The following is a 144,179-nucleotide window of genomic DNA, read 5'->3' as shown; positions in this document are numbered from 1 at the left end:
TTACACGTTAGGAGATTACGTTCGGGGTAAAAAGGGTTGGTTGTTGACACATTTCCAATTTTCTGGCGATGAGAAAATAATAAATTGTCAATGCACATTCAGGATAGACACTGGACGTAAAAGTATTGAAAATTATAATTGGACGGCAACGGAAATATAGAAGCGCAGGTGCAAGCATAATTTCTTTCTCCAAATTTGCAGAAATCATGCGATGGGTAGAGATTCAGGGTGACATTCAGAGAACATTTGCAAATTCATAACATTGGATGTAACTGTCACAGAAATTTAGAAACAGGCTCCAAATATTGCACAGTATATAAAAGAGAGAGGGAGCGGGGGGCGGGGGGGGGGGCGTTGGTTGGAGGCTGTTTCACGAACGCGATCATAGATTTAAGTAACATGTATAGATTTCAGGGCAGAAGGCAAAGAAAAGCATTCGTTGAGCTGAAAAACCAGCAATGATAATATAGTTTTAAAAATATATGACGATGTATCAATAAATGCGAAGTCAAACAAATAGCTGTCCAGAAACGAAACATGGCGGCTGCAACGGAATCCATTTCAACGACCCATTCAGTTATTTATATTCAGTTCGAAGGTATCTACCAGAGGATGTAGGTGACTCGAAATACTTCTGCAATAATGCATTCGGTTAAATTAATACGGCAAGAAATTAAATTATAATTATTTTAACCTCAAATATTTCCAGGAGGTTACTCTTTTGAAAAATGCGGAAAATCGATTACATGTGTTCGAGTCTCCCCGGATATGGCGCGTGGCGTGGGGGAAATAGGGATGATGCATTATTGCAGTTTCGTACATCAAGTGTTCAAAATAGGTGGGGTTGCTTTCAATGTCAGAATTCCTTTTATAAAAATGATCGTTTTTGAGGCGTTGGGTATGCGTTATGTTTTTCAACTGTTGCAGTCTATGTCTTGGATGATCCCACCGACACAGACTGTTGTGATTGGTGTCTCAAGAGAGGTCCGAAGTTTTTACCCCGAACGTAATCTCCTAACTTGTTACCATTCGTTCCTTATCTGAGTACATTCTCGGTAGGACTCCTAAATTGCAACATTCCAAATACTATGATACCAACATTGTTATACCTCCTGGTGAGAAGGAATAAACTCCCCCTCCATCCGAATCCACATCCTTAATCAGGCCTCGCAGTTGGGCGCAAGAATATCAAATGAAAACGTTGCCTTCTACTGCGAAAATATTTTCCTCAGGCCAAGGATATTTGTGTTTTAAGTGTAACTGATTGAGCCAGGTTTTCTGGAGTGAACATGTCAGTGTGTGAGTTGATATGACACGAAAAATATAATACAACCTATCATACGTTCACAAAGTTTAGAAATTGGAATGGAGTCAACAAATAATGTATTTGTTGCTGAAACGGCACCTCAGATAAATTCTACTGCTTTGTTTTCAGATGCGGTCCTTGGGTCGTCTCTTTCTTCCATCAATCAAAGAGAGCGTTACTTACATTAGTACACGAAAGAGGGGAGCATGTTTGTGCTGTCTTAACGTGTGTGGACGTGTGTATTTCCTTTTTTAAAAACAAATTTAGATTATCCAATTATTTTTTTTCAATAAGGGGCCAATTTAGCGTGGTCAATTCACCTATCATGCATATTTTGGCGCAGTGGGGGGGGAGACCACTGCAAACACTGGGGCATTATGCAAACTCAACAAGGACAGTGACCCCGTGGCCGTATAGAACCTGGGTCATCGGCGCCGTGAGGCACCAATGCTAAACACTGCACCACCATGTCGCTCCGTGTGTGCGTGTGCATCTGTGTATGTTCGGTGGTGGTGGGTTTTTTTTTTTTTTTCCTTGGGGAGGGGGGGCGGTTGGTCGGGAATTGTTCGGCTGTGCAGCTAACGCTGCTGGAGACCAACGTAATTGTGTCTCACACTAAGCAGTCGCCCACACCGACTACATTTGCAGCTGTCATCTTGTCACCGTCTCCTGCGTATTACTGGAAAGTGAGGAACCGCAGCTCGTGTTGTAACGTAAATGGCAGGGTGGTTCGATCAGGCATGAGATGGTAGACAACTTGTATTACGTCCGCAGGAGAGTAAGGACAATATCCGCCGATTTTGACCTATCCCTGAATAGAAAGGGGTGCGACATTTCAAGCATTCCATAATTTAAGTAATCCACAGAACAATTTCGCAATGACTGAGAATACGTTCTCATAATTTCGAACCTGACCCATTTTTGCTTCTTGGTGGATAAAACAAATCTATTTTAAAGCGGAGAATATCCGTACGTCGATTAATCGTTTGATCCATAATCGTGAAACTTCTCATCTTAACAGAAATAAAACCAGATGTGTTCTGCTTTCATTCGAAATAATAACTATTGAAAAAACACAAATGCAGTTAGCCTGCTTCAAAGTTACGGAACTGTGGTCTGTGTAATCCGGGAGTATCCACGGGCCAATGAAATTGCAGACAGGCTTGGAGCATGCTGCAGAACTATTCCTGAAATCAGTGGAGGACATTTAAGGAGATACCATTTTATTCGACGAGCGTAACAGCAGAGTGCTCGGTCAGTGTGCTTCGGAATGAAACGCGCACACGGATACCTGAACATTGTAGGAGCAGAGCTGATCACCTTGGGACAAGGAGCAGGCTTTGAAGGGGGGGGCAGAAGGCACCGTCCAGGTGTGAGGGGAGCCAGACTGAATCTCGGTGGAGGGTTACAGCAGGTCTTCGGGCGGCTGCGGTAGCAGAGCGATCCGTATGGAGTATGGAATGCGTAGGCCACAAAGTGAGCTCCGCGGCGGGTGCTCAGAGCAGGACTCGGAATGTGAGAGAGAGCTACGACTGTGTCGAAGCGAAGAAATGAGTATTTGTGATAGAAGTGGTGAGAGGATGTGTGACGGTGTCAGAGAGTGGGAGAGGATGGAGAGTGTGCATGCGATAGAACGGTGAGTGTGTGGTTGATACTCTGTTGAAGAGGGGTTAGCGTGTGTGTCGGTTCCGAAATATTAACATATGCATACATATGTCTATAAAATTATTGTTTATTTGATTGATCTGTTCGCACCTCTTTCTCGGAAGATTAATTGGGCGTCGACAATATGAAAATGCTTGAGGTGCCTGAAAGACATTGGGAAGCCATTTGGGGTACTGTGGCTCCAAACATTTTGGGAACCCTTGACGAGGTCAAATCGCATATTTTTTCATTTTTTTCATAAGGCCCTGGAAACATCGTTGAAGTGTTTGTTCGGTTCTGTTAGTAAGCGATTGGTTCCATTCATTTACCGTTTGAAAATCATTTATGTATCAGGGTCTCAAAGTTATTGTTCTTAGAATCACCTTCGGTCGGGGCGCCAGCCAGCCCCTTAACCTTTCCGTGGTCTAACGATTATCAATTGAGTTTGCCTGTTTTACTTGTCTGCTCCCTCCATGATTGTTGGCACTAGGTTTCTTTTTGAGACAGTTACTATGCAAATTAGTTTGGTTATGGCACGGTGCTGGAATGCTCAGCATTTATACATTTTAGTTCTAATTGCTAGGAAGTCAATGGAATGTGCTCTGATTTCCACCTACTCTCTGAATTCGGAATCCATCACTTCGCTTTTCGTGATTATTTCAACAACTCAGAATTGATTTTGCATTAAAGCGTGATTCTTTCCATCGATATTGGCAGTGAGACGGCGGCTTCAGCTTTCTAGCTATTCGCCCCATGATTTCTGCGCACTCTGCCTTCTTTGTGGTAGTCTTCATTTCATCCTTCTTACCTTTCAGAGGTGATCTTACGCTGCTTGTACTCCAGATAGCTTTCCCACTGGCAGGGGCATCTCACACCCTCCTTTACAGCCTATTTGGAAAATGTCGGGTCCACATTTAATTATGGCTTAGTTGGATTTACCTTTGACATTCCAAACGTGTTTCTTGTCCTCTCGAATATCACTGCACTCAAGTAGATATGAAGCAACAGGTCCGCTCCCTGTAGGCTTTCAAACTTGGCGTGTTATTTTCCTCTTCGGCTCTGTATACTTTAGTATCTCTTTCAGCATTCGCTAAATTACGAAAGGTGGTTTCGGTAGGAAGAACTGTTATCAAGCCATCAACACTGTCGGGTTTATTTTTAAATTGTTTCGGAATTGTGACACCAATGCTGTTTTTGTTATGGAAATTTCTGATAGTTCTGGAATTGGAGGACTGTGAAAAGAAGCTTTCAGACAGACAGATCTCCTGCTCACCCAGCAGAGGTCCGTTCTGTTTGCTGGTTAAAATGTTATTTTCGATGTGTGAGATTCCTATGCTCCAGATTTGCGCGTAGTATTCATGCTAGCTTGAATCATAGGAATTTGATTAGTATTGGCTGTGTGCCTGGTGAATCTTATAATAAGCAAGGCATCATGTGCAGTTTTACTTGGTCTATGTGGCATTTTTGTTGTTCCCTTTTCAAGTCGTAAATACGCCATTCATAGAGCAGTGCACTGGATCATTAGCAGCAAATATGTTCTTGGACATTTTCATTCCCCCAATCTGTTCCACGGATCCTGGAAAATAACCACCACCAAGCGGATGTATGTCTATTTCCTTACTCCCACGACGCTCTTAATCCTCGTGAGTTTTCACCCTCGCGAACTGCTTCTCGACTTGGAGATTCCACTCGTCCCCATTTAAACCTGTCTTCAAATTGTCTGCTAAATATACCATTGGCGTACTTCTACCCTCAATCGGAACAAATATAGCTGGCCTTCCATTTGCCTTTTTATCATTCTGAAGTTGTACATTGCTTGTTCACACCACTGCAGTCTTTCTGTGCCCCCTTTCTACTCCCAGGAGCACTGCAGCTGGGCGAGGTACTTATCAGACTATCTGCTCCTAGTCTCAAAACTAGCCAGTTCCCTGTTCAAATTCGCAACAATAAATATACTTATTACATCACTGTCCAGTTCATCTTCTTTTTCCTGGTGGACATTCTTCTGGTCTCGGCTATACCAACGATGATTTAGCAAAACTAATGGCGGTCCTTATAAATTCAAGGGTAAGTTTCTTATCCACGAACTACGCAGCTTCTATTCACTTTCCTTGGCTACTGAACATGCAGAAGCTCCATGGCATCCCCACGCTTTCGTTCAATGCTCCCTGCCTCTTTGATGCACACAGATCTCTCACCGGTTCCACCAATTCCTTTATGGTCTCTGAAATATTCCGTATTACTTGTGCTGTAACAAATCGGGGCAGGATTGTTCCAGACCTTTCATAGATGTGTGCATCAAATAACGTTGCTGACGTCTCAGGAGCATGAATTGAGTGGATGCCTTCCATGCCCATAACTATCCTCTTACTTCATGTTTTATTTCTCGGAAAAACGTCGTCCTCCAATTCCCGATCTATGACAACACAAGAAAAGAACAGGAGAAGGCCACTCGGGGCTTCAACATGTCCCGCCATTCAATCGGATTATGGCTGACCCAAAAATCGTTAGATCATCTTTCCTGCCCTTTCCACGTAACCATTGATTCCCTTGCACTTACATATCTCGCCTTGTCGTCTCTTTGATTTTTAACTCTATTTCTAAATATTTCGGTTCTACATCTCTCCTCTCTGCTCTTGCTGTGTTCTCACAAAAATGAGTTATGTTCGTAGATTCGAGTTATGTTTGTAATGCAGGTTTCCGACGACGAAATGCGATGGGATACATTCCACACTCGAGAGGATCTTTACTCTGGTGTGCATTGATAACTCTTCTATCTCTTCCAACGATATGATTTTAAGTCTTCATGTGTAACTTCATCCGATCTCCAAGAAATGCTTACATATCAAAATTTGACATGTTTGCACTTCATTGGTACAGATTCAGGAAAACCTTTTTGCAGATTCAAAACGACAATGATATACCGCTACTCTTATTTGTCTCTCTTGTCTGTGTGAGCATTATGACCAGAAGTTCCCAGTTGATTAAAACATTTCCCTGTGGGAGGTGTCAAACGTGCTGCCCAGGATGACTGTCCTTCCAGTGACCTTTCCCCACTCTCAATATACTGACTTTTCAAAAGAAACCAATTTCAACTGGATGGTTGGAGTTCAAGAATGAGACAGCGTATTCGCTACCATAACGCATTAGTAACTAACTATAACACGACATACATTCACACCAAGTATCAAAACGATGTCCAAATTTCAAGTTAAAAAACGCGAATAAATCGGCCACTTGTCGGTGAGTGGAGTATGGTGAAGCTCCGTCGCAATATTTTCATTATTATTCAAATAGCGCGGAGCTTAGCCCGTTATCGAATGGTGTTCTAATTCAAGTGCGCTGAACTTTAAATGGGCTGCTTCCCTATTTGATTTTGCTTTGCTGAGCTGGATTGCTTCAAGTAATCAGGCAGTGAATTATACTTTTCTGGGGGAACAAAGGGCAGTATGGTAGCATATTGCTTAGCACAGTTGCTCCACAGTTCCAGGGTCCCAAGTACGAGTCGCGGCTTGGGTAACTGTCTGTGCGGAGTCTGCATGTTCGCCCTATGTCTGCGTGGTTTACCTCCAGGTACTCTGGTTTCCTCCCACAGTCAAAAGATGTACATGTTAGCTGCATTGGCCATGCTAAATTGCCCTTAGTGTCCAAAAAGATTGGCTGGGGCTACTGTGCTTCAAGGACATAAGCACCAAAATATGGTTGATGTTATTAACAACCGTGTCGTTTGATATGATCTTGTCTGGTATACGAGTGTCACATCAGAAAATTGCAGCAAATTGACTGTGTTGGATTTTATGGGAGACACGCGTGGAGGAAAACATCTTGCAAGTTCTCCCGCGCTGAGCAAACATCTAAAAACAATGCATTGGAATTGCAGAACGGACCAAAATTTTGAAAGACCTCAAACATGCAGGTGAGATAATGAACTGGTTCTTAACCTTCAAATATGTTTGAAATGCGGACATATACAATTCAGTAGCCATTGTGCTCAAAACAAGTTTCCTTCTCCAATCATTTGAACTGGAAGCTCTTCGTTTATACTTAGGATGTAGTAGATCCATTTGATATCAGCTGCATCATGAAGAAGCCAAGACTCGAATGTCGGACAACTTAACAACAATAATAAATTACGCACTTTTTCATCCGAAGTTATCAATTAATTATGAGGACAGCATTTTAGCTAAATGGTTGATAACGTTTCTGCATTAAGCGTAAATATTTATACTTGTTAAATTAATATAATCTCTGCTATGATCCACTAAAATGTCTTCTATTTGGTATACAGATGTTCAATATAATTAATATAACGCTCACACTTCAGCGGAATGGGATGCCATCATAAAGTTAGTGTATCAGATAATGAAAAGAAACGCTTCTATTACAACATTGAGCGAGATATCCACAGAGAAAGATCTTGCTTTTGCCGAAGAAATTATACTGAAGTGCAACACATTCTCTGTTGAAGGGCCCAACTTAACCTTTCAAGAAAGGAGACGCGGTGTACTCAATATCATGACTATCCATCAGTAAAATAAACTGCCGTTGAAATATTAACACGTGGATTCTTCTGCCAGTTAATTATTGTTGAACTTGTGATGTCAAGCCATAAAACAACCTCGGATGCATTTTACAAAATATATATAAAGAAGATACATATGACACATTTCTTCTCTTTCCAATTGATTTCACTGCGAATAAATTAAAAGAATTGTGTATAATTGTTTATTTCAGACCAATCTATTAAATCTGTCATGTTTCTTTTTAATGACAATTATAGAAGACGAGTTGAACGTCTGTCAGGCAGGTAAGCCCGGTGTCCGTCCAAAAGATTCATACTTTCAAAAACTGTTGCTATTTGTGTGACAAGTTTCAAATGACAAATTTGTTGTCCTGATCTCAGAGTTGAAAAACTGGAAAACCAACGACCGTGAGTATCTAAATATAGGTTATGTGATTATTGTAAAATAAAGCCGTTTCGCCGATAACGATAATTTTCTGCCAAAGTCCCACACACTTACTAATACTGTCAAAATATCCGATGAAGAGCACGAATAAGAATGTGTGGAAAGGATTGGGGAAGTTGAAAATGAAAATCTACAGAAAAATTGGAATTTCTAATTTACTCAACGATCATTCGTAAGTCATAATACAGTCCATCCTCTTTGACGTGCCACTGTCGTATACCCTGCCACTGCGCCTCAATGAAATAAGCCAAAGTAGAAATTATCCCTTCACTTTTCCAGATGTTCGAAATCTGAAGAAACTTCTGAGTGATACAGGTGAGGAATAATATTGCCTCCTAATCAACGAACGCGCGATTAAATGAGACGTGCAATTTATGTTTAAAGTCACTGAATGCCACTCTTGAATCCATGGAAATGCCGTAACTTTAGCTTTAAGAGTCCGTTTCTTCCTCAGCAAAACAGCACACATACAATTCAATAATTATGCAGAGTTTAACTTGACATTAAAAAAAAGTTACTTCGTAAACATCAGAAGGCGAATGTCAAAAAGTAAATCGGCATGAGCAAAAATTGCGGGTCATCATCCATTTTAATTTTATGTTAAATCAGGTCAATTAGATTTTAAATGGTGTTAAATTGAAATGGAGATATTATAATTACGAAGATTTTACCTGCACAAGTAACAATATGCAGACATCAATTAGAATTAAGTTAACATCACAAAGTTTGGAAAATTCCTAAAACACAGGAGAAGGCTCAGACCCGTTCAGTCTCATGGCGGATTCGTTTGAATGAATACGAATTAACTACAGATGGAGGTTTGTGCTGAGTTTCACTTCCCACCAGTTGAAATCAGATTTAATTAAGTGCAAGTTGCACTTCAGGAATAAACGCAGCTAACGCGGCATGGTGGCGCCTTGATTAGCACTGCTGCCTCACGGCGCTATGGACCTGGGTTCGATCTCTGCCCCAGTCACTGTCCGTGTGGAGAAGGCATATTACCCCATTTCTGCGTATTTTTCACCATCACAACCAAAATATGTGCAGGGTGTTTGGATTGGCCACACTAAATTACCCCTTAACTGGAAAAAGAGAATAAGGTACCTTAAATTTAGCTGAAAAAACTGGATCAATGCAGCTAATCTTTGCTGTCAGAATTTTCAGTACTGAAGAAGGGAAACACTCTCCTTCATCATGTTCCTGAACTGGTACAACAGTTTTGGATTTTTCTGCTTTGCTAAATGGTTGAAGAACAGCGCAATAATCTCTTTTTAACAAGGGGAGATTGGTTCTACACTTTGACCTGAGCAATGTGCAACTTTCAAGCAACAAGACTGAAATCGATCAGGTACTGACCTTTAAGCATTTCGGATTGTTGGACGGTGCTGTATAATGTCCTTGCCACCTGTCCTAAATTACATCAGCAATAACGGTTCACATTCGGCCGATTGATTTTGAAGTTATGTGGAATACACTAGGCTGGGAAAGGTGATTTGGATATTTCATGAAACTCTGGATTGGACGTAACTGATCATGAGGATGCTTCTTAAAATCCAAAATGTTTTTGAAATTGAGTTTGCAGTCACGTCTTTACATGATAAACATCATATTTATTCTGAAATGCGTCGTAGTTGTGACATCATTCGCAGTTGTGCGCCAAATGAACAAATAAAGTTGAAAACAAAAAGATGGAGTGCCCATTTTTTATTAATCGATTGTGTGAAGCCATATTACATACATCACTATCAAAGAAGCAATCGGACCATTAATGATAGTGATGCGAACATTGTTATTGCACCTGTGTTGTCGGTTGAGAGCTAAATATTCATGCAAACCGCAGAAAACCTCCGAGATTCTCCGCAAAGTTATGACTTTTTTTTGCTTTCTGATGGAAACCACCTGGGATAAGCACAAATCCTCTCGTTAAGGTAATGGCCAACATAATCCTGGCAACTTACCACCAAATTTATGTTGAACCAAATGGTGAGCTGGGGAATTCTTCCAGGAAATTCCCATTCAACGGTTTACCCGTCAATTGCCCATAAGTGCTATCTTCCTCTGGTCGATTGTTCAGGATAGGAAAGATCCATCAGAAAGTTTTACATCGCAAACTTGAAATTATCTTGCCTGTTTTACGTTGATAATTACTCTGAGAGAATTTGCGCGAAGAAAACACAATTAGCTCTAACAGCGGAGCAAGAATTGATACACTCGGAGCCAGCGTCACACGGAAAATATCCTATACACGGCATGCGTCAGGGGATCACTCACACCAAATACACAAGACCACATCCCGGCCGTTATGACCTTTTCAGATAGCCTGAACCCACTAACATATCTGATAACCTTCTCTCGATGCGACACGTCACAGTTCTCCTCCATGTCAGACCCCAACTCGCGGACTGATTCACTTCCTTCCGGACTGATGTCCTCACCTGGCGGTGCGCCGCGCTCTTCCGGTCGGATTTTGCCGTAGGTATAACTGAGTCACTTCACGGCCAGCCTGCGGCCTGCTGTGACGCCGATTCAAGAAGCGAACTGACACAACACCATTCCTGAGCAAATTCACTTCTACGTGTCCGACATGCGTCCCCTGTGGGATACGCCACCCCATTCAGTACGAGCTGCTGAGCGCCCCGATCTATTCTTTGCCAAACGCCTTCTTCGTTTGACCATACCCCGCACACGCAATTTGTCCAAATCCCCTTCAACCTGCCCTTCCCGGTCCTTCCCCCCTCCACTTCGCCGTCTTGTGATTTCCATCCTGTCTGGTATCCCGGTTGTCTTTCTCTCTTTCTTCGATCTGAGCTACTTCCCTCAATAAGTACCTGCTCTCAACAATTTTCCCGTTATACGCCCTCCTTACAGAAGAGAGTACCATTAAAAGGGGCTGTGTCCTTCCTCTCTGCGCCGTAGTTACTCGACGACGATTAAGTCAGGTGGCGCTTCAGGGCTCCTTTCTCACCCAGCCTGCGTGATGAAGGTCAGACAAGGAAGGGACTTTTCAATGTAAACGTTCTAAATCCTGTCGAGAGTGACAGTCCGTCAGAAATTGCAGTCTGAGTAAGCTGGAGAACGATGCTGTAAAGATTAGCACTCTGCCTCTTCATTACACGAGGCATCTCAGCAAATTTATTGCACCAAGTCTGTCTAGTTAGGCATAGACACACAGACATCCGATTTAAAGATGAAAGGCGAGAAAACAGTACCACGATAATTGACGGAAAGTGGAAAAAGGAACGGAGGAACTTTTGGTAAATGTTATACTGACATCCTTGCAGGGCATTAACAACGGAGGTTGACTTGTCTGCTTCAATTGATATCCTCTGCATTAACTGTTCGCAATGGAGGAAATGCATTTTCCACCTTCAACACGTATATTAAAAGCGGTAGAAGACTTTCAACTGCGATTAAAATTGGCCTGTGTCTCGATGTGCCATGGGTTTTTGTCGCAAGTCCATGAAGTAATGGCACCAGGAGGTGTGTATCTCAATTTTCCAAGGAGAGATTAGTAGTAAATGAACTGTCAATCAGTAAGATCAACAGCAGTTGCGATGGAGCAGGATCTCCTTATTTTCTCATCGAGTATAAACATCGGGTTCGTTTGTAACACGTCTGGATCTGAGTCAAAAGCTAACAGTGACAATTTGCATTCCAGAAGGGAATGATTGAATGAAAGATGCGGAAATCAGGGGTTAACAAAACCTAATGTGTTTCCTCACTGCCAATGTGAGATTCTGTTTATTTCGCAAAAGAATAATTAAATCCGTAGTTACCCGCCGTTTTCTGTAACGGCAATCGTGTGTTAATCATTTGCGATTTCGCCTAGTCAGACACATACAATTAAACAATAAAAATAAGAAAAAAGTGGGCTTTGTTGTCACGACATAGCTGATGTGGAAAGCTTTTGTATGCTTATTAGATTTTGTCAATCTACAGAGAGTCCCGAACACAGTCCAGTCCATCACGCGAAACGTCCATGCATTGACACCCCTGCTGCATTGGGAAAGCGGGCAACATAATCAAAAATCCCTCCCAGCCGGGCGATTCCCTCTTCCATGTCTCCCATGGGGCAGAGGTTACAAAATTATAAAAACATGCACAAACAGATTCACAAAGAGTGTTACTAGACTCCCGAGTGACCTTCTTATGGATTGAACAGATCCCTCTCCGCATCTTTTTTACTGTTGTCATAGAATTTACAATGCAGAAGGAGGCCATTCGGCCCATCGAGTCTGCACCGGCTCTTGGAAAGAACACCCTACCCAAGGTCCACACCTCCACCCTAACCCCGTAACCCAATAACCCCACCCAACACTAAGGGCAATTTTAGACATGGCCGATCCACCTAACCTGCACATGTTTGGACTGTGGGAGGAACCCAGAGCACCCGGAGGAAACCCACGCACACACAGCGAGAATGTGCAGACTCCGCACAGACAGTGACCCAAGCCGGGAATCGAACCTGGGACCCTGGAGCTGTGAAGCAATTGTGCTATCCACAATGCTACCGTGCTGCCCAAAAATATGACACACCTTTAATTTCTTTCCCATCTTCCCCATTGCGCTCTCTGAGCTCGCTTAGCCCATAAAATTCCCCTCCTATTCCCTTGAAAACTCTGTTTCCCCCTCCGCAGAAACTGCACTCTGCCCTAGTTTATTGAAATCAGAATGTCCAATTCACCTAACAGGCACGTCTTTCAGGACTTGTGGAAGGAAACTGGAGCATTCGGTGGAAACCCACGCAGACACAGGGAGGACGTGCACACTCCACACAGACAGTGACCCAAGCTGGGAATTGATCCCACGTCCCTGGTGCTGTGAAGCAATAGTGCTAACTACGGTGCTACCATGCTGCCCTTGTCGTATTATCGTCCGGAAGATTAACCCGATCTCTGCGGCTATGTAATTACCTTATGTATTTCTCGTATGCCCTGTGTTTTTCATGTATGAAACAATATGCCTGGATTGATAGCAGGACAATTGTTTTCGTTATACCTCGGTATAATGTGACAATACATCTAAATCGACATGATTTTTGACATGCGACAATATCGCGACAATAGAGTTTGTGATTTTGTGATTTAATTGCGATATATACATAACTGACATAGATTGGCTCAATTGCATAGAAATGTAATTACCACACATGGTTTATATTTTGTTTTCATGTGCCTTTCACGTCGCATGCCAATCATATTGTAATTGAACCATTCGCAATCACAAATGTGAAGATTCCAGATCATTCTTCGTCACCAATGCTGTTCGATTAAAAAAGTGGAATTGCACAAACTCTACGGCATTTGTCTGCAGATTCCCCATTACAAATGTCCTTTGATGCAAAGCCAATTTATCTCATTATCGACAACATTAAAGTATAGAAAAATGTGAATCTCAAATGCAAACAGACAATTCACTTTGTTTTCATCTGCACCAGATTACGTAGGATATTTCAAGTTAATAGTGTTCTTGCTCACTTTAAAATATCATATGCGCTTCGTTTCGTTTATCTTTTACAGAAAATACGTTGGTTAAATGTCAATTAGGTAACTCTGCTTTTTGAGTCAATTTCCTTCTCAATTTATATTTATCTGCATCAGCAATTATGTACATCATTTCGTATGTCTTATTCTTGCACGATGCATTATGAAATTTTCTCTCGAATAAGTAAAATAAGTTCATACAGTGTTGGGTGTGAAAACTTGTATTTGCTGCTGTGGTCTGGAATACCTTGATCGCTATTTTTTAAAATGCAATCTATTCTTCTTTTTTCCCCATTTTGGTTTGAACTGTTATTGGCACGGATCATTTCCAGATATTGTACAGATATGCTTGAAATTCGGTCTTGATCGCTTCACATTCATTACATTTAATTTAGCTTATTCCAGTCGCTAGCAGAAGATGAGTAAAACAAGACTAATTTTCTCGCTTAATCGTATCTTTTTGCTGCACAATTGGCTCATCTGCAAACTTACCAACGCAGAGTAATTCACGGAAACTGTATTCATCTTGCGCATGTAGCCGAAGTAAAAATATAGTTGAAAATTATGACCTCTAGTTTGAAACTATAGATGAAAGGAAGATAATGTTTGACCACTGTTGTGAACTTACGCGAATGTCCAATTCTGGTCTCAATTATAGTGATAATCAAACTTTTCAACGTGTGAGTTAGATTCTCCAATTGGTAATATAAGTAAAACCTGCTGGCACTGCACAGTTTAAAAGCTGCAGCTGATGACAACATTCAGGCAATGGTGTTGACGCCTATTGCTCCAGGACTCGCCGCACGACTACTCAAGCGGTTCTCTTGCAAGGAAGTCATGGGAAGGTAGGTGACAGTCTAGAAATTGCCAATGTTTGTCCTGACGATATTTAAACAATGCCGACAGCGGCATTTAACGCCTAATTATTCCACTGTCGGTGGTCATCGACTTCAGAGAAAGTTTAATTGACGGTGCCATCAAACATCATTCAGCTCAACAATAACATACGCATTGATGTGCACTTTGGGTATACCTCGGGCGAATCTGTTGCTGATCTCATTGGAGCTTTGGCAGAAACTTGGAGGGAAAAGCTGAAGGCATGTGGCGTGGTGACAGCTACTAAAGTGAAGCCCAAAACAGCTTGTGAATGAGTGACAAATCGAGAAGCAGGAGCAAAACCTAAGTCAGTCTATTCTACGTGTCAATTCGGCATTGCTTGGACGAATGTATCCCGTAAAGGAAAATAGTTAAGATGCGTGCAGATGCTGGTAGTCAATCTGAGATGGCAAAACGGCGCTGTTCTGAAAACCTCTGATTACTGTCCTGGGTCCAAACAACCACAAATGTGTCAGCAATAATTTTCCTTCAATCGAAAAAAGAGAATTTTGAGCATTGCAAAACGTTCCGCCCAATTTACGAAAACTAGTGCATTTATACAATTCAACAGCATATGCAGCAAGACCAGAACCATATTTAGACTTAGCATGCTAAGTGGCAATTAATACTCATGCCATTTGCACATGTCTTGCAATGTCCAACTCGAACAAGAGAGGACCTGAGAGATACATAGAAAAATAGGAGCAGGATGAGGGCATTCCGCCCGTCAAGTGCGCTCCTCCACTCAGTCTGATCATGGTTGATCATCCTACTCGATATCCTAATCCCGCTTTCCACGAGATCCTTCGATCCCTTTCATACAAAATACAATATCCAGCTGCTCTTGAAACCATACAATATTGTGGGCTCAACTCGTTCTATGTTCTAACTACTTCCTGTGGTAACGAATTCCACAGGTTGAACACACTCAAGGTGAAGACATGTCTTCTAATTTCGGTCCTTAATTATCTCACTTTAATCCTCAGGCCTGGACACACTATGATCGGAAATATCCTTACTCCATCAAACCCCTCTGATCCTGTAACAACCGTATAGGCTTAAAAAAGATTTTTCCCCATTCTTCAAACTCCAGTGAGTAAAATCCCAAACTATTCAATTTCTCCTTGTTTGTCAGTGCTGGCGTTCCAGGCGTGAGTCTGTTAAACTTTCGTTGCACTTCATCTGTAGCTCGAACATCCTTCCTCAGTTCAGGAGACCAAAACTGCACACAGTATTCCAGGTGTGACCTTAACAAGGTCCTGTAAAATAGCAACAAATCATTACTGCTCCTGGGTCGAATCCTATCGCAATAAAGGCGAATATACCATTTCCCTTGTTTACCGCTTGCTACACCTGCAAGCTTACCGTCAGTGATTGGTGCACGACGACACCCAAGTCTCGTTGGACGTTCCCCTCTCCTAATCTATGGCTATTCATGTAATAGACTGTCTTCTTGTTTATGCTACCAAAGTGAATAACCTCACAAATATCCAAATTAGACTACATCTGCCATTAATTTCCCCACTCACTCAACTTGTCCAAATAACACTGAAAGATATCTGCATCCTCCTCACAACTGACCCTCCCATCCAACGCGGTGTCATCTGAAAGGCTGGTGATATGACATTTTGTTCCCTCATCCAAATCCCTAATATAAATTGTGAATAGATGGGGCTCTAGCACTGATCCCCACGGTGGCCCACTAGTCAGCGCCTGGCAATTTGGAGAACACACGTTCATTCGTATTCCTTGTTTATATCTGCCAACCAGTTTTCTATCCATCTGAATACACTACCCACAATTATGGTGAGCCCGGTAGTACAGTGGTTAGCACAGTTGCTTCACAGCTCCATGATCCCAGGTACGATTCCAGGCTGGGATCTCTGTCTGTGTCGAGTCTGAACGAACTCGCGTGTCTGCGTGTGTATCCTCCGGGCGCTCCGGTTTCCTCCCACAGACCAAAGCTGTGCAGGTTAGGTCGGTTGACCATGCTACATTTTCTGAGTGTGCAAATAGGTTGTGTGGGATAATTTGGTTACGGGGATCGGGTGGAAGTCTGTGCTCAGGTACAGTGCTCTACCCAAGGGCCGGTGCAGACTCGATGGGCCGAATGACCTCCTTCTCGACTGGAAATTCTATGATCCCAGGTGCTTTAATTTTTCTCGCGAACCTTTTATGCGAGGCTTTGTCAGACACCGAATGAAAGTCCAAATAGACCACGCCCACTGGCTCTCCTTCATCAATTCTACTAGTTACATCCTCGAAGAAGTACAGTAGTTTTGTCATGCATGATTTTCCCATCATAAATCCATGCTGACTCTGTCCGAACCTGCCACTGTTTTCGAAGTGCGCTGCTGTGAAACCTTTGGTGATGAATTCTATAATTTCCTCCACTACTAACCTCTTACTGGCCTATAACTTCCTGCATTCTCTCTACATCTCGGTTTAAATAGTGGTGTACATTAGCCACATTTCAATCTGCAGGAACTGTGCAACAGTCTGTTGAATCCTGGAAGCTGACCATCAATGCATCCACTATCCTAGTGCTAATTCGTTAAGTATCTATGATGTAGGTAATAAGGTCCTCGGAATGTATCAGCCTTCAATCCTATCAATTTTCCCAACAGCCTTTCTCTTATGATATTGACAATCTTCAGTTCTTTCTTTTCCATAAACTCTGCATTCCCCAACATTTCGTGTATCTAATTTGTATCCTCATTTGTGAAGACGGAATGAACGTATATATTTAGTTGCTCAGCCATCTCATTGTCCATTGTAATATATTCCCTTGGTGTTGGCTTCGAAGCACCAACATTTGTCTTAATCAGCCATTTTCTCTTCAGGTATATATAGAAACATTTACTGTCAGTTTTTATGTTTCCTGCAAGCTTATGTTTGTACTCTATTTTCCCCTTCTTAATCAATCCGGTGGTCCTTCTTTTCTGAATAGTAAATAACTCCCAATCCTCAGAACTGTTATTTTTATTGGCCAATTTGTATGCTGATTCCTTGGATTGAATACGATCCCTATTTCCTTTGCAAGCTATGAATTGGGCACGTTTTTCAATTTACCTTTGTATCAGATAGGAATAACAATTGTTGCAGTTCCCCCATGCGCTCTGTGAAGGTTTTTCATTGCCAACCACTGTAATCCTTTCAAATAGTATTCGCCAATCGATCATTGCCAACTCACGTCTCATGTCATCGCAGATTTCTTTCTTACAATTTAGGACTGTAGCCTCAGAATAAACTGCTTTGCTCTGCATCTTATTGAAACATCCAAGCATATTATGATCGGTCTTCCCCAAGGGGTCTCGCAGAACTAGATTGCCAATCATTCCGTTGTCATTACACAGTACCCAATCTCGGATGGCCTGTTCTCTCGATGGCTGCTCAGCATATTGATCCAGAAAACCATGGCGCATACAATCCATGAATTCCTCCTCTATGGTATTGTAGCTAATTTGATTTTTCCAATCTATATGCCGATTCAAATCACCCACAATTACAGTTGTTCCGTTATCACGTACATTTCTAATTTCCTGTTCAAGCTACTCCCAACAATATCACTACTGTTTTTTCTTTGGGGAGGGGTTGGGGGGGGGGGTGCTATATATTGCACCCACTTACGTGTTTTACCCCATTCTGCTTCTCAGCTCAAACAATGCAATTCAATACAATACAATTCCGCATTGTATGGGCTGATATGCTCACTCACTATTGTGTTAATTTACTCCTCCACCTGCAATGCAGCCGCTCACCTTTTCCTTTTTGCCTGTCTTTCCAGAATACTGACTACCCCTGGATATTCAGTTCCCATCCCTGGTCCCCTTGCAGCCATGTCTCCGTAATCTCGACTATATCATACCTGTTCCTGTCCAGTTGTGTAATTAATTCATCCACATTATTGCGAATGTTCCACGCAAAAAGGCACAAACTCATTAAGCTTGTCTTTTTTAACATTATTTGTCCCACTCCCAATATTGATCACTGTTGCCCTATTTGAGTTTGGCACGTGATTTATCTACCTACCGCTTTTCTTAGTCCCCTTTCTATCTTTTGTTTTTTGACCTTATTTCCTCCTCCTCTGATTCCTGACATAGTTTCCCAACCCCTGCCATATTAGTTTCTACCTTCCCCAACTACTCTTGCAACAACCTGACATCCATTGACATTAAAATTGGAGTCCACGACTGTAAGGCTCGCTGGTGTTTCTATTAGTAACACATTTTATTGGACAAGCCATATGAAAGCTATCGTTACAACAGCATGCTAGCAAATTCTACGGAGAGCGTCTCACATTCATGTTTCCCGAAGCCTCAACACCAGCTAAGAGACACAAGTCAGGCGTGTCGTTCAATATCTGTACCTTCTTTGCGGACTGCAGGTACAACCACACTCAAAAATGTCGCTAAATTATTGATGAAAATGTATTCCACTTGGTTGGAATTACATCCAGCACACGACAGATGCAATGCTTCCATCGACGACAATGAACGCAGTGGACACAATAAAGCGGCGCTGCTGAAAATAGCCACTGGTTATTGACAGTACATTGTCCACTGAGAATATGAACCATCCAGACGGCCAAGGGCATCAGCTGCGCAGGCATACAATAACCTGTATATCCCTTTATTATGTGCAATGCATTCTGACTTGGAACGCTGTGGCCGTTCCTCCACTGTCGGTCGGCCACCATTTGGAAGCCCCCTGTCGAACTGCAGTCGTTCGAGAAAGCACAACACCGACACGTGAAGGCAACAGCTTCATTTACGCAATAAACGCGTTCTGGACGAAATATAATGCAGTCCTTATTCATACGTTATCTCAACTGGCACAGCGCACTCAAATGCATTTTATTCTCTTGCACTCACTTCAATGAAGATACACGGATCTTTCCGTATTTTGTTCACATTAGAAGCCATTTTACGTCGTAAAACGTTTCACCGAAGAACAGTGAATGGACGTATATCGCTTTTTAATTTAAACCAAAGTTAGACCTTATAAATGTGCAGCACTCACTAATAATCCCCGGCGGTACACAGAGGAGCTGATGAAAATTTCATTTTGCTGGCATCCACCGAAAGTGGTCTGGCGATGGAAACTCGATCAGGCGGGGGAAACTCGATCAGGTTAGTGAGACACGACCTCTCGTTCATGAGCCCATGCAGCTTCTCGCTAATACGTCCAATTGCTTCAAAATGGAAAGAAAGTCAGTCCCGAAGAACCATTCCCTATAATTTCCGTACTATTGATGTACTTTCGTTCATAATCCTTACTACCCTTCTCAAACAAAGGGACAACATTAATTGGGACCTCATCTATAGCTCGGAAGGATACAAAGATTCCGTTTAAGCTCCCAGCAATTTCCTCCATTGCTTCCCTCAGTATTCTGGTGTAGATCACATCAGGCATTGGGGTTTATCTATCGTAAATGTTTGCAAGACGCCCACCACTTCCTCCTTCTTCATATCAATGTGGCCGGTCTATCTCCACATCCTTCCCCAGACTCATCTTCCAGCAAGTTCTTCTCTTGGGTTAATACTGATCAAAGTACTGTTATGGTCGAGGCGTATTCAGAACCCCAGAATGTATCATGGAGTTCAACAAACCTCTCCTTTTAATGTATTTGTTGCTTTTCCCAGCACACGGCTTGTTCCCTAGGAGTGGGATTACAGTTATGCACACGTGGGTTTTTAAACACAAAACAATGTTTATTTCATGAACTCAACTTAACATCTTAAATAAACATTGGATCTCTGAACACCCCGTACTTCAAAGATAACTCAGAAAATATTGCAACAGTGAATAATTCCTCAAAATGTTCCTTCAAACTTCCAAGAGACTTAACACCTTTAAACAGAATCACATCAGGTTTATAATTATGAGTTTAAATCACCCAAATGATCCAGAGATAGTCTTTTATGGCAGAGATCCAGCTCACTGCAAACACAAACATTCCCCAAGCTCTTTTTCTCCAAACTGCAGCTCTCTGGAAACACGCAGACACACACAAGCTGCTTTTTAAAACTGCAGCTCTCTGGAAACACCCAGACACACACAAGGTATTTTTCAATCTGCAAAACAAAACTGTACAATGGCTGATCTAAAGCCCAGCTCCACCCACTCTCTGACATCACTGTTTTCTTAAACGTGCATTGCTTAAATATACATGTCTTAAAGGTACTCTCACAAGACAGTACTCATTTAGATACTCGCCCATCTCCTCTGTTCCAAGCATAGACTCCCTCCCCCTTTCCTTGAGTGGACCAGCCCTCTTCCTGGCTACCCTTTTGCTCTTTATATCTGTATCAAAATCTTTGGGATTTACGTTAATCTGGTTTGCGAACGAGTTTTTGTGGCCCCTTTTAGCCCTCTTGACTCCTTGTTTAAGTTCCTTCCTGCTTCTATTATATTCCACACGGATTTCATCCGTTCCTAGTCTTCTACCCTTTACAAATGCTTTTTTTTTTCTTTTGAACGGCTTAATGGCTCACATTATCCGTCGTTTGCCAAGGTTCCTGAAACTTGCCATATTTATCCTTCTTTCTGAGAGGAACATGTCCTTCCTGAATTCCTATAAACTGGCACTTGAAAACCTCACACATGCCAGATATTGATTCACCCTCAGACATCCGACCCGATCTATTTTTCCAGCTCCTGCCTAATACTGTTATAATGCGCCTCCCCGCAACGCATCACGTTCAACTGAAGACTGCTCTTATCTATATCCAACACTAAATTAAAACTAACTGAATTATGCTCACCAGTCTCGAAATGGTCCCCGACTGAAACTTCGACCACCATATCAGATATTGTACGAATCTTCCCTACTTTGACTCTCTATATATTGTTTCAAGAAGCCCTCCTGGGTGCTCCTTGCAAACTCCGCCCCATACATGTCCCTCGCACTCAGTGGGCGCCAGTCAACATAAGGTAAGTTTAAATTACCCACTACAATAACTCGATTACGTTTAAACATTTGCAAACCCTGCCTACTTCCCTGCTGCTCTATCTCCTGACTGGTGGGAAGGCTGTAGTAAATCATCAACATTGTGACTACATCCTTCCTATTCCTGAACTCTACAAATATTGCCACCCTGCATGAGCCCTCTGGGGTGTTCCTGCAGTATAACTGTACTGTTCTCGTTAACCAGTTGTGCAACTTTCCCAGACATTTACACCCCCCTCTATCCCGTCTGGAAATTCGAAATTCTGGAACACGTGTACTATAGGCGACGGTCTCATAGAAAAAAACAGGCATTCCATACTCACAGCACCAGGATGTCTTCTGGAGAGGCACATTAGGTTTCGTCAAACTGGGCACTCAGCTCCAGCTTTGCTTTGAGGCCTTTCTGTTCCTGCAGATACATTTGAGTTCGTAATAGCCCGTTCTTCATGCTTGTGGACTTACTTTACATTCTGCAGTTTGAGGAAAACCATGACTTGATCGAGCAATAAAAGAGCACTGAAACTGAAGTTTCAGAGAAAATGTATCAGAAAAGAGAGACAGAATCATAAAGTTTCTTCCAGGCACAGAACTAAAAGTGAAACTGAAAACAACCCAGCGTCAATGTGATAATCGAAACCTTCCAGAGAAGCATCAACCATTGCCCACCCACCGTCGGCAAATCCAAGCATTTTCAGCAATCTCATTGGCAGCCAACCAATTCCATCGCTCTCCCTGATGTCAGTCAAATTACAGTGGAAGCTGTTGGGTGGGTTTACAGACAGCGTCATGCAACGTCTTTGTCGCACGCTCACAGATCACTCTTCAGTGAAAACCAAGATATGTTTGTGTGCGAATTAATATATAACATAGAACATACAGTGCAGAAGGAGGCCATTCGGTCCATAGAGTCTGCACTGACCCACTTAAGCCCTCACTTTCACCCTATCCCCGTAACCTAAAAACCCAATAACCCATCCGAACGTTTCTGGTCACTAAGGGCAATTTATCAAGGTCAATCTACCTAACCTGGGCGTCTTTGGACTGTGGGAAGAAACTGGTGCGCCTGGAACAAACCCACGCAGACATGGAGAGGACGTGCAAACTCCGCACAGACAATAACCTAGCGGGAATTCCAACCTGGGGCCCTAGCACTGCGAAGCCACAGTACTATCCACTTGTGCTACCGTGCTGCCCAATTAAGGGGAAATTTCGCTTTAAAGTCACAGCGTACTAATCGTGCATGGATAGCAGTTATAACATTAAATATAAAATATGTGAAAGAAAGGAGAAGATCAGGTGGAGACAGGGTTCAAACAGGAGGATCCTTACACCCTGTACAAAACATCTACCTTTGCCTTTTAATCAGGAAAAGGCTTAGTCCATCGTTTGCCTTGCACATAAGAGACTTCAAAGCTATAAACACCATCAGAGAAAACGGATACTAATTCGATTGTTTAAATTTACCATTCCATTTTATTTTAAAAGTGAACCGAGGTTCGTAATTCTACTTCACAACGAATCAGTCTCACTCATCGACCACTGCATGCTGCTCGGAATTCGAAGGGCTTTAATAAAGTCTCATTTCATATATTTCTAAACGACAATGGACTCAAACAGAGGCTATACAAGAAAAGCTGTCCGTTCCTGGGATTAACACATTGTAACATTTTGACACAATTCCACCAACCAGTAGGCCGCTAATATGTAAAGCACTGCAGATGTGGTTTCATAATTGTCCTGTAAACTCTGGTTTAGCACAGGACTAAATCGCTGGCTTTTAAAGCAGACCAAGGCAGGCCAGAAGCACCGTTCAATTCACGTACCAGCCTCCACGAACAGGCGCCGGAATGTGGCGACTAGGTGCTTTTCACAGTAACTTCATTTGAAGCCTACTTGTGACAATAAGCGATTTTCATTTCATTTCTACTGATACTCTTACTGTCAATAATGGTATTTTGTGCCCTTTTCCTATCATACGCGAATTGTATCCTCCTTACCAAACTTTCATCATTTTTCATTGTTCTTGTTTGCTGGTATGACCACTGTATTTAAGTTGGTTACTGTCTGAAACTGTTTTTATTAACCATATGTGTCAGTTTCATCCAATCAAAAGTTTATTTTCGTTGGATTAATTCCCTTTTGCATGTTCTCAAATAACCATTTGAATGAAGCTATCGACCAGTCCCTTAACCTCTTTTGCCTTCAGTTTCACGCAGTCTGCTTTCATTGAGTCAAAAGACACTTACATTTGGGTTTCAATTTTAATCTTCAACTCACTGTATTGTTCCTCAAACTGCATGTAAAATACGATCAAAATGTAATTTCTGTTGAAGGGGGTAGCTTTGCTATGAGGGAAACTATGAATCATATCTTGCTGCGCAGCAACAGGTCTGATATAGCCAGCTGTTCTTTTGGCTAATGTCCTTCGCCGGAATTCCCCGCTAGCGGCCTACTCAATGAGGCTGGCGGGCACCGACGCACGGGAATTTCCCGACTACGTAGGGCAGCCCACAATGCGAAACACAATTGGCTGGCTGGCGAGACGGAGTATCCTGCTGATGGCGGGGGTGTCACGCAGCAAGGAACTGCTGCCAGTCCTACCCTTTTTCTCTGAAACTCTGCGGAGAACTATATATGGGGCGTGATTCTTTATTTCTGTCACTCACTGTTGACACAGGGGCAGAATTCGTCGAGTTCCATGCCAGCAAAACTGGCGCCACTCCTGGTCCGATTCTGAAACTGTTAAGGGGTTCCGCCGACGCCAGATGGAACACAATCGATTCCAATATGAAATCGTCTGGGATTTACGAGGTCCGAGATGAGAGGCAGGAATTTGTCAAGTTGCAGCCGCATATGCACACTCCACTCACAACACACACTATGCTAAGTAACAAGTTGGGAGCTAGACCTGCGACCCCATGCTTAAGGGATGCCAGGTGGAGACCCTGCTGACAATGGTGGATGATCTTTACCCCAGCCCTTTAAGGACTTTGCCAGCTACGCCCATTCGTCAATCCAGGACGCAGGTTACAAAGCCGATCAGCACTGTGGATAATAGCATCTGGACTGGAAAGCAGTGCCGAAATAAACTGCACAATCTCCTTAGGGTAGAAAATGTGAGGACGCAACACTGTGCTACGGCCCCAACTCCTGTCCCACATCCTTGTAACACTACACCCCCTACAAAGCGGCAGCGGAAACGCCAACCCTTCACCACGTGCCGGCATAAAGACAAGCGGGCATGGCCGGGTGCCCTGGCCACTGAGGACACCAGCTACTCACCGCCTGGGCAGCATGCGTTGGACAGTCTTAGTCTGTGACCTTCTATGTGCCAACTCCTCCCAAGAGAAGGCCGCCATCAATTGCCGCATGCGGGAGAAGATTGGGCTGGACTATCGGAACTGTGTCCCCTAACCATGGCAGAGCAGAGCGCCCTGGATGTGGTCATCCGTCGGGAGCAAAGGGAGGTCGCCAGAGTGGAGTTCGACCGCGGACGACGAAGTGAGACACTGCTGCATCGCGGTTCCCTTGGAGACGAGAGTCAAACCATCTCCAACACCACAGACACACGACCAAAAGCCCCAAACCACCTCATCCCCACACCACGCACAACCTATCAACCATGGCAGAGCAGAGCGCCCTGGATGTGAGCGTCCATCGGGAGCAAAGGGAGGTCGCCAGAGTGGAGACCGACCGCTAGCGACAAAGTGAGACACTGCTGTATTGCGGTTCCCTGTGAGACGTGGGTCAAACCACCTCCAACACCACACACACACGACCAAAAGCCCAAAAGCACCTGATCCCCACACCTCGCACAACCTATCAACCACCGTCACCCTTTTGTACCCTCACCCACACTCTACCCCAACACCAACACCACCGAAACCGCCATGATATTACCACACACTACTCTCACCGGCACCCCACCACAAACCACCCTCACCCTAAAACCACAGTCAGACTACGCCCAGCGTCATATTTATACTAGTCGCACACTACGCTCATCTCCGCTCACCCACATGTGGGGCTCTGTACCACAGTGGTTAGCACCTTTGCTCACAGCTACAGTGTCCCAGGTTCAATTCCCGGTCTAGGTCACAGTCTGTGAGGTGTCTGCAGGGTCTCCCCAAGTCTGCATGGGTTTCCTCTGGGTGCTCCGGTGTACACCCACAGTCCAAATATATGCAGGTTAGGTGGCTTAGCCATGTTAAATTGCCCGTCCTGTACAAAAATAAAAAGTGTTGATGGGGTTACTGTGTTACGGGGATAGGGTAGACGTGTGGGCTAAGGTGGGGTGCTCATTCCAAGGGCCGGTACAGACTCAATGGACCGAATGGCTTCCTTCTGCACTGCAAATTCTATGATTCTATGATATGCACCCCAATACTACCCACATCACTCTCACCCCATCCTCATCCTCATGCTGAACCACACCACTCGCTCACCATCCGCTATCCCGCAAATCCTCCCCCCCCCCCCGGCCTGCGGTCTAATCATGCATCTCGCCTGGTGGCTAACGGGACATTCTGGTGATGGGAGGGTCCATCCAGCTCCACCGCCCAAGATAGTACCACTGTCGGAGCCTCCCTTCCCCCGTCCCAGCAGCACCCCCCCCCCACCCCCACCCCACCGTGAGCCGAGCAGTGGAGCTGCGAGATGCTCGGGCGCACTCCATACAAGCAGGCGCAGGAGGACACTCTTATGCTCGGGTCACTGAATGACATTGGCGTCCGTTACAGCAGTCTATCGTACTCTCCATTATTCCTGAGACACTCAGCACGGTTGGGCACTTCAGGAGAATAATCCTGGAATACCATCTGGTGTGCAACACAAATCTGGTCTTGGACAGCAGTTGGATGTAGCAACACTCAAGGGGGCTGAATGTCGGAGGGCGGGCAGACCCTAGGGAATAGTTACCATCCAAATCGTTTTCGGGCTTCTTGAACGGACAGAGTTATCAATTGTGGACATGCTTTCGTGAAAACACAGTCTAAATGACCGGATTTCGGCCTGCATCCAGTATCTTCAAGGGCAGTTGCAGGAGGCCTGCCACATGAAGCAGCAGTGTATCGTCCGACCATTCGTGCCAGCAAGGCCAACACGGCATGGGCGGTATCCAAGTTGTGGCATTGGGGGGCGACGGCGTTGGCTATGGATCGGCATGACCAAGGCTCGGACCATTCTACGCGGAATCTGGCGGAGCCCAGAACAGGTTTGCCTTCTCACAGGCAACCGTGTTGCAGAACACTTCGAAATCGCAGTGGCGCCCCTGAGCATGACACAGTCACAGCAGGCCATGTCACGGAAACTCGCGGCATTACCCGGGCGCTAAGCGGCATGGCGCAGAAAGAGCGCTAGGTGGCCCTCTCCCAGAGTGAGATGTCGTAATCATATACACAAGGTCAGAACGTTGTGGCACAATCAATGGGTGATGTTGCGCAGTTTCACATAGCGATTATCGAGTCCCCTTGCTTAATGGTCGCGAGCATGCAGACCAGACCAGAACGGGCCTCCAAGATTGACAACGGAGGTGCCGTTCGAACCACCTGGGATTGCTCCTCTCACACCCTCGTCCTATGCAGTACCACGGGATACCTCGGGAAACCCTGTGGATGAGGAGGTTATGGGGCCCATACCAGTGGCTCCCGCGGTGTACGTGCATGCCACATCAGCATCTCGGACACCCCTCTCCTGCACCTGGTGCACCTGATGGGCAGCGGACAGGCGAGCTCGGCAGCGCGCCACCTGCTACGCCCAAGCAGCAGCCTGGCCCATCCAGACACGGTCGCCCCGGAAGACACCCGCCAACGGGTACCTAGGTTGCAGGGCGCCAGTTAGAGCAGGTCGCCTCCATTCCTGCTTTACCGCTTGGGGAACAACAAAGACGAAGCGTTAGGAACTCTAACTCCAGAAGGTTAGACACTGGTTAGGTTGGTAGGGGCGCAGGACCCAGTTTTGTTATTGGTGCTGAGGCACAAATATGGATGTATATGGTCACGTTAAAAACCTGTCTCGGTACTCTGTGAGACAAGTATTGTGGGTGGGCTGGGCATGTCTGGTCAGGGGGGAGGTGGGTGATATTGCGAACGATTTACGTGGCCAGGGCTCACACCCTCGCCCACCCCGACCTTCCCCACTCCTGTCACACCAGGGATTCGATGAGACTCTGTGATGGAATGACGGGCTCGCATTCTGGGAACTCCCAGGTTATCGGTGGGATGTTCAACCGTGGGCAGGAGTCAGACGTTGATCAACGATGCCGAGCACCAAAGCTCATCACAGAGCTCCCTGTCATCCCCTTCCATTCCAGTGCAGACTTTGTTTGCACTGAGTGCTGAATTTGGGTGCCTCTGAGTGCTATAGCGAGAGGTTGGTGACTGAGGGATATTAAGGGTTTAATTTTTATTTTTATCTAATGTCTGGTCTTTCTTTTATTTAGTTCATTAGCTTAAAAGTTGCTGTTTGTTTGAGAAGAAGGTGAATTTTAAATCAGCTTTAAACAAAGATTCCACTTGTAGCTACTTGCAGCTGGAGCTTATTAATTCTTTAATTGGATTAGGCCAATTTTCAGAGGCGAGAGTCAAAGTATAAATCTGAGCTAGCTACAGTGCAGAATTTGTTTGCTCTGAGTGCTAAATTTGGGTGCATTTGAGTGCTATGGTGAGAGTTTGGTGACTGAGGGAGTTAGGTGAGGAGGGAGTCAGAGATCCTTTCATTTCATTTCCTACATTTCCTCAGAGCGAGAAGCGAGCCGGGAGTTTACAGAGACTGCAGCTGGCTGGGAGCAGAGTCGGAGGGCGGTGTTGCAGATGCTCCACAGTGCAGCTATATTCTGTAAAGTAAGAGGGGATGGAGACTAGGACACTTGCATGCTCCTCCTGTAGGATGTCGGTGGTGAGGGATACCACCAATGTCCCCGCTGACTATACCTGTCGTAAGTGCACCCAACTCCAGCTCCTCAGAGACCGTGTTAGGTAACTGGAGCTGGAGCTGGATGAACTTCGGATCATCCGGGAGGCTTAGGGGGTAATTGAGAAGCGTTACAGGAAGGTAGCCACACCCAAAGTACAGGACACGAGTAGCTGGATTACAGTCAGGGGAAAGAAAACAAACGGGCACCAAGTGCAGGGATTCCTCGTGGTCGTTCCTCTTCAAAACAAATATACCGTTTTGGATGCTGTTGGGGGGATGACCTATCGGGAGAAGGCTCTAGCGGCCATGTCTCTGGCACTGAGTCTGGCTCTGGGGCTCAAAAGTAAAGTGGAAGAATAGAAACGCAATAGTGATAGGAGACTCGATGGTTTGGGGAACAGATAGGAAATTATGTGGTCGCGAGCAAGACTCCCGGAGGTATGTTGCCACCCGGGTGCCAGGGCTGGGGATCTCTGGGATCATGTCTTCACGATCCTTAAGGGGGGCAGTGAGCAGCCAGAATTCGTGGTGCACATTGGTGCCAACGAGTTAGGTAGGAAAAGGGGTGTGGATGTAATAAGCGAGTTTAGGGAGTTAGGTTGGAAGATAAAAGCCAGGACAGAGAGAGTTGTCATCTCCGAATTGTTGCCGGAGCCACGTGATAGCGAGGCTAGGAATGGGGAGAGAGTGCAGTTCAAAACGTGCCTGCAGGAATGGTACAGGAGGGAGGGCTACAGGTATTTGAATAATTAGGGCGCATTCTGCGGAATATGAGACATGTACAAGCAGGACGGGTTGCGTCCGAACGAGAGGGGCACCAATACCCTGGGAGGGAGGATTTCTGGTACTCTTCGGGAGGGTCTAAACTAATTTGGCGGTGAATGGGAATCGGACTTGTAGTCCAGCAACTAAGGTAGCCGATGTACAGGACGTCAAAGCCTGTTGTGAGGCAGTAGGGAAGGTAACATTGGCAAAGGAGAGTACTTGCAGGCACGGAGATGGGTTGAAGTGTGTATACTTCAAGGCAAGAAGCATCAGGAATAAGGTGGATGATCCTAAGGCATGGATCGGTACTTGGGACTACGATGTGGTGGCCATCACGGAAACTTGGATAGAAGAGGGCAGAAATGGTTGTTGGAGGTTCCTGGTTATTTATGTTTCAATAAGATTGGAGAGGGTGGCAACAGAGGTGGGGTGGGGGAGGGTGCATTGTTTATTAGAGATTGCATAACAGCTGCAGAAAGGCAGTTCGAGGAGGATCTGCCTACTGAGGTAGTATGTGTTGAAGTCAGAAATAGGAAAGGAGCAGTCCGCTGGAGCTGGTCCAGCGGAGATTCACACGGATGATCCCAGGAATGGTAGGCCTAACATACGATGAACGTCTGAGGATCCTGGGATTACATTCTTTGGAGTTTAGGAGGTTGACGGGAGATCTAATAGAAACTTCCAAGATATTGAATGGCTTAGGTCGGGTGGATGTAGGAAAGTTGTTTCCATTAGCAGGGGAGACTAGGACCCGGGGGCACAGCCTTAGAATCAAAGGGAGTCACTTTCGAACAGAGATGAGGAGGAACTTTTTCAGCCAGAGAGTGGTGGGTCTGTGAAATTCATTGCCACGGAGGGCGGTGGAAGCCGGGACGGTGAGTGTCTTTAAGACAGAAGTTGATAAATTCTTGATTTCTCGAGGAATTAAGGGCTATGGAGAGAGAGCGGGTAAATGGAGTTGAAATCAGCCATGATTGAATGGTGGAGTGGACTCGATGGGCCGAATGGCCTTACTTCCGCTCCTATGTCTTATGGTCTTATGTCACCTTGTCGGGACTTTTCTACAGGCCCCCAACAGCAGCAGAGATGTGGAGGAACAGATTGGGAAACAGATTTAGGAAAGGTGCAGAAGTCACAGGGTAGTAGTCATGGGTGTTTGTGCAGTGTGTCCAGGAAGCTTTTTTAACCCAGTTTGTCGATCGTCCGAAAAGAGTGGACGCCATATTGGATTTGGTACTTTGTAATGAACCAGGGCAAGTGATAGATTTGTTAGTGGGGGAGCATTTTGGAGAGAGTGACCACAATTCTGTGACTTTCACTTTACTAATGGAGAGGGATAGGTGCGTGCAACAGGGTACATTTTACAATTGGGGGAAGGGTAAATAGAGTGAAGTGCATAAGTTGGGTATATCGGCTGCCAGGGAGGGACACAATTGAAATGTGGAACTTGTTCATGGAACAGATACTACGTGTCCTTGATTATGTATGTCTCTGTCAGGCAGGTAAGAGATGGTCGATTGAGGGAACTATGGTTGAGAAGTGAGGTTGAATGTCTTGTTAAGAGGAAGAAGGATACTTATGTAAGGCTGAGGAAACAAGTTTCAGACAGGGCGCTGAGGGATACAATATAGCCAGGAGGGAAATGAAGAAAGCGAATAGGAGAGCAAAAGAGGGCATGGAAAATATTTGGTGGGGAAATCAAGGACATCTGCAAGGCCTTTGACACATATGTGAGAAATATGAGAATGACTAGAGCAAGGGTGGGTCCGATCAAGGACAGTAGCGGGAGATTGTGTATTGACTCCGAAGAGAAAGGAGAGGTCTTGCACGAGCACCTTTCTTCAGTATTTACGAATGAGAGGGGCCATATTGTTGGAGAGGCCAGTGTGAAACAGACTGGTAAGCTCGAGGAGATACTTATTAAGAAGGAAGATGCGTTGGGCATTTTGAAAAATTGAGGATGGGCAAGTCCCCAGGGCCTGACGGGATATATCCAAGGATTCTGCTGGAAGTAAGTGATGAAATTGCAGAGCCGTTGGCAATGATCTTTTCTTCCTCATTGTCAACAGGGGTGGTACCAGGGGATTGGAGAGTGGCGAATGTCGTGCCCCTGTTGAAAACAGGGAATAGGGATAACCCTGGGAATTACAGGCCAGTTGGTCTTACTTCTGTGGTAGGCAAAGCACTGGAAAGGGTACTGAGGGATAGGATTTCTGAACATCTGGAAGGACACTGCTTGATTAGGGATAGTCAGCACGTGTTTGTGAGGGGTAGGTCTTGCCTCATCAGAATTATTTGAGGAAGTGACCAAACACGTGGATGAAGATAAAACAGTGGATGTAGTGTACATGGAATTTAGTCAGGCATTTGATAAGGTTCCCCATGGTAGGCTTATGCAGAAAGTAAGGAGGCATGGGATAGTGGGAAATTTGGCCATTTGGATAACGAACTGGCTAACCGATAGAAGCCAGAGAGTGGTGGTGGATGGCAAATATTCCGCCTGGAGCCCAGTTACCAGTGGCGTACCGCAGTGATCAGGTCTGTGTCCTCTGCTGCTTGTGATTTTCATCAATGACTTGGATGAGGGAGTTAAGGGTGGGTCAGTAAATTTGCAGACGATACGAAGATTGGTGGAGTTGTGGACAGTGAGGAGGCCTGTTGTCGGGGGTGCACAGAACAAAGAACAATCACAATTACAGCACAGGAACAGGCGCTTTGTCCCTCCCAGCCTGTGCCGATGCAGATCCTTTATCTAAACCTGTCGCCTATTTTCCAAGGATCTACTTCCCTCTGTTCCCCGCCCATTCATATATCTGTTAGCTGCATCTTGAATGATGCTATCGTGCCCGCCCCTACCACCTGCGCTGGCAACGCGTTCCAGGCACCCTTCACCCTCTGCGTAAAATACCTTCCACACATATTCCCCTTATGAAATGAAATGAAATAAAAATCGCTTATTGTCACGAGTAGGCTTCAATGAAGTTACTGTGAAAAGCCCCTAGTTGACTCATTCCGGTGCCTGTTCGGGGAGGCTGGTACGGGAATTTAACCTTGCTGCTGGCCTGACTTGGTCTGCTTTAAAAGCCAATGATTCAGCCCAGTCAGCTAAACCAGCCACTAAACTTAAACTTCCCCCCGTCACCTTGAAATCGTGACCCCTTGTAATTGACACATACACTCTTGGAAAAAGCTTGTTGCTATCCACCCTGTGCATACCTCTCATAATTCTGTGGACCTCAATCAGTTCCCCTCTCCCCCCCCCCCCCCCCCACCTCAACCTCCGTCTTTCCAACGAAAACAGTTCTAATCTACTCAACCTTTCTTCATAGCTACCACCCTCCATACTAGGTAACATCCTCCACACCAGGCAACGTCATAGTGAAACCTCTCTGTACCCTCTCTAAAGCATCCACATCCTTCTGGTACTGTGGCGGCCAGAACTGCACGCAGTAATCCAAATGTGGCCTAACCAAAGTCCCATACAACTAAACATGACCTGCCGACTCTTGTACTCTAGAATTTACGGAATTGTGATCGCTATTCCCAAAGTAATCACCGACTGCAACTGAAATCACCTGGCTGGGATCATTATCCAATACCAGGTCCAGTATGGCCCCTTCCCCAGATGGACTATTTACATACTGCTCTAAATAAAAACTCTCCTGGATGCTCCTTACCAATTCTGCTCCATCTACGCCTCCAACATGAGTCCCATTCAATGTTGGGGAAGTTAAAATCTCCCATCACGACCACCCTATTTTTGTATAATCTATCTACATATTTGTACCTCTACTTCACGCTCGCTTTTGGGAGGCCTGTATTAAAGTCTCAACAATGTTACTGCACCCTTCCTATTTCTTAGCTCTACACATATTGCCTTAGTGCTCGAATACTCCATCGTGCCCTCCTTAATCACAGCTGTGATATCATCTGTGACCAGTAATGCAACTCCTCCACCCCTTTTACCTCCCTCTCTATCCCTCCTGGAGAATCGGCAGCGTCACTGAAATCCCTCATCTGGACTCTGGCTCTGCAAGTGCATCTCCACAATCGATGGCACTGTCCGTTTGAGAAGCGCGAATCACATTTGGGTGGCAGCTAGATTCTGGCATCGGCCGACCGTCCCACCTTCCACCCCATCGGATGTTCCTACCTCAACCTGCTGTACAGGATCGTCCTTGTGGTGTGCACAACTTTGTGCCACAAGATCCTATTCACTCATGTGAACAACACAGGTCTGTGTCTCTTGCATGGTGGAGACAGCTGCGACGGGATACCCCTGTCCTTCTCAGTTTCGAGCTGCGGGGTGTCCTGCATCTCGGGAGAAGGGCTGATGTTCGAGCTGCGACCTCGGCTCTGTTCGGAACACGTGGCGAGAGCTCAATATGTGGCAGTGGCTGAGGGAGGAGGACACCAGATGGTCCGGCCCCATATCCAGTAGTCCTGCGAGACACAAGACATGATGCATTATTAGAATACGGGTAAAGCGGAAGGGGAATCGGAGTAGTGAACTTTTGGGTGATGGCAATGGATGGCGAGGGTCGGTCGGGGTAGGATCTGGTTGGGGTTGAGGGTGGAGTGGCGTGAGAGTGCGTGTGAGGGAGACGGTGGTGTGGAGCTGGGGGTAGACTAGAGTTAGGGTGCCGATAAGCTTGGTGTTTGGTCAGGTGACTGTGGGGATAAGCGTGATGTACATGTAGTTTTGTGGGGTGTCACGAACGATTCACACCAAAGCACAAATAAATAGGGTCTATAATCACGACCCTTGTCTGAATTCCAGCCCAGCGATCTCCATTTCCTCCGGGACTCAGACCACGTCCATGGTTGTCTGCTCTGCCATGATGAGAGGCCCCACGTCTAGGGGTCACCCTCCAATTCTCTCCTGCTTCCGCTGGTTCTGGGCGGCCTTCTCCTGGGGTGTGGGCGGAATGGGACAAACGGAAAACGACAGCGTTACACTGTTTGACGCATGAAACCTAGGGAGTAGATAGCCGGTGGCGTCAGAGGACAGGGCAACCGGACATAGCGGCCGGTATGGGAGCGGCCATGTGGTGCAGGGTGGGGTTGACCCCCCCTCTGGGTATGGGGGGGGGGGGTTGTTTTGGTTTTCTGGGACGTATGTCGGTGCGAGCGGCATTGTGTTGCCTATTACCCTGGCCGCCCTGAGCAGTTTGTGCAATTTTGTGCGCACTGCTTGCGAGTGTCCGGACTGTTTTCGGCACGGCGCTGACCGGCACTGCCACCTGCATCCAGACATGTTGAATGGTGCTGGCTGGTAACCTACTTTCTGGGCCGGGGTACAGGTTCCTCGGCCTCTCAACCACCGCATCGAGGAAGGTCTCTAGCTTGTTGTCGGTTCACCTTGAGGACACTCTCCTGGCTGCCGTCTTGTTGGCTGGGATGGTGTATGTGGGGACAAGTATGTATATGCGGCTGCAGCGTGTCAGCCCCCTGAGTGTAAATCGTGGAACCACCGAATCTCTCACCATTTCTCACTGTAATCAATTGTGTTCCACATAGGGCCGGGCCTTGCCCCTTAATGGCAGTTGAATTGATCCAGGTGCGGCGTTGGCTTTGCTGTTAGGGAACTTACAAATTATGGGCCGGCGTCAAACCTTAGTCTCAGAAACGAGACACCAGCCTCTTATGTCTGTGTGGTTTTCATGCAGTCCATTTTTCTATTTATGCACCTCGCATTACGGTTTTAGAGGCTGGCATTGTTTGTCGAATTTACCTGTCCGAGCTCAGATTTACAATTAATGGGCCTCTGCATCGCATCAGCAAGTCACGGCTTGCTTTTACTATGTCTCACTCGACCGAAACCACACCCATAATATTTGAATGCAATCATTGATTAACTGCATACGCATGCAGGCTTTTGTTCTGCCTGAATCACACATACCAGTTTTGTTCAAATCTTGTCTATCATGCACTCCTTTATCGATAACTGCTACCAAATCAGTTTTCTTTCTGCTCGCATCATTAACTTCACCAATTTTGTTTTATATGGTATGATATAGTTATGGTACAATATTTATATGGTACGATATGTATATGGTACGATATAGCTATGGTACGATATAAGAACATTAGAACATAAGAACTAGGAGCAGGAGTAGGCCACCTGGCCGCTCGAGCCTGCTCCGCCATTCAATGAGATCATGGCTGATCTTTTGTGGACTCAGTTCCACTTTCCGGCCCGAACACCATAACCCTTAATCCCTTTATTCTTCAAAAAACTATCTATCTTTATCTTAAAAACATTTAATGGAGGAGCTTCTACTGCTTCACTGGGCAAGGAATTCCATAGATCCACAACCCTTTGGGTGAAGAAGTTCCTCCTACACTCAGTCCTAAATCTACTTCCCCTTATTTTGAGGCTATGCCACCTAGTTCTGCTTTCACTCGCCAGTGGAAACAACCTGCCCGCATCTATCCTATCTATTCCCTTCATAATCTTGTATGTTTCTATAAGATCTCCCCCTCATCCTTCTAAATTCCAACGAGTACAGTCCCAGCCTACTCAACCTCTCCTCGTAATCCAACCCCTTCAGCTCTGGGATTCACCTAGTGAATCTCCTTTGCACACTCTCCAGTGCCAGTACGTCCTTTCTCAAGTAAGGAGACCAAAACTGAACACAATACTCCAGGTGTGGCCTCACTAACACCTTATACAATTGCATCTGAACCTCCCTAGTCTTAAACTCCATCCCTCTAGCAATGAAGGACAAAATTCCATTTGCCTTCTTAATCACCTGTTGCACCTGAAAACCAACTTTTTGCGACGCATGCACTAGCACACCCACGTCTCTCTGCACAGCAGCATGTTTAAATATGTTATCATTTAAATAATAATCCCTTTTGCTGTTCGTCCTACCAAAATGGATAACCTCACAGTTGCCACCATTGTATTCCATCTGCCAGACCCTAGCCCATTCACTTAGCCTATCCAAATCCCTCTGCAAACTTCCAGTATCCTCTGCACTTTTTGCTTTACCACTTATCTTAGTGTCGTCTGCAAACTTGGACACATTGCCCTTGGTCCCCAACTCCAAATCATCTATGTAAATTGTGAACAGTTGTGGGCCCAACACTGATCCCTGAGGGACCCCACTAGCTACTGATTGCCAAAAAGAGAAACACCCATTAATCCCCACTCTTTGCTTTCTATTAATTAACCAATCCTCTATCCATGCTACTACTTTCCCCTTAATGTCATGCATCTTTATCTCATGCAACACCATTTTGAGTGGCACCTTGTCAAAGCCTTTCTGGAAATCCAGATATACCACATCCATTGGTTCCCTGTTATCTACCGCACTATTAATGGCCTCAAAGAAATCCATTAAATTAGTTAGGAACGACCTGCCCTTTATGAACCCATGCTGCGTCTGCCCAATGGGACAATTTCCATCCAGATGCCTCGCTATGTCTTCCTTGATGATAGATTCCAGCATCTTCCCTACTACCGAAGTTAAGCTCACTGGCCTATAATACCACTGTTCCTCAACTGTTTCACTATAAAGTCTTTGCTCCCAGTCTACCTTAGCTAGTTCTTCTCTCATCCCATTGTAATCTCCTTTGTTTAAGCACCAAACACTAGGGCTTGATTTTACCTTCTCTCCCTCCATCTGTATTTTAAATTCCACCATATTGTGATCGCTCCTTCCGAGTGGATCCCTAACTATGGGATCCTGAATCAATCCTGTCTCATTACGCATGAACAGATCTAGGACGGCTTGTTCCCTCGTAGGTTCCATTAAATACTGCTCTAGGAAACTATCGTGGATACATTCTATAAACTCCTCCTCAAGGCTGCCTTGACCAACCTGGTTAAACTAATCAACATGTAGTTTAAAATCCCCCATGATAACTGCTGTACCATTCCTACATGCATCTGTTATTTCTTTGTTTATTGCCTGCCCCACCATAATGTTACTATTTGGTGGTCTAGAGATTACTCCTATCAGTGACTTTTTCGCCTTACTATTCCTGATTTCCACCCAAATGGATTCAAGCTTATCCTCCATAGCACCGATGTCATCCCTTACTGTTGCCCGGATGTCATCCTTAAATAACAGAGCTACACCACCTCCCTTACCATCCACTCTGTCCTTTCGAAAAGTTTGATACCCTCGGATATTTAACTCCCAGTCGTGACAATCCTTTAACCATGTTTCAGTAATGGACACTAAATCATAGTCATTCACGATGATTTGCGCCATCAAATCATTTACCTTATTCGGAATACTACGAGCATTCAGGTAAAGAACACTTATGTTGACTTTTTTTTAACCTCTGTTTTGAATCTTAGCACCTCGATCGGTAACCTCTCCTAAGTTATATTTCCTCTGAGCCTTTCTCCTAATTTTCCTTGTTGTCGAAGCCATATCTTCATGTAACAACCTGCCGCGTCGCTCACCATTAATGTTTTCACTTCCCGTTTTATTTCTTTTAGTATTCCTGGTCCTATTCACTGAGCTCCCCACAGTCACTGTACGTTGTACTGTCGCCCTTTTTGATTTTTGACTAGACTTCTCTGCCTTACACTTTCCCCCTTACTGCTTTTTATTTCTGTCCCTGTTTTACTACCTTCCAACTTCCTGCATCGGTTCCCACCCCCCTGCAACATTAGTTTAAACTCTCCCCAACAGCTCTAGCAACCCCCCCCCCCCCCCCCTAGGACATCGGTTCCAGTCCTGCCCCGGTGCAGACCGTCCGGTTTGTACTGGTCCCAATTCACCCAGAACCGGTTCCAATGTCCGAGGAATTTGAATCCCTCCCTATTGCACCATCTCTAGAGCCACGTATTCACCCTCTCTATCCTGACATTCCTACTCTGACTAGCTCGTGGCACTTGTAGCAATCCTGAGATTACTACCTTTGAGGTCCTACTATTTAATTTAACTCCTAGCTCCCTAAATTCAGCTTGTAGGACCTCGTCCCGTTTTTTACCTATATCGTTGGTGCCTATGTGCACCACGACAGCTGGCTGTTCACCCTCCCCCCCCCCCCCCCACACCCCCAGAATGTCCTGCAGCCGCTCCGAGACATCCTTGACCCTTGCACCAGGGAGGCTACATACCATCCTGGAGTCTTGATTGCGTCCGCAGAACCGCCTGCCTATTCCCCTTACAATTGAGTCCCCTATTACTATATCCCTGCCATTCTTCTTCCTGCCCAGCTGCGCAGCAGAGCCAGCCACGGTGCCATGAACCTGCCTGCTGCTGCCTTCCCCTGGTGAGCCATCTCCCTAAACAATATCCAAAGCGGTATATCTGTTTTTCAGGGAGATGACCGCAGAGGACACCTGCACTGCCTTCCTACTCTTGCTCTGTATTTTGGTCACCCATTTTCTATCTCCCTCAGTACCTTTCACCTGTGGTGTGACGAACTCGCGAAACGTGCTATCCACGACGTCCTCAGCATCGCGGATGCTCCAAAGTGAGTCCAGCCGCAGCTCCAGAGCCGTCAGGCGGTCTACCAGGAGCTGCAACTGGACACACTTCTTGCACGTGAAGGAGCCAGGACAGTGGACGTGTCCCTGAGCTCCCACATCGCGCACGAGGAGCATGACACGGGTCTGAGATCTCCTGCCATGTCTTAAACCTTCGGTTAACTTCAACAACTACAGTTTCAACAAAAAAAAAAGAAAAAATAAATAAATATACCAATGAAAAGAAACAGAAAAACAGAAACACTACTTACCAGTCACTTACCAGGGATAAAATGCACTTCCTCCCCACCCAGCTTCGAATTCCCACCTAGATTCAAATTCCCCAACTCACTCTTTGCTGCCTCACTCTTGCTGTCTTCTCTCTGGCTCACTGGGAGAACTCACTGGGAGTGAGTTTACAAGTTGCCCTTTTTAAACTGTCCTGAATTGACTCCCCTCCCCCCCCCCCACCTGCTTTTAGATCAAGGTCGATTTAAGTGACTGACACTTAACTGCCAACCAGTTATGTGAGTGGGTAGGGCAGCCCTTCTTAACCCACACTGCACAATACTAGCTTAATTTAAATTCATTTAAACTCCTGAAATTTAAAAGGAGCTGCCTTACTGATTTAATTAAATTCAATTAAATTCAATTCACACCTAGATTCAAATTCCGAAACTCACTCTTTGCTGCCTCACTCTGGCTGTCTTCTCTCTGGCTCACTGGGAGAACTCACTGGGAGTGAGTTTACAAGTTGCCCTTTTTAAACTGTTCTGAATTGACTCCTCTCCCCCACCTGCTTTTAGATCAACGTCGATTTAAGTGACTGACGCTTAACTGCCACTTAACTATGGTCGTGAACCTCAACGGCGTTCACGACGGCGCGGGCACTTCGGCGTTGGAGTGGAGACTTTGTGCTGGATTTTCCACCGCCCCCCCCCCCCCCCCCGTGCCAGAATTCAGGTTTAGCACTTTAACTGACACTCAACTATGGTCAGATATAGGCTCCTTCCATTTGAACCTTTCAATATTTTTGCATTCTTTACATTGGCATTTCATTTCCTCTTCAATAATTACACTGCCTCCCTTCCAGCCACGTTGTTTCACATTTTCTATTTAGAATCTTGATTTTGTTTTGCCTTGGCTCCACTTCTTCTCTTTCTATATTTCCTCCGATTTCATCTTTGGTCTCTTTTGTTTAATACTATTAATAATAATAATCTTTATTGTCATAAGTAGGCATACATTAACAAAATATTTGCTTGCCTCGTTATGAGTTTTGATGTAACACAGGTCCTCAAAGAAACTGAAGGTGTTTACCCTCCTATCCGATGGAAAGCACTTTCTACAATATTGCTGCCACTGTCCCACGCGCCAGAACCGACGTCTCTCTCTCCAATATTTAAGCGACCAATTTATTTATCTGGCACAATAGGCCAATGCCTCGTTGCATCTTCTTCCGGCATCACTTCAGTCATGACTACATTTGAGATTCTGATATTATTGATTCATTATCCATCATTATGCCGGGGGAGGGGGGGGGGGGCAGGCAATTTATCGGCGGGACTTCGGCCCATCCGGGCCGGAGAATCGAGCGGGGGCGGGGCCGCCCCGCCAATCGGGGCAGCACGGTAGCATTGTGGATAGCACAAATGCTTCACAGCTCCAGGGTCCCAGGTTCGATTCCGGCTTGGGTCACTGTCTGTGCGGAGTCTGCACATCCTCCCCGTGTGTGCGTGGGTTTCCTCCGGGTGCTACGGTTTCCTCCCACAGTCCAAAGATGTGCGGGTTAGGTGGATTGGCTATGCTAAATTGCCCATAGTGGCCAAAATTGCCCTTAGTGTTGGGTGGGGTTACTGGGTTATGGGGATAGGGTGGAGGTGTGGACCTTGGGTAGGATGCTCTTTCCAAGAGTCGGTGCAGACTCGATGGGCCCAATGGCCTCCTTCTGCACTGTAAATTCTATGATTCTATGATTATGGGCGACCCCCCCCCCCCCCCCCCCCCCACCGCCGGGTTGGAGAATCGCCGTGGGCTGCCGTGAATCCCGCCCCCGCCGGTTGCCAAAGTCTCTGGTACCGGATATTCGGCGGGGGCGGGAATCGGGCCACGCCGGTTGGCGGCCCCGCCCCCGCTCGATTCTCCGGCCCGGATGTGCCGAAGTCCCGCCGATAAATTGCCTGTCCCCCCCCCCCCCCCCCCCGCATAAATTAAAGTACCTATTTACCGGCGGTACAAGGCGGCGTGGGCGGGCTCCGGGGTCCTGGGGGGGCGCGGGGCATTTTGGCCCCGGGGGTGCCCCCGCAGTGGCCTGGCCCGCAATCGGGGCCCACTGATCCGCGGGCGGGCCTGTGCCGTGGGGGCACTCTTTCCCTTCCGCCTCCGCCACGGTCTCCACCATGGAGGAGGCGGAAGAGACTCCCTCCACTGCGCATGCGCGGGAAACTGTCAGCGGCCACTGACGCTCCCGCGCATGCACCACCCCAAAATGTCATTTCCACGCCAGATGGTGGGGCAACAAAGGCCGTTTCCGCCAGCAGGCGGGGCGTAAATCCCTCCGGGATCGGCCTAGCCCCTCAATGTTGGGGCTCGGCCCCCAAAGATGCGGAGCATTCCGCTACTTTGGGGCGGCGCGATGCCCGTCTGATTGGCGCCGTTTTGGGAGAATTGCGCCCACAATGTCTCTGTGGCGAACTTTGCCCAACCTCAATATTAGTCTTTAAATTCTTGATGCTTTAAAAAATCCTAGGCTGGATTCTCCACTGGCGAGAATCTATGCTCCGCTGGCAGCGCACCCGTGCACGGGGATTTACAGACGACGTTGGGCTGCCCCCCATTGGAAACCCCGGTGTGGATTCTCCGATCCCCGAAGCCGAAATTGCGTTCGTCGAGGTTTACGACGATGCGAAACGGCCCCGATCCCGACCGATTCAGGCCCCGACAATGGGCTAGGATCGGGGACGCGTCATCTACATGTGCCAGGCCTTGTCGTCGCGTAAAGGCGGAACCGCATAAATGACACGGCCGGCGCCGCAGAACTGGCGTCACCCACGCATGCGTGGTTGCCGTCCTCACTGAGACCGCCCCGGAAAAAGACGGCGGACGGATCTAGCAGGGCCGCGGAAGGAAGGAGGTCCTCCACGCGTTGTTCAGGACGGCGCCGTGGGGAACCCGCCCTTTTGGCATGGCCGCTCGGCCCATCCGGGGCTTGGAATAACGGGGGTGCCGAAAAATCGCCATTTTGGGTGTCTCCGGCGATTCTCCGTCCTGCGGCCCGCGGAACTCGAATGGACCGTTCCCGCCACTTGGGAGAATCGCGGGAGGGCGTCGGACCAGCGTCCCCGGAGATTTTGGCGGCCCAGGCGATTCTCCCAACCGGCGCCGGAGTGGAGAATCTCGCCCATTGTCTCCCAAACCAGCCACCCATTCGCCCGCTGAAAACTGTTGAGGCGTAGAATTCCGCCCATTGAAATCAAACTATCCCCTTCTGAATTACTATCCAAATGATAGGGCATATCTTGGCCTCTGGGACAGGAAGTTGACACACTTTTCTGGATTCTTGCGCGATGCTGCAGTGAGCGTTTTCAAAATTCATCAATATACTGTAACACACTAAGAGGAACTTTGATTTTTCTAACCAAGGGTTAACTGCCTTTATTTGCAGAAAACACTCGCATCAGCTTACTTCCGGAATAACACCTTCAAGACAATAAGCGATTATAATTATTATTATTAATCGCCTTTGCTGTGGGCTGTTAACAACTGACTACGGCGGGGAAATTTGGGAATTCCCCTGTATGATTCACTGATATGTCAAACAACAGAAACCTATAGGCTGGAATTTGCCGGCGGTTCATTTTTCTGGCCAGCAACGGATTCCCAATGTGGGGTGTTTACATTGACAAACCGGGGGTGGGAGTGAAGGTGATCGCGGAAAATTTTAAATCTGGTCGCTGCGAATGGCGCACGGTGGAGAAGCATGCTGCTGCCGGACCAGCTTACCCCGCCGGGAGACATAAAGCCATTGTACTCCATCAGGAAATACGCGTGTAGAGACCCTCTGCGAAAGGGAACAGACAATATCAAACGCCGGAGCCGTTAGGTCTAAAACAGTTGGTGTTTACTCTTCCCACCGCCGATCAACACGGGACTGGGGGACTAGAGAATCCAGCGCGTTGCATTTTTCTCTGAGTAAGAGTGGGATTGTTTCAATCAGTGACATGATATTCCTGAGGTCCACGATATCTGTCGCATCTTGTTAATTAGATAATTGCGCACAGTTCACGACTGCATTATTCTTTTAAGTAATTTGAAGGTGGTGAGCGTCTCTGCTAAGGTCAGCATGTATTACCCATCCATGGTTGTCCTTCGCAATTTGGTGGCGATTTACCTTCTTAAGCTACTCCTGTCCCTGAGTTGCAGGTACAGCCATTGTACAGGGAGAAAATAGGGAAACCCAGTGTTTTCCGCAGCCACAGTGGGACAGATGCAATTTTGGAACGATTATTTCTACATTCTGCTCGCAAGAGACGCAGTGAATTTGGAAGCTGAATAAGCTATTCATAAGACCGCAAAATGAATGGGGATTTGAAATAAAATAGCACCAAACACATCTTCCGTGAAACATACAGAGGGAAATATCGAGCAGAATGTATTATAAAGGACATCTGACTAAGGAAGACATGAAACATAAAGGAAATTGCTGATCACGAATGTTCTGAACATATTAGACATACTGTCGCGAGTAATACCGAGTTTAAGAAGTTGGCAGATCTGCGTTTTTTTTTAGGTTTGAGTGCCAGAGACATTGGTTGTCTGCTTAACTGACTATTTAAATGTGAGTTAAAGGTAATTTATTCACATAAATATTCTAAACGTTGATTTTCAATCGTCAGTTATGTGCAGAGATAAAGAGCAAGGTTACACAATTCAATAAATTAGAATAGTGCACCTGCCCGCACCGTGGTACTTGTTTAGGTCAGGGTGAACGAGGGTGAGGAGCGTCTGGATATTTCGAATGAGTTATTCTAATTATTTTCGCTTGAGTTCATCGTACTTAATGCATTATTAAAAATCGCCAAAACTCTTGCCAGCACTTCGTAGAAGAAAACTATCATCCAGCAAATAAACAATCAGCAAAGATGAACGTTTTCACGATATATGTTCCACGTTAGTATATTCTGCCCTCCATAATCTGTTACTTATTGTAAATTATCTGTTTTATTCCGAAACTTGCTTTCGATTACGCGGCATTGATCAGACTCTGCTTTCATTTATTTCACAGAAAATGAAAATCTGAAGCAAGAACTAATAAAGAGAGGTGAAGAAAGAACGTAATGATGATGACGAATATCAGTACCTTTCACGTGTTATATTTCCAACTTCTCCAATGTGGCATCCCATAATTATGAAGGGAAATTGATTTGAATGAATAATTGGTTCTCCTTCTGAAAAATAAATGTTAGCTAATTAATCACAACGAACGGCCTAAACCAAATAAATGCATTTGTTGGGACGATCAAAAACGGGTGTGTGACTCTGTCCTGGAAGTTCCTAGGTAATGGTTTGCCTAGAAATTGTCCAGAGGGATCAGGTCGTCTGCACAACTGTGCTGAGGCGGGACAGAGGCAACTATATAAATCCTCAGAGATTGCAGACAATTTTACAACCATGATTACTCAGAAACAGGAACAGCGACATCTTAACATTCACATCTAAGTTCAGCAAAACGACTTCAAAGGCGCAGACTTTACCTAGCAACGGACACATTCTGAATCCCGTACCTCCGCTGGCGAGCACTCCACTCGCACTCCAACCCGCACCACCCACAAATAAACAACACACCCCATTCTCACTATATTCTTTACAGGTCCGTCACAATGCTACACCCACACGAGATACTCCTCAGTCACCGGTATGACGCTCCCGAAATGGTAGTCTCCCCCCCCCCCCCCCCAAAGGGACGTGCAGCAATGGCTTGAGTGGAACCTCACATAAACCCATTGTCTCCTGACATAGGCCAACGGATCTATCCAGAAACCAGGGGAATAGGGGACAGCGAATAGCACAGATTAATCACCCTTTGCGAGAAGCAGTTTCTCTTCATCGCAGTCCAGGACCGTGCGCCTGCCAGCCTGCCTGCCATCTCCCGATTTGGACTGCCTCATAAAGGAGGACATTCGGTCCACGGTTACTGCATCAATCGTTTTAGTATTTTATGTATCTCGATCAAATTTCCTCTCATCCAGAGAATGCAGTCCGTATTAAAGGCTAGGGCTTAAAGAACACCAAAGTATACATTGGAGTTCACCTGACCCACAACATTAAATACAATTCGGTTACGGGGAGCATCAAGGCCCACTTTACAGATGTATTGCAACAGATATCTAAAACATGTTTACACAAAACAGTGTTTATTCTGTGAATCCCGTTAACATGTATTACACACACAGTAAACATCGTCTCAACTACCAACACTGATACCTCCGAAAGATACAGCACTCTATAAGTTACCCTTAGAAACTTTCCAACAACATCCATAAGTCAAAGAGCCCTTTTAACAAAGACAGTAGGTTTGCATTCCTTGCAGAAACTTGTATTACTTCGAAATCATCAAGTGATGTGGAGACATTCTTTAGCATACAGGGTGAGATGGTTTGAATGCAGCTCTCCGACTAAAAACAAAACTAAAAATCAGGGCCAAAAACTGTTTCCAAACCGAAGTTAAATAGCACAGTCAGAGCCCAGCACCGCCACACAATGATATCACTGCAACCACTTGAGAAGACAAACATTTCTGAAAGTGACAATCCCATGGTCCCCACCCCCCCCCCCACCCCAAAAAAAAAACACAGCAATTTTAAGATGCTTTAATTTTTTACCTTTTCACTTTCTTTTAATTTAATTGACAGTAAACATACATTTTTGTTCAACTAAACAAAAGGTGCAAACATTTATAATAACATAGTCCATTTTAGTTCTTCTTCCTGTAACTGGAATCCCTCTTGATTCACTGTCTCTTTGGAAATGAAAGTCTCTGCACGATCCATCCATTTCTGTCCGCTTCGGCATTTCTGTTTAAGGTTAGATACTTTAGTTCAATCCGATCACTGAGCCCCTTGTAATTATCCAACACAGGAGCGTTGGTTAACAGAGCGTCGAGGCCGTCAAATGCCTGTTAACACTCCGCTGTCCATTGAATGTTGCTCCGTTGCTTCAGCAAGCCCGTTAGTTGAACGACCACACTGCTAAAATTCGGCACAAATTTCTGGTAAAATCCACTCATGTCAAGAAATCGCAGTATTTTCCTTCGTGTCGAGGGTATTGGAAACTCGCCAATAACTTCTAGTTTCACATCCCGTGGGACCATTTGACTCTGCCCGATTCTATGGCCAAGGACAGAAACTTGAGCTTGTCCATGTTCACTTTTGGCGAGGTTTACCACCAAACCCGCCTTCTAACATCGATCGAATAACTCCATCAGATACTTCAAATCTTTCCGTGTCTGACTAAAAATTACCAGATTGTCGATGTGTACCACACAATTGGGTAATCCTGAAATGACTTTGTTAATTAACCGTTGACATGTGGCTGGAGCGTTTGTCATGACAAATGGCACAACCTTGAATTGGCATGTGCCATCTGGAGTCACAAAATCGCCTACGCCCATTCGGAAAAAGGTATCTGTCAGGAACCTTTTAGTAAATCCAGCTTGGAAATAAAAGCCGATTGCCCCACCTTCTCAGTGCAATCCTCCAAACGTGGAATAGGGTACGAGTCCTTTCTCGTACGGGGTAGGGTAAGAGTCCGCTCTTGTAAGTGCATTAACCTTTCTATAGTCCACACACAACCGTTGGGTCAGGTCCGGTTTCTGTACCATCACTATGGGTGAGCTCCATTGCCTGCAACCCACTTCAATTGTGCCATTTTAAAGCATACTATCAAGTTCCTTGTGAACCTGTGCCAATTTTAAATATTCAAGTCTATATGGATTTTGTTTAATTGGAACAGCATTTCCCACATCTACATCATGTATAGCCATTTTAGCAGTTCCCAACGTATCTTCACAAACGTGACCATGTGATATAAGTAAGTATTTCCGGTGTCAGTTCGTTTTTCCTCTGGAAGCAAACACATAAATATATCTAAATTTTTAAGAAAATCCTCGTTTTCCAATTTAATTTGAGCGATGTCAAATTCAAAATCACCTGGATTCGGTTCTTCACTTTGAGTTAGAATCATTAAAACCTCCTCCGTTTGCTCTCCTTCCCTTTCAAAGAACATTTAAAGCATATCGACACGACCAACTCGGCGAGTTTTCCTTCTATCTGGCGTTCTTAGCACATAATTCACGTCACTTAATTTCCAATCAATCTAATAAGGGCCAGAAAATCTTGTTTTTAAAGGTTCAGCGACCACTGGTAACAAAACTGAAATGTTATCTCCATCTTTATGTAGTCCAGGCCAATAAAAAAAATGTGTTTTTGCTTGAGCTTACCTTACACCATTATGACCTCCCACTGGTACCTCATGTGCGACTCGCAACATCTCCTTCATATGCAAGGTGATGAGAGGCATGGATAGAGTGGATTGCCAGAGACATTTCCCCAGGGTGGAAATGGCTGTCACGAGGGAACATAATTTTAAGGTGATTGGAGGAAAGGGAGAAGTCATGGGTAGGTTCTTTACGCAGAGAGTGGTGGGTGCGTGGAATTCATTGCCAGCGGAGATGGTGGAGTCTGAGTCATTACGGACATTTAAGCCACTCTTAGACAGGCACTTGTACAGCAGTAAGTTGAAGGGTGTAGGTTAAGTTGAGCTTAGATTAGGATAAATAGTCGGCACAACATCGTGGGCTGAAGGGCCTGTACTGTGCTGTACTGTTCTACGTGCTATGTTCTATGTTCATATACACTACCGTCAAAACACTCGATGAACGTCTGCCCACTTTTCGTCCGCCTGCATATATAAAGGTTACCATTGTATCATCCCAGGGCATTCGTCCTTCAACAATTCAGTTGTCTGTTTTTCCACTGGCTAATCAACTACAGGAGGCATCACTACCACCTGCGATCCAGCTATATCATTACCCAAGATAAATTGTATTCCTAGACAAGATAGTTTCTATATTACGCCTCCTACCACTTCGCCACTCTTCAGCAGACGTTTCAAACCTACCTTATATAATGGAACACTACTCTTCTCAACCTGAAATCCACATATTAGCACCTTTTCTGGAAATATTCCTCGCGAACTACATAACTCCTCACCTCTTACCATCAAAGATTGACTAGCTCTTGTCTCTGTTAAAAGTGTGACTTATTTACTGACTCCGCTTGGTACACCTGAGCAAACTTTAACCACACAAGTAAACACTTTAAAGAGATCCGGCACCTCTTGATCAGGCTGGACGATCTTTTGCAGCTCCTTCGCTTCACTTGGGCTTTCCATTACCACTTTAACAAACCCCATTGACGTATCATGTTTTATCACATCAGCCTTCCCAGTGCTTTTCTTCAACCACCAACACTGTGACTTTGCATGGACAAGTTTATTACAGTGATAGTAGTTGAAACATTTCAGTTCTCTTCCACCATCCTGGATTTCTTTGTTTTACATAATGTACACTCTCCTTATTTTCTCGCATCAGATCTCCTTTACCTGTACCACATGATTATTTCCCTTTTCCCCAGTTTCTATCCCTCAGAGGCTGAAACTGATGTTGGAAACCAAACTTTGATTCATGAACTTCTTCATAATAATCTGCCATTTGTGCTGCTAACTTCGCAGTTTTAACCCTCCGCTCTTCCACATGAATTCTCACTACATTACGAATTGAATTTTAAATCTTCTCCAAAAGTATAATTTCTCCGAGATCTTGATTCATTGCCCTTATCCACCTACAAAAAATACTCTGTTTCATCCTTTCAAACTCCATATATGTTTGATCAGGTTCTTTACTTAAATTTCTAAACCTTGGTCAGTAGGCTTCAGGCACTAGTTAATATGCACCTAAGATGGATTTTCTCATCTACTCATACGGCCCAGATACATCCTCTGTTCCTGATGCAAACACTTCACCATCCCTGCCTGCCACCTTTATTTGAATCAGTAATACCGACATGTCTGGTGGCCATTTCATTTGTTTAGCTAACTTCTCACTTCCCAGATGAAACGAAAAATGCTTCTACATCCGTCTCATCAAACCTTGGCAATGCTTGGACATATTTAAATGCATCCCTAACAAGGCTTCCACTCTGACGTCTTTCCCTTTATCCTGATCACGAGCCTCCAACTGTAAGTTTCCTTTACATCCGCCAATTATAACTGACTGTCAGGTTTCATGGCCATTTTTGAAGTTCAAACTCTCTCTTTTTCCCTTTCCTCGCTCTCTTTTCCCCCTCTATCTCTTTCTCTCTCATTTTATTTTCCCCTCATTTGGTATTCAACAGCTTTAATTCTTTTTCATGTTTAACCTGTAGCTGAATTTTTGCCATCACCATTAATCAGACTCGATCTCTGGCAATGTTAAATGCTCATCTGCCGCCGTAAGAACCTCTTCTTTTCGTATGCTGTCAGGTAACATTAACTGCAATGTATTTGCAATATTAAGATACTTTTTTTAGTCTTTGTTCGGAAGGTAATGCGTGTGACCGTCTACACCCCACTAAACTTCCGAGCCTCTGAAAGAGCCATTGTCCACAACATCGGCCCACAACCCAAACATGTGCAGGGTAGGTGGATTGGCCATGCTAAATTGTCCCTTAATTGGAAAAAATGAATTAGCCACTCGAAGTTTATTTTAAAAAAGATCGAAGGTTTAAAGACACCCCACAGCTTCAAATCCCGTGTCACGTGTATGCAAATTGGCATGTCTTCAAGCAACAATTTGTAGTCTATGTTTCAGCCCTTAGCCTGCAGACACAACCTGATTAGATGCACATTGCATTGCTACTCCCGATATGACGTCCTCAAGCAAATAAATCATACAGCACTTTCGCTTTGACAGTGAAGAGCATAGCAAGAATTATGATGTCGTGATACAGTACTGCAATCGCATTGCTCTCCAAAGAAATAAGAAAAATTTGAACCTTACATATTCAGTACATGCACCTAAAAAGCATGCACATTTTTTGATAGCTTTGGAACAGATTTGTAGCAATTCCAGTAGCCAAAAGTTATCGATGATCCGCGAGCAAATACTGTTTGGGATGTCGAATGATAAACTCCGTGACAGATTGTTACGGGAAGAAGATCTGACATTATAAAATGATCTAAGGATCTGCCATGCAATTGATGGTTTTAAATTTGAATCCTAGTTCTTTATAATCTCTAAACAGGTCCTCTTTCCCTGACTTGCCTATGTTGTTGGTACCGACATGGACCACAACAACTGGATCCTCCCACCCCCCCTCTCCAGTATCCTTTCAAGCCGGCCAGAGATGTCCCGCACTCTACCACCGGGCAGGCAACATACCATGCGGGACTCTTTATCCTGCTCACAAAGGATACTATCTATCCCCCTGTTAATAGAATCCCTTACAACTACAACTTGCCTATTTACTCCAATCCCTTGAATGTCTTGCTGAACCATGGTGCCTTGGTCAGCTGACACATCCTTCCTGCAGCCCTGTTCACCATCCCCGCAGGGAGCAAGTGCCTCGTACCTGTTGGATTGGGTCGAGGGCTGAGGCTCCTGAGTTCCTTACTGCTGGTTCCCTTTACCTGCCTGACTTGCAGTCACGTCCTGCTGTCGCTGGCCACTGGCAGGATTTCATAGAATTTTTCATAGAATTTACAGTGCAGAAGGAGGCCATTCAGTCCATCGAGTCTGCACCGGCTCTTGGAAAGAGCACCCTACCCAAGATCAACACCTCCACCCTATTCCCATAACCCAGTAACCCCACCCAACACTAAGGGTAATTTTGGAGACTAAGGGCAATTTACTATGGTCAATCCACCTAACCTGCACATCTTTGGACTGTGGGAGGAAACCGGAGCAACCGGAGGAAACCCACGCACACACGGGGAGGATGTGCAGACTCCGCACAGACAGTGACCCAAGCCGGATCGAACCTGGGACCCTGGAGCTGTGAAGCAATTGTGCTATCCACAATGGTACCGTACCGCCCTGCCAATGCAATTTAAACTACTTACTCTGACAGGTGTGACTGCCTCCTGAAACACAGTGTCCAGGTCAGTCTCCCCCTCCCAGATGTGCCTCAGTGTTTGAAGCTCAGACTCCAGCTCATCAACTCTGAGCCGGAGCTCTTCGAGCAGCCAACACTTACTGCAGATGTGGTCGCTGCAGCTCGCAATGGGATCTGTCAGCTCCCACATCAAGCAGCTCAAGCACATCACCGGACCAGCCATCTCTAATTAATTAATTAGTTTCATTGAAATTTACGAGTTTACCTGTGTTTTTTTTTAATTTGGAGCAGTTTGCTATCAACCAATCAGATCACAGCTTCCCTCTGACGTCACTTTTGAGGGGAAAAAAGTGGAAGACAGGAAGTTACCGTTCGGTTTTTATATAAAGCTTGAAACATTGTGGCGCCAATATTAAAAAAGACACCAGTGCCATCAGCAATGTGACACAGTTCAAGAAAATAAATGCGGCCGAAGGGCGCAAGGCCATTTTAAGCGGCCACCCGGCTCTGCCATGTTTTGCAAACGATGCATCAATCGTCAGTAGCTCCGGCAATGTCCAACATGTGGAAACGTATTCTCCAAGTTGGCCATGACAATCATTTTACGAAGCAATGCTTTTTGAGTCTAACCGTGTACCGAACAAGCTGTGTCAATGCAATTGAGAAATACATAGTCTTTATTGTCACAGGTAGGCTTACATTAGCACTGCAATCAAGTTACTGTTAAAAGCCCCGAGATGCCTGTTCTGGTGCATAGATTGAGAATTCAGAATTCTCAGCTGGTACGGGAATTAAACCCGCGCGGCTGGCCTTGCTTTGCGTTACAAACCACCTGTCTAGCCCACTAAGCTAAACTAGTCCTCTGTGGGGTGCCCTTTGAAGAATTACTTTTTGTTGATCTGATTTCAGCCAAAGACATGATGAGATCGAATACAAAAAGTGAAGAAGTCTTACTGTGCAGTTGTGAAAATAATAATGATGAAGCTGATGCCATCGAAAACAGATGGACAATTACAATGATGGTGAACAACACATTGATAAAATGCACGCCCGAGATGGGTGTGTGGGCAAGCCTTCTCAATTCATCCGATTTGCACGGGCTGCAGGTTAAACCGATAGTCACCAATCAACCAAGACTGCTGATCGACTTCAGTGGGAATGAGGTTTATACGCTGGGTATATTCAAACACGAAGCAAGGAAGCACAACATAAGACACATCGTACCAATTTCAATTGTGGACAAAAAACGCGGGACCATGATTGGAGTAGATGCGCGTGAGGCTCTGAACATGGTTGATCGAAAGCATGTTCCAGACAGCACAGCATCAGAAGACCACTGCGGTTCACAACGAGATTCAATAGCGCAGTCTAAAAACAGCAGTCTAAAAAAAAACAATGTATTACATTGGATAAAAAATGTTAAATTATAATGACCTGACGCTTGGAAAATATTCTCATGTATACAGGTGTCGATTTGAGAGTCGTTTTCTCAGGTAATGGATGAAACAGTATTGAAATGAAATGAAATGAAAATCGCTTATTGTCACAAGTAGGTTTCAAATGAAGTTACTGTGAAAAGCCCCTAGTTGCCACATTCCGGCGCCTGTTCGGGGAGGCTGACACGGGATATTGCGTATTATTTTAACGAAATATCTCTGCAATCATCTAGAGATCAATCATAGTATGACAGAAACGTTAGGTGCGAGAACTGCATGAATGGTCAACGTTCAACTTCGTTGCTTCATTTGAGCAAATAATGTCTTTTACATTTCAGATAATTTCACTAGCTTCATGAATACTGGAGTTGAATGTATCTCTGCCACGTATTTACTTTTGACAACTTGCAACACATTTACAACAAATATGTGAAATGTATCTAGAAAATCTTTTATTGCTGCCTTGAACAACTCATAATTTTGTGTCGTCAGTCAAAAGCTACGGGCGGCTCTGACGTGTCCACCGTTTATCGCCCACATTTAAATGCCCTTGAGAATGGATTGGCGAGCTGCTTTCTTGAAGTGCTCTGGTCGATATTATGTATGCAGGCTAGATTTCTGGTCGAGTCAGCACTGTTCAATTTCCTTTCATCCTCCTTACACTCAGGTTAACAGTAACAGTTTTTGCAGTCTCTTAATCGAACGCAAGAAAAAAATCATTGACCAGTATCTATGTTTCCCAGTAAGGTCTGCTACGAAAAGCTTGTTGCCTGTAAATATTGAACTTGCACCTTGGCATCAGAAGATATTTTTCTAAATACGTAGACAAGGCCAATGAAGCATAATTTTAAAAATAGTTGAGTTAGAAATGTCAACAGAAAGAATGAAGAAACAGCACACCGACGATAATCAGAGGTTTTGTGCCATTATTCCAAATCGTATCCGATTATTGTTAAATTATTTGCCTCAGTTGGCTGGACGGCTGTTGCTTGACACAAAGCACCACAGACAACCTGGTGAATGCTATCATGAATAGTCCTATATTCTCAATGTCTGTTACGTCACGACTAACTAAGCCTCTGTAACTGTGCGGAAAATTGAAGATGTAAAATATTTATATCTCCAGGTGGTCAATAAATCTACAAATAGATCAGCCCATGTAAATGCTGCTAATGGATACTTATACTATCCACTACCCACTTGCGAACACTTCATTTTGTTCGAGAGATGACTTAAAATGCACCTTCTCAATGTGAAGTGATATCTAGTGTTCTACGTAGGCATTAACTTTACAGCAAAATGAAATCCAATTTCTAAACCTGTTCTCCACACATATTTACTTGTTGCTGAGTAGCTTCATAATAATTAATTTCCCGGATTTAAAATAATACGTAATGTATTGACCACAACTGGACAGTAATCATCCTGTGGTCGATAAAAATGTTTTTGTGAATAGTTTGTGTTCCATAGCCTCGTTCCGCTTGCTTATATGATTCATAAAATCATGGAATCACTATAGTGCAGTAGGAGGCCAATTGGCCAATAAAATATGCATCGCCACTTCGACAGAGCACATTATTCCGATTTGACCGCGCAATCCCCACAACCTAATCGGTTCAGACCTGGACTATGAAGGACAATTTGCCATGGCCAATCCACCTAACCTGCTTATCTTTGGGATGTGGGACGAAACCGAAGCACAAGGAATAAAACCACCCACGCAGAAAGCTGGAGAACGACAGCATTGAACATGGGTCCCTGTGGCTGTAGACAGCAGTGCCACCAATAAGTACAGGGATTTGTAGTATTTATTATTCCACTAAGAAACAACTTTCAAATCTATGCAGGTTTCTTGGCGGCCAATCGCGAGACGTTTGTGAAGAACATAACATAAATTAATTTTCTGTTAAGATCATATACACTGCATTAATAAAACGAAGCATCCACGAGTCACGGGGGGGGGCAATATTAAGCCGGTAAACTGTATTCCATCATATATTGCAAGAATATAGTCCAGCGCATCTTCTAGTCCGCTCTCTGTGGATTAACTGGCACTGTGGCATTCCCATCGGATTAGAAATCCAGAAATGTATGATAACGCTCTGGACAGTAGGGTTGGCATTGGGAATTGGGAATTCAACAAAAATAAGGAGATAAAACTCTTTTTGAAAATCAAACTTGCAGCGGTTTCAATTTTGCCCTTTCCAGAATAAAGTCTGTCATCCTGATATTCTCTGACCACGGATCCACAGATACCTTCTGGACTCTTAAATTTCGCTTTCAAATGGCTTGGCAAACCCTGCAGTTCAAGATCAATTATGATGGACAAGATATGCACATGAAAACCCTCAAATTATTTTAAAAATTATGTTACAGCAGAGCATTTCTGAAATATCCCCAAAGCATCCCTTAAAGTCAAAAGCGATCCGGTGTACTTGCAATCTACTTGTCGACACGTGATAGTCGGAGAAGTGGACAGGATAAAATATGTCCTAATATCCTTCATGACAGAAATTGAGGAAGACAGTTGCACACTAATCTCGTAAAAATTAGCACTCAACTGCTCGACGACAAATGCTGCTTGATCAGTAAAATAAATATCTTGATCGGCTTATATTCCAATAAAATGTCGGAAAGGATATGCTCGAATCCATGTATTTAGAATTCGATCAGTCTTGAACTAATTTGAGTTTCTCCGAGGATCGGACGACCGGCCGGATGTTGGCAGCGAAGACATTTTATTGGGCCCATACGTCCTTTAAGGATAGATAACGGTTCAACATAAAGAAATCCCAGGTATAAGAATTTTCAAAAGGACTCAGTGTCGTTTCGATAAATCGCAAGTTCTCTTCCCCATAAATGCATTGCTTATAGACGTCGACTGGTGAGCGTCTCAGCATCCAACAAAGAGTAACGCCATGCTGTGGCTGGATGAGTGCAACGTTTTCAGAGGCCAGGTGTTGCTGATCATGCGTCTGGCTTTTGCCAGTGCTGAAAATAATGTCGTTGGAACGACAATCTGATTTTGGGAAGTCGACGCAGTTTGCTTGCCTCCATGACCGCCGCTTTGAAAGCGGCCCGGACTCGTAATCAAATCATGGCTGTGCACCAAATTCTAAGACAGCCTGGGCCCGACCTGAACATCGGACAGGGACCTCCTGCCCTTAATCTAGCTCGGAACGAGGTCGCGCGCGGATCACGGCCAACCCCATTCAATTGCAGTTGCGGGTATGCGATACAGGGATGCGACGACCGGAATTTGATGGAATATATAGCAAGAGGCAAGTTGCAAGTTGTGTGCAGTTCGTGTGTTTGAGGTTGATAGAGGGTACTTGTGTGATTGTGCGAGTGGTAAACAATGTGCTTTTGTATGTGTGCGTGTGCCAGGTAATGTTTGTACGTTTATTCTTCTTAATTTTGTGTCCCCAATTATTATTTGTGGGGATAAAGCCGCCGCAGGCATGATGAGAATGAACAAACCCCATGGGACAGTGACCCAGGGCCAGGATTCAAAATCGAGTGGTCAGCTCCGTAGTCAGCATTGCTGACCACTGTGCCACGTGCCGCTCTCGGGAAAAGGATAATGTGATTGTGTGTCAAAGCGACAGAACTTTTGTGAGAGAGAAAGAGAGGCGCTGTGTCTTGGAGAAAGAGTAAACTAGTCTGGCCACCAAGTTTACCCAGTGGGGGGGGGGGAGGAATGACTAGGGGCAACGACACTGCTTCCTTCCCACACCCGCCTCAAGCACGCCCCCTGAACAACTCCGCCCCCCCTCCCTCGTCTGCAACCCCCTCCATGATACATACCTTCGGGGTGTGGGCCTGGTTTGGTTGGGTTAGCGGTTTCTGTCCATGGGATAGAGGGTGGCGACGAACCATTCTGGGATGAGCTTTCGTGCTCAGTATTGTTTGGCAATCTCTGATTTGTCTCTACCGTAGCAGTTTCCACCGGTCTCCTGGGTGCCCATGCACGCTTGCTTGCCATTCCATGACGCAATGCCATCGGATCGCTGGTCTGGCGCAGGTGGGGAGGGTTGGGGGTGGAGGTTGAGGAGCCCAGCCCAGCCAGAATATCCGCCCATTTCGCCCCGCCCTGCGAGACATGAACACCCTTTCTGGCTACAGGAGACTAAACCTCATACCCATCTGTTACAGCACGGAAGCATGTTGTATCAGTGTGGACAGGTGTTTAATCTGAACAGATATATACTTATTCGTCCCCTAGCCCTATAAATAGGTTGTGCACTGCACACGTGCTGACGTAAGTTGTGTCTATCTTTCTCGACTCATGAGCCCGAACGCTACGTCTAGGCAGATTCCCTGACCGTACATCAGAAGGAGTGCAGGTATTTTGTGAATACCACCCGCTGGTGATTATCTTCTGGGGAAAACGGACCTCGTTGGACCGGCTGCTGCTCTGGTATCTCAGTGGCGTGGTGCCGCCCTGGTCTGTCTGCAGGCCACCAATTGCACCACGTACACAGGCCCAATCACCATTCCCTCCTTGGGGCGGGGGGGGGGGGAGGGGCGATGACCCTGGGGTCTACAGTGCGAGTGCACTGTCGCCTGACGCGCACCCACCAATCATGTTTCCAGGGCAATGAATCCGCTCTGGCCGCGACCAGGATCTTCATAATCAAGGTGATGGAGCAAAGGGACCTCCTTCTGTGACTGTACTACATCAGGTGGTGGCCTCCTTCCGGCACAGTGACGCATGAGCTACTAACTGCACAATCTCCCTCTGGGACTGGGCCATCTCCCTCTGTATCTGCGCCACGTCGACCGGCGCTTGTGCAATGCCGCCACTGTTCTCAGACATGGCCGGCTGTGATTGGGCCAAGCACACGTGTGCGAGGCTGCGCTGCCCTGAGCCTCGGCAAGCGCATGCACAGAGTGATCCAGGCCTTGTACATGCTGATCCATATCCAAAACACATGCCACTAATGCGTCCACCGCAGACGCCACCCTTGAGGTGTTGGCCGGGTGACACACGTGGTCGGCACCATCTCCGACTCCTGTACGCATTTGAACTCCGACAACTTCTCCTCCATGTGCTGTGTGATCTCTGATAGCCCCTAATTTAGTCCCTGGATTTGCGACTGAATCTCGACAATCAGTGTGGCAGTCCGTTCCAGAACCATGAAACCCCTATGAATTGCATGGAGTCGTTGTTTTCGGCCCGCAATCCAAATGCCCCCCCCCCCCCCCGCCCCCTCCCCGCTCGTGAATTCGTACCTCCATTTGATGCAATAGAGCAGCTGTATGATGCGCAACTGTGGATGTTCGCGAATACTTACCAAGGTAATAATGTCTGGCTTGTTGGATGGTATTGGAGACAGTACAACGGGAAATTAGTGACATCCCACTCGAATTCCAGGTTATATTGAGTCGCAGGCATAATCTGGCATCGACATTGTCAGTGTCCTCGTCGCATGTCGGCACACGGGGGGGGGGGGGGGGGGGGGGGGAGGGGGGGGGAGGGGGTGGGTTGGGGGTGAATGTTACTTCCATGCAAAACGGTGCTGGATACCCCGGTCCGTTATTGGCGCAATTGAAGATCACACGTGTAGCCGCACTTAAATGATCCAACCCCGCCACACTCATTGCCATGGGGAGAGAAGGATCCGGAGGAAGGCCGCCAGGCTCTGCAATTCGCCGTGCATGGGCGCAGGTGGTAGAGGCGGTCAGTACAAGGGGAAACGTCGTCTGTACTGGTATGCCGTGCTACAAGGAAATCAACATCCACCTCAGGGCGGAAATGGTGAGTTGGCTATTCGGTGCCCCTGCCACTAACCACGATACCCAGAGATTCGTAACAGCCCCCCCTCCCCCCGGGGGATGGCCGAACAACACACCCTGCCCCACATCTTAGCACCCATGCCAGCCGCCGCGGTCTGATGCCATGGTCACTGAGGCCACTATCGATACAACCACTGGGCTCCATGCGTCGTGCATCTAAGGATTCCGTGCGTGTGCACCCCCTCCCCCAGGATAAGGCCGTATACAATGGACGGGAGCTGGAGAAGGTGGAGGGAGACTGTCATGAGAATTTCACTTTAAGAAATGGTTGTCTGCTGACGCTACTGCAGTGATGTCAGGGTGTGCGTGGAGCTGAGCTCTGGTTCTGAACGTTAGTTTCACTTTGAGAAAAGCTTGGGTTCGTCAGTGTTTTAGTTTTAGTTTCGTTTTCAGAGAGAAGAGCTGCAGTGAAAGCCAGCAGATGTGCATGGACCTCTCTCCAAGCTAAAGCGTGTTCAGTTGGATGTTTTGAAAGGGGTAACTGCTCTCATTAGAGAATTTAAACCTGATCTCTGTGTGAAAATGGTATTTTGCCTTCTGTATGCTGGTTGGGGATTTATTAAGGACCTAAAGAGAGAGCTAAGAAGAGCCAGGAGGGGACATGAGAGGTATTTGGCAGGTAGGATCAAGGATAACCCTAAAGCTTTCTATTGATATGTTAGGAATAAAAGAATGGCTAGAGTAAGAGTACGGCCAGTCAAGGACAGTGGTGGGAAGTTGTGCTTGGAGTCCGAGGAGATGGGAGAGGTGCTAAATTAAAATTTTTCGTCAGTATTCACACAGGAAAAAGACAATGTTGTCGAGGAGAATACTGACATTCAGGCTACTAGACTAGAAGGGCTTGAGGTTCATAACGAGGAGGTGTTAGCAATTCTGGAAAGGGTGAAAGTAGATAAGTCACCTGGGCCCGATGGGATTTATCCTAGGATTCTCTGGGAAGCTAGGAAGGAGATTGCTGAGTCTTTGGCCTTGATCTTTAAGTCACCTTTGTCTACAGGAATAGTGCCCGAAGACTGGAGGATAGCATATGTTGTCCCCTTGTTCAAGAAGGGGAGTGGAGATAACCCCGGTTACTATAGACCAGTGAGCCTTACTTCTGTTGTGGGAAACATCTTGGAAAGGTTTACAAGAGATAGGATGTATACTCATCTGGAAAGGAGTAATTTGATTAGAGATAGTCAACACGGTGTTGTGAAGGGTAGGTCGTGCCTCATGAACCTTATAGAGTTCGTTGAGAAGGTGACCAAACAGGTGGATGAGGGTAAAGCAGTTGCTGTAGTGTATATGGATTTCAGTAATCGTTTGATAACGTTCCCCATGGTAGGCTACTGCAGAAAATACGTTCGCATGGGATTCAGGGTGATTTAGCAGTTTGGATTAGAAATTGTCTAGCTGGAAGAAGACTAAAGGTGGTGGTTGATGGGAAATGTTCAGACTGGAGTCCAGTTGTTATTGGCGTACCACAAGGATCTGTTTTAGGGCCACTGCTGTTTGTCATTTTTATAAATGACCTAGAGGAAGGCGTAGAAGGATGTGTGAGTAAATTTGCAGATGACACTAAAGTCGGTGAAGTTGTGGACAGAGCGTAACGATGTTACAACTTACAAGGGAACATAGATAAGCTGCAGCTCTGGGCTGAAAGGTGGCAAATGGAGTTTAATGCAGAAAAGTGTGAGGTGATTCATTTTGGAAGGAATAACAGGAAGACTGAGTACTGGGCTAATGGTAAGATTCTTGCCAGTGTGGATGAGCAGAGAGATCTCGGTGTCCATGTGCATAGATCCCTGAAAGTTGCCACCCAGGTTGAGAGGGTTGTTAAGAAGGCATAAGGTGTGTTAGCTTTTATTGGTAGAGGGACTGAGTTTAGGAGCCATGATGTCATGTTGCAGCTATCCAACACTCTGGTCCGGCCGCATTTGGAGTATTGCGTGCACTTCTGGTCGCCACATTATAGGAAGGATGTGGCAGCATTGGAAAGGGTGCAGAGGAGATTTACCAGAATGTTGCCTCGTATGGAGGGAAGATCTTATGAGGAAATGCCGAGGGACTTGAGGCTGTTTTCGTTAGAGAGAAGAAGGTTAAGAGGTGACATAATTCAGGCATACAAGATGATCAGAGTATTGGATAGGGTGGACATTGAGAGCCTTTTTCCAAAGATGGTGGTGTCTAACACGAGAGGACATATCTTTAAATTGAGGGGAGATAGATATAAGACAGATGTCAGAGGTAGGTTCTTTACTCACAGAGTAGTAAGGGCGTGGAATGCCCTGCCTGCAACAGTAGTGGACTCGCCAACACTAAGGACATTCAAATGGTCATTGGATAGACATATGGACAATAAGCGAATAGTGTAGATGGGCTTTAGAGTGGTTTCACAGGCCGGTGCAACATCGAGTGCCGAAGGGCCTGTACTGTGCTTTAATGATCTATGTTCTATTGTTTCGCTTACAAAAATACCTTTCTATTTCTGCTTTACCACACCAGTAAAGCCCTGTGCTTACCATACCACAATCTATTAAAAGTTGTAGGTCAGGTGAACTCCATGATACACTGTGGGGTTCACTAAACCCTCGCCCAGAACAAATCGGGGGGGATACAAGTCTATCTAGATTGTTTTTTGAAGAATAAAGGGATTAAGGGTTATGGTGTTCGTGCCGGAAAGTGGAGCTGAGTCCACAAAAGATCAGCCATGATCTCAATGAATGGTGGAGCAGGCTCGAGGGGCCAGATGGCCTACTCCTGCTCCTAGTTCTTATGTTCTTAATTGAATAGCTGAGATAACTTAAAGGCAGTAAGGGGTGAACATATTGTGGTTGCTTTTCAGGTGTGGTATTCCAGTTTAAGAGGGGAGTTTGTTGTGGACAATGGCTCTTTCAGAGGCTCTGACGTTTCTGAGGGTGGATATGGTCACAGGCAGTACCTTACGGTCAAAGACTGAAAGCAGACTGTTAGATTTGGCAAAACATTGCAGAAAGGAAAACCTGACAAAATGGGAAAAGATGAGGAAATTGTGACGCTGCCTCAGCATTTAAGATTGCCTGAGATACAGTTTGACTCATTGGAAATGGCAAACATTCATTACAAATTAAACAGATGGCACATGAGAAAGAATTAAGGCAGCTTGAATACGAAAGATATAGAGAGGAAAAAGAAAGAGAGCGAGATGAAAAAGAAAAGAAGAGAAAAGAAAGAAGAAAAGAAAGAATTGCCCGAGCAGAACCAAAGGAAACAGAAAGGGAGATACAGATCAGGGAACATGTAAACGAGAGAGAGTTTGCACTTCAGGAAATTGCCATGAAACATGACAGTCAGTTAAAATTGGCAGACAAAAAGGGAAACGTACAGTTGGACGATACCGATGAGGATAGTGAGAAAGAACGTCAAAGTCGAAGGCTTGGTGGGGATCTATTTAAATATGTCCAAGATTGCCAAGGTTTTATGAGAAGGAGGTAGACGCCTTTTTCAGTACATTTGAGAAGGTGGGTCAACAAAAAAAATGGCCACACGGCATGTGGGTATAACTGGTTGAAACAAAGTTGGTAGCTAGGGCCACTTAAGTGTTTGCATCACTACCGGAGGGGGTATCTGGGACGTATGAGGAGGTGAAAAAAAACCATCTTCGGTGCATATGAACTAGTGCCTGAAGCATACAGACAATGGTTTGGAACTTTAAGTAACGGATTTGGTCAAACATACATGGAGATTGAAAGGCTCAAACAGATTAATTTTGACAGGTGGATAAGGGCTTTGAAAATTGACCAAACCAATGAAAACCTCGGAAAAATTATGCTTTCGGCGTGGTTGAAAAATTCAATTCCTGACGTATTTAGACACATTTGGAAGAGCAGAGGGTTAAAACTGCGAGGTTAGCCGCAGAACTGGCAGATCGTTATGAATCAGTTCATAAATCAATGCTTTATTTCCGACATCAGTTTCCGCTAGTGAGGGATAGAAACTGGGAACATGCGAAATACTCAAGTGGCAAAGGTAAAGGTGATCTGATGGTAGATAATAATGGGAGTGTACCTCAGACTAAAAAAGAAATCCAGGAGGGTGGAAAAGAAATGAAACGTTTCAAACATTATCACTGTAATAAATTAGACCATGCTAACTCACAGTGTTGGTGGTTGAAGAAAAGCAACGAGAAGGCTGATGATGTAAAACAGGATAAGACAGTGGGGTTTGTTAAAGTGGTAAAGGAAATCCAAGTGAAGAGAAGGAGGTGCCAAAGATTGGTGAGCCTGACCAAGGGGTGATTGATAAGAAGGTGCCAGGTCCCATGAAAGAATTTACTTGCGTGGGTAAAGTTTACTCATGTGCATCACGAGGAGCAGGTAAAGAAGACACAATTTAAAGACATACGGGAGCGAGTTAAGCTTTCATGGTAAGAGATGAAGAGTTATGTAGTTTGGCAAGAAAATTGCCAAAAGAATGTGGTAATATGTGGAATTCAGTGTCAGAGGAGTAGTTTTTCATTATATAAGGTACGGTTGGAAAGTCCAATGAAGAGTGGTGAAAGGGTAGTAGGGGTAACAGAGAAACCATCATTTCCAGCAATACAGTTTATCTTGGGTAATTATAATTGGATCGCAGGTGGGAGTGATGCCTACTGTGGTTGATAAGCCGGTGGAAAATCAGACAACGGAAGTGATAAAGGACGAATATCCTGGGAATTTTCCGGATTCTGCAGTAACAAGGTCGCAAAGTCACAGGTTAAGACAAAAGGAGAAATCAAAGAGTGAAGATGAAGTTGAAGTGCAATTATCAGAAACGATTTTTGATCAGATGGTTGAGACAGAACAAGAAAAGATGGCGAATGAGGCTGATATTTTTACTTCAGGAAAATTGGGGGAGTTACGACAAAAATATATAGAAATAAAACGGATGTTTCAGGAAGCATATACGGTAGAGGAATCTGAGTGTATACCAGAGTGTTATTACCGTAAAAGTGATGACTTGATGATAAAATGGAGACCTTTGCATATGCAGGCAGATGAAAAGTGGGCAGACGTACATCAAGTAGTATTGCCGGTAGGGAAGAGAAAGAAGATGTTGCGAGTTGCACATGAGGTACCAGTGGGATGTCATTTGTGAATATGGAAAACTGAAGCTAAAATTCAAAAACGTTTTTATTGGTCTGGACAACATAATGATGTAGTTACATTTTGTCAAGCATGTCTCACATGTCAAATGATAGGGGAAACTCAAGCAGTGTTAAAACCAGGGCATTTAATACCCATTCCAGTATATGAAGCACCTTTTGCAAGGTCCTAATGGATTGCGTAGTACTTCTTCCTAAAACGAATAGTGGGATTCAATATCTTTTTGACAATCATTGATGTGCCTATGAGGTTTTCAGAGGCCATTCCATGCGCAATATTACAGCTAAAAAGATTTTGGAGGAGTTACTTAAATTCTTTACTAGATGTGGACTACCCACAGAAATACAACCGGATCAAGGATAAAAATTTTACCTCAAGGTTATTCAAAGAAGTTATGGATAGCTTAGGAATAAAATAATTTAAGCAACTGCGTACCACAAGAATCGCAGGGAGCTTTAGAAAGATGGCATGAGACATTGAAGACAATGCTGAGGGCTCATTATTACGATTATCCAGAGGATTGAGATTAAGGAATTTTATTCGCACTGTTTGCAATTTGGCGATGCATCTAATGGGTCAACCAAATTAAGTCCTTTTTAACTGATTTTTGGTCATGAGGTGAGAGGATCACTTAAATACATTAAGAAAAATTGGTGAGTGAGAAATCGGAAATTTATTATTGGATTACATGTCAAATTTTAGGGACCGATTAAATAGAGCAGGCGAATTGGCTATACAACATTTAAAAGTTGCACAAAATATGATGAAACGGTTTGCAGACAAGAAATCCAAAGTTCGTAGTTTTGCCAGTGACGTTTTGGTGTTGTTACGGTATGGGCAGCACGGTAGCATTGTGGAAAGCACAATTGCTTCACAGCTCCAGGGTCCCAGGTTCGATTCCGGCTTGGGTCACTGTCTGTGCGGAGTCTGCACATCCTCCCTGTGTGGCGTGGGTTTCCTCCGGGTGCTCCGGTTTCCTCCCACAGTCCAAAGATGTGCAGGTTAGGTGGATTGGCCATGCTAAATTGCCCTTAGTGTCCAAAATTGCCCTTAGTGTTCGGTGGGGTTACTGGGTTATGTGGATAAGGTGGTGGTGTGGGCTTGGGTAGGGTGCTCTTTCCAAGAGCCGGTGCAGACTCGATGGGCCGAATGGCCTCCTTCTGCACTGTAAATTCTATGATAATCTACCAGTGGTAGGTGGTCCGTCAAAAGCAAGGTTTTGTGGACCTTAACAGATTGAAAAGAAATTAAGCGAGGTGAATTATGTGGTAAAAACAGCAGATAGAAGGAAGACTCATCGAGTGTGTCATGTGAATGTGCTTAAACGGTGCTTTGGAAGGGAACGAGAGAGAAAAGGAGGAGGTTTTAATGATTCTAACTCAAAGTGACGAACCAAATCCAGATGATTGTGAATTTGACGTACTTCAAATTAAATTCCAAATAGAGGATGTTCTTAAAATGTGGGATAAATTGTAGCGTTACCTTCCAGAGGAAAAACCGACTGACCCGAAAGAGTTATTGATATCACGTGGGCATGTTTGTAGAGATAAATTGTGAAGTACTAAAATGGCTATACATGGTGTAGATGTGGGAAATGCTTTTCCAATCACCAACATCCGTGTAGACTTAACCCTTTAAAAGTTGCACAGGTGAACAGAGAGATTGAGATTATGCTTAAATATTGCCTAATTTAAGTGGGTTGCAGCCAATGGACCTCATCCATAGTGATGGTACCTAAACCAGACGGTATCCAACGGTTGTGTGTGGACTACAGAAAGGTTAATGCAGTTACAAGAACGGACTTCTTATCCAATCCCACGTTTGGAGGATTGCATTGAGAAAGTGGGACCATCAGCTTTTATTTCCAAACTGGATTTACTTAACGGTTACTGGCAAGTACCTTTCCGAAAGGGAGAAGGACATTTTATCTTTTGTGACTCCAGACGGTATATACCAATTCAATGTTATGCCATTGGGCATGAAAAACGCCCGAGCCACATTTCAACGTTTAACTGACAAAGTAGTTTCAGGATTACCGAATTGTACGGTGTACATCGATGATCTGTTAATTTTCAGCCAGACATGGAAATAACATTTAAAACATCTGAAGCAGTTATTCGATCGTCTTCAAGAGGCAGGTATCGTGATAAACCTAGCCAAAAATGAATTTTTTGGTATGAGTGGTTTTTCCGGAAATTTGTCCCGAATTTTAGCAATGTGGTTGCTCCACTGATGGAACTGCCGAAGAAACGTCGAAAATTTCAGTGGACAGCGGAGTTTCAATGGGCATTCGGCTGCCTGAAAACTTTGATAACCAAAGCTCCTGTGTTGGAGTATTACAAGGGACTGTGATCAGATTGAACTAAAGTATCTGACGTTAAAGAAAAATGCTGAGGCGTAGAGAAATGGTTGGATCGTGCAGAAACCTTCTTGTTGAAAGAAACTGTCAATCAAGAGAGATTCCAGTTGGTGGAAGAAGAACAAAACAAATGGACTGCATTATTATGCCTCTTTGCGTGTGTTGTTTTTTGAAACGAAAATGTATATTTACTGTGCGCATTTTTCAAAGGATAGGGAAAAGGTGAGACACGAAACCATTTTGAACTTGATGGTTTATTTATTTTTCTTGGGTGGAGGTGTCATGGGAATGACACTTTATGAAATATTTGTCTGCTCATGTTACTGCAGTGATGTCGGGGTGTGGGTGGAGATAAGTTCTGGCTCTGCTTTTTAGTTTCGCTTTGAGAAAAGCTTGGGTGTGTCTGTTTTTTTTTTTAAGTTTCGTTTTCAGAGAGAAGAGTTGCAGTGAAAGCCAGCAGGTGCGCATGGATCTCTCTACAAGCTAAAGAGTGTTCATTCGGATGATTGCAAAGGGATAACTGTTCTCATTAGAGAATTTAAAGCTGATCCACGTGTTAAAAGGGTATTTTGTCTTCTGGATGTTGTTTGGGAAGTTAATATGGATTACTTAGTGTTGTATTATTTGGGGCTCTAATAGAATTGATGGTTGCTAAGATCTTCACTGTGTGTTTTAAAAAGTTTAACTTGAGTTCATTGCATAAACATTGTTTTCCTTAAAAAAATACTTTTCGATTTCTGCTGCACCACACCTGTAGAGTGGGCGGTGTGCTCCCCATACCACAAATATTAAAAGTTGTGGGTAACAGGAACTCCATGATACACTGGGAGGGTCTCTAAACCCTGGCCCATCACAGGGCCACCAGTACCATGGCCCCTAACCATATCCGAATAGACAACACTGGACGTGGTCGGAGTCCCGGAGGAAAGGAAGTCACCGAAGTGGAGTTCGGCAGTGGGTAAGGAGGTGAGACCCTGCTGAACTGCGAATCCCCATGACACGTGTGTGGACACCCCCCCTCCCCCACCCAACCCCCCCCCCCCCCACCCCCCCCCCCCCCCCCCCCGCACCCCCCCCCCCCACACACACACACACACACACACACTCGCCTCACCCTCCTCACCGCACACTACCTTCACCCGTCGAATTCCCTCACCAACTGCATCCCACACCCTCTGACCACCAACCCCTTCACTCTCTCACGGATCACCAACCTCACCCAGTTAATCCTCACCCCTTCTTCACCCCCTGAACTCTAGCATCCCAGGCCTACGCGGCCCACTGTCTGATCATACACGGCGATTGTGTCTTACAGGAACTGCCGGAGATGGTGCCGATCCATATGGAGCGCCCCCCTCCCCCCGCGACGCCAGGCTGTGCCAGATCCGTTGCCACCCAGAAAGCCGAGTAGATAGTGAGAGCAGCCCGATCACCAGTAATCCGGCCGAGACTCAGGACACCTCGGTAGGAAATGGCGTAGAGTGACTGCTGGCTGCCGGCCCTGGCGCCGGCCGTGCTGGCTGGGGTGGACGCCGCCCTGCGAGTGTCGGGGATGGGAGGGGGAGGGGCAGGCCGAACAGGAGGGGTGCCCCACACAGGATTTTAGCGGTGCCCAGACACCGATTGCCATTACGCCGGTCACCATGCTGCGCACTCACTCAACACTCAGTCGGCACTGGCTTAACACAGTGAGACCGGCCGCATATGTGCACCACCCCGGCAAACCTCCCCTCACCACAGCGTGCCCCATCAGCCCGAAACATACCGTCCAACCGCCACATATCGGCAGACCACACAGGGCTGCTGCGACAGCAGCGCCCAGTTAGGCCAGTGTAGCCAACGTTGGGCCTGCCGCCAGCAGTCACTCCACGCCATTTCCTACAGCCTCTCTCTCCCTCAGCAGCCACGACGCAAGGGTCACGTTTGAAACCACAATTGCAGCACGCCGTCGGGAACGCTGCCCATCGCAGGCGATGATTCTGGGAGGCCCCCGAGAGTAAGCCGTCGGGAGAGGGCGTCAGGTCCTCTAAAGATATGCCGGCTGTGCTTTAATACCGCATGGGGAGCGACGCGTTTACGCCAATTTTGAGCTGCCCGAACATCCGGATTTGGGGACAAACCGCCGCATACCGCGATTTTGCGGCCGGAAGCTATTCTCCGCATCGGCAAAGGGAGAGTCCCGATCATGCATGGCCTCACGAACGGAGAATCCAGCCGCCTATGTATCGCAAGATGGTGTTGGGGTGCAAATCTCCCTAAGTACATTCAGTGTACCATTGCAGAGGGAGATCATGCTGATCACTGCTTCTAGCTGATAGAACAATATCACAGCATGCTTGCACATGCCCCTGCGAGGTCCCTTTCTGGAGCCGTGACGCTTATGTCGAGCAGATGATAATACGAATGAATGTCATTCAAAACAATTTACTGCAATATGAACGTCATGCACAGCAACGATTGGACCATCTAATTATGACATGCAGTCGGGAAAATGACTGTCGTTACCGTTGCATCACCGGGATTAACAGATTGACATCAATCCTTCAAATCATCCGAGATAATTTGAGGAATGTCTTTAGTTTAACGAGCGATGTGAATTGATGTGGAAAGTTCTGTCGACCAGGATACTAGAATCCACTAATAATGTTTAAAAATGCATTTTATTAACGTTGAACGCGTGAGATTTGAACGGGTATGAGCAGTGTGGTAGGTTGCAAATCATTAGTTATTAATTTCAACGTAATGACGCAGCAACATGGCTGAATGGTCTAATTATGGCCCCGGTTTGTATTTAATTCTGTGATAGACCCTCCTTCTTGAATTTTTTTATTGTGTGAACCAATTTACCGGATAAATGATAATTTTCACTGAGTATGGAAGAAGTAAATAACACATCGACCAATTTCGTCTTCCACTCTTCAGGCTACTCGTAAGAACAATAAACATCGATGTAACAACAATTTACAGTTCATGTTCAGACAATGTTTAGGGGAAAAGGCGGCAATTTCTTGCCTTGAAAAATTGCTCAGTCAAATTCGAATTACCCGTGAGAGGTAAGTGATCTAAAGTAAAAGCATTTAGGCAAATACTAAGGTACCAATTTCACGATGATACAGTGATTAGCAACCCAAGTTATTTTCGGTCCTCTGTGCTTCTGTGAGTCAGATAAAGAAGGCGTTCTGCCTGTCACAGAAATGTTCAAATGTGACGTATGAATCTACGTGCCGGTGTGATAATAGGTATGGGGGTTTGCGTCCCAAACAACCAACTGTTCGCACAAAACAGACAATAAACTGACCGTAACCAGGTAGTGCCCAAAGTGAGAACCGATTCCACGACTGTAAAAAATGTATCACGACAAAAGCTGAGCGTCGGACTGTTACCCTGACAAGCTATTTATGGTTATCATTATAGATCATACTGTGACGCATATATAAATGCATAAATTTAATTTTCTGCCCACTGTTTCGTGCAGGCAAGAACGAAACAGTAAAGACATAGGGCCAGCTTGACCTGAACAAAGTCCGACTCTGCCATTATTTGATGCAGTGCCAGGGAATTGGCTGAACTATCGATGTCAATGTGTCGGAGTTAAATGTGAACAACGCCTTACAACGAACTGTAATTCATCAGCGAGGTTCACCGTTATTCGCGGCAATGACTCTGCTAATTAGACTGCAGTTGCGGCAGAACCGGCAGTCTCTTGGAACGAGCATTTGGTCCTCTATGCTCCACTGACGCGATTCTCCGTTTCACACACGCCTGACTGCGTGGGGCTGCCCACATTGGGAAACCACGGGCGACAATCTCCGACTCCCCCGCCGGGCCGGAGAATCGTCGGGGTCTGGCGTGAATCCCGCCCCCCGCCGGTTGCCGAAGCCTCCGGCACCGGAGAGTCGGCAGGGGCGGGAAACGCGCCGCGCCGGTTGGCGGGACACACCCCGCTCGATTCTCCGGCCCGGATGGGCCGAAGTCCCGCCGATAAATTGCCTGTCCCGCCGGCATAAATTAAATCACCTACTTTACCGGCGGGACAAGGCGGCCTCAGGCGGGCTCCAGGGTCCGGGGGGGCGCCCGGGGCGATCTGACCCCGGGGGGTGCCCCCACGGTGGCCTGGCTCGCGATCGGTGCCCACCGATCCGCGGGCGTGCCTGTGCCGTGGGGGCACTCTTTCCCTTCCGGCTCCGCCACAGTCTCCACCACGGCGGAGGCGGAAGAGAATCCCTCCACTGCGCAGGCGTTGGAAACTGTCAGCGGCCGCTGACGCTCCCGCGCATGCGCCGCCCGGAAATGTCATTTCCGCGCAAGCTGGCGGGGCAACAAAGGCCGTTTCCGCCAGCTGGCGGGGCGGAAATTCCTCCGGCGTCGTCCTAGCGCCTGAATGTTGGGGCTCGGCCCCCAAAGATGTGGAGCATTCCGCAACTTTGGGGCGGCGCGATGCCCGTCTGATTCATGTTCCCGCACAAAATGGTGACCGGCGTTGTGTCACCAATTCTGCGGCCCCAGAAAGCTGCGTCCTCCATTGCCAACGGCCTACTCGGACAACCTCAGCCCCCAACTAACCGAAGTTGCGACCGCATGGAACTATTGTCCTCCAGCCAGTTGGAATACTGGGGCGAAATTCTCTGGAAACGGCGCGATGTCCGCCGACGGCGCCCAAACCGGCGCAAATCAGACGGGCATCGCGCCGCCCCAAAGGTGCGGAATGCTCCGAATCTTTGGGGGACGAGCCACAACCTTAAGTGTCTAGGTCGGAGCCGGACGAATTTTCGCCTTGCCAGCTGGCGGAAAAGGCATATGGTGCCCTTCCAGCTGGCGCGGGAATGACATCTCGGGGCGGCGCATGCGCGGGAGCGTAAGCGGCCGCTGACGGCATTCCCGCGCATGCGCAGTTGAGGGAGTCTCTTCCGAATCCGCCATGCTGGAGACCGTGATGGAGGCGGAAGGGAAAGAGTGCCCCCACGCCACAGGCTAGACCGCGGATCGGTGGGCCCTGATCGCGGGACCGGCCACCGTGGGGGCACCCCCGGGGCCAGATCACTCCACCACCACCCCAAGGACCCAGGAGCCCGCCCACGCTGCCTTGACCCGCAGGTAAGGTAGGTGGTTTAATCTACGCCAGTCGGGACAGGCATTTTAGCGGCGGGACTTCGGCCCATCCAGGCTAGAGAATCGCGTCGGGGGGGGGGGCGCCAATCGGCGCGGCGCGATTCCCCCCCCCCCCTCCGAAACTCCGGTGCCGGAGACTTCGGCAACCGGCGGGGACGGGATTCCCGCCAGCCCCCGGCGATTCTCCGACCCGATGGGGTGTCGGAGAATCTCGCCCCTGGTGTCCGCAGCTGCCCTGGTCTCAGGAGGGCCGATCGGAGGCCAGGGGCTTCCTTATAAGCGGCCGGTGAATGTTTGTGCGGGGACTGAGGGTCGGACTCGCTGCCGATCAGAGTCTCTTTTGTGAGTCTAGCTCGGCGGTCCGCAATGGAGCACTGTGCGGCCGCTGGATTCCGTCGCCATATGCATGCGCGGCATCTGACCATGAAGTGTAAGGACAGTATATGCAGCTAAAGCTATGACATCTACTCCGGGGGTGAAATTTATCGCCGGGGTGCTGGCGTGAATCCCGCCTCCGCCGTTTGCCGAATTCTCCGGAACCGGATATTCGACGGGTGCGAGAATCTCGCCGCGCCGGTTGGCGCCCCCCCCGCCCCCCGCGATTCTCTGGCATGGTTGGGCCGACGTCACGCTGCTAGAAAATGCCTGTCCCGCCGGCGTGGATTAAACCACCTCTCTTACCGGCGGGAAAAGCCGGCGCAGGCCGGCTCCGGGGTCCTGGTGGCCGGTGGCCTGGCCCGCAATCGGGGCCCACCGATCCGCGGGCGGGCCTGTGCCGTGGGGGTACTCTTTTCCTTCCGCCTTTGCCACGGTCTCCACCATGGCCGAGGTGGAAGAGACTCCCTCCACAGCGCATGCGCGGCCATAAGTGGCCGCTAACGCTCCCGCGCATGTTCCGCCCGGCAATGTCATTTCCACGCCAGCTGGCGGGCCACCAAATGACTTTTCCGCCAACTGGGAATTCGTGGGCCTTTCATCCAGGACTTTCAGGCACAAAACTGTATGGTTTTCACGTTGGCGGGGTGGGGTGGGAGGGGGGGACATAGTCCCAATAATGGAGAATCCAGCCCAACATTGGCCAGCTGGCAAGACGGAGAATCTCGCTGAAGGGGCGACATTCTCCGAACCCCCGCTGTGTCGGAGAATCGCCGGAGGCTGGCGTAAATCTGGTCCACCGATCTGAGTGCGGGCCTGTACTGTGGGGACACTCTTTACCTTCCGCCTCCGCCACGTTCTCCACCATGGCGGAGGCGGAAGAGACTCATTCCACTGCGCATGCATGGGAAACGGTCAGCGGCCGCTGAAGCTCCCGCACATGCGCCTCCCCGAGATGTTATTTCCGCGCCAGCTGGCGGGGCAACAAAGGCCGTTTCCTCCATCTGGCGGGCCGGAAATTCCTCCGGCGTCGGCATAGCCCCTCAATGTTGGGGCTCGGCCCCCAAAGATGCGGAGCATTCCGAACCTTTGGGGCAGTGCGATGCCCGTCTGCTTGGCGCCGTTTTGGGAGCCAGTCTGCGGACATCGCGCCGTTTCGGGAGAATTTCGCCCATGATCTTATTGTGAATGCCTCGCTGAGTGGAAGCGGACACGTTCCTTTGGGTCTCATTCCTGAGATATATTGATGCCCTGTACTCTCAAACGACAACTGAAATATTCATTTTCAACTGATTTTTAACAGGTTGAATTTCCTCTGCAATAATATACACCGATAATTCGGTTAATGAAAGCAATGGAGGAGCACAATGATTTTAAACAGTTTGAATTTCCTATGCAATAATAGACATCGATAATTCGGTTAATGAAAGCAATGGAGGAGTACAATGAAATTATGCCAGAGTTCTACTGCAAAAGTATTTACCTCTTTGACTGTTGTGTCCACTTTATTTAGGTCCTGACAAATTCTTGGAAGAATTGGGTAAATAAACAAAACAACTTTTGAAGTAATTTATGTTCTGTTATTTTTCCAGATGAGCTTAAAAGTAAGGAATTTGGCGAGGAATTTGGGCCCGCCTTGATTACCGTTTTTCTCCGCTTACGTTTTTTTAACCAATAACACCAGAGGGATTACCCCGTCCCCGAGACAGTGTTCCTCGAACGCGCTGCTCGTAGCCGGCATGACTGTGTACTCTCGTCGCACGTCAACGGGGTTTTACATTGTAACCTCAACACCCCACCGGGTCACCCGTGGACGGAGTTGCGTTGCCGGCGGGAAAAGTGAATCACAACCACCAGACAATCCATGCCCGCCATTGCAAATACGCGCTACTCATTTAAGTTGACCCAAATATAACACTCTTTTGACACAGGTGCTGCAATTCTGTATTTGAAATGTCTCGTCGACTCATTGCCGGTGGGGTTGTATATTCTCGTCGCACGACAAAATGATTTTACATTATAACCACAAGACCCCAACACGACACCGATGGAGTCAGTTGCGCTGCCGGTGGGTGAAGTGGATCACAACCAATAGACACACGCGGCCGATCATCGAATATACGCGCTACTCATTTTAATTGACCCAAATATAACACAGGTTTGACACAGCTGCTGCAATTCTGGAAATGCAATTGCTTAGCGTAAAAAAAGTGAAACATGCGCGACATTCCTCCCAAACGTCATCACTTTGCAAAATAAGCCCCGTGCACTTGAAAAGTTATTTACTTGCAAGCGTGTTACTGTATTTGGGCAGCATTCCCTAATGTTGGCCTGGCATCAGTCATAAAAGCGTCGGGAGCACAGACTCCCGCCTCAAGCAAACCGCACACCAACATTATCCGCCATCACTGGAAGCGTTAGCTGGCCGATTTGACAACGGTAAATCCTGGTCGTACTGCCCTTTGCGAAATTCATGGCCGTGCTTGCGAACTTCTGACACCGTTCTCTCTCTCTAAATTCCCTGTTAAGTGTTGGCAGTTGCATAATTCTGAAACTAATCTCAGACGAACGGCTCAACAATGGGACATTTTTGTACTCACTTATATAGGTCTTTGGAATTCTCGCAATGCCGATGGCATTTCAATATGCGGAACTAGACTCCAGAAATATTTTGCTATTAATGACATTGATGGACACAATGGAAAATGGCGTGTCGGTTCGGTTAGCAGCCATGATCACTTTGAATGGGCTGGAAGCACTCGGGGCGGAATTACACACTCCTGCTCTGATTTCTGATCGTTATATGGCTCTGTGTAAATGTTTCAGCCTCAATTACACTTGCAATTTTGACTGATAGTACACTTTGAACAATACTGTCTGAGGTCGAGATACACATGTTAGTAGAGGAATTGGCACGGGAATCACGCGAAAATATGCAACGAACTTTCTTCAGGGCATCATTTTCGCAGGGTCAGTTGGGGGCCAACATTCGTTTCATATGTTCTGCAACACAAATTCCTGACTGCGTGAACCAATCTGCCTTTCCGAAGCAAAAATCACAACATCGAATGTGCTAAGTGGACCTTGATGCAGACGCCGTGCATTTCGCATCCTTCAGGATGCTGCCAGGAGAGAGTATGAAGACGTCAAAGTTTGATATTAACAGACCGATTATGAAGGCAACGATGTCAGCATGTTGTTCACTTTCCCTATTCCAAATCAAAAGCTGAAAAATGAGGCAGAAGGGTCAAGCAACTGTTGTTTTTTCCATTTCTTGGTGGCAAAAGAATATGTTTCCCAATTGCTGATGCTCTTGGTGCACCTTATATGCATTCCAAAACTTGGCAGAAATAAAATTGATTTGACTGTCTCAGTCTGCAGTTGTCATAATGCCACAGATAACCTAAACACCCAGTCAGCACCGGTAGTCAAGATTCTCTCCTCCAAAGAGAAATATACCACGAACATCACGGTGCAGAAATCAAGCCCGTCTGCAACCGGCTCAATAACAATACCATTCAGCCATGCTGGTACCGCAGATCACATATCAGAACCCTCCTCATGCAATTTGGTTGGTCCTACTGCCAATACATTTGTGTGAACGACCCATATGAACTGTATTTTCCTTTCCGGTAGCAAGATTACATGTGCAGCATTTCAATGCTCTGGGACTGGAGAGTGCTCCCGCTATTTTCAGTAAGCTGACGAAGAGGAGTAAAACCAGGAGACGGGATAGGAAGAATCTGACGATAGGTGCAGTGGGTAGCTTCCTTTTTGTGGTGCAAAAAATGATTATTTCCTGAAGCTCTAACGCAATCCCAATTTTTTAATTGACAAATTAATTCCTGCACAACTTATCTTTCCTCCCTTCGGAACGAACATAATTGTTTTGTCACCACGACATGAACCGGAAAGCCGAGGCAGTCATTCCAATTTGCATTGATTAAATGAACCATGAGCCAGAGCAAATAAAAGGATGAATTATGTTTATTAATCGTAATCCATTTTTCCGTTATCTTCTGATTTTTTTTTTCATTTTAGCACTTGGGAAAGAATAAACGTATTACTTGTGTTGTGAAGTCTACATGCTGTTGCTGTTTCATGAACAGATAATTATCGTGGAGAGAGACTTACCATTTCTATCTGATACGACGAAGTTTACATCTGCACCATCAAATTTCATTATATCTGGAATGGATGGCTGGAAGGAGTGGTTGTCCTCGGAAAAAACAGGGGCTGTTTAGCACAGGGCTAAATGGCTGGCTTTGAAAGCAGACCAAGGCAGGCCAGCAGCACGGTTCAATTCTCGCATCAGCCTCCCCGAAAAGGCGCCGGAATGTGGCGACTAGGGGCTTTTCACAGTAACTTCATTGAAGCCTACTTGTGACAATAAGCGATTTTCATTTCATTTTCATTTTCATTTCATTTTTCAAAAACGATTCTGATATCCTGATAATGGACAACACTTTCGCCCACAGTACACCCACTCGTAAACTGGATCACATTTCTCACATGATGGAGAACAGAGTGCAGATGTATTGCCTTGCCACAAAATGACTTTCGGTCGCTGGTATCGACATTCATTAGAGCAACAAGCTGAGTTTCAATGGTAGTGAGATGATATTATATCATTTCATTCTGAACTTCCTTCCCTCGAGTTACGTATTTAGATTATTTTGATACTGGTTGATTAGAATCAGGCAAATTAATTGATGCACTGTCAATTAATTCTTCTTCTTCTTATAATCATTCAAATTTCCTTCCTCCTGGTGCTCTGATAAGTTGACTTATAATCGCAACTACTACAATTCGCAATCTGCAATCTTATTCACTGTCACTGCAGCCTTTGAAGTCGACTAATTGTGATGAGTTGGCATCTGTATTGCCAAACCCTCCATGGTTCATATTGGCAATAATTGCTCATCTCTTTTCAGCAAAAGCCGTCCTGGATAGGGATAAGGGTAATGTTCCATATTACTATCTATTGCATGCAAATGAATAAACACCATATGGATAAATACATTTGAGCGCCGTGTATATTGCTGACAAGGCACATTTCACGAAATGTACGGTCCAGGAGTGCAATTGTCAGTCAGGTTGATGCTGAGGAATCTGGATAGGGAATTGAGATATTATGTTGAATTAATATTATTGCATAACATTTTGAAGGAGGGTGGGCGTCAGTATGGATACAACATTTATATGTCCCAACAAGTACCTCTAATTTAATGATGTATTTAGCCATAAAAACGTGGAGTGCATTTAATATGACTGCAGTTCATTGATGGATGAGACAGAACACTTTTCTGGCATACTCATGGAGACACACGAACATGCACCATATCGGAAGTTCTTTTTAATGAATGCAGTAATAAGAAAACAAGAAAACGTTTTTAAAAGATGAGAAGGCATGGAGACATATGTAAACACTGCAAGAAAAGGAAAACAGTTATTTTTTTTTATAATCTAACATGTTTTACGCAAACATTCTATGATTGCTAAACTTTAAGAATCCATTGAGACAATGGTAAACTTGGATCTTTCCGAATTCCGAACAAAGCTTTCGAGGGAAGCCATTTGAAATGGAAGTTAATCAGAAGAAGAACATGAGACATTTGCACGCGAAGTACCAGTTAAACAATTTCGACGGTTTTGGGAAGAATTACTGAAATTAGCAGTTCATAGATGATTGAATTTACAGTGCAGAAGGCAGCCATTCGGCCCATCGTGTCTGCACCAGGCCTTGGAAGCCCACACTTCCAACCAACCCCGTAACCCAGGAACCCCACCGACACTTTCTGCACTCTAAGGGCAATTTAGCATAGCCAATCCACTTAACCTGCACATCTTTGGACTGTGGAAGGAAATCGGAGCATCCAGAGGAAACCCACGGAAACATTGTGCGAACATGCAAACTCTGCACAACCAGTGATGCAAGCCAGGAATCGACCCTGGGATCCTGGGGTTGTGAAACAATTCCGCTAACCACTGTGCTACTTTGCTTCCCAAATTGCAGTGATGATAAGTGAATCCAGTTCGGACCACCAAAGCTTGCACTTGGTCAACTAAGAACATTAAAGGGACACGGCAGTCATGGTCATCCGGGTGGGGGCGAGGGATCCTTTGAAATAGTGCCTGCCACGTCTGGGCAACAGTTCCCTGAAAAGATTCTCGAGATCAAGCCAATGATACATTTGAAAGGCACATGTTCAAAAAGGCATTATTAGAGTTGTGATTTTAAAGCATGAAAGAGTGAAGTTTGATATAACAGTTTCAAGCAGATATGGAAAAGGTGGCCGCAAAATGTATGCCGCCTTGCCGCACATTCACTGATCATCTGTTTGGCGAGCAGATGAATTGCATTTAGCGTAGTACTTGTTAGTGCAAATTCGATTTGGGAATCAGGGCATCACAAATGATATAGATCGGTGGTCGCTCTTGTTTCTAATAGCCCGGGAACACATATTAATAGGATGTGCTGTGGGAGGAATCCAAATGTTGTGCAGGTTGGCGGAAGTGCTTGGCTCCAGCATTGCTCAAGCAATGCAAATTCAAGCCATTCTAATGCGAATGTAAGTTAAAATAACGTGTGTTATATTGAGATGCAGATTGTAGTGTCACTCATTTTAAACAGCGGACAATGGAAATAATTGCTTGCTCGTGAAAATAAAATTGGATAAGTTAACAATATTCGATATTTCCCTTTGTAACTTCCGATTTCAGAAATACGCAATTTGACGGAGGCACTGAGAACTGCTGGTGAGAGAAAATATCGAGTCAGATTATTTCGTCCTCAGACTGAAATTAACATCAAAATACTTAAAGGTGCATCGGAACTAACTTTCGATTGTGATTATTGTTTATGGAAGAGAATATGTGTGGACGAATTTGCCAGCAGTTGTTTACATTGATGATTTTCCTGTCCATTTATACAAAGAGAAATGTCAGTCACTGGACTTAAATTTAATTTATGTGCTATACCGCATTTCATGTTGTCGTTCAAAACAAAAATTCCCGTCTATATTTAACTAATTTGAAGAAGGAAATCTACCTAGTTGACAGAATGAAATGAAAAAAGTAAACTGACTGGAAGGGCTTAAGGTTCATAAGGAGGAGGTGTTAGCAATTCTGGAAATGGTGAATACAGATAAGTCACCTGGGCAGGGTGGGATTTGTCCGAGGATTCTCTGGGAAACTAGGGAGGAGATTGCTGAGCCTTTGGCCTTGATCTTTAAGTCATCTTTGTCGACAGGAATAGTACCAAAAGACTGGAGGATAGCAAATGTTGTCCCGTTGTTCAAGAAGGGGAGTGGAGATAACGCTGGTAACTATAGACCAGTGAGCCTTACTTCTGTTGTGGGAAAAATCTTGGAAAGGTTTATAAGAGATACGATGTATAATCATCTGGAAAGGAATAATTTGATTTGAGATAGTCAACACGGTTTTGTGAAGGGTAGGTCGTGCCTCACAAACCTTATAGAGTTCTTTGAGAAGGTGACCAAACAGGTGGATGAGGGTAAAGCAGTTGATGTGTATTATATGGATTTCAGTAAAGCGTTTGATAAGGGTCCCCATGGTAGGCTACTGCAGAAAATACGGAGGCATGGGATTCAGGGTGATTTAGCAGTTTTGATTAGAACTTGGATGGCTGGAAGAAGACAAAGGGTGGTGGTTGATGGGAAATGTTCAGACTGGAGTCCAGTTACTAGTGGTGTACCACAAGGATCTGTTTTGGGACCACTGCTGTCTGTCATTTTTATAAATGACCTGGAGGAGGGCGTCGAAGGATGTGTGAGTAAATTTGCAGATGACACTAAAGTCGATGCAGTTGTGGACAGTGCGGAAGGATGTTACAAGTTATAGAGGGACATAGATAAGCTGCAGCGCTGGGCTGAGAGGTCGCAAATGGAGTTTAATTCAGAAAAGTGTGAGGTGATTCATTTTGGAACGAATAACAGGAAGACTGAGTACTGGGCTAATGGTAAGATTATTGGCAGTGTGGATGAGCAGAGAGATTTCGGAGCCCATGTACATAGATCCCGGAAAGTTGCCACCCAGGTTGAGAGGGTTGTTAAGAAGGCGTACGGTGTGTTAGCTTTTATTGGTAGAGGGATTGAGTTTCGGAGCCATGAGGTCATGTTGCAGCTATACAACACTCTGGCGCGGCCGCATTTGGAGAACTGCGTGAATTCTGGTCGCCACATTATAAGAAGGATGTGGCAGCATTGGAAAGGGTGCAGAGGCGATTCACCAGAACGTTGCCTGGTGTGGAGGGAAGATCTTATGAGGAAAGGCTGAGGGACTTGAGGCTGTTTTCGTGAGAGAGAAGAAGGTTAAGAGGTGACTTAATTGAGGCATGCCAGATGATCAGAGGATTGGATGGGGTGGACAGTGAGAGCCTTTTTCCTCGGGTGGTGATGTCTAGCACGAGAGGACATACCTTTAAATTGAGGGAAGATAGATATAAGTCTGATGTCAGAGGTAGGTTCTTTACTCAGAGAGTAGTAAGGGCGTGGAATTCCCTCCCTGCAACAGTAGTGGACTCCCCAACACTAAGGACATTCAAATGGTCATTGGATCGACATATGGACAATAAGGGAATAGTGTAGATGGGCTTTCGAGTGGCTTCACAGGTCGATGCAACATAGAGGGCCGAATGGCCTGTACTGCGCTGTAATGTTCTATGTTCTATTGTTTTGCTTAACAAAAATACTTTTCGATTTCTGCTTTACCACACCATTTGAGTGGGCCTTGTGCTTACCATACCACAATCTATTAAAAGTTGTAGGTCTGGTGAACTCCATGATACACTGTGGGGTTCACTAAACCTTCGCCCAGAACAAATCGGGGACTCGAGGGGGATACACGTCTATCTATCGGATTGGCTGAGAGAGCTTAAAAGCAGTAAGGGGTGAACATATTGTGGTTGCTTTTCAGGTGCGGTATTCCAGTTTAAGAGGGGAGTGTATTGTGGACAATGGCTCTTTCAGAGTCTCTGACACTTCTGAGGGAGGAGACGGCCACAGGCAGTACCTTACGGTCAGAGACTGAAAGCAGACTGTTAGATTTGGCAAAAACATTTCAGAAAAGAAAACCTGACAAAATGGGAAAAGATGTGGTAATTGTGGCGCTGCCTAAGCATTTAAAATTGCCTGAGATACAGTTTGACTCATTGGAATGGCAAAAATTCATTACAAATTAAACAAATGGACCATGAGAAAGAATTAAAGCAGCTTCAATACGAAAGATATAGAGAGGAATAAGAAAGAGAGTGAGATGAAAAAGAAAATGACAGAAAAGAAGGAAGAAAAGAAAGAATTGCCCCAGCAGAACCAAAGGAAAGAGAAAGGGAGGTACAGATCAGGGAACATGATAACGAGAGAGAGTTTGCACTTCAGGAAATGGGAATGAAATATGACAGTCAGTTAAAATTGGCAGACGAGAAGGGAAACGTACAGTTGGATGATAGTGATGAGGATAGTGAGAAAGAGCGTCAAAGTCGAAGACTTGGTGGGGATCTATTTAAATATGTCCAGTTTGCCAAGGTTTGACGAGAAGGAGGTAGACGCCTTTTTCAGTACATTTGAGAAGGTGGGTAAACAAATAAAATGGCCACACGGCATGTGGGTATAACTGGTTGAAACAAAGTTGGTAGCTAGGGCTAATTAAGTGTTTGCATCACTACCGGAGGGGGAATCTGGGCCGTATGAGGAGGTGGAAAAATTCCATCTTCGGTGCATATGATGTAGTGCCTGAAGCATACAGACAAAGGTTTAGAACTTTAAGTAACGAATTTGGTCAAACATACATGGAGATTGAAAGGCTCAAACAGATTAATTTTGACAGGTGGATAAGGGCTTTGAAAATTGACCAAACCAATGAAAATCTCGGGAAAAGTATGCTTTCGGCGGGGTTGAAAAATTCAATTCCTGATGTATTTAGACACATTTGGAAGAGCAGAGGGTTAAAACTATGAGGTTAGCCGCAGAACTGGCAGATCGTTATGAATTAGTTCACAAATCAAAGTTTGATTTCCGACATCAGTTTCCGCCAGTGAGGGATAGAAACTGGGAACATGCGAAATACTGAAGTGGCAAAGATAAAGGTGATCTGATGGGAGATAATAATGGGAGTGTACCTCAGACTAAAAAAGAAATCCAGGAGGGTGGAAAAGAAATGAAAAGTTTCAAACATTATCACTGTAATAAATTAGACCATGTTAAGTCACAGTGTTGGTGGTTGAACAAAAGCAATGGAAAGTCTGATGAGGTAGAACACGATAAGACAGTGGGGTTTGTTCAAGTTGTAACGGAAATCCACGTGAAGCGAAGGAGGTGCAAAAGATTGGTCAGCCTGACCAAGAGGCGATTGATAAGAAGGTGCCAGATCTCATGAAAGAATTTACTTGCGTGGGTAAAGTTTACTCATGTGCATCACGAGGAGCAGGTAAAGAAGACACAGTTTTAAGACATAGGGGAGCGCGTCAAGCTTTCATAGTAAGAGATGAAGAGTTATGTAGTTTGGCAAGAAAATTGCCAAAAAAGGTGGTAATATGTGGAATTCAGGGTGAGAGGAGTAGTTTTTCATTATATAAGGTACGGTTGGAAAGTCCAATGAAGAGTGGTGAAGTGGTAGTAGGAGTAATAGAGAAACCATCTTGTCCAGAAATACAGTTTATCTTGGGTAATTATACAGTTGGATCGCAGGTGGGAGTGATGCCAACTGTGGTTGATAAGCCGGTGGAAAATCAGACACCGGAAGTGACAAAGGACGAATATCCTGGGATTTTTCCGGATTCTGCAGTCACAAGGTCAAAAGTCACAGGTTAAGACAAGAGGAGAAATCAACGAGTGAAGCTGAAGTTGAAGTGCAATTATCAGAAACGATTTTTGATCAGATGGTTGAAACAGAACAAGAACGGATGGCGAATGAGGCTGATATTTTTACTTCAGGAAAATTGGGGGAGTTACGACAAAAAGATATAGAAATAAAACGGATGTTTCAGGAAGCATATACGGTAGAGGAATCTGAGTGTATACCAGAGTGTTATTACCGTAAAAGTGATGACTTGATGATAAAATGGAGACCTTTGCATATGCAGGCAGATGAAAAGTGGGCAGACGTACATCAAGTAGTATTGCCGGTAGGGAAGAGAAAGAAGATGTTGCGAGTTGCACATGAGGTACCAGTGGGAGGTTATTTGGGAATATGGAAATCTGAAGCTAAAATTCAAAAACGTTCTATTGGTCTGGACAACATAATGATGTAGTTATATTTTGTCAAGCATTTCTCACATGTCAAGTGACAGGGAAACGTTAAGCAATGATAAAACCAGGGCATTTAATACCCATTCCAGGATATGAAGAACCTTTTACACGTGTCCTAATGGATTGCGTAGGACTTCTTCCTAAAACGAAAAGTGGGAATCAATATCTTTTTGACAATCATTGATGTGCCTATGAGGTTTTCAGAGGCTATTCCAGTGCGCAATATTACAGCTAAAAAGATTGTGGAGGAGTTACTTAAATTCTTTACAAGATATGGACTACCCACAGAAATACAATCGGATCAAGGCTAAACATTTTACCTCAAAGTTATTCAAAGAAGTTATGGATAGTTTAGGAATAAAACAATTTAAGCAATTGCGTACCACCAAAATCGCAATGAGCATTGGAAAGATAGCATCAGACATTGAAGACAATGCTGAGGGCGTATTATTACGACTATCCAGAGGATTGGGATTAAGGAATTTTATTCGCACTGTTTGCAATTTAGCAATGCATCTAATGGGTCAACCAAATTTAGTCCTTTTTAACTAATTTTTGTCATGGGGGTGAGAGGACCACTTAAATTCATGAAGCAAACTTGGTGAGTGAGATATCGGAAATTTATTATTGGATTACATGTCAAATTTTAGGGAACGATTACATAGAGCAGGTGAATTGGCTATACAACATTTAAAAGTTGCACAAAATATGATGAAACGTGTTGCAGACAAAAAATTCAAATTTCGTAGTTTTGCCAGTGAAGTTTTGGTGTTGTTACCAGTGGGTATGTGGTCCGTTAAAAACAAGGTTCTTGGACCTTATTAGATTGAAACGAAATTAAGTGAGGTGAATTATGTGGTTAAAAACAGCAGATGGAAGGAAGACTCATCGAGTGTGTCATGTGAATGTGCTTAAACGGTGCTTTGGAAGGGAAGGAGAGAAAAAAGGAGGTTTTAATGATTCTGACTCAAAGTGACGAACCAAATCCAGATGATTGTGAATTTGACGGGCTTCAAATTCAATTGCTAAATGAGGATGTTCTTAAAATTTGGGATAAATTGTTGCGTTACCTTCCAGAGGAAAAACGGACTGACTCGAAAGAGTTATTGATATCACGTGTGCAAGTTTGTAGAGATAAATTGGGAAGTACTACAATGGCTATACATGGTGTAGATGTGGGAAATGCTTTTCCAATCACCAACATCCATGCAGACTTAACCCTTTAAAATTTGCACAGGTGAACAGAGAGATTGAGATTGTGCTTAAATATTGCCTAATTTAAGTGGGTTGCAGCCAATGGACCTCACCCATAGTGATGGTACCTAAACCAGACGGTATCCAACGGTTGTGTGTGGACTATAGAAAGGTTAATGCAGTTACAAGAACGGACTCTTATCCAATCCCACGTTTTCAGGATTGCATTGAGAAAGTGGGACCATCAACTTTTATTTCCAAACTGGATTTACTTAAAGGTTACTGGCAAGCACCTTTTTCCGAAAGGGCGAAGGACATTTTATCTTTTGTGACTCCAGACGGTATCTACCAATTCAATGTTATGCCATTGGGCATGAAAAACGCCCGAGCCACATTTCAACGTTTAACTGACAAAGCCATTTCAGGATTACCCAATTGTGCGGTGTACATCAATGATCTGTTAATTGTCAGCCAGACATGGAAATAACATTTAATACATCTGAAGGAGTTATTCGATCGTCTTCATGAGGCAGGTATGGTGATAAATCTAGCCAAAAATGAATTTGGAAATTTCCAAGTCACTTTTCTTGGCCATACAATCGGACAGGGTCGCATGGTTCCACGGAATGTGAAAAGAAATGTTATTGGGAAGTTTTCGATACCCTCAACACGACTGGAAATAATGCGATTTCTTGGTATGAGTGGATTTTACCGGAAATTTAGCCGTAATTTTAGCAGTGTGGTTGCTCCACTGATGGACTTGCCTAAGAAACGTCGAAAATTTCAGTGGACAGCGTAGTTTCAATGGGCATTCGGCTGCCTGAAAGCTTTGATAACCAAAGCTCCTGTGTTGGAGAATTACAAGGGACTGTGATCACATTGAACTAAAGTATCTGGCGTTAAAGAAAAATGCCGAGGCTTAGAGAAATGGTTGGATCGTGCAGAAACCTTCTTGTTCAAAGAGACTGTCAATCAAGAGAGATTCCAGTTGGAGGAAGAAGAACAAAACAAATGCACTGCAATGTTATGCCTCTTTGCGTGTGTTGTTTTTTTGAAATGAAAACGTATATTTACTGTGCGCATTTTTCAAAGGATAGGGTAAAGGTGAGACACGAACTCATCTTGAACTTGATGGGTTTTTTTTTTCTTGGATGGAGGTATCATGATAATGGCACTTTAAGAAATATTTGTCTGCTCATGTCACTGCAGTGATGTCGGGGTGTGGGTGGAGATACGTTCTGGCTCTGCTTTTGAGTTTCACTTTGAGAAAAGCTTGGATGTGTCTGGTTTTTGTTAAAGTTTCGTTTTCAGAGAGAAGAGTTGGAGTGAAAGCAAGCAGGTGCGCATGGATCTCTCTACAAGGTAAAGAGTGTTCATTCGGAAGATTGCAAAGGGATAACTGCTCTCATTAGAGAATTTAAACCTGATCTATGGGCCCATGGTATTCCAGGCAAGGTACTAACATGGATTGACGATTGGCTGTCAGGCAAAAGGCAGAGAGTTGGGATAAAATGTTCTTTTTCGGAATGGCAACCGGTGACGAGTGGTGTCCCGCAGGGTTCAGTGTTGGGGCCACAGCTGTTCTCTTTATATATTAACGATCCAGGTGACGGGGCTGGGGGCATTCTGGCTAAGTTTGCCGATGATACAAAGATAGGTGGAGGGGCAGGTAGTATGGAGGAGGTGGGGAGGCTGCAGAATGATTTAGACAGTTTTGGAGAGTGGTCCAAGAAATGGCTGATGAAATTCAAGTGGGCAAGTGCGAGGACTTGCACTTTGGAAAAAAGAATAGAGGCATGGACTATTTTCTAAACGGTGACAAAATTCATAATTCTGAAGTGCAAAGGGACTTGGGAGTCCTAGTCCAGGATTCTCTAAAGGTAAACTTGCAGGTTGAGTCCGTAATTAAGAAAGCAAATGCAATGTTGTCATTCATCTCAAGAGGCTTGGAATATAAAAGCAGGGATGTACTTCTGAAGCTTTGTAAATCATTAGTTAGGCCCCATTTAGAATACTGTGAGCAATTTTGGGCCCCACACCTCAGGAAGGACATACTGGCACTGGAGTGGGTCCAGCGGAGATTCACACGGATGATGCCAGGAATGGTAGGCCTAACATACGATGAACTTCTGAGGATCTTGGGATTATATTCATTGGAGTTTAGGAGGTTGAGGGGAGATCTAATAGAAACTTACAAGATAATGAATGGCTTAGATAGGGTGGATGTAGGGAAGTTGTTTCCATTAGCAGGGGAGACTAGGACCGGGGGGCACAGCCTTACAATAAAAGGGAGTCACTTTAGAACAGAGATGAGGAGAAATTTCTTCAGCCAGAGAGTGGTGGGTCTGTGGAATTCATTGCCAGAGAGGGCGGTGGAGGCAGGGACGTTGAGTGTCTTTCAGAAAGAAGTTGATGAATTCTTGATTTTTCGCGGAACTAAGAGCTATGGAGAGAGAGCGGGTAAATGGAGTAGAGATCAGCCATGATTGAATGGCGGAGTGGACTCGATGGGCCGAATGGCTTTACTTCCGCTCCTATGTCTTATGGTCTTATGTGTTGAAAGGGTATTTTGTCTTCTGGATGTTGTTTGGGAATTTAATATGGGTTACTTAGTGTTGTATTCTTTGGCGGCTCTATTTGAATTGATGGTTGTAAGATGTTCACTGTGTGTTTTAAAAAGATTAACTTAAGTTCATTGCATAAACATTGTTTTCCTTAAAAAAGTACTTTTCGATTTCTGCTGCACCACACCTGTAGAGTGGGCGGTGTGCTCCCCATACCACAAATATTAAAAGTTGTGGGTAAAATGAACTCCATGATACACTGTGAGGGTCTCTAAACCCTGGCCCATAACAGGGCCACCAGTACCATGGCCCCTAACCATATCCGAATAGACAACACTGGACGTGGTCGGCGGCCCGGAGGAAATGGAAGTCACCGAAGTGGAGTTCGGCAGTGGGTAAGGAACTGAGACCCTGCTTAACTGCGAATCCCCGTGACACATCTGTGGCTGCTGTGGACGTCGCCCTGCCAGTGTCGGGGATGGGAGGGGGAGGGGTAAGCCGAGCAGGAGGGGTGCCCCACACAGGATTTGGCGGTGCCCAGACACCGATTGCCATTACGACGGTCACCATGCTGCGCACTCACTCAACACCCAGTCGCCACCTGGTTTAACATTGTGAAACCGGCCGCATATATGCACCACCCCCGCAAACCTCCCCTCACCAGAGCATGCCCCATCAGCCCGAAACATACCGCCCAACCGCCACATATCGGCAGGCCTCACAGGGCATCAGCGACAGCAGAGCCCAGTTAGGCCAGTGTAGCCAACGTTGGGCCGTCAGCCAGTAGTCACTCCACGCCATTTCCTACAGCATCTCTCTCGCTCAGCAGCCACGACGCAAGGATCACGTTTGAAACCACAATTGCAGCACGCGTCGGGAACGCTGCCCATCGCAGGCGATGATTCTCGGAGGCATCGAGAGAGGGTGTCAGGTCCTCTAAAGATAAGCCTGCTGGGCTTTAATCCTGCATGGGGAGTGACGCGTTTCCGCCATTTTTGAACTGCCGGAACATCCGGATTTGGGGTAAAACCGCCGCATACCGCGATTTTGCGGCCGGAAGCTATTCTCCGCATCGGCAATGGGAGAGTCCCGATCATTGGCTCACGAACGGAGAATCCAGCCCCTTATTTATCGTAAGATGGTGTTGGGGGTGCAAATCTCCCTTAGTACATTCAGTGTTTCATTGCAGAGGGCGATCATGCTGATCACTGCTTCTAGCTGATGGAACAATATCACAGGATGTTTGCAATTGCCCCTGTGAGGTCCCTTTCTGGAGCCGTGACGATAATGTCGAGCTGATGATAATAAGAATGAATGTCATTCAAAACAATTTACAGCAATATGAATGTCATGCACTCCAGCGATTGTACCATCTAGTTATGACATGCAGTCGGGAAAATGACTGTCGTTACCGTTGCATCACCGGGATTAACAGATTGATATCAATCCTTCACATCATCCGAGATCATTTGAGGAATGTCTTTAGTTTAACGAGCGATTTGAATTGACGTGGAACGTTCTGTCGACCAGGATACTAGAATCCACTAATAATGTTTGAAAATGCATTTTATTAACGTTGAACGCGGGTGATTTGGACGGGTATGAGCAGTGTGGTAGGTTGTAAATCGTTAGTTAGTGATTTCAACGGAATAACGCAGTAACATGGCTGAATGATCTAATTATGTCCCCGGTTTGTATTTGATTCTGTGATAGACCTTCCTTCTTGAATGTTTTTATTGTGTGAACCAATTTACCGGATAAATGATAATTTTCACTGAGTATGGAAGAAGTAAACAACACATCGACCAATTTCGTCTTCCACTCTTCAGGCTACTCGTAAGAACAATAAACATCGATGTAACAACAATTTACAGTTCATGTTCAGACAATGTTTAGGGGAAAAGGCGGCAATTTATTGCCTTGAAAAATTGCTCAGTCAGTGATAAGGTACCAATTTCACGATGATACAGTGAATTAGCAACCCTAGTTATTTTCGGTCCTCAATATCATGCTGCTTCGGTGAGTCAGATAAAGAAGGCGTCCTGCCTGTCACAGAAATGTTCAAATGTGACGTATGAATCTACGTGCCGGTGTGATAATAGGTATGGGGGTTTGCGTCCCAAACAACCAACTGCTCGCACAAAACAGACAATAAACTGACCGTAACCAGATAGTGCCCAAAGTGAGAACCGATTCCACGACTGTAAAAGATGTATCAAGACAAAAGCTGAGCGTCGGACGGATACCCTGACAATCTATTTATGGTTATCATTCTAGGTCATACTGTGACGCATATATAAATGCAGGAATTTAATTTTCTGCCCACTGTTTCGTGCAGGCAAGAACGAAACAGTAAAGACATAGGGTCTGCTTGACCTGAACAAAGTCCGCTTCTGTCATTATTTGATGCAGTGCCAGGGAATTGGCTGAGCTATCAATGTCAATGTGTCGAGTTGAATTTGAACAACGCCTTACACGAACTGTAATTCATCAGCTAAGTTTACCGTTTTTCGTGGCAATGACTCTACTTATTAGAGACCAGTTGCGGCAGAACCGGATGTCTCTTGGAATGAGCATTTGGTCCTGTATTCTCCACTGACGCGATTCTCCGTTTCGCCTTCTGCCAACACACGCCTGACTGTGTGGGACTGCCCACAGTGGGGAAACAACGAGCTGGATTCTCTGCACCGTCCTGACAAAATTGCCGGCACGGGGGAGGAGAATTCATGGTCCCCACAAAATGGTGACCGGCGTTTGTTCACTGATTCTGCAGCCCCAAAAAGCTGCGTCCTCCTTTGCCAAAGGCCCACTCGGACAACCTCAGCCCCCAACCAACCGAAGTTTCGACCGCATGGAACTATTGTCCTCCAGCCAGTCGGGCTACAGTCGAAATTCTCCAGTATTAGCGCGATACCCGATGACTGGCGTCCAGAACGGCGCAAATCAGTCGGGCATCGCGCCGCCCCAAAGGTGCGGAATGCTCCGCATCTTTGGGGGCCGAACTCCAACCTGAAGGGTCTTGGCCCGCGCCGGATGAATTTCTGCCCCGCCAGCAGGCGGAATAGGCCTTTGGTGCCCCGCCAGCTGGCACGGAAATGACATTTCCGGCCGGCGCATGCGCGGGAGCGTTAGCGGCCGCTGACGGCATTCGCAGTGGAGGGAGTCTCTTCCGTCTACGCCATGGTGCAGACCGTGGCGAAGGCGGAAGGAAAAGGGTGCCCCCACGGCACATGCCCGCCGGCGGATCGGTGGGCCCCGATCGCGGGCCAGGCCGCTGTAGGGGTACCACCCGGGGCCAGATCGTACCGCTTCCCCCCCCCACACCCCGGAGCCCGCGCCCCCCTCCCCCCCCCCCCCCCGCGCCGTCTTGTCCGGCCGGTAAGGTAGGTGGTTGAATCTACGCCGGTGGGACAGGCATTTTAGCTGCGGGACTTCGGCCCATCTGTGCCTGTGAATCGCCGGGGGGCGCCAACTGGCGCGGCGCGATAACCGCCCCGCCGAATCTCCGCTGCCGGAGAATTCGGCAACCGGCGGGGCGGGATTCACGCAAGCCGCTCTGGTCTCAGGAGGGCCGATCAGAGGCCAGGGGGTTCCTTATAAGCGGCCGAGGAATGTTTATGCGGGGACTGAGGGTCGGTCTCATGGCCGATGGGAGTCTCTTTTGTGAGTCTAGCTCTGCGGTCCGCAATGGAGCTTGGCATGGCCGCTGGATTCTGTCGCCGTATGCATGCACCATGGCGGAGGCGGAAGAGATTCCCTCCACAGCGCATGCGTGGGGGTGCCGTGAGCAGCCGCTAACACTCCCACGCATGCGGCGCATGGCAATGTCATTTCCGTGCCAGCTGGCGGGGCACCAAAGGCCTTTTCCGCCAACTTGCGGGGCGGAAATCTTTCCGGCTCGGGCCTAGTCCCTCAAGGTGAGGGTTCGGCCGGTCATAGGGCGGAGGATTCCACACCTTTGGGGTGGCACAATGCCGGACAGATTTGCGCTCTTTTTGGTGCCGGTCGGCGGACATCGCTCCGATACCGGAGAATTTCGCCCACGGTCTCTGCAAGCCCCCTGCCAGGCTAGGAATTCGTGGGCCTTTCATCCAGGAATTTCAGGCGCAAACCTGTACGGTTTTCACGTTGGCACTGGGAAATAGTCCCAATAGTGGATAATCCAGCCCTACATTGGCCAGCTGGCGAGACGGAGAATCCCGCTCATGATATTATTGTGAATACCTCGCTGAGTGGAAGAGGAAAGGTTCCTTTGTGTCTCATTCCTGAGATATATTGATGCCCTGCACTCTCAAACGACAACTGAAATATCCATTTTTAACAAATTTTTAACAGGTTGAATTTCCTCTGCAGTAATATACACCGATAATTCGGTTAATGAAAACAATGGAGGCGCACAATGATTTTAAACAGTTTGAATTTCCTATGCAATAATAGACATCGATAATTCGGTTAATGAAAGCAATGGAGGAGTACAATGAAATTATGCCAGAGTTCTACTGCAAAAGTATTTACTTCTTTGATTGTTGTGTCTACTTTATTTAGGTCCTGACAAATTCTTGGAAGAATTGGGTAAATAAACAAAACAACTTTTGAAGTAATTTATGTTCGATTATTTTTCCAGATGAGCTTAAAAGTAAGGAATTTGGCGAGGAATTTGGGCCCGCCTTGAGTACCGTTTTTCTCCGCTGACGTTTTTTTAACCAATAACACCAGAGGGATTACCCCGTCCCCGAGACAGTGTTCCTCGAACGCGCTGCTCGTAGCCGGCACGACTGTGTACTCTCGTCGCACGTCAATGGGGTTTTCCATTGTAACCTCAACACCCCACCGGGTCACCCGTGGACGGAGTTGCGCTGCCGGCGGGAAAAGTGAATCACAACCACCAGACAATCCATGCCCGCCATTGCAAATACGCGCTACTCATTTAAGTTGACCCAAATATAACACTCTTTTGACACAGGTGCTGCAATTCTGTATTTGAAATGTCTCGTCGACTCATTGCCGGTGGTGTTCTATATTCTCGTCGCACGACAAAATGATTTTACATTATAACTACAAGACCCCATCACGACACCGATGGAGTGAGTTGCGCTGCCAGTGCGTGGCCCATCATCGTAAATACGCGCTACTCATTTTAATTAACCCAAATATAACACTGGTTTGACACAGCTGCTACAATTCTGGAAATGCAATGTTTAGCCAACACAACTACTTCGCATAAAAAAATGAAACATGCGCGACATTCCTCCCAAACGTCATCACTTTGCAAAATAAGCCCGTGTACTTGAAAAGTTATTTATTTGCAAGCGTGTTATTGTATTTGGGCAGCATTCCCTGAAGTTGGCCTGGCATCAGTCATAAAAGCGTCGGAAGCACAGACCCGCCTCAAGCAAACGGCACACCCACATTATCCGCCACCACTAGAAGCGTCAGCTGAGCGATTTGACAACGGGAAATCCTGGTCAATCTCTTCCTGCCCTTGCAGAAATTCAAGTCCGTGCTTGAGAAATTCTGACACCGTTCTCTCTTTCAAAATTCCCTGATTATGTGTTGGCAGTTGCATAATTCTGAAACTAATCTCAGACGAACTGCTCAACAACTCAACAATGGAACATTGTTGTACTCTCTTTCATAGGTCTTTGGAATTCTCGCAATGCCGATAGCATTTCAATATGCGGAACAAGACTCCAGAAATATTTTCCAATTGATGGACACAATGGAAAATGGCGTATCGGTTCGGTTAGCAGCCATGGTCACTTTGAATGGGCGTGAAGCACTCGGGGCGGAATTACCTACTCCTGCTCTGATTTCTGATCGTTATATGGTTCTGTGTAAATGTTTCAGCCTCAATTACACTTGCAATTTTGACTGATAGTACACTTTGACCAATACTGTCTGAGGTCGAGATACACATGTTAGTGAAGGAATTGGCACGGGAATCACGCGAAAATATGCAACGAACTTTCTTCAGGGCATCATTTCCGCAGGGTCAGTTGGGGGCCAACATTCGTTTCATATGTTCAGCAACACAACTTCCTGACTGAGTGAACAGATCTGCCTTTCCGAAGCCAACATCACAACATCGAATGTGCTAAGTGGATCTTGATGCAGACGCCGTGCATTTCGCATCCTTCAGGAAGCGGCCAGGACAGATTATGAAGACGTCAAATTTTCATATTGACAGATTGATTATGAAGGCAACGATGTCAGCAGGTCGTTCACTTTTCCTATTCCAAATCAAAAGCTGCAAAAATGAGGCAGAGGGTTCAAGCAACTGTTGTTCTTTCCATTTCTTGGTGACAAAAGAATATGTTTCAAAGTTGCTGATGCTCTTGGTGCACCTTATATGCATTCCAAAATCTGGCAGAAATAATATTGATTTGACTGTCTCAGTCTGCATTTGTCATAATGCCACAGATAACCCAAACACCCGGCCAGCACCGGTAGCAAATATTCTCTCTTCCAAAGAGAAATATACCAGGAGCATCACGGTGCAGAAATCAAGCCCGTCTGCAACAGGCTCAATAACAATACCATTCAACCATGCTGGTACCGCAGATCACATATCAGAACCCTCCTCATGCAATTCGGTTTGTCCTACTGCCAATACATTTGTGTGAACGACCCATATGAACTGTATTTTCCATTCCGGTAGCAAGATTACATGTTGTGCAGCATTTCAATGCTCTGGGACTGGAGAGTGCTCACGCTATTTTCAGTAAGGTGACGAAGAGGAGTAAAACCAGGAGACGGGATAGGAAGAAGCTGACTATCGGTGCTGTGGGTAGCTTCCTTTATCTGGTGCAAAATAATGATTATTTCCGAAAGCTCAAATGCAATCCCAATTTTTAAATTGACAAATTAATTCCTGCACAACTTATCTTTCCTCCATTCGGAACGATCATAATTGTTTTGTCACCACGACATGAACCGGAAAGCTGAGGCAGATATTCCAATCTTCATTGATTAAATGAACCATGAGCCAGTGCAAATAAAATGATTAATTATGTTTATTAATCGTAATTCATTTTTACGTTAACTTATGCGGGTTTTTTTTTCATTTTAGCTCTAGGGAAAGGATAAACGTATTTCGTGTGTTGTAAAGTCTACATGCTGTTGCTGTTTCATGAACAGATAATTATCGTGGAGAGAGACTTACCATTTATATCCGATACGACTAAGTTTACGTCTGCACCATCAAATTTCATTATATCTGGAATGGATGGCTGGAAGGAGTGGTTGTTCTGGGAAAAACGATTCTGATATCCTGATAATGGACAACACTTTCGCCCACAGTACACACACTCCTAAACTGGATCACATTTCACACATGGTGGAGAACAGAGTGCAGATGTATTGCCTTGCCATAAAATTACTTTCGGTCGCTGATATCGACATCCAGGAGAGCAACAAGCTGAGTTTCAATGGTAGTGGGATGATATTATACCATTTCATTCTGAACGTCCTTCCCCGAGTTAGGTATTCAGATTATTTTGATACTGGTTGACTAGCATCAGGCAAATTAATTGATGCACTGTCAAACACTTCTTGTTCTTCTTCTTCTGCGTCTTCTTCTTATAATTATTCGTATTTTCTTCCTCCTCGTTCTCTGATAAGTTGACTTTTAATCGCAACTACTACAATTCGCAATCTGCAGTCTTATTCACTGTCACAGCAGCCTTTGAAGTCGACTAATTGTAACGAGTTGGCACATGTATTGCCAAACCCTCCATGGTTCTTACAGGCAATAACTTCTCATCTCTTTTCAGCAAAAGCCGTCTTGGATAGGGATAAGGGTAATGTCACATATTACTATCTATTGCATGCAAATGTGGAAACACCATATGGATAAATACATTTGAGCGCCGTGTATATTGCTGACAAGCACATTTCACGAAATGTACGGTCCAGGAATGCCATTGTCAGTCAGATTGATGCTTATGGAATCTGGATAGGGAAATAAGATATTATGTTGAATCAATATTATTACATAACATTTTGAAGGAGGGTGGGCGTCAGGATGGATACAGCATTTATATATCCCAACAAATACCTCTAATTTAATGATGTATTTAGCCATAAAAACGTGGAGGGCATTTAATATGACTGCAGTTCACTGATGGATGAGACAGGACATTTTTCTGGCATGCGCATGGAGACACACTAACATGCACCATATCGGAAGTTCTTTTTAATGAATGCAGTAATTAGAAAACAAGAAAACGTTTTTAAATGATGAGAAGACATGGAGACACATGTAAACACTGAAAGAAAAGGAAAACAGTTATATATTTTTATCGTCTAACATGTTTACGCAAACATTGTATAATTGCTAAACTTTAAGAATCCATTGAGACAATGGAAAAATTGGATCTTTCTGAATTCCGAACAATGGTTTCGAGGGAAGCCATTTGAAATGGAAGTTAATCAGAAGAAGAACATGAGACATTTGCACGCAAACTACCAGTTAAACAATTTCAACGGTTAGGGGAAGAATTACTTAAATTAGCAGTTCATAGATTATTGAACTTACAGTGCAGAAGGAAACCATTCGGCCCATCGAGTCTGCACCAGGCCTTGGAAAGAGCACCCCACTTAAGCCCACACTTCCAAACTAACCCCGTAACCCAGGAGCCCCACCAAAACTTTCTGCACTCTAAGGGCAATTTAGCATAGCCAAATCACTTAACCTGCACATCATTGGACTGTGGAAGGAAACCGGAGCGCCCAGATGAACCCACGGAAACATTGTGCGAACATGCAAACTCCGCACGGCCAGTGATCCAAGCCCGGAATCGACCCGGGGACCCTGGAGTTGCGAAACAATTGCGCTAACCACTGTGCTACCTTGCTGCCCAAAGTGCAGTGATGATAAGTGAATTCAGTTCGGACCACCAAACTTGCACTTCGTCAACTAAGAACATTAAAGGGACAAGGCAGTCATGGTCATCCGGGTGGGGGCGAGGGATTCTTTGAAATAGTGCCTGCCATGCCTGGGCAACCGTTACCTGAAAAGATTCTCGAGATCAAGCCAATGATACATTTGAAAGGCACATGTTCAAAAAGGCATTTGTAGAGTTGTGATTTTAAAGCATGGAAGAGTGAAGATTGATGTAACAGTTTCAAGTAGATATGGAAAAGGTGGCCGCAAAATGTGTGCCGCCTTGCCGAACATTCACTGATTCTCTGTTTGGCGAGCAGATTAATTGCATTTAGCTTTGTACTTGTTAGTGCACATTCGATTTGGGAATCAGCGCATCAAAAATGATACAGATCTGTGGTCGCTCTTGTTTCTAATAGCCCGGGAACACATATTAATGGGACGTGCTGCGGGAGGAATCCAAAGGTTGTGCGGGAGGGCCGAAGTGCTTGGCTCCAGCATTGCTCAAGCAATGCAAATTCAAGCCATTCTAATGCGAATGTAAATTAAAATAACGTGTGTTATATGGAGATGCAGATTGTTGTGACACTGGTTTTAAACAGCAGACAATGGAAATAATTGCTTGGTCGTGAAAATAAAATTGAATAAGTTAACAATTTTCGATGGTTCCTTTTGTAACTTCCGATTTCAGAAATACGCAATTTGACGGAGGCACTGAGAACTGCTGGTGAGAGAAAATATCGAGTCAGATTATTTCGTCCTCAGACTGAAATTAACATCAAAATACTTAAAGGTGCATCAGAACTAACTTTCGATTGTGATTATTGTTTATGGAAGAGAATATGTGTGGACGAAGTTGCCAGCAGTTGTTTATATTGATGGTTTTCCTGTCCATTTAAAGAAACAGAAATATCAGTCTTAAGTTTAATTTATGTGCTATACTGCATTTAATGTTGTCGTTCAAATTAAAAATTCCCGTCTATATTTAGCTAATTTGAAGAAGGAAATCTCCCTAGTTGACATAATGAAAGGAAAAACAACAACCGACTGGCTCCAGCACAACGCATGACTTGTGGCGAAAATTATTGATGCGGGGATAAAACTTCAGAAAATATTTTCTCCCAATGTTGCATGCGACGGGATCAACATTAGTTTATATTTGTTTCCCTCATTTCCTTTGCTTTTATTTGACATTCCGTTAAGCATCTGATACAGCCACGAAAATCTCTCGATACGAATAAATTGCACATTCTCATCTGCCTTTCGATAATACAATGACTTAAAGGCAACAAAACCGTCCTGAGCAGCTTTCTATCTCTTAAAGCATCGTCATAACATGAATTTAACAACAACGGCTACTGATTTGCCACATCGTGATAGTGGATGAGAGTTCTTCCCACAAGAACCACTGCATGAACATGTTGAGAAATATATTGCTGAATACGTGACCCAGGAGGAATTGAATGGATTATTCTATCAATGTTATCATTTCAGAATTGATGGAGCGTGCATACCATAAGCGTTCCACCTCGATAAGGCCACAAGTTTACTTGTGGGTTATAATGCGAGTATTCCTGTGGTGTTCTTAACCAAATTTGGCGGACAATTAGCAAAGGTTTTACAACACGAAACTAAGGAAATTGTCTGTGAGTCATAATGAAAGATATAGATTGTACCAGAGTATGAAATAGTAACGGACAGAGGGTTCAGGATTAAAAGGAAATAATTATGTCTCAATGAGTTTTAGCTTGCATTATGCTGAGTCTGCTAAATATGATTTATGTGTCGACGCAGTTTTCCGCATACATATTTGACGGTAAGGTGGTAACAGAGATCTGGAACCAAAAAAATGATGGAACTGCGGTTAATATTCCTGGAAACATGTTGAAGAGGCATCAATTAACTCAAAATAATGTGGGATGGGTGGTTGTGCAGTTCAAAGGAAGCAGTGCTGTGCTCGAGAGAAATGATTTCCCATCGAGATAAATGTTAGAGTCCATTTGTCTGGTGATTGTTTTAAACGTCATTTGTGTCGCAATCTTGCTTATGTAAAGAAATATGTGTGGACGAATTTGCCAGCGGTTGTTTATATTGATGATTTTCCTGTCCATTTATATAAAGAGAGATGTCAGTCACAGGACTTACATTTAATTTATGTGGACTTCAACTAAACCACCTTGCATAAATCCAATTCAAAGGGAAGTTTATAGATCCGAAAACTATAGACTCGTTGGAACGGAAGGATTCATTTGCATGTTTTCTGGATTTGCATTGGAACTGGAATACGTTTTACACAATTACAGCACTGACATTCTATTCGAAAGGCAGCGGCGATGACTCCATGAATGCTGCTTGGGAATGACATAGGCCAAGTAAATCAACTGCCTGTTGACAAAATATGGGGAAAGTGAGCTTCGTATTTGCCAGTTTGCGTTACCAATAGACAAGGGCAAGTGGAAATCTAGAATAAACACTTGGGTAAAATTAAGTTTAACACAGTGAGAATGATTTGCACCATAAGAGGATGTAGATTGTGTTTGCAGCCCGTGAATGAGCGAATATTAATGCCGTCCACCTCCTTTGCAACCGAAAATGCATTGGTTAAGTATTGTCTCATTCCACCTATAGATTCTCAGTAGATGTGCAATACAATTGATTATCATCAATGATGAAGAACTGATGAACTGATTTTATCTCGCGAATTTTCGTGTTCTTACTGTCCACACGAGAACAGATTATCTTGGAAAGTCAGCAACCAAATCATTTTCATAACATCTTCCGAAGTTTGCAGACACCGCAGGATAGTATTGTCTGTCCACGGCCGTGTTCATTATTTCTCTTTGCAAGGATGCTCCTGTGATTGTAATAGCTAGACAGCAAATGGGCATCTCAGCAATGACCCTTCCCTACCTATTTGAAAAAACAATCTATGCCACCCACACCATTCTCCAAAACATGCCACGGCCAATTTCTGTTAATGTCTCCATTCTGTGCTGATTCATATCAGATTCTTCCAACACAAATAAATACTTATTTCCTCATTAGATGAATTCCGGCGATTTAAACAGCGATTTACGTGATCTTTTCCCGGTTACATTTTTCCATGTCACCACGTTTGACGTCATAGCACTCATCTTTGTTGAGATTACTGTGTGACTGAAACAGTAAAGATCTTTTGGTGATGGTAATGACGGTATTTTGGGAGGAACCAGCGAGAATCGAGTGCACCAGTGTCATATACATGATATTTTTATTCGAAGGAAAATCTCGAAAGCCTTGTCATCTTTTTTTATATTACTGTGCGACTGAAACAGTAACCGTATGTTGGTAACGGTAATGACTGATAATTTGGTATTAGATTCAGCGAGAATCTAATAGCCCAGTGTAAGTTTAATGATATTTTAATTCGAAGGGGAATCTTGAACGGCCGGGCTATTCCCCTTGATCAATATTAACTGAAGTGGAGATGCAATACATATGTTTAATGTTACAAAGGCTTTTGGAAATAGTTGTTCGACAGATCGTTTTATTCTTGTGAGAATTCAATCGGCAAGAATCACAACAAAAAAGGAAGTTGCGTGCAAAAAAAAAACAAATCCAAACAGATGTTTATGACGATTGCTCATTTTAATTGGCATTGATTTTATGAACTCGCATTCACTAGCGAAATGTTCAGTGAAGCAGCGTGAATGTTCCGACAAAATAGTCAGTTAAGTATTAACTGACAATCAATTAATTACAAGGTCATTGAAAATTAAAAGGGATAATGCAGAATGTTTCATATTTTTTTCACGGAGCACAATTTTAAGAGTGCGCTCTGACTGTGCTCAGCAATTCTAAAATTCAGTGGTGTCAACGACGTCATTAATTGATTGTAGAACAAGATTTGAGTGCATGCCAAGAAGGTAAGAACAGGCAATATGCTAAATGTTGAAGATTTTTATTGAAAACTAACTGCTATCACAAATATAAAAATAAGTTATGAGCAACGGAATTCGCTTTTAAATACACATCCAGCTTTCGTAATATTCTCAATAACATTACCGACGATAGAAGCTGGAGACAACGGCACGGTAAATAACTTTCCTCCCAGACATTAACTTTGCCTCAATTCGTTCAGTTGTGATCCTCAACCTTGAAAATCTTTACATTTTCAACCTCCAGGGCTTTTTGGTTAGGTAGACAATTCGACGTTTTCACGTAGTTGTCGAGAATACATTGTTCAAACACACGGTCTTAGATGGGTGATCATTTGTTCCGGAAATATTTCCAGGAATTCAGTTCAGACGAGACAGGAAACATCCTCTCAGCCTGGAAGCTGGTATGCCCCACATAACATTACGTCTATAAGAGCATTTTTCGGGGAATTCCGGTGGCGGCCACGGTGTGACTGGTCGCAATTTGGTATCTGTTGCTTATGGCGGTGTTTTGGGAACTTTTACCCGGTTTACTGGCAGACTTGTTGATGGGCAAAGGTGCAGGAGTGGTGAAAGAAGAGCATCTTCCACCGGTGGATGGGTTCGTGCACCGGAAGTGGTTTAGAATGAAAGGAATTGTTTGAGCTGTAAACTGTGCCTGGGACACAGGTGAGACGGCAGAGGGTAACGGACAGGTCCGCACATCTCAATCGTCTATGGAACAGTTGGTGGATATATTGAAGGAAAGAGAAGTTCACCCAGGAGGGAATGGAGACTCTGGGCGAACTGCCGAAGATGGTAGATCTAATTGAAGTCGAGGTCGGCCGGGTGGAGAATACGCAGGCGTCACAGCGCCAGGAGATCCTGAAGCTGCAGGAGATGGTGGCGGAGCATGAGGAGCTGCTTTCATCGTTGGTGGCCGAGATGGGATTGAAGCTTGATAATCGGAAGCGGCTACAAGAGATGTAGGATTTGGGAAACCGGTCCCAGAGACAGAGCCTGAAGACCGTGGGGCTGCCAGTGTGCAGTGAGGGAGCGGATGTGGGCTACTACATGGCCAGTTTGTTCGAGACGGTGCTGGGAGAAGGGATATTCTTACGGTCCTTGGAGGTGGACCAGGGCACAGGCGCGGATGTGAAAGCCACAGGGTAACGACCCGCCGAGGGCCATGGTGGAGCCGATGCACCTGTTTCTCCACAAGGAGTGGATCTTGAAGTGGGCCACTCAGTATAGCTGGTGTACATGAGAAGGCAGTGAACTCCGGGTGCACAATGGCCTGGAGACAGATATGGCCAACAAGGGAGCGGGATGAATAAAGTTACGGCTGCTCTCATTACGAAGAGGATACCATTTGGGCTGTTGTACCGGCTAGCCTCTCGGTGACCAACAATGGCCGTAAATTTTACTTTCGGACGACGGAAGAAGCAAGGGACGTTCTGAGGGACAATGGACTGGCAGGGGAAGAAGTACATTGAACTTTGGAGGGGGTGTTCGTAATTTTCTCTTTGGGGTCACTGCCCTTTATGCTTCAGTGGGGCGTGGGTGGTTGCTCGTCTCTTTGTTTTTGGCCTTTGATTGTTGGTGTTATTGTTTGCACTGTGAAAGTATTTGAGCGGAGGGGGAATCAGTGGGGAGTGGAGATAGGATGTTAGGCATCCTAGGGCTAGTTCACGGTACCGCAGTGGGGGGTGAGGAGGTCATTAGAGTGTTGATGTGTTTGGGGTTGTTGTTTTGTGACAGTGGAAAGTGAGGACTGCTGACGGGGAGGGTCTTCTGAAATATGGTATGGGGAGGGTCGTTGACGGTGGACATACGAGGGCGTGCCTGAGGGAGTGGGAGACGCAGTTTGGAAGCTGGCCTTCGAGGGGATACGGCGGATCGGTGTGTGTCTGTGTGGAGGCGGTGCCCGCAGTGAACGTTGGATGTGGGGCTCTTGACAGTTACGGAGGTTTGTGAGCAGGTGAGTGGTGCCATTCAAAGATATGTGTAGTTGAATGACGCGGCAATGTTTTATGCCCTACCTTCTGCAAGGCATTGAAGGCAGTAGAACGGGGTAGCTTAGTTCGATATGGGCACGCAGGGATAAGACGCAGCGCGGAGATGGTGAGGTTGGTGGATGAGATTTTGCAGGTGGATAGGAGGTATTTGGAGGCGCGGAAGGCGGGGTTGCTGAGAGAGCAGCAGGACTTGCAGATGGCGTCTGGGCAGATATCCATGGGGAAGGCAGTTGGGCAGATGAGGAGAGCTAAAGTGGCAGTATATGAATATGAGGAAAAGAAGAGTGGGATGTTGGCAAATAAATTGAGGAAGTACGATGCAGCGAGGGAGATAGGGCAGGTAAAGGATAGGCGAGGAAAGGTGGCCTTGGATCGGTGGGGTGAATGAGGTGTTTGGGGATTGTTATTCAAGAATGTATGTGTCAGAAACTCCAGCGGGATGGAGGGAATGATGCATTTTTGGAGGGGTTGGAACTTCCGAGGTTAGGGAAAGACGGGGTGGACGGAATTGCAGTCCCTATGGGCTGGTGACGTGGTGAAGGGCATGGAACTGATGCAGGCGACGAAGCCACAGGGAGCCGACGGTTTTTCAGTCGAATTTTACAAAAGGTTTTCCGGGGACCAGGGGCTCCTGATGGTGAGAGCGTTCAACGGGTCAAGGGAGCAGCGGGTCTCCTCGCAACGCTATAGTCGGCCACGATCTACTTCATATTAAAGAGCGACAATGGTCCGGTGCAGCGTGGGTCCGAAAGTCCAATTTTGTTGTTAAATATCGACGCCGATACTGGCGTTACTGGCCTAGATCGCGGCCTTAGGTATTGAGAACTGTTTGCCGGTGGTGATAGGGGAGGACCCGAAGGGATTTCTTAAGGGAGGCATTTGTCGGCCAACATCAGGCGACTGTTGAATGTTTTGATTACGCATCGAAAGGGACGATGTCTGGAGGAGCCATGCGTGCGGAGAAGGCCTTCGAGCGTGTGAACTGTTACTATTTGTGGGAGGTGCTGGGGTGGTTTGGGTTTGGGCAAGGATATGTGTATTGGGTCCATCTGTTGTACCGGGCCGGGGCGGGGCATAGTATTTCGCTGTACATTTCACGACATGCGGCTTTACATTTCTTACCCGTGGACAGTATTGTGTGTGTGTGTTGGGGGGGGGGGGGGGTGCGGTTAAGAGTATTTTGGAGTTTTTCGGCCGCTTTCCGGGGTAGAAATGGAATTTGGGAAAGCGCAAGATTTTTTCTGATTGAAGTGATGGGGCAGGGGAAGAGGCTGTGGTGTTGCCGTTTCGCGTGGCGGGGCTACTTTCGATAGTTGGGTATTCAGGTGGCGCGAGGGTGGCTGCAGCTGCACATGCTGAACTTTGCTTGGCTGCTGGAACAGACGAAGCATGATTTAGGAGGTTGGATATGCACTCGCAGTCGCTGGCGGGACGGGCGCAGTCTGTGAAGATGCCGGTTCTGTTGAGGTTCTTGTTTGAGTTTCAGGATCTCTCGATTTTCATGCAGAAGGCATTTTCCAGGAGACTGATGCGCTGAATTCGGGCTTTTTTCGGAGGGAAACCCCCATCGGGTGATGAATGTGCTGCTGGAGCGTGGTTGAGGGCGGGGTTGCGGGTTTGCTCCTCCGAAATTAATGAATTACTACTGCACTGCGAATATGTCCATTGTGAGGAAATAGTTACTGGGGTGGGGTCTGCACGGGAGCGGCTGATAGCAGCATATTGGAAAGACACGAGTTTGGGTGCATTTTTGACCACGCTATTAACGATCCCGCAGGCAAGGTACTCCACAAGCCCCGTGCTGATGGCGGCCCTGAGGGTGTCGGGAAGGTGGCGGCAGAACCTGAGGGTGCATGAGCCTCGGATTGGGCACCGATCTCTGGGAATCACGGGTTTGTTCTGGGAAGGCAGCATGAGGGGTTTCGGGTATGGCACCAGGCGGGAATTGAGAGGTTTGGGAATCTGTTTGTTGATGGAATCTTTCCGAGCTTGGAGGGGTTGGTGCAGGAGTTTCTGTTACACACCGGGCATTAGTTCCGGTATTTGCAGGTGTGGGGTTTTGTCCGAAAGCAGGTACCGTCCATTCCTCACCTGCATCCCCAGGGGCTGCAGGACGAGGTGATGTCTAGAACAGCGATAGGGAAGGCTAAAGTGTCAGAAATGTACAAGGAGCTGATCTCTTGGGAGATAACCCCGATAGGAGTAGTGAAGTGCAAGAGGGAGGAAGAGTTGGTTAGGAGGTTGGAGACAGGGTTGTGGGAGAAGGCACTGAGGAGGGCGAAAGTCTCCTCATCGTTCGCTAGGCTAAACCTTATTCAGTTTAATATGGTCCAAAGGGCGCACTTGACGGTGTTTGAAGGGGTGGTATGGGTGGAAGGTGTAGGCACCGTGCGGTGGGTGGGGAGTGTCCAAATGTTTTGGGCTTGTCACAAGCTTGGGGATTCTGGAAGGGGTTTGCGGACGCTATGTTGGTGGCCCTGAGGTTGAAGGTGGTCCCGAGTCCAGAAGTGGCGATGTCTGGTGTGTCAGAAGATCAGGGAGTCCAGGGGCGAGAGAGGACGACGGATATGATTAGAATGGAGGGAATCGAAGCCTCCTAAACCAGCGGTGTGGGTTGGGGACCTGGCAGAGCATCCGATCCTGGAAAATATAAAGTTCGCCTTGAGGGGGGCCTGAGGGATGACAGCCGTTCATGGACTTCTTTGAGAACAGTTAAGATGAAATGCTGGGGAGTTGGGGTGGGGGATGGTGGGGTCTTTGGAGTTAAGTTGATTTGGTTATTTGCAGCCCTGTGGACCTGTTTTGTTTTGGATGTGTAAATATATAAATGCCTCAATAAAACATTTTTCAGAAAATAAAATAAGAGCAATTTTTCTTTTCCTTGTTACATTGCAATTGTAAAGTGATGAGCTCTGAAAACGTATATACATCCAACAAACGTTATGAGAAAGTAGCCTTTAATATCCACACCGTTGTTCATTTGTTCGTTCATTTGGACATAGGTGACGATGAAGACTTTGATGGTGGGTAGAATGACAACCTGCAATATGACATAGTCGTGAATTTGTGGTGCATAACTTGGCAAGGCGCCAACTCGTTTTTCAGCCAGGTGATTCTTGTATCGTTCATAGCTGCTGTCCTGAACAACTGAACAAGTGCAAAAATTGAATTCGAATAAACTGCGTCATGCACTGATGTATTTGGGCATGTTATGGTTAAAATGGCACGTAACATTTGCGACACAGAGGAGCGAAGCATGACAATCTCTCGCTCAGTAGACTCTAGCAAACCCATTTACTTTCAATGGTACTCCGTTCACAGAATCCCCGATAATCAATATTTTAACATTGACGATGAACCAGAAAATGAGCACGGCAGGCTATATAAATAATATAGATGCAAGATCTTGCAGGGTGCTGGGAATTTGAATCCAAGTGATACACAAAGGGCACTAGTAAAATTGAGATGAGATATTGTACGATTCGCTAGAACACAATTGTGCAAACATTGCCTAAGAAGCGCAAAATCGTACAGATAAAACGGCATAAATGACCAACAATATTCTACTTTGAACACCATCACTCGAGCACCGTCAACAATGGCAACACTGCCTGTCCCCTGAAATAAGCACTACAGATCCGCACTCAGTCTGCTTGCAAATATATCTCACCGAGCCAGAGATAAACAAGAGCGGCAGTTGTATGGGGACACAACCGATTACGATTTCTACTATAAGCCATACACTATCCTGTTTGGAAGTTCATTTCTACTTCTCGCTGTCCCAGAAATCTAGTACCTGGAACTTATTTACTAATACGTTGGCGACTGTAGCGGCACTACATAGTATTCCTGGCTTCAAACAAGAGAACGCCCCGACCTCCCGCACACCCTCTCACAACTTCTTGGTGGGCAGATAGTTATAGGCAAAGTCACGCTCAAGAAGGAGCACTCTTTGTCAGCAAACCCATAAGTTCCCATGAGTCTTTACTTTTTCTGTCGCATGTTATAAGAAGTCCTGGTATGAACTTTGACTAGTTTCTGCATTGTATCTGCTGCGTGTATATTCTCTTACCAATTTCCACCTGTGCTGGCGAAATTAAATATTGCTGTTTCCAGAAGGATTCGGGAAGAAGTCGTACAACACCAGTTTGAAGCCCAACAAGTTTGTTTCGAATCAATGGCTTTCGGAGCACTGTTTGTTCCTCAGGTGAACGAAGAGGTCGTTTCCATAAACATACTTATCGACAAAGTCAAAGATACAAGACGATACTTTGAATGTGAGTCTTTGAAGCAAATTAATCTTTCAGGTCCTTATAGCCAAGCTCCGCACAGAGGAGTACGGCCTTAACCGGGACCTTGGATTTATGTCTCATTACATTCAGCCCCCCACCCCCCCCCCCCCCCCGCCCCCCACCATCTGTCCTATGTTTGCGAAATCCTCCAAATGTCCTGACTTGAGACAATTCACACCTCTTTAACCTGTGGTTATCCCTGTCTCCAATTGCTCCGTTGGGACCTGTAAAAACTTAATTACCTACAAAGTCTCGCATTCAAAGAACAAATAAAGAACAAAGAAACATTTCAGCACAGGAACAGGCCCTTCGGCTCTCCAAGACTGCGCCGATCCAGATCCTCTATCTAAAACTGTCGCCCATTTTCTAAGGATCTGTATCCCTCTGCTCTCTGCCCATTCATGGATGTGTCTAGATACATCTTAAATGACGCTATCGTGCCTGCCTCTACCAGCTCCGCCGGCAATGCGTTCCCGGCACCCACTAGCTTCTGCGCAAAGAACTTTCCACGCACGTCACCCATAAACCTTTCCCCTCTCACTTTGAACTCGTGACTCCTAGTAATTGAGTCCCCCACTCTGGGAAAAGCTTCTTGCTATCCACCCTGTTTATACCTCTCATGATTTTGTAGCAATGAGGTCCCCCTCAACCTCCGTCTTTCTAATGAAAATAATCCTAATCTACTCAACCTCTCTTCATAGCTAGCGCCCTCCCTACCAGGCAACATTCTGGTGAACCTCCTCTGCACCTTCTCCAAAGCATCCATATCCTTTTGGTAATATGGCGATCAGACCTGTACGCAACATACCAAATGTGGACGAACCAAAGTCTTATACAACTGTAACATGACCTGCCAACTCTTGTACTCAATACCCCTTCCGATGAAGGAAAGCATGCCGTCTGCCTTCTTGACCATTCCATCGACCTGCGCAGCCACCTTCAAGTTACAAAGGACCTGAACATCCAGGTCTCTCTGCGCATCAGGGCATTTTCATTTACCGTATGGTCCGCTCTTGAATTGGATCATCCAAAATGCATCACCTCGTATTTGCTCGGATTGAACTCCATCTGCCATTTCTCCGCCCAACTCTCCAATCTAACTATATGCTGCTGTATTGTCTGACAGTCCTCTTCACTATCTGCTACTCCACGAATCTTAATGTCATCTGCAAATTTCCTAATCAGACCACCTACACCTTCCTTCAGATCATTTATGTATATCACAACATCAATGATCCTAGCACGGATCCCTGTGGAACACCACTGGTCACAGTTCTCCATTTTGAGAAACTCCCTTCCACTACTACTCTCTGTCTCCTGTTGCCCAGCCTGTTATTCATCCATCTAGCTAGTACACACTTGACCCCCCCCCCCCCCCCCATGAGACTTCATTTCCTTCATCAGCCTACCATGGGAGCCTTATCAAATGCCTTACTGAAGTCCATGTATATGATATCTACAGCCCTTCCCTCATCAATCAACTTTGTAACTTCCTCAAATAATTCTATTAAGTTGGTAAGACATTACCTTCCCTGCACAAAACCATGTTGCCTATCACTGATACGTCCATTTCCTTCCAAATGGGAACAGGTCCCATCGGTTAGTATCTTCTCCAGCAGCTTCACTGCCACTGACGTCAGACTCACCGGCCTATAATTACCGGCATTATGCCTGCTACCCTTCTTAAACAAAGGGACAACATTAGAATTCTCCAGTCCTCCGGTACCTCAGCCGTGTTCAAGGACACTGCACAGATATCTGTTAAGGCCCCAGCTATTTCCTTTCTCACTTCCCTCCGTAACCTGGGATAGATCCCATGCGGACCTGGGGACTTGTCCACCTTAATGCCTTTTCGAATACTCAACACATCCTCCCTCCTTATGCCGACTTGACCTAGAGTAATCAAACATCTATCCCTAACCTCCGCATCCGTCATGCCCCTCTCCTCGGTGAATTCCGATGCAAAATACTGGTTAAGAATCTCACCCATGTTCTCTGACTCCACGCAGAACTTTCTCCGTTGTCCTTGTGTGGGCCAACCCTTTCTCTTTTAAAAAAAATATTTTTACAGTCCCCAATTCATTTTTTAGAATTAAGGGGCAATTTAGTGTGGCCAATCCACCTAGCTTGCACATTTTTTGTTGTGGGGGCGAAACACACGCAAACACGCGGAGAATGTGCAAACTCCACACAGACAGTGACCCAGCATCGGGATCGAATCTGGGATCTTGGCGCCGTGAGGCCGCAGTGCTAACCCACTGCGCCACCGTGCTGCCCGGCCAACCCTTTTTCTAGTTACCCTCTTGCTCATATATATGAATAAAAGGCTTTGGGATATTCCTTAACCCTGTTTGCGAATGATATTTCATGACCCCTTTTAGCCCTCTTGATTCCTCGTTTCAGATTTGTCCAAATTCCCGATATTCATCCAAAGTTTCGTCTGTCTTCAGTCGCCTAGACCTTTTGTATGCTTCCTTTTTGCTCTTAGCTCGTCTCACAATTTCACCTGCCATCCATGGTTCCCTCATCTCGCCATTTCTATCCCTCATTTTCACAGGGACATGTCTGTCCTCCACTCTAATCAACCTCTCTTCAAAAGCCTCCCACATATCAAACGTGGATTTACCTTCAAACAGCTGCTCCCATTCCGCACACCCCAGCTCCTGCCCAATTTTGGTACAGTTGGCCTTCCCCGAATTCAGCAGTCTTCCTTTATGACCACTCTCGTCTTTGTCCATGAGTATTCTAAAACTTACGGAATTAGTTGCCATCATGCCCTTCCCTCAACCAAATCTCAGTAATAGCAATAACATCATACTCCCTGGTATTATTCCGAGCCCTAACCTCATCTGCCTTACCTACTGCACCTCTTGCATTAAAATAAATGCATCTCAGACCACCAGTCCCTTTGCGTTTATCATCTGCTCTCTGCCTACTCTTCCCCTTAGTCACGCTGACTTCATGATTTAGTTCCTTACAAGCTTTAGTTACTACATCCTTACTGTCCACCAACCTCCTCATTTGGTTCCCACCCCTCTGCCACATTAGCTTAAATCCTCCCCAACAGCGTTAGCAAAAGCACCCCCAAGGACATTCGTTCCAGTCTGCCCAGGTGTAGACCGTCCAATTTGCAGAAGTCTGACCTCCCCCGAACCGGTCCCAATGTTAGAAAAATCTGAACCCCTCCCTCCTTCACCATCTCACAAGCCACGCATTCGTCCTGCCAATTCTTTCATTTCTCCTCTGACTACCACGTGGCACTACTGAGATTACTACCTCTGAGGACTGACTTTTTAACTTGGCTCCTAACTCCCTGAATTCTGCTTGTAGGACATGATCCCGTTTTTTACCCATACTATTGGTGTCTATATGCACCACGACAACTGGCTGCGCACCCTCCCCCTTCAGAATGTTCTGCAGCCGATCTGAGACATCCCTGAACCGTGCACCTGGGAGGCAACATACCATTCAGGAGTCGCGTTTTCGACCACAGAACCGCCTATCTACTCCCCTTACAATTGAATGACTATCGCCCTTCCACTCTTTTCCCCGCCCTACTGTACAGCAGAGCCAGCCACGGTGCCATGAACCTGGCAACTGCTGCCTTCTCCTGGTGAGCCATCTCCACCAGAAGTATTCAAAACGGTACATCTGTTTTGGAGGGAGATGGTCGCAAGGGACACCTGCACTGCCTTCCTGCGTTTTCTCTGCCTTCTGGTCACCCATTCCCTTTCTCCCTCAGCAATCCTAATCTGTGGCATGTCCAATTCGCTGTCCGTGCTATCCACGCCCTCCGCAGCATCGGGAATGCTCTAAAATGAGTCCATCCGCAGCTCCAGAGTCGTCGTTCGGCCTAACAAGTGCTGCAGCTGGACACACTTCTCGCACGTGAAGGAGCCAGGGACATCAGCCACACCCCTGATCACCCACATTGGGCAAGAGGAGCATACCACGGGTCTAAGACCTCCGGCCATTTTTATTCTTAAGCTTAACTTACTCCAACTATAATATCAAATAATAGATAAATGAAAAAGGGAAAAAAAAGAAGAATTGTTACCAATCACACGATTAAAAAAATAGAAATAGAAAAACCTTGCCTTATCAACTCATCTCAGGGAAAAGGAAAACTACTTACCAGTCACCAGCCAACCACTTACCTGCTGGCTGTGACATCACGGTTCAACTTCTTTCTACTTCTACCAGCCCTCGAGTCTCCCCCTTCAGCTTTACTCGGCTGGGATCCTGACAGTGATTGTATGTGTGTTTTAATTTTGGTTAGAGGAGGAGGTAGGGAGGGAAACACTGAAGAACTGTTTGGGGCTTAAATGCCACTTGACAACAGCTCCTCCAGAAACCACCTTTTGAATACAGTGACCGCAATGCACTGATGCAAATCTTCCACGCAACAGCCAATCAGCGGCTCAGCTCTGCTGCCCTCTGCTGGACGCTTGCCTTCACCTGAATACGGAGGTTGTCTTGCTCAGGCACACCTTCTGGATACAGTAACCGCAATGCACTGATGCAAGTTCTCCCCACAATAGCCAATCACCGGCTTCGCTACGCTGCCCTCTGCTGGATGTTTGCCTTCACTTGAACACGGAGGTGCCTTGCTCAGGCACACCTTCTGGATACAGTCACCGCAATGGACTGATGCAAATTTTCCCCGCAACAGCCAATCAGCGGCTCAGCTCTGCTGCCCTCTGCTGGACGCTTGCCTTCACCTGAATACGGAGGTTGTCTTGCTCAGGTACACCTTCTGGATACAGTAACCGCAATGCACTGATGCAAGTTCTCCCCACAATAGCCAATCAGCGGCTTCGCTACGCTGCCCTCTGCTGGATGTTTGCCTTCACTTGAACACGGAGGTGCCTTGCTCAGGCACACCTTCTGGATACAGTCACCGCAATGCACTGCTGCAAATCTTCCCCGCAACAGCCAATCAGCGGCTCAGGTCTACTGCCCTCTGCTGGATGCTTGCCTTCACTTGAACAAGGATGCTGCCTTGCTCAGGTACACCTTCTGGATACAGTAACCGCAATGGACTGATGCAAATTTTCCCCGCAACAGCCAATCAGCGGCTCCACTCTTCTGCCCTCTGCTGGAAGCTTGCCTTAACTTGAACACGGAGGGTGTATAGCTCGGATACACCTTCTGGATACACTGACCGCAATGCGCTGATGCAAATTATCCCCGCAACAGCCGATCAGCGGCTCCGCGCTGCTGCCCTCTGTTGGATGCTTGCCTTCACTTGAACACGGAGGTGTCTTGCTCATGTACACTGGATAAAGTGACCGCAATGCATTGATACAAATTTCCGCCGCAGCAACCACTCAACGGCTCCTCTCTACTGCCCTTTGCTGGATGCTTGCCTTCACTTGAACGCGGAGAGTGCCTTGCTCAAGTATACCTTCTGGATACAGTGACCGCAATGCACTGATGCAAATTTGCCCCGCAACAGTCAATCACCATCTCCGCTCTGCTTCCCTCTGCTGGATGCTTGCCTTCACTTGAACACGGACGGTGTGTTACTCAGGTACCACTTCTGGAAACAGTGACCGCAAAGCACTAATGCAAGTTCTCCCCACAATAGCCAATCAGCGGCTTCGCTACGCTGCCCTCTGCTGGAGGGTCTTGCATTATGGTCTTGTATCTTTGACTTTGTCCATATATATATAGAAGTATATACATTTCTGGAACCTACCTCTTCATTCACCTGAGGAAGGAGCAGTGCTCGGGCAGCACGGTAGCATTGTGGATAGCACAATTGCTTCACAGCTCCAGGGTCCCAGGTTCGATTCCGGCTTGGGTCACTGTCTGTGCGGAGTCTGCACATCCTCCCCGTGTGTGCGTGGGTTTCCTCCTGGTGCTCCGGTTTCCTCCCACAGTCCAAAGATGTGCAGGTTAGGTGGATTGGCCATGATAAATTGCCCTTAGTGTCCAAAATTGCCCTTCGTGTTGGGTGGGGTTGCTGGGTTATGGGGATAGGGTGGAGGTGTTGACCTTGGGTAGGGTGCTCTTTCCAAGAGCCGGTGCGGACTCGATGGGCCGAATGGCCTCCTTATGCACTGTAAATTCTATGATAATCTATGAAGCTGGTGTTCGAGAAAAAAACTCTTGAACTCTAACCTGGTATTGTAAGACGTCTTGCTTCAGTCCAATGCTGACATCTCCACATCCAGTGGCAATGTTCGACAATGAGGCGGTTGAATAAATAAACTATCGAGCTTGTTTACTTTTTTGGATATTCCCGAGTATCGTGCTTTATTGTCCACCTCCAGTATGTGCTTTTGATCTGGGCAGGTTTTGTAACGAGCGTTGAGATGCTCTCTGTAACATTTCAAGGCTTCCAGTTGTTTCTTTTTAGGCGAAATGTCTGACTGCCTCCTCCATGCCTCAGCTAATGAATAGCTGCCCACAGGCTGAAGCTTAATTCAGTTTCATTTTAATTCGTGGGAGTGGGAGGTAGTTCCTACAAACGTCAACGAAAATGTTTCCCTTGATGACGATTCGATACGGCGCTGTGCGTCACGCAGCACATTGCTGCGACCTGCGACTGCCTGTAAACTTGGAACAGAGGTCCATGGAGTTGTGTAGTTCTTTTTGGAATGGTGTTGAGTAACTTGAACACCAATGCTGATACTCAGGCCAACTGGTGCATCAAGTTTAAAAGACGATTTATCATATGATAGAAAAGACAGAAAAACACGATCAGTACCATTCGACTCGACCACAAGTAAATTTCATGAACGACTTGTCACAGTTCCTACGGAACGCAGCCAGTGTTCCAAAGAATATCTCCGATACCTGAATACGTGAAGGCTTCGTCTGCTCCTAAAACAACATTTACTTTAACCAAATCTGTAAGTTAACCAATGTGCAGGTTCCATACAATACAGCAAGGAAAATCAATCCAGGGAAAAGCTTTCCATGGTCCAGCGACGATATGCAAACACCCGTTACGCAGGTGTCTGCACTGCCGAGGCGAAAAGTCGTTAAGTCTGTTCGATGATTCCAGGTTTCTCTCTGTAAACTAGCCTGTCTGCTTCTGAGGCTTCTCGGTGACAATTGGCCCTCCATTATTCTGGGGTTTCTAGCAATTTTACCTTCATTCCCCTTTTATTACGACCATTGCTGTGTGCCTGGCTGACATCATCAAATAACTTGGCCCTAAATATTTGCATGTGGAGATCCCAATCACGTCCCAACCTCCGGTAAGCTGTCCTTGTTTATTAAAAAGTAACATTACCTTCTATCGAAACTGCTTCTCGTCACTGAGAGTGAAAATCACATCCTGACCTCCCTCAACAAAAGCTAGCACAAACCAAAAATCTCACCCGCTAGAAAGCACGCTGAAGTTGAGAATATACAAATGTAATGGTGGTCTGAGGGACCCTTGTTCAAAACACTTTCAGGAAACTGGAAGGAGTCCATCGAATGTGTTCAGCAATTTAAGTGTTCGTGGAAGGATTGTTAGATCCCCTGCATCTGCATACATACGATTAAACGTTATGAGGACTTCAAATGAAATTATTAAATATGTTGACACAATAGAAACAATCAAATGTGTTCTTCTATCTTTATTTTTTTAATTTTCATCGTAAAAAATACGATGTCCTTGAAATGAATGTGGCTTCAATATTCTGCTCACAAAGTTAGGACATGGCCAGCACCTTCATGGCAGCACGGTAGCATTGTGGACATCACAATTGCTTCACAGCTCCAGGGTCCCAGGTTCGATTCCGGCTTGGGACATTGTCTGTGCGGAGTCTGTACATCCTCCCCGTGTGTGCGTGGGTTTTCTCCGGGTGCTCCGGTTTCCTCCCACAGTCCAAAGATGTGCAGGTTAGGTGGATTGGCCATGATAAATTGCCCTTAGTGTCCAAAATTGCCCTTAGTGTTGGGTGGGGTTGGGTGAGGTTGCTGGGTTATGGGGATAGGGTGGAGGTGTTGACCTTGGGTAGGGTGCTCTTTCCAAGAGCCGGTGCAGACGCGATGGGCCGAATGGCCTCCTTCTGCACTGTAAACTCTATGTAAAATATGTAATGACTTCATGAAATGGGTGGTATCAGAAGAACTATGCGGCTCTTTATTATCCCTCCTCACACTCCTCCTGAATGGTTTGATCTTGTAAGTGGGACAGGGAGTCTCTAAATTTCAAAGGCAAGAAGGTAAGGCCGCAAATTGTTCAAGGCCGGTATTCGAGGTTCTGCCGTCAGGAGACTGGAAGAAGATCATGATCATATTGTTGTTAAGCAGAGCATGAACTACTGGTGAAGACTGCGTGAATTGTTATTGACTGAACTTGTTATATAATTTGATAAACGTGTTGTAAGATGGCATCCGAAGGCAACTGTGACTTCTTGTCATTGTTGGATTGCAATTTGCATCTTGCCTTAAATTGCATTGGAGGAAGAAAAACTCACAAGCAAAACGGCAGTTTCTTCAGGAGTATAACGCCGCATCACGTTTTAGTTAGTTGGTGGTACTAACATGAAACAAACATTTATTTTGCAAAATTTCCGATAATCGTTTTCAACAATGCATTTTTTTTAGATTAAATTAATCACAACATGATTCGCCGTTAATGTTGTTGTTGATGATGGCATTACGCTTTCCTGTTCATGGCCACCCAAATACCACATTTGTGAATTAGGACGCTCATAAAGTATAGCCGCAACCAAAATCCTGTTGCTTAATTCCAACAGGAAAGCAATATATGTATAATTCATCCGAGGAACTAAATTAGATATTCATTTAATGAGTTATAATTTGATTGTTCAGTGGAACGCATGAAAGACATGAAAGCAGGTAAAACATTTTCCATTTTACCCGCAGGTTAGGTGGAATTACACTAAGTATATGGCACAGACAAATAGACAATTAGGCGGAACGGGAAGATGCTGATTTGTATGCTCTACATTTGCCTTTTCGCACAATTCTTAACCCTTTTAATTAATTACAGCGTTCCACTAATATCTCACCAATGCTTTTACCGTATGTATTCTGAAATAACCCATTATTCTGTACTTCATCTATTTAACGCTTAGCAACTTATGATCAATAATAGAGGCATACAAAATGATCAGGGGGTTAGATAGGGTGGACAGTGAGAGCCTTCTCCCGCGGATGGAAATGGCTAGCACCAGGGGACATAGCCTTAAACTGAGGGGTAATAGATATAGGACAGAGGTCAGAGGTAGGTTCTTTACGCAAAGAGTGGTGAGGCCGTGGAATGCCCTACCTGCAACAGTAGTGAACTCGCCAACATTGAGGGCATTTAAAAGTTTATTGGATAAGCATATGGATGATAATGGCATAGTGTAGGTTAGATGGCTTTTGTTTTTTTGACTTCCCATGTCGGTGCAACATCGTGGGCCGAAGGGCCTGTACTGCACTGTATCGTTCTATGTTCTATGTTCTAATAATATAGTCAATAACTATCTCTTATTTGTATTATTTCGTGACCGTGTGTGAGTCCGTGTGTATGCGTCTGCATGTGTGTGCGGCCAAATGAGTGTGTGTTTGATTGTGTGCCTCTGTCTGTGAAATGCAAATGCAAGATCCATTTCTCATGTAATCAGAGCACTAATTGGGATAGCAACATATGTTTGTGTCTTCAATGCAATGATGGACATATGAGAATATGGAATATGGTCACTCATATATAATGATTGCTGACGGTACAGCAGCACAATTGTGTGCACCTTTGACCTTCACAGGTTATACGATACGCTTGTATTTCAGTGAAGCGTTTTCAAAGTGGGAAGCGTTCCTTCCTTTTGGGCCAAAAATGGTGGCTTCAAATATCGCTCAAGGATCGAATGGCGAATCATAATGTGATCAAACAGTTTTAGTACCGACATGGTAATCCTCCCTCCGTCCCTCAATAGCTAGTTTTACAGTAGAACAATAGAACAAAAGAACATTACGGCGCAGTACAGGCTCTTCGACACTGATGTTGCGCCGACCTGTGAAACCAATCGAAAGCCCATCTACACAATTCCATTATCATCCATATTTTTATCCAATGACCATTTAAATGCCCTTAATGTTGGCGAGTCCACTACCTCTTCCCTGCCTGACAGGTACATACTTTTCAAGGACACGCAGTAGCTGTTCCTTGAATAAGATCCACATTTCAATTGAGCTCATCCCCTTCAGTTTCCTTCCCCATCCTAATTCTGGAAAGGTATAATTTTATTAGGGATAGATAACACGGTTTTGTGAAGGGTAGGCCGTGCCTCACAAACCTTATTGAGTTCTTTGAGAAGGTGACCACACAGGTGGACGAGGGTAAAGCAGTTGATGTGATGTATATGGATTTCAGTAAAGCGTTTGGTAAGGTTCCCACATCTTCCCCATCTCCTCACGGCCCTACTACTCTCTAAGTAGAGAACCTACCTCTGACATCTGTCTTATATCTATCTCCCCTCAATTTAAAGCTATGTCCCCCCGTGCTAGCCATCACCATCCGAGTTAAAAGGCTCTCACTGTCCACCCTATCTAATCCTCTGATCAACTTCCATGCCTCTATTAAGTCACTTCTTAACCTTCTTCTCTCTAATGAAAACAGCCTCAAGTCCCCCAGCCTTTCCTCATAAAATCTTCCCTCCATACCAGGCAACAGTCTGGTAAATCTCCTCTACACCCTTTCCAATGCTTCCACATCCTTCCTATAATGTGGCGACCAGAACTGCATGCAATACTCCAAATGCGGCCGCACCAGAGTTTTGTCCAGCTGCAACATGACCTCATGGCTCCGAAACTCAATGCCTCGACCAATAAAAACGAACACACCGTACGTCTTCCTAACAACCCTGTCAACCTAGGTGGCAACTTTCAGGAATCTACGTACATAGACACCGATCTCTCTCTGCTCATCCACACTACCAAGAATCTTGCCATCAGTGCAATACCCTGTATTCTTGTTACTTCTTCCAGAATGAATCACCTCACATTTTTCTGCATTAAACTCCATTTTCCACTTCGCAGCCCAGCTCTGCAGCTTATCTATGTCACTCTGTAACCTGCAACATCCTTCCACACTGTCCACAACTCCACCGACTTCAGCGTCATCCGCACATGTTATCCACAATCCTTCTACGCTCTCCTCTAGGTCATTTATACAAATAACAAATAGCAGTGACTTCAAAGCAGATCATTGTGGTACACCACTAATAACTGAACACCAGGCTGAACTTTTCTCATCAATCATCACCCTCTGTCTTCTTACAGCTCGCCAATTTCTGATCCAAACCGCGAAATCACCCTGAATCCCATGGCTCCGCATTTTTTACAATAGCCTGCCGTGGGAACCTTACCAAACGCTTTACTGAAATCCATATACATCACATCAACTGCTTTACCCTCGTCCACCTGTGTGGTCACCTTCTCAAAGAACTCAATAAGGTTTGTGAGGCACGGCCTACCCTTCACAAAACCGTGTTATCTATCCCTAATAAAATTATTCCTTTCCAGATGATTAGAAATCCTATCTCCTATAATCCTTCCCAAGTCTTTGCCCACAAATGAAGTAAGGCTCACTGGTCTACAGTTACCGGTGTTTTCTCGAAACCATTTCTTGAACAAGGGGACAACATTTGCTATCCTCCAGTATTCTGGCAACATTCCTGTAGGCAATGACAACATAAAGGTCAAAGCCAAAGGCTCTGCAATCTCCTCATTAGCTTCCCAGAAAATCCTGGGATAAATCCCATCCGGCCCAGGGGATTTATCTATTTTCACACTTTCCAGAATTGATAACACCTCCTCCTTATGAAACTGAAACCCGTCTAGTCCAGTAGCCTGTATCTCAGTATTCTCCTCAACAACGTTGTCTTTTTCCTCTGTGAGTAGTGACGAAAAATGTCATTTAGCGCCTCTCCTATCGCCTCGGACTCCCCGCACAACTTCCCAGTACAGTCCTTGACTGGCCCTACTCTTACCCTAGTCATTCTTTGATTTCTGATATATCTATAGAACACTTCAGGGTTTTCCTTGACCCTATTTGCCAAGGAATTTTCATGTCTGCTCCTGGCTCTTCATAGCTCTCTCTTTCGGTCCTTCTTGACTAACTTGTAACTCTCAAGCCCCCTTACTGAACCTTCACGTCTCATCTTTACATAAGCCTCCTTCTTCCTCTAGACAAGTGATTCAACTACTTTAGTAAACCACGGTTCCCTCGTTCGACTACCTCTTCCCTGCCTGACAGGTACTTACTTTTCAAGGACACGCAGTAGCTGTTCCTTGAATAAGATCCACATTTCAATTGAGCTCATCCCCTTCAGTTTCCTTCCCCATCCTATGCATCCTTAGTCTTGCCTCATCGCATCATAATTCTCTTTCCCCCAGCTATAACTCTTGCCCTGCGGTATACACCTATCCCTTTCTATCGCGAAAGGAAACGTAACCGAATTGTGGTCACTATCACCAAAGTGCTCACCTACGTCCAAATCTAACACCTGGCATGCTTCATTCCCCAGTACCAAATCCAATATGGCCTCCCCTCGTGTTGGTCTATCTAAATACTATGTAGGAAATCCTCCTGCATACATTGCACAAAAACTGAACCATCTTAAGTACTCGAACTGTAGCGTTTTCAGTCAATATTTGGAAAGTTAAATTCCCCCATAACAACTACCATGTTACTTTCGCTCCTATCCAGAACCATCTTGGCAATCCTTTGCTTTACATCTCAGGAACATTTAGGAGGCATATAGAAAACTCCCAACAGGGTGTCCTCTCCTTTCCTGTCTCTAACCTCAACCCATATGAAATGAAAACCGCTTATTGTCACAAGTAGGCGTCAAATGAAGTTACTTTGAAAAGCCCCTAGTCGCCACATTCCGGCGCTTGTTCGGAGAGGCTGGTACTTCCTTAGTAGGCGAGTCCTCGGCAGACGTCCTTTCTGCCACCGTAATACTGTCCTTGACAAACAATGCCACATCTCCCCCTCTTTTACCACCTTCCCTGAGCTTACTGAAACATCTAAACCCCGGAATCTGCAACAACCATTCCTGTCCCTGCTCTATCTATGACTCCGAAATGGCCACAACATCAAAGTCTCAGGTACCAACCCATGCTGCAAGTTCATCCACCGTATTCCGGATGCACCTGGTGTTGGTGTAGACACAGTTCAAACCACCTTCCTGCCTGCTGGTACACTCCTGGGAATTTGAAAATTTACTGATGACCTCCGTACTCTCAACCAAGAGTTTTAAGAGTGTGAGAACTTTGTATTCAGCCATGCATTGAGAGAATCAAAGAGGTCTCTGACATCATTGTGGCTAGCTACGTATAATAATGTCCAATTCATTGAGTAGGGGGCCATAAAAACTCCGCATCGTTTGAAGGCGTCTGGCTGAATCGCAGGTTTGTCCGACATTGGTTCCAGCTTTGTTCGATCACAGTTCCGGCAGTGTTAAATTCAAAACCTGACATATCCCCCTGCAAATGTGGGAACTCATCATGCTTTTCGCAGGACTTTCCTGCTGTCCAATAATTTAAGCAACACAAGGAAGTCGGAAATACGAACAGAAGTAGGCAAAGCAGCACTCGAGCATGTTTTGCCATTCAATCAGGTCATGGCTGACCTACTCCTGGTGTGAAATTCATCTCTTTGTCTCTTCTCGATGCCCCATTAACCCGTAAAGAGGAAAACGAACTTATCTTGGAGGACGCTTCGCAAATGCTCACTCGATTGAAACGTGGGGTCAAAATGTTACCTCTGTTTAGAGCATGCCCAGATTCAGCTTATGACTTCGGACACTTAGAAGGCTGAGAGGTGATCAAATTGAAGCACAGAAAATTATTGACAGATTGGACATGGACCAAATAAGCTAACTGGAATGAAGATCTATAATATGGCCAGACAATGTTGAAATGCAGAACTTATTTCAATGATGGGACGTCGCCGAAGAGAAGCGTTTGTTCTCTAAGATATATTTAAATTGTGGATTTATCTGTGCAAAATGCAGTGGATGCTAATTGTTTCCATAAGTTTATGCCGGTAATGTCCCTGAATCAATAGGCACACAGAACTGGTGGAAGAGCTCAGATCAGGCAGCCGATTCTACTGAACTGAAGAACAAGATTAGGGGGGCCCTCAACTTTCAACTTTCGAATTATCCTCATTCTGATATTGTCATTTTGCAGAAATAAGCAAGTCAATTAAAGCATATACTTTAAATAGAAAATGGTTTTATTTGTTTGCTTTTAGAATTGGCAACACTCAGAGAAGACCGAATAAAAAAAGGTTAAAAGTGCTTGAAAAGTGACATGTTTAAGATCTGTTAGTAATTGCGTTCGAGATCCACTTTATTTTTCTTATATAAAAATCATAGAATGGTTTGTGTCTCAGGAGACCAATTGACCCACCGGGTCTGAACCGCCCCTTGGAAACAGCGCACTGTTTAATCCCACACCGCCACCCTGTCCCCGGCACCCAACCTAACGTTTTGGTCACGAAGGGGCTGTTTAGCATAGCGAATGCACCTAAATTGCACATCTTTCGACTGTGGGAGGAAACCGGATGACCCCGAGAAGACCAGGGAGATACCCGGAGAAAGTGCAAACTCCTCACAGTCACCGAGGCCGGAATTGAACCTGGGACCCTGGAGCTGTGAGGCAGTGGTCCATTCACACCACTGTGCCGCTTTCCGGGGAAGGACGATCTATTTTGGGATGGAGTAACTTGTCCAGACACTTATCGCCTACTTGAAAAAATATTCCTTTCTGGATTTATTTAACCCACTACCACGCCTTTCCCAGGAACGATTGATCCGTGATGATAGGGTGGAATAAGCACATCTTCATTTTTTTTTCAGTAAAATTTGAGTGCTGTTTCAAGACTGCTATTGTGATTCAGTTGAGAAATATTCTTTTGTGCCTTTTTTCGTATCCGAATTGAAACATCCGTCCAGAATGAAGGCACTGTGATCAGGCAATTTTGGGCCGAGGCGATCAAATGGGTTCATCACGCAGTGCGGTTTTAATTTCGTGGTGTCCGCGCTATCATACATGCTAATCCCACTCGGAGGAATATATAGTAATATAGATTTCTTGGATTCATGTCAAAGGAAGTCACCTCGGAAACGGGGAGCACTGGGACACTGATGAGGCGTTTTGCTAAACATCAGCACGGTGATCGCCAACTCAGGTGCCTATCACCTAAACATCGCGGGTAGATGTTCATTGCACAGAATCCCTGGATGAATTCCCGTTTTCATTTTATGAAATTACATTTTCAGAAATCACAAGAGAAGGCACATAATGCTCAAACCAAATTCCTACGTAAATTATAGCATTTCAATTGGGCATCACGACGTCTTGCGTGGCAATTAGTTTATCCTGTATTCTTGTGCATTCTGGCTCCTAGTTTAGTACTTGTGCTTCCATAGAAAAAAATCCTCACGCCAAATTCGCTAATGTCTGTAATTCAAACGTTCATCGTGCTTAAATTTGAAACGTTTTAGTTAATACATGTGGACATCCAAACGTGGACATTATTACTTGAACAGAACAGTTTTCCAATTGAATGGAAGAAACGATTTACTGCGAACATACGTTTACATCGGATTCGATCTCGTGAAGCCCACGTGCGCATCTTGGTTAATTTGAACCAAACAGAAAATGCTGGAAAATCTCAGAATGTCTGGCAGCATCTGTAGGGAGACAAAAGAGCTAACGGTTTGACAAAGGGCCACCTGGATTCGAAACGTTAGCTCTTTTCTCTCCCGACAGATGCTATCAGACCTGCTGAGATTTTCCAGCATTTTGTCTTCGGTTTCAGGTTCCAGCATCCACTGTAATTTGCATTTATCCAATGATTAATTGAAATACGAATTTGCTTATAATATTATAATTCATTCCAGACAATGAACTAAGTCTTTGTGAAGCAGGTCAGCGGCTGTAAAATTATTATTTTGACTGATATTTTTCCTTTTGAAATGCATTTATATTTCATTTTCGGTGGCTATATTATGTCATCGATTCGCTGACATTTCATTAATGACCACTGTTCACAAATGCAGAGCTGGAGAACAAATGCAGAGGTAAGGAAACGACCTACTCTCGGCAGTAAGTAATAGCAGCCTTTTTACATATGCCTAGATGTGATTGAATCGTTGAGACTTTATACCCTCTGGATGAGAGGAGATGTGTTAATCATCCTACACGCTTGCAATCAGATGCCATTATATTACCGGCATCCGTGAAAACGCTACAGGGATTAACCCAATGATTTAGGAAAAGTAGACCTAGTGGGTTGCTAGAGACGCAGAGTAGAAAACAATATTGAATCCTAAAAAATATCAGAACTGTTGATTGGCTGAATTCTCTAGTTCACCAGCTGCGTATTGCTCGCTTGCGCTCCATTTTCCGGAGGCGGGATTTTATTTTTCGGCCGTTTGTCAATCAGATTTCCCTTTGCAACAGATACACGTCTGTCGCTAACCCACGGGAAGCCATGCGCGGATAGCGGGAAAAAGGAATCCCTGCCGACGTCTCACAAATGGGCTAATGCATCTGTCGTATTGAAGGTAATATTACATATGCAGGTATTGTCGCTTGGACACTGTATACTTCTGAAAACTAGGCATGGTATTGAAAGTTTCGTCTTGATATGATCAGGGCACATTCTCCAGGCGATAACAGATGAAAAATATAGGCTTAAAATGCAAGTTGTTTGTTCGCTGGCATATGTATCGTTTTGCACATGCTTTACTTTGGAGAAATAAGAAGAGAACAATAAACTGTCATTTGTTTGTTTGAGTGCTATCCAGATTGTCTAATCGGTTGCATTAGAGAAGCAGCCAGCGGAGAGCTATTTCCCAAATATTCTTGAAGCCCAGAAAATGGCAAAGTGTAGACATGGATCTGAACTCTCCAGCCTTTGAGATTCTCCTTGATCGCTGGCAGCTCACCCTGCCTGCTGCTTTACCGGCAGTTTGAGGGGACTTCAATCGGAAATTCAAGCCAATCTGCGGGTCCGAGATGCAGAGAAGCAGGTCATCGGTATAGAGTAACTCTCTGTGCACCATGTGTCCACTTCAGGCACCCTTCAATCCTCCCTCGACCCACAGAGTGATCTCAAGGACGACTTTTGCCATGGCGAACAGCAGCGGGGACAGCGGAAATCAGTGCCCGGTGGATCTGTGCAACTGAAAGTGTCCTGAGCTGGTGGTGTTAGTACAAACGATCGCCTTGCAGGCATTATACAGTCGTTCACACACAAGGAGCTGGGAACTAAGTGAACCCGTTCACAGGCGAAACCGCTCTAGCACCTCAATGTGGTACTTCCATTGTACTCTGTTGATTACCTTTCCTGCGTCCAGGGAGACCATCACGTCTGATGTTCTCTATCCGGAGGGGGCCGGTATCACATTCAGAGTCACCTGATGTTGCCATTTAGCAGTGGAACCTTGGCAACGCCCATCTGGTCTTCTACGACCACTTATTGTATGCAGTTTTCCAGTCTCTTGGTCAGGACGTTCGCATATATCTTCTCATGTTCGTTCAGTAGCGAAATTAGAGTATATAATCCATGTTGCGCTGGGTCTTTGTCTTTAAGGGGGATCAGCGATGTGGTGGCCTCAGTTAGCTTCGGAGACAGAGTGCTCCTTGCCACCGACTCTTCGAACATCTCTCCCAGGAGCTGTTATGACTTTTCTGCAGAATTCTGCCGGGAACCCGTCCGGTCTCGGCGCCTTCCCCGCCTGCATCGAGCTGATACTCTCCATACCTCAACCAGTACGGTTGCTGCTTTCAGCACCCTACATGGATCGTCTCAATACTGGCATGTCCAGTCTATTGAGGAACAGTTTCATCCCAGAATCCACGTCCGGGAGGCTTGGAGGTAGAAGGCATCAATTACATGGTTGGCATTAGTCGTTCTTCTACCAGCCTGGTCTTGCTGCCTTTTATCTGGTATATTTACCTCGTGCCTGCCTGCCTTCTCTGCTGTTCAGCCAACAGGCGGCTAGCCTTCCCTCCATGTTCATAAAAGTGCCCCATGTTTGGTGGAGTTGGTGCAGCGCCTTCCTGGTGGATAATACCTGAAAGTTCTTTGTGGCTTCTTCCTCTCTGCCAGAAGCTCAATAGCCGGAGCCTCGGAACACCTTCTGTCGACCTCCAGGATGGAGTCTATCAGTTTCTGACCATTCTCCCTCTATTGCCTGTATCCAGGGCCCTTGTAGGCTATACTCACTCTCGTAATGTCAGCCTTCAGTGCCCCCCAAAATATGGAAGGAGAAACTTCCCGTTTATGATTATTAGGAATGTACTTGCCTCTGGCCTGTGATGTTTTCATGCAGAAGACCTTTTCCGCCAATAGGTCCATGTCCAAACTCCAATCCATGAAGTGGGCAGAATGGTTGGAGATGACTATCATAGAGTAGTTTTCTCTGCATATTTCTGGAAACTCCAATTTCCGCACTGCAAACAAGTGTATACGGGTGTTTACCTGATGTACAGTTCAGACGCACGGGAATTCCTTCTCACCTGGGTGCAGGAATCGCCATGGATCCATTGCCCCCATCTGTCCCATCAACGTTCCCAGCTTCCTCTCCATGCCTGCTTTTTTACCCCTGCTCTGGGTTTTAATCGTTCCGTCAATGGCTCATGCACGCAGTTGACGCCTCACCGCACCCCCCCCCCCCCCCATCCCCCACCTACCCCATGGCCACTCTGTGCGTGTCGATGTCGGCGATTTCCGCCATGATCTTCTATAGAAAATCTGTGTCATCCCAATTGGGCGTCTACACATTGATCAGGACCATCGGCTCCTCGTCCAGGATCCTGCTGACCACGGCATATCGTTCCCGCGGTCCATAAACATCTTTACCGCCATAAGCACCGTTGTCTTGCTGACCAAAATGGCTCCCCCAATACCACTCGTCGCGTGGTAGGAATGGTAGGTCTGTCAAACCGAGTGCATCATTCCCTGCAGTGGGCTCTTCTCCCTCAAATGTGTCTCATTGAGGAACACTATCTCGGCTTTCAAATTCCTCAGGTCGAGAAGACTCTGGATGTTATCACTGGGCCATTAAGTCCCCTGATGTTCCAGGTGATAATCCTGGTGCGAGGCGTTTGACCCACTTCCTACGAGATCAACCAAATTTGTCTGTTGGACGTGCCCCTCCACTCCGGTGTTGTCCTTTATTAAGCGGCATTCAGCATGGACACAATCGCCGTTCTCACCAGGAGGCCAGGTACCTGCGCTAAGGGTTTTCCTTTGTCCAGGGGCACCAAACGTGGCCGCCAACAGTGTGTACGACAATTGGGTGTGCACCAGCAGCTTGGGTTTCACTTTGTTTACTGGTCTTCCAAAGTGACTGCCTGTGGCACCATCTTGTTGCATCACACCTTACCTGCTCAAGCCAGTGTGAAACCCATTCCTTTCTAGGCCTCGTATTCCAACTGTGTCTCCCCTTCGCCAATCACTCCCAATTTTTACCGTCACTCTCCCTGTCTCCCCCATTCGTATCCCCCCCCCTTACATTCCCCATCCATGCCACTGTGGTTCCCTCCCCTGCCAGTCGCTTCCTCCCCGAACGGAGGTACTCTGCGGCCAACCCTGTTATCATGTTTTCTAGCACTAGCTTTCGCCGCTAGTATGGTGACACGCACATCCCGGGACTTACACTTCCCTTCCCAATGCCCGATGGATAGCTGTCCCTTATGTCTCCTCTTCACCATCCACTGGGCTACTTTGTCCTCGCCCTTTCCTTCTCAAAGCTAGGCAATACTGTTACGCACAAATATGTTCAAGTCCATCACTGTTTTTCTCCCTTCTTTCACTGCTTCTTCCTCAACAGTGCATTGTCTGTCCCGTGACCAGGCCATTCGTCCCGACGAATCCGCCTCTGTGCATTGCCTGTCCCTTGACTAGGCCATTCTTCCCGACGAATCCGCGTCTGCCAGGGTGTGAAATAAAGTTCCTTTTTTTGGAATATAACCCAGAACTTGGCTGGGAATAGCATTCGAAATGGTATTCCACTTTTCCTTTGTACACAGTCAATTTCGCCTCGTTGAAATCGTCCCTGCGCTGTTTCATAGAATTTACAGTGCAGAAGAAGGCCATTCAGCCCATCGAGTCTGCACCGGCTCTTGGAAAGACCACCCCACCCAAGGTCAACACCTCCACCCCACCCCCACAACCACCCAACACTAAGGGCAATTTTGGACACTAAGGGCAATTTATCATGGCCAATCCACCTAACCTGCACATCTTTGGACTGTGGGAGGAAACCAGAGCACACGGAGGAAACCCACGTACACACGGGGAGGATATGCAGACTCCGCACAGACTGTGACCCAAGCCGGAATCCAACCTGGAACCCTGGAGCTGTGAAGCAGTTGTGCTATCCACAATGCAACCGTGCTTCCCTACAGACCTGTTACAGGTCTGCCGCAATGTACTGGTGCAATCGTCTTCTAACATCGTCCCAGCTATTCGCCTGCATCTCCCTTGCCCACCACAGGATCTTCTCTCAATCCTGATATCTGTGTAATTTGGCATTTATTGCCCCAGTCTGCTCTCCCGTCTTAGGCTTCAGCTGTAGCGATCTGTGTGCCCTGTAGATCTCCGTCGTCTTGCGGAGGCTGTTCCTCCCGACAATGTTGTCCGTAACCTCGGCCGTGGAGTCAATCGGGTCCCTGCCCTCGATCTCGTCTGGCAGGCCCACGTTCTGGATATTGTGGCGCCGAGACAAATTCTCCTGATCCACAACCTTCACGATCAGTCTCCCCTTGGTCGCCACTTAGCTTTTCATGTCGGCCTCCAGAGCAGCAATTATGTATCTTTTATCCGTCGACGCCTTCCCCTTGGCTTCCAGTTTCTGCCCTACTCCACCTGTCACCGTCCGCATTACAACCTCCATTATCACGTATTTGATTTCCACATGGATCTCCACTTATATATCTTCTCTCATTACCGTCAATTCCTTCATTTGGAATGCCTTTCATCCATCTCCAAGCGCAGGGATGGTCGGGGTGGGGTGATGGGCAGGCAGTTGTTCGAAGCGTCGGTGTCCCTTTCTCCGTTGTGGCCGGGGATCATTCACCTCGCTGGTCCGCCGTCTCGTTCACACGCAGCTCTTGACATTTTCCTCCTCTACTAACTTTTCTGTGGTATCTTGATCTCCCATTGGCTGGCACACTGAACCTTTACCTTCCCTTTCTGGCTTGTGTTTGAAATAAGTCCGAACTGTCGGGCTAATCTTGACTAAAAGTGCCTATTTCCTTACGTTCTGTAGGAGAGCCACCTGAAGTGCGACTGGTCAGCACTTCGCCATCACCAGAGTATCATCAAGGATTCCTAAGATCGCGAGAGTCAATGGTAACAGGTCGAAACTCCTCACTTCTGGTTTATTTGGTATAGCAAATTAAATTGATTGTGAATGCTGCCGGCCAGTAGTTTCAGCTCAGGATATCGTTGCAAGAGTCCATCAGAACAGCATATTTTGTTTCTCTTTCCAATGTTGCATCATTAATGATCTTCGTTCTCTGCTAATCTGAGAAGTCGGGATGTTTGCGCATGAATCTGCAATATTACATACCATTTCGGAGCCCTCAGATATTAAAGCACCCTCTCTATTATGCAGTTTGGACTGAACAATATCTTGGCCTGTACTGAAAAGTGGAACATAACATTTATCTCACGCAAATGCCAGGCAATGGCAATCTCCAGCAATAGATGTTCTACCCATCACCCTTTGACATTCTATTGCGTGACCAGTGACGAATCCCCAACGATCGACACACTTGGACTTACAATCGAAGCCGGACACAATTCGACTAACCATATTATTGCTATGGCTTCAAAGACAGGCCGGAGGCTAAAGAAACTGTGTGAAGTAACTCAGCCACTGCTTCCCAATATCTGTTGCATTATACAATTCATAAGTGAGGAATGTTGAATACTGTCAAAATATTTGGTGAGTACAGCTTCAAAATATTCAACAGTCTTGACACCCTTCAGGACGAAGTAACTTTTTGACTTGTTGCAATCCACACACATTCACCCCATCCACCAACGACGCAGACTAACTGAACTTTGCACTGTCACATCCCAGCGACAAACTAATCGCCCGTTATACCACATTGTAAAGCCACGGCTGCTGACAACTCGCAGGATAAGAAAAGCAGGTGCATGAATGCACGACTACATGCAATTCTGCATGCGAATCATTCATTGTGCTGGCTTAGAAATTTGCTCCGTCCTACATTATCACTGGACCAATATTCTCCACCATCTATCATAGCAGCACCGTTGAAGTGCAGTGGTCGAAGAAGGTCTATCGCTCGAGAAAGAGTGGAATTATCCGGGCGTTGTGATTCTTTGTTCTTGCTGCCGGAGTAGCCACAACAACTGGTTTTCTTTCGATGTGGGGTGGCTCTAATAGGAAATCCCATTGACAAAATTAGAGAGAGAGCATTCGGCCACAACCAAATGGCATGCCACTGAGAAATACGCGGCTGGTGAGAAGAGAACACAACCTATAATTACGTGCCTGAAATTAAAAGATGATCCGCATAATTTATATGCGATGCAAACCATGCTGAACTAATGGGCCCATGAACCACATGGCATGGTGAAATGAGAGAGAAGGGTACATAATTGGTGATTATCAATATTGGCTCTATTTTTCCACCTTGAGGTTAACTGCTCCCAAAGCAGCACACACCGAGGCGCAGGATCCCTTGCCACCTGGGGTGACTCTGATGGAAATTCCCATTGAAACGTCAGGACTGGATAAACCGACTGCCTGTCAACAGCACGCATGCGAGAACAACGGGACTGCGAGATAGGAACATCCTGCCTAACATTCAATATTTTTAGACACAGATAAATTTCAACTCACATTTGGATCCTTTCAGAACTCCAAGAGCTTCTGGAGAGATTGGGTAAGCAAGAGATATTCAAATATTAGAAGCACTAACTCATACTTTAATGTCTTGAACATAAAAGTTGGATTGATCCAGTCGTTACGATTCACTTTTATTGCCGAAGCGCACCCCCGCCCGTGTATCCCAGAGGCAGTGGATGGTTGAAATGTGAAATCCCATTGACATGCAGCAGGAAGAGAGAATCTCGCTGCGGCGACACAGCGAAAATGCTAACTCTGCTTAGTGGCGCTGTACGTCATCCTCTAATTCATTATTGCTTCGAACTCAGTATCAAGATCACATCAGAAGCACATGTAGTCCATTGTGAATGATTTCAAATCTTTTACGTCAAAGTAATTAATCAGATTGCGTCAGATGAAAATAAGAGGACTATGCGTATACATAAATAAATGATCCAATACAAGGAACATTAATGACTAAGTGGTTAGAGAGGCAATAATGCGACCGAATGTAGTGCAACCAACTGTATGAACAATGTATTTAATGGAAGCAAAACACATTTCAGAAATGTTAAGTCAGTTCCCCAAACGACGCCCATGCGTTGTTTAATCTCAGCATTTAAACGTGAAATGTCTTCATCGAACTTCAGCTCCGCATTAACATACAACTTTAAATTTAGATACATGTAAAATGCAGTTCAGTGCAATGCGGCATTACATATTTTATATACACTATATATATATACATGCATATTGCGTAATAGGAGATGATGTTACTGAAATTTACATGTGATTTATATGCATCATTTAGCGTGCTTAGAAAACTTGGCGCTATGCATGATCAAATGGTTTGAAAGATGGAGGCGGAAACTTAAATTGAGTACCTGAGCGGAGTGGCACTGTGATGACAGTCCCCTTGCTTCAATGCAGCAACAGTTCATGGACAGTGCTGGTTACGTTTCTTAAACGGAACATGTGGGCAGACGCTGGGCTATTGACCAGAGCATAATGTGAGCAGATTGTGTGCAGTTATTGATTAAAATTGCAAGAATTTTGAGATGCATCATGCATCCATCAGTGCACAAGAAGTTGAATGGCCATGTAAAAAGTTGGAAACTGATGTTACGAAGAAACATAATTTGTGAAAGTGTAATAGACGAGCAGCTGTACGCCACAAAGTCTCTTGAGCAGGTCTTTCCTGCACAATATCAAATCAACAGATTTTGCTCTGATCGTTGCTGTTCTTCCTTGATTCCGAATTTTTTAAGAAGCTTGTCTAACTTTAATATATTTATTATATCCGCGCATTGCGTACTTATCTACATAATTTATGTTTACTTAACTCAACTTCAAGGCATATGATCTAATAGCATGGTATCAAATAATGTAGGACGCGACTTGAAAACTCCATAAGAACAAGGAAGAATTATTACCCGCTACACAGATGAAGTATTGTGTTATACTTGACATGTACACAACAACATTTTTAAAGTGAAGACGTCAGGGAGTGTGCAAAATAGGTAAGCAAGTTAGAATCAGATTTATGGAGAGATACCGGCCATATTAGTGGGAAACATTTCAATGGATTCTCCAGAATTTTCAAAAATATATTGCAATGTTACAAAAAAATTACGGAAACAATCGTGGTGCAATCGGGGTATAAAGGGTAGTATATTGTCAAAATGAGACATTGATAAATGTGCAAGGAATAGCAAGTTCGACTATTAGCAATCGCTTAGAAAGTATCAAAGGAACAGAAAACTTAAAAAAAAACAAAGAGCATCGATTATTAGAGTAATGGGCACAAATTCAAATTTTAAGGTGCCTGTCTGGGTTTTGCTATTGGATTATATGGTCCACCAAGTGTATTACTCGGTGGCGCACCATTAGCAGGCCGCGGGATTATTTCTTCCCGAGGCTTGTCAAACAGCTTTCCCATTGAAGCAACCCCACGCCTCCAGGAGACTCCCGGTCGACCATGGCGCTGCTTAAGGGTACAGATAATCCGAAAGCCCGAGTGTTCTTGCATTTAATTCTTACTGCCCAAATGAGCGATGTCTCCTTTGTTCACATCATGCACCATTTGCGAGTATTTTGCCCGTAAATTGTCTGAGCTGTCTGCTGCAACCAACGAACTATCAAAAAGTAACGTTGCACAAAGAAATCATTACGGCCATCGTTCATGTGTCGGTAAAAAAACAACACAAATCGCCGGTCATTTAAACTCATTTTCCTATCCTGACACGTAACCCATCATGTTCCAGCACTTCAGGTGCAGACCAAGTAGCCCTTTCGATAAGTTGAGCGTGCTGGCCTCAACCAGCAACTTCAGCAGTAAATTGCACACGGCCACCACCCTTTGCACGATGACAACTTGTGTTCCTAGCAGTCTAATTCTTCAAACAATTACCGCAAATCCATGAAACTGGTAATTGGTAGCTCAGCCCGAGGAAACATGCATTTCCTAAAAATAATATCCATGCTTCTCTTCATTCTGTACAACTTTATCAGGTCAACGTTCACTCTCTTCTATTCTATGGAAACATTCTTAGCCACTCAAATTCGTCATTCCTTCCTGTCTTGTCTTCACTTCTCTGGTCTGGTCAAGTCACATCCCACGCCAGTGTTTTGCTGCTTTTGGGTCCAGTGTGCATGTTTTTATCCCCCTCTGAATTCGTGTCCTTTTCCCACTTCTTGTGGTATTTTACTGATGGAGTATCGAAACGGGCTTTTCGCATCCATTTGATGTCCCATTAACAGATCACCCAGGGTCTTTCCAGGTGTCCTGCTCCAGTAGCCGTGTTTGCACTTCACATTGTTAAACAAGAGGTCGGCGGGATATTAGGCGCCTAAGAGTCAGACGCGGACTGGGTACCCAAAATGTGGCTGGTGCATATACATCGGATCGATTATAACTTAATGGCCGATTGACAGGGCAGGTCCCGACATGTCTTGGCAGCCTGTCTGGTCTCTAGTGTATTCGAACTAGGCCTGACCAAATTCCGATCAGGTTGTCTCGAGCAACTAGATTTGTTTTAAATTTTCAATTCTTTAATTTTAAATGGGCAATTTGTATCGGGCCGAAGCGCTGGGTCCTGGTAGGTCGCCAGAGCCAGCACAACCTTCCGAGCTTTCATGGTTCAGTTAAAGGTGCATTATCATAGGCTGTTTGCCGTCAAATTAGATGTCAGTCCATCATCGATGAAAATTGCATCAGCAGAAATAAAGAAAGTTGCAATAAGGGAATAAACAGAGAAGTAATAGGAAGGACCCTTACACCAGGAATGTATACAGGCAAACATTAGCAAAAATAAATGAGTTCTGATTATAGGAACTGATACGGAAATGTTCAATTGGAAGTGAGGAAACTGATTTCAACTAAACTGAAGGGAAAGTCAGTGAAGCAAGAGGTGAAGTAATCAGTGGGGAGCGTAGCTGCTTAGGAATACAAAAAAACACGAAAAGACAAAACTCAAGAGTGGTTAGGATTGTCCCCATCCCACAAATTATGACACAGTGTATGGAAAGACTCAGTAAACCAAGGTCCACCACACTAAGAAAACAAAAAGGGACGGTTAATAGAGAATTAAAGGTGCGATATTTAAATGCGCGCAGTGTACGGAGCAAGGTAGATGAGCTTGTGGCCCAGATTGTGACTGGCAGGTATGATGTGGTAGGTATCACAGAGACATGGTTGCAGGGGGTTCAGGACTGGCATAACAACATCCACGGATTCACAACCTATCGAAAAGGCAGGAAGGTGGGCAGATGGGGCGGGGTTGCCTTGTTAATTAGGAATCAAATTAAATCAATAGCACTAAACGACATAGGGTCAGATGATGTGGAGTCTGTGTGGGTAGAGTTGACGAACCACAAAGGCAAAAAAACCATAATGGGAGTTATGTACAGGTCTCCTAACAGTGGTCAGGACCAGGGGCACAAAATGCACCACGAAATAGAAAGTGCATGTCAGAAAGGCAAGGTCACAGTGATCATGGCGTCTTCAATATGCAGGTGGACTGGGTAAATAATGCTGCCAGTGGACCCAAGGAAAGGGAATTCATTGAATGTTTACAGGAGGGCTTTTTGGAACAACTTGTGATGGAGCCCACGAGGGAACAGGCCATTCTGGACTTAGTGTTATGTATGAGCCAGACTTGATTAAAGATCTTAAAGTAAGGGAGCACTTAGGAGGCAGTGATCATAATATGGTCGAATTCAATCTCCAATTTGAAAGAAAGAAGGTAGAATCAGATGTAAAGGTGTTACAGTTAAATAAAGGTAACTACAGGGGCATGAGGGAGGAACTGACACAAATCGACTGGGAGCAGAGCCTAGTGGGAAAAACAGTAGAACAGCAATGGCAGGAGTTTCTGGGAGTAATTGAGGACACAGTACAGAGATTCATCCCAAATGAATGAAAGGTTATCAGAGGGGGGATTAGGCACCCATGGCTGACAAAGGAAGTTAGGGAATGCATCAAAACAAAAGAGAAAGCCTATAATGTGGCAAAGAGTAGTGGGAAGTCAGAAGATTGGGAAGGCTACAAAAACAAACAGAGGAGAACAAAGAGAGAAATAAGGAACGAGAGGATCAAATATGAAGGTAGGCTAGCCAGTAACATTAGGAATGATAGTAAAAATTTCTTTGAAAACATTAAAAACAAACGGGAGGCAAACGTTGACATTGGGCCGCTCCAAAATGACGCTGGTAATTTTGTGATGTGAGACAAGGAGATAGCTGAGGAACAAAATAAGTACTTGGCGTCAGTCTTCACAGTAGAAGACATGAGTAATATCCCAACAATTACGGAGAGTCAGGGGGCAGAGTTAAATATGGTAGCCATCACAAAGGAGAAAGTGCTAGAGAAACTGAAAGGTCTAAAAATTGATAAATCTCCGTGCCGAGATGGGCTACATCCTAGAGTTCTCAAGGAGATAGCTGAAGAAATAGTGGAGGCGTTAGGTGTGAACTTTCAAAAGTCACTGGAGTCAGGGAAAGTACAAGAGGATTGGAAAATCGCATGTTGTAACCCCCCCTGTTCAAGAAGGGAACAAGGAAAAAGATGGAAATTTATAGGCCAATTAGCCTAACCTCGGTTGTTGGCAAGATTCTAGAGTCCATTGTTAAGGATGAGATTTCTAAATTCGTGGAAGTGCAGGGTCGGATTAGGACAAGTTAGCATAGATTTAGTAAGGGGAGGTCGTGCCTGACAAACCTGTTAGAGTTCTTTGAAGAGATAACAAATAGGTTAGACCAAGGAGAGCCAATGGATGTTATCTTTCTTGACTTCCAAAAGGCCATTGATAAGGTGCCTCACGGGAGACTGCTGAGTAAAATAAGGGCCCATTGTATTCGAGGCAAGGTACTAACATGGATTGACGATTGGCTGTCAGGCAGAAGGCAGAGAGTTGGGATAAAAGGTTCTTTTTCGGAATGGCAACCGGTGACGAGTGGTGTCCCGCAGAGTTCAGTGTTGGGGCCACAGCTGTTCTCCTTATATATTAACGATCTAGATGACGGGACTGGGGGTATTCTGGCTACGTTTGCCGATGATACAATGATAGGTGGAGGGGTAGGAAGTATGGAGGAGGAGGGGAGGCTGCAGAAAGATTTCGACAGTGTAGGAGAGTGGCCCAAGAAGTAGCTGATGAAATTCAACGTGGGCAAGTGCGAAGTCTTGCACTTTGTAAAAAAGAAAATAGGCATGGACTATTTTCTAAACGGTGACAAAATTCATAATGCTGAAGTGCAAAGGGACTTGGGAGTCCTAGTCCAGGATTCTCTAAAGGTAAACTTGCAGGTTGAGTCCGTAATTAAGAAAGCAAATGCAATGTTGTCATTTATCTCAAGAGGCTTGGAATATAAAAGCAGGATGTACTTCTGAAGCTTTATAAAGCATTAGTTAGGCCCCATTTAGAATACTGTGAGCAAATTTGGGCCCCACACCTCAGGAAAGACATACTGGCACTGGAGCGGATCCAGCGGAGATTCACACGGATGATCCCAGGAATGGTAGGCCTAACATACGATGAACGTCTGAGGATCCTGGGATTATATTCAATGGAGTTTAGGAGGTTGAGGGGAGATCTAATAGAAACTTACAAGATAATGAATGGCTTAGATGGGGTGGATGTAGGGAAGTTGTTTCCATTAGCAGGGGAAACTAGGACCCGGGGGCATAGCCTTAGAATAAAAGGGAGTCACTTTCGAACAGAGATGAGGAGAAATGTCTTCAGCCAGAGAGTGGTGGGTCTGTGGAATTCATTGCCACAGAGGGCGGTGGAGGCCCGGACGTTGAGTGTCTTTAAGACAGAAGTTGATAAATTCTTGATTTCTCGAGGAATTAAGGGCTATGGAGAGAGAGCGTGTAAATGGAGTTGAAATCAGCCATGATTGAACGGTGGAGTGGACTCGATGGGCCGAATGGCCTTACTTCCGCTCCTATGTCTTGTGCTCTTATGGTCTTATGGTAAACAATTACTTTGTAACTGTCTTCACGAAAAAAATAATCCCAGACACTTTCAAGAATATTAACCACCAGAAGTGTAGGTAGAATACGGAGCAAAAACCTATGAGTTAAAAGTTCAAATATTTCCTCTAAATAGTGGTCAATATGCTGGAATGTTGGTAAACCTGGCTGTCGGGTTAATGATACTTTTGTACCATTTCTTCCATTGGGAAGAAAGTTAAATGTACCAGCCATAAAAATACTATGGTCATAAAAGAAGTTCAATAACACCGAATGCTGCGACCAGTTGCACAACATTTGACTCGACAAAACATTTCTTCAAATCAATAATTCCGATTGATCACTTTGGATTTTCTCGATTGAAGCAGTTCCACCAGGATGAAACGGCGGTGCATCATCCAACACATAATATCTCTTTGAATAGCAATACATACAGCACCTTCAATACTTTCCTCTCGTGCAATTACGTCAGTGTGCAACATCTACAAGATGCGCTTCAGCGAGACACCAGAGATCCTGAATTCGCACAATAACTGCAACGCTCCCACCAAGCATAACTGTTGCCAGTTAATTGGCTCACTTCATTAACCTCCAATTCACACAACATCCCGCACTAAAGCTGTAATTTCATTTTTTCATTGTCGCTGTTTTCAACTCATGAAAAAGTACTGCGAAAAGCACTGTGCATCGTTTCATAATCTATAGTGTGGTCAGTTGTAAAAAGATGTTTCACCACAACCTTCGCAAACACAATTACCGATGGCCCATAAATGTTGGTCGAGCCACCGAATTACACATCCAAATAGAATTAAAATAAAATGTTCCAGTATTGTATTTCATAATGTTTCCGATATTTGTTTTGGAAGATTGTTTCAGAAACGAATCGAACGGCGGATATGGAAACACCGTTTACGTTGAAAGCATTGTAGAGTTCCAGTAGAAAAATAAACGATCCAGATGTGTGCCTCGGCAACATCGCCCTTCCAAGCATCCAGCCGAGACATAATCGGTTGCAGTGTTTAGTTTGCAGTCTTCTTCAGTATTTATGCGATTTAAAAATAAATTTAGAGTACTCAATTCATTTATTTCCAATAAAGGGGCAATTTAGCGTGGTCAATCTACCCACCCTGCACATCTTTGGATTGTGGGGGGCTAAACCCACGCAAACACGAGGAAAATGTGCAAACTGCACACACACTGTGACCCAGACCCGGGATCGAACCTTGGGCCTTGACGCCGTGAGGCAGCAGCACGAACCGCTGCACGACCGTGCTGACATTTATGTTGTAAAACGATCAAGCCATAAGGGTCCTCCCGTTTTGCTATATTTCTCGCTCACCGAACTTTCACAGCATGAGGCCATTGCAGATAATTTTGTATATCAATACATGTGCTTAGTTTAATGGTGTATTAATGGTGCATTAATCGTGTAATAATCGTGTATTAAATATGATCATATATGCTACCATATATGCTCCCATATATGACCATATAACCTACCATATATACATGTATTACAGATTCCTATGTCAGCGATGCGAAAATGTTCTTACCAGTGAACACATTTTCGTAATTATCGTTAATTATATGTTTCGCCCACACAGTATGTCCAATGATTATTCTACTAAAATAATTCATAATATTTAATATTATTGTTCTTATATTTCTCCACAGCTGCATCATTGTTCGTAAAGGAAAAAGGTAAATACTAATGACATTAGTCGTACGCCCACGGCTTTAGCTGCAAGCTTTTTGTGATATTGTACGTTTTCAAATGCGTGTTATCTGCACCGACCAATACTCGTGAGCATGGAGTGGATTATGGGGGGCAATTATCGCAGCGCAAGATGTTGCTCAACATATGTATACTGGCCTTGTGCTTGCACAAAAACGATTACTGCATAGATCCTTGTTGAGATGGGAGCAATGTGGAACATAAGACATAGAACATAGAACATACAGTGCAGAAGGAGGCCATTCGGCCCATCGTGTCTGTACCGACCCATTTAAGGCCTCAGTCCCACCCTCTCCCTGTAAACCCATAACCCTTCCTGACATTTTTCAGTCACTAAGGGCAGTTTCCCATAGCCAATTAGACCGTGGGAGCAAACCGAAGCACCCGGAGTATTTCCATGCAGACACGGGGAGTGCGTGCAGACAGTGACCCAGCGGGAAATCTAAACTGAAATCCTGGCGCTGTGAAGCTACAGTGTTATCCGAACTGTAGATACATTTCGTGAAATTTGAACAATAAAATGCGCTCCTATACATATAACATGTTAGTGTTCTTCTCAATATTGATTTGAGAAACTTAATTGCTGGCTATCCAAATCCGGAACAAGGGAAAATCGTTTAAAGATAACTGGACCGCCATTTACGAGTCCGAAATCGAAACACGCCTTTGCAAATGGGGTCGTGAGTCTCAGCCATTACAAACGCAGAACCGATGACTGTTTCCTTAATCCTAGAGTGCACTCAGAATTTGCTGGAAGTAGTTTTGGGCAAGGTGGATAAACAAAGAACAAAGAAATGTTCGGCACAGGATCAGGCCCTTCGGCCCTCCAAGCCTGTGCCGACCATGATGCCCGTCTAAGTAGTCCATAATAGATGTAAATGACCGATTAGAGGCCTTAAATTATTCAATACTAGTGGTTAGATCAGCTGCAAGGCCCTCGCCTTCTCATATATTTTATCCGTTTTAACCACAATACCCCGTGCTTTATACATCTGTCATCACAAGATCAAATTGAACAACTTCACTGATTGTCTCTCTGTTCAGTTGTATTCACGGATATCCGATAACAGAGAAAATTGTTTCCACCAGAAACAAAATGTTATTCATTTTCTTAGCCGACAAGCAAATATAGGCGTCATGGAGATGGTGATCATTAATATTCCATTCCTAATTGCACCCAACGATATGGTCCAGGTCTGTTTACTTGGTAATTTCAAACGTATGTGGTTTACGAATCAACTCAGCATTGTTAGGTGATGAATTTCGTGCCTTTGATTAAGCAATGCCGGCAATATATTCCAGAGAGCATAGCCAGAGGCTTCAAGGGAAATGGTCAGCTGATGGCGACCGCACGTGCCTTCTGAACTTGACATTCCACTTGGCAGCAGTCGTTGGGCGCGAACATGCAGCAGAGCAGGGTTTGTTGAGCTCCTGCAGTGCATCTTGCTGCCGCAATTCGTCGGCGCTGGATGGATGCAATATGTGTTGATTCATCTCCATAGAATTTAGTTGATTTCGCCGGCATAATAATGATTAATGCCAAGAGACCACGGCCTCATGCAGCTCGCTGGACATGAACCAACAACATATATCAATTCCTCCACCAATACGTGTATAACGATAACTCCTCAAAGCATTTAAACGTATTACATCAGACTCAGTTTACTTGGGTTCATTATCAGCCAGAGCATTACGTGAGCCAGAAAACCATGATGTGAGGAAAATGTTCAGAATATGCAGCGGGAAATTATCATTTCGATTTAACGGACCAGAATGCCCAATCGTCGAGCTTATTTAAAGCGAATATAAGTTGATTTTGGGCAATCAGCTCAGGACATGATAGTTCCTGCGAGAATGCAGCAGGATTATCGGATTGATTCCAGGAGATATCTGGACCAGCTGTAAGGTCAGCTTGTTTTCCTTTAAAGTTCGAGGAGCTAATTAATGTTTTCCAATTAAGGGGCAATTTAGCGTGGCCAATCCACCTAACCTTTAGGTTGTGGCGGTGAAACCCACTCAGAGACAGGGAGAACATTCAAACTCCACACGGACTGTAACGCAGGGCCGGGATTCGAACACAGGTCCTCATCGCCGCAGGCAGCAATGCTAAGCACTGTGCCAACGTGCTGCCCCTGTAAGGTTAGGTTTAAGACGACGAGAGATTGATCATTAAGGAAAAATGTGTTGAGCAGAAACATCGTTGCATAAAACACACATGGATGCAGCAGATGAAGACAAAGTATGTATCACCCCATTGGATGAATGTAGATGAGCAAGGGTAGCTATATATATATTTTCGGCCAGAGGTCTAATGCTGGTGATAATGGGGATTAACGTTTGCCTGTTAGGGCGTACACAGGATATATCAAAGCCGGGAACATGAATGAGATCTAAAAACACAACGGATATCGACGAAAAATATATTAACTTGCAGAGCCAGGGATTTGAGTCGGGGCATATTTTTTTTCTACTGCCCTGCGGGGAGGAAGCGCAGATTTATGGCATCGCTTTGCTTCCGTTTCCACAATGAAACTGCGGATCTCTTAATAATTGTAATTCGGCAAAGAAACATCAAATAACAGAAAAAAAGTAGGAGAGTAAATGTTGTCTCAAGTATAATAGAAGTAACTTTCAGACCGAAAATTAAGAGGCAACATAATCGACATCAGTCAGAATAAATGTTCAGTCGAAAACTAATCTGGAAATTTGCTGGGACACTTTGATGGAAAAATAGAAAATGTTGAAGTTTAAAAGAAAGATTAATGCCAGAAAGAAAGAACGCAGTAGAAAAATGCAAGAGATATTACATGCTTATTACGCCCTTGGAAGAGAATCATGTAATGTAAGAAACAACAGGAATAAGGACCAGGAATGCCCTTTTGTTTCATCCAGCCTGCTCCGCCATTCAATATATTCAATATTGCAATTCGTGACCTGACAAGTTCATGGCCGATCTGATAGAGGATGTTTTTCTTCCAGAAATTCGGAAGTTGAAGAGCGCTTTGGAAGGAAAATGTGAGTAGATGTGTGTGTTTGGACCTTATCTGCATCCGCTGCATGAGAGCATTGGCAGCCCAACTTGCACAACTCCTGGCATTACGCTTTGACACTTTCAGCATATCTAACGTAGTCTGGCCGGTAGGCTTTCGCACCTCTGCACAAGGCATATTTCACAATCCCAATGCGTTCCTTGCCCTCCGCAAAGATTGATGGAAGCAAATGTGGGACGAATAGATGTTATGTCTCACTAATGAATCGGCAGAGAAACTTTGAGCAAAATCGGCCTGGCAGTTAAGGATTATCCTTTGAAGAAGAATTAGGATATCGTGAACTGAAAAGTGGCATTATTAATTTGACAGTTGTTGACAAACACAATCAATTTTAAAACAATAATAATTGTCACAAGAAGACTTGCATTAACACTGCAATGAAGTTACTGTGAAAGTACCTAAGTCGCAACATTTCGGCGCCTGTTCGGGTAAACGAAAGTGGAATTCAGATTGTCCAAATGAACGAACAACACGTCTTTAGGGCATTTTGGGAGGAAACCGGAGAATCCGAAGGAAGCAAACGCAGACACGGGAAGAACGTGTAGACGCCGCATAGGCTGTGACCCAAGCTGGGAATCGAAGGTGAGACCCTGATGCAGTGAAGCTATAGTGCGAAGCATTCTGTTAACGTGCATGCCGTTGAACATGCAATTTAATACATTTGATCACAGACATTTCACAGGCTGTTGTATTATTTGTACTGATCATGATTCCAGCTGCATTGATTCGGAAGAGATCATTCACATCATCATGAGTGTATTTTCTTCTCATTAGCTCCTGGCAAATTATTCGATATTTGCGGTGAGTACTACACAATAGCCTGAACATAATGGAAATACAGGTAGCCTCCAATCCAACCTAAAAATGACAACAGAAAACTGTAAAATGTCGCAAAACCAAGGTGGTACAATTTTCCTCAATGAACATTTCCGTAGATATATTGGTTAGATATTCTTTTCCTCTTCATAAATACTGTAGTATTTTACATAGTGGCCAAAGTTTAAGTGTTGTGGAACTTAATTCCTACAGCCACTTACCGAACAAATCGGTGACCTAGGAGGGGTGAAGGAAGCATAAGTTTGTCAAACCCCCAAGGTAATCCTGTTCTTCTTGCGTTGGAGGGGTAATTGGAATGTTCAACACTCGTGTACGGTGCGCAATATTCATTATATTTGGTAATATTAGTACTTAGTGAACACAAGGCGACAGACTATCTCGACAAAATGTTGTAATTGTCTTTGCTCCCTTAGTAATTTACAACTGTTGCATAACAGATGAGACATGTAATGCATATAAAAAAGGTAGAATTACAACTACAATTTGTGTTCATTTATTCTTAGGAATTCAACATAGATAATGGCGAGTTGGTATCTGTTAATCTGACGAGCAATACAGTTTATGAAAACCTCTTGGAATTTGGGCGCATCTAGCGGTTATCCACAGATAACCCCGAGGTAAACTCCACTTTCCGCAGAATCGGACCTCAAGTGAAAATCCACTAAAATGGACTTGGCGAACTTGGTTAAAGCCAATCAACTGCAGCCCCCAGTTTTGTAAAAGCAACACAACTAAGCATCCTTATTGTGTGCTCTATTTTAATTCAAAAGACGAAAAGTAAACTATCTAATACTCCTGCCTAATTCCACTTCTCCCGCTTTCTCATGGTCCCCACTCTGTACACATGCAGACACTTAAACAAAGAATAGAGATGGAAAAGGGTGGCTTTGAGGCAAATAATATTTCATCCACAATAAAAGGAAAAGGACAGCATGGTGGTACAGTCTTTACCACTTTTGCGTCACGGCGCCAGGGCCAGTTGTTCAATTCCAGCCTTGTGTGACTGTCTGGGTGCCGTATCCCGTTCCTGCGTGAGTTGCCTCCCATAGTTCAAATATGTGCAGGTTGCGTTGATCGGCCATGCGACAATAGCATTTAGTTTTCAAAAGTTATGTGGAGTTATGGGATTGCAAGGGGATGAGCCGGTGTCGAGTGCTTTTTTCTGAACACCGGTGCAGACACGATGGGACGAATGACCCTCTTCTGCACTGTAAGGATTTCATGATTCTATTATTGGAGAGGATTCTCCGGGACAGAATTGATTCCATTTGGGAATAAATTGACTCATTAGCGATAGACCGCGTGGTTGTGTGAAGGGTGTAGGTGCCTCACTAACTTGATCGAAATTTTTGAGGACGAGAGAAAGACAATTGATGAGGGGAAGGCGGTGGATGTTGTTTGAATGGATTTAACTAAAACCTTTTACAAGGTGCCTCCTGGCAGAATGGTACAAAATGTGAAGGCACAGAGATCAGAGGTGAGGTTGCAAGATGGATACGGAACTGGCTCTGTCACAGAAGGCAGAGGGCAGCAGTCGAAGTTTGTTTTCTGAATGGAAGGATGTAACTACTGGTGTCCCACAATGATCTGTCCTGGGGCCTTTATTATTAATAGTGTACATAAACGATTTGGAGGAAAGTGTATCGAGGTTGATTAGTAAGTTCGAGGATGACACCAAATTTGATGGAGTGGCAGATAGTGCTGAAGATTGTCAGAGGATACAGCAGGAGGTCGATGTAATTTAGTCCAGACAAATGTGAGATAATGTATTTTGGTCGGTCAAATATAGAGGAGAAATATATCACAAATGCCAAAAACCTTCGGAAGAGACAAAGTCAGACAGATCTGGGCTTGCAGATCCACATATCTTTGAACGTGGCACCACAAGTTGTCAAGGTCGTCAATAAAGCATACGGAATGCTTGCCTTTATTGGAAGCGGAACCGAATATAAAAATTGGCAAGTCATCCTGCAATTGTATAGAACCTTGGTAAGGCCGTACTTGGACGATTGGGCAATATTCTGGGCGGCACACTAGCAGAGCGATGTGGAGGCTTTGGAAATGGTGCAGCTGAGGTTTCTCAGGAAGTTGCCTGGTGGTGTGCAGCCTGATCCGAGGCTGAATAGTCTCGAACTATTTTCATCACAACGACGGAGATTGAGGGGTGACCTGATAGAGGCTTGCAAAGTAATGAGGGACATGGATAGAATAGATGGGCATGGCACTCTTTTCCAGGGTGGAGTGGTCAGTCACTAGGGGACATTTGTTTTAGTTCCATGGGGCAACGTTTAGAGGGGATATGCGCGGCAGTTTCTTTTCACAGAGGGTGATTAGTGCCCGGAACGTGTTGAGAGGTAAGGTTAGCGTCATAGATGTTTAGAGAATGGAAACAGGCCCTCGGTCCAGCTTATCCATGCCGCCCAGTTTATATCACTAAGCCAATCCCACTTTCCCGCATTTGGCCGATATCCCTCCAAGCCAACCTTGCCCGTGTAACTGTCTTAAACTAAACCATTGCACCGCCTCTAACAGTGCCTCAGGCAGCTCGTTCCAAATACTTTGAAATAATTTCCTCTCGGGTCACATTTTTATCTCTCCCCTCTCACCTTAACCCTATGCCCGCTAGTTCTCGACACGACTACCATTGGAAAATATGTTGAATATCTGCCGTATCTATGCTCCTCATTATTGTATAGACCTCTTTAAGTTCACCCCGAAGCCTTCTACGCCCCAGTGAAAAAGTCCCAGCCTATCCAGCCTCTCCTTTTAACTCAGACCATCAACTTCTAGCAGCATCCTCGTAAATCTCTCCTGCACTCTTTCCAGGTTAATAATATAGTTCCTATAATAGGATGACCAGAACTAAACACAGTATTCCCTGTGTGGTCTTACCAATGTCTTGTACAACTTCAACAAGTCGTCCCAACACCTATATTCAATATTCTGACCAATAAAACAGAGCGTGCTGAATGCCTTCTTCACCACCCAGTCCACCTCCGACTCCCCTTTCAAGGAGCTATGAACCTGTAACCGTGGATCACTTTGTTCTCCCCAACTCCCTACCGTTAACGAAGTAGGTTCTGCTCTTATTTTATCAGAAGGTTATGGAAGCAGATATATTACCGGCGTTCAAAACGCACCTTGACAAATACATGGATAGGATGTGTATAGAGGGATACGGCACAAGGACGTGTTGAGGGGTTTGGCCAAGCTGCGTATCATGATCGGTACAGGTTTGGAGAACCGAAAGTAATGTTCATGTGCTGCATTATTGTGTATTCTTTGATATTAGGTGAACTGGGATGAGTTCGGATGATTTTCTGTAAGTGTCTGTCTGAGGTTCAGGTTTTCTTTCTGTTTTTATTCCTCCTGGGATTGAGATGGTTTTCTCTGCAATGTTGTATATTTTATCTCAAGATTTAGGTTCATTTCAGGTTTACAGCAAAGATTTGCTCATCACGCACTGGTTTTTGAACAAAAGAATGTGTTACTCAAACGCGAGAGAAAGGCTGTTCCTTTCTCTTCCAAGGTCCAATCACTTCTTTCCAGTTATCAGAAAAAGCATCACGCATGAACTAATCACTTACTGTTACAACGCACAGCACAATCACTGGCCAAGCCACTGGTTGGCACTCAACCAATTGAACCGACTTCCTCCAAATCTGGTTTTTAACATCCACTCGGCTCCGAATCATGTGATTACAGCACTCAGAAATACAATATTAGGAGTACGATGTACTGAGCAAGATTACTTCAGTTCTGGTTTTCTGCTTAAAGGAATGCTCCGATTAGGCATTCATGGGGAAAAAAATCATACGAAAATAAGTTCAAAGGCGACAGCCTGGCACAGTGTTTACTTTGCACTGCAGTCTCACAGCTCCAGGCTGTTCAATTCTAGCCTTCGGTGACTGCCTGTGCGGAGTTTGTACTTTCTCCCGTGCCTACTCGGGTTTCCACCGGGTGCTCCGGATTCCTCCCACAGTCTAAGGATGTGCAGGTTAGATGGAAGGGCTATGCTAAATTGCTCCTCAGTGTTCAAAAGATTATGTGTGGTTACTGGTTTACGGGGATAAGGTATGGTCTGTGCTTTATTCGGGAGCTCTTCCAAGGGCCCGGGTGAAAAGATTGGGCCGAATGGACTCCCTGTGCACTGTAGGGATTTTGCGATTTAATTCTTGGATTCTAATAACTATGTTCTATCCCTCCATTCCCCCCCCCCCCCGCCCCCCGTACAATGCAACAAACAACGGCTGCTGCCACCATTGGAGGGATGAACAATCATTGCAACAACGTTTCATACGAAGATGCGGAAAACGAAACTGGAACACTCACAACCATTCATTCTTAGTTTGCCACGATCTTACTTCACCCATTTTTTATATCCGCCACTTATCAATTTATAGTCGCGACAATGCATCACAGTACTAATGTCCTTTCTGGGAATATGTGCAAT

This window comes from Scyliorhinus torazame, chromosome 12 (assembly GCF_047496885.1).
Source record: "Scyliorhinus torazame isolate Kashiwa2021f chromosome 12, sScyTor2.1, whole genome shotgun sequence".
Lineage (NCBI taxonomy): Eukaryota > Metazoa > Chordata > Chondrichthyes > Carcharhiniformes > Scyliorhinidae > Scyliorhinus > Scyliorhinus torazame.
The sequence above is the reverse complement of the archived record's forward strand: the minus strand, read 5'-3'. Positions refer to the sequence as shown.